Source organism: Podarcis gaigeae, assembly GCF_964106915.1.
Source record: "Podarcis gaigeae genome assembly, chromosome: 13".
NCBI lineage: Eukaryota > Metazoa > Chordata > Lepidosauria > Squamata > Lacertidae > Podarcis > Podarcis gaigeae.
In genome coordinates, this window is record NC_139689.1 from 26,402,765 (window position 1) to 26,529,130 (window position 126,366).

At 39.5% G+C, this 126,366-nt stretch overlaps 17 protein-coding genes across 17 annotated transcripts; 8 read left to right on the plus strand and 9 right to left on the minus strand.

Annotated features, from left to right (window-relative positions):
* Positions 1 to 3,438: 3,438 nt before the first annotated feature.
* LOC310829672 (olfactory receptor 13H1-like) lies at positions 3,439 to 4,362 on the plus strand (the record flags this gene model as incomplete). Its single annotated transcript, XM_083708393.1, has 1 exon — positions 3,439 to 4,362. The coding sequence occupies one exon, from the start codon at positions 3,439 to 3,441 to the stop codon at positions 4,360 to 4,362; it is 924 nt and encodes a 307-aa protein (XP_083564519.1).
* Positions 4,363 to 15,691: 11,329 nt separating this feature from the next.
* LOC310830542 (olfactory receptor 13H1-like) lies at positions 15,692 to 16,621 on the plus strand (the record flags this gene model as incomplete). The annotated part of the gene is made up of 1 exon (XM_083710323.1): positions 15,692 to 16,621. The coding sequence occupies one exon, from the start codon at positions 15,692 to 15,694 to the stop codon at positions 16,619 to 16,621; it is 930 nt and encodes a 309-aa protein (XP_083566449.1).
* A 5,916-nt stretch (positions 16,622 to 22,537) lies between these two features.
* LOC310829677 (olfactory receptor 13H1-like) lies at positions 22,538 to 23,458 on the plus strand (the record flags this gene model as incomplete). Its single annotated transcript, XM_083708401.1, has 1 exon — positions 22,538 to 23,458. One exon carries the CDS (start codon positions 22,538 to 22,540, stop codon positions 23,456 to 23,458), a length of 921 nt encoding a protein of 306 aa, XP_083564527.1.
* Positions 23,459 to 27,967: 4,509 nt separating this feature from the next.
* On the plus strand, positions 27,968 to 28,888 carry LOC310829674 (olfactory receptor 13H1-like; the record flags this gene model as incomplete). The annotated part of the gene is made up of 1 exon (XM_083708398.1): positions 27,968 to 28,888. One exon carries the CDS (start codon positions 27,968 to 27,970, stop codon positions 28,886 to 28,888), a length of 921 nt encoding a protein of 306 aa, XP_083564524.1.
* Positions 28,889 to 32,467: 3,579 nt separating this feature from the next.
* Positions 32,468 to 33,388, plus strand: LOC310829676 (olfactory receptor 13H1-like; the record flags this gene model as incomplete). Its single annotated transcript, XM_083708400.1, has 1 exon — positions 32,468 to 33,388. The coding sequence occupies one exon, from the start codon at positions 32,468 to 32,470 to the stop codon at positions 33,386 to 33,388; it is 921 nt and encodes a 306-aa protein (XP_083564526.1).
* Positions 33,389 to 38,758: 5,370 nt separating this feature from the next.
* LOC310829653 (olfactory receptor 13H1-like) lies at positions 38,759 to 39,748 on the minus strand (the record flags this gene model as incomplete). Its single annotated transcript, XM_083708374.1, has 1 exon — positions 38,759 to 39,748. The coding sequence occupies one exon, from the start codon at positions 39,746 to 39,748 to the stop codon at positions 38,816 to 38,818; it is 933 nt and encodes a 310-aa protein (XP_083564500.1). The 3' UTR covers positions 38,759 to 38,815.
* Positions 39,749 to 45,878: 6,130 nt separating this feature from the next.
* LOC310829655 (olfactory receptor 13H1-like) lies at positions 45,879 to 46,811 on the minus strand (the record flags this gene model as incomplete). Its single annotated transcript, XM_083708375.1, has 1 exon — positions 45,879 to 46,811. The coding sequence occupies one exon, from the start codon at positions 46,809 to 46,811 to the stop codon at positions 45,879 to 45,881; it is 933 nt and encodes a 310-aa protein (XP_083564501.1).
* Positions 46,812 to 55,226: 8,415 nt separating this feature from the next.
* Positions 55,227 to 56,180, minus strand: LOC310829621 (olfactory receptor 11L1-like; the record flags this gene model as incomplete). Its single annotated transcript, XM_083708327.1, has 1 exon — positions 55,227 to 56,180. One exon carries the CDS (start codon positions 56,178 to 56,180, stop codon positions 55,227 to 55,229), a length of 954 nt encoding a protein of 317 aa, XP_083564453.1.
* Positions 56,181 to 59,417: 3,237 nt separating this feature from the next.
* On the minus strand, positions 59,418 to 60,245 carry LOC310830543 (olfactory receptor 2AP1-like; the record flags this gene model as incomplete). The annotated part of the gene is made up of 1 exon (XM_083710324.1): positions 59,418 to 60,245. One exon carries the CDS (start codon positions 60,243 to 60,245, stop codon positions 59,418 to 59,420), a length of 828 nt encoding a protein of 275 aa, XP_083566450.1.
* A 10,169-nt stretch (positions 60,246 to 70,414) lies between these two features.
* LOC310830544 (olfactory receptor 11L1-like) lies at positions 70,415 to 71,239 on the minus strand (the record flags this gene model as incomplete). The annotated part of the gene is made up of 1 exon (XM_083710325.1): positions 70,415 to 71,239. One exon carries the CDS (start codon positions 71,237 to 71,239, stop codon positions 70,415 to 70,417), a length of 825 nt encoding a protein of 274 aa, XP_083566451.1.
* A 2,576-nt stretch (positions 71,240 to 73,815) lies between these two features.
* LOC310829599 (olfactory receptor 6F1-like) lies at positions 73,816 to 74,811 on the minus strand (the record flags this gene model as incomplete). The annotated part of the gene is made up of 1 exon (XM_083708301.1): positions 73,816 to 74,811. The coding sequence occupies one exon, from the start codon at positions 74,809 to 74,811 to the stop codon at positions 73,816 to 73,818; it is 996 nt and encodes a 331-aa protein (XP_083564427.1).
* A 3,892-nt stretch (positions 74,812 to 78,703) lies between these two features.
* LOC310830545 (olfactory receptor 2AP1-like) lies at positions 78,704 to 79,669 on the minus strand (the record flags this gene model as incomplete). Its single annotated transcript, XM_083710326.1, has 1 exon — positions 78,704 to 79,669. One exon carries the CDS (start codon positions 79,667 to 79,669, stop codon positions 78,704 to 78,706), a length of 966 nt encoding a protein of 321 aa, XP_083566452.1.
* Positions 79,670 to 85,415: 5,746 nt separating this feature from the next.
* On the minus strand, positions 85,416 to 86,381 carry LOC310830546 (olfactory receptor 2AP1-like; the record flags this gene model as incomplete). The annotated part of the gene is made up of 1 exon (XM_083710327.1): positions 85,416 to 86,381. One exon carries the CDS (start codon positions 86,379 to 86,381, stop codon positions 85,416 to 85,418), a length of 966 nt encoding a protein of 321 aa, XP_083566453.1.
* A 2,294-nt stretch (positions 86,382 to 88,675) lies between these two features.
* LOC310829710 (olfactory receptor 5AP2-like) lies at positions 88,676 to 89,605 on the minus strand (the record flags this gene model as incomplete). Its single annotated transcript, XM_083708450.1, has 1 exon — positions 88,676 to 89,605. Exon 1 carries the CDS (start codon positions 89,501 to 89,503, stop codon positions 88,676 to 88,678), a length of 828 nt encoding a protein of 275 aa, XP_083564576.1. The 5' UTR covers positions 89,504 to 89,605.
* A 6,069-nt stretch (positions 89,606 to 95,674) lies between these two features.
* LOC310830547 (olfactory receptor 5B21-like) lies at positions 95,675 to 96,631 on the plus strand (the record flags this gene model as incomplete). Its single annotated transcript, XM_083710328.1, has 1 exon — positions 95,675 to 96,631. One exon carries the CDS (start codon positions 95,675 to 95,677, stop codon positions 96,629 to 96,631), a length of 957 nt encoding a protein of 318 aa, XP_083566454.1.
* A 2,565-nt stretch (positions 96,632 to 99,196) lies between these two features.
* On the plus strand, positions 99,197 to 103,306 carry LOC310830548 (olfactory receptor 6N1-like; the record flags this gene model as incomplete). Its single annotated transcript, XM_083710329.1, has 3 exons — positions 99,197 to 99,560; positions 101,642 to 102,234; positions 103,277 to 103,306. 3 exons carry the CDS (start codon positions 99,197 to 99,199, stop codon positions 103,304 to 103,306), a joined length of 987 nt encoding a protein of 328 aa, XP_083566455.1.
* A 3,063-nt stretch (positions 103,307 to 106,369) lies between these two features.
* On the plus strand, positions 106,370 to 107,737 carry LOC310830549 (olfactory receptor 5AR1-like; the record flags this gene model as incomplete). Its single annotated transcript, XM_083710330.1, has 2 exons — positions 106,370 to 106,387; positions 106,760 to 107,737. The coding sequence occupies 2 exons, from the start codon at positions 106,370 to 106,372 to the stop codon at positions 107,735 to 107,737; spliced, it is 996 nt and encodes a 331-aa protein (XP_083566456.1).
* Positions 107,738 to 126,366: the final 18,629 nt, after the last annotated feature.

The following is a 126,366-nucleotide window of genomic DNA, read 5'->3' on the forward strand; positions in this document are numbered from 1 at the left end:
GATCAGAATAACCCTTGAGTGTGTTCAAGTAAATTCAGTGGGATTAATTTTGCTCAAGTTGTTGAGGTCTACAGTTTCATTGTGAAACCTAGTTTTCTGATGATAACTTCAGATTTATAAGCTGGATAGTTGTAGATCTATTTTCAACGCTCTCAAACAAAGTAGTCAGTGGGGATTGTGTCATATGGGAATGTGGAAGGGCAAATCAGAAATGAAGAACTAATATAGCACTGTGTATCTTTAGCTGGATGTAACAATGCACACACACAAATACACATACCTGTCTGTTTAGGAATTAAACTTATGCTACTTATATAAGGAGAATTACTGAAGGCCTGGATAATGTAAGAAAAATAATTAAGAAAGTAAAAGTGCTATAGCCAGCTTTCAGACCTTTATTGCTTTCCTTTCTTTTTAATTTGATGAACCTAGTGAGTCAAAAGGAATCAGTAACATGGATTCTGAACCTGTGTTGTTAGTAATACACTAGATCTAGAACTGTTTTGAATTTAAGGGAGAACTAAATATATTACGTTTTTATTTTGCAAAAAATGCCACTATAGCTCCAAACATCTTCTTCTCAGTCTTGCATTATGTTACCAAAATATTCTTGCATTATCTTACCAAAATTGTGGGGGGAAATCTACCACAATGAGCTGATGTTTAAAAAAGCATAATGTCACAACTAAGTAGATTTTTCACCCTCATTTGAAGAGATTTTTTAAAAGGTAAGCTCTTCTTTAATTGACATGATTATTTGGATTCCACTGTTTCGATTTGTATTGTAAACAACTCTGTGATCCTTGGATGAAGAACAATATATAAATTTAATAATAGTATGATAATAATGTACCTCTGTTCTATAAAGCTTCATTAAAAGTGTCACAATGCATCAGTCCAACTGAAATCCCTGGAATGTTTAAAGATTTAACTTTGACAAAGCCTTACCCATTTTTAACCTTCATCTGAAAGGGACGAAAATCAATGAAATAATAATCTGGGATGCTTCCAGCCAACTGAAAACAGTTTTTTCCCCTTCCTCTTGCAACTGTTAAAAATGTTTTAGAAACATGCTGGGAATTTTAAAATGTGCCTTAAATGAAAACATGTTGTTTTGTTTTTTATTAGTGTGCATTTGAAAGTGTAGAAACCATCACATAGTTCTAGATAAAATGGAAGATAACATAACAAGAGAAAATAGCTTTTAAACCCCTATTTCACATGTAAATTATAATTAGCATAGCATAGCATAGTTACCTTATACTGAGTCACACCATTAGGCCATTTAGCTCATTATCTTCTAAACCGACCAACAGTGACTCTTTGGGGTTTCAGACAGGGAAAGCTGCCCTGGACACAGAATTAACCTTTTGACCTTTTTGTCCCTATCTGAAGATGCCAGAGATTGAATTAGGAACCATCTGCACACAAAGCAGATGCTCTTCCATTGAGCTGCAGCCCTCCTTCCTAAATTATCAGATATTATGACATTAGGTATATGCAGATAAAATGAATGCCTATTGGTATCAATCATTTTGGCTGAATAGTGTTTTGTGTATTTGGTCTACCAAAGGGACGTGGGTGGCGCTGTGGTCTAAACCACAGAGCCTAGGGCATGTCAATCAGAAGGTCAGCAGTTCGAATCCACACAAAGGGGTGAGCTCCCATTGCTCATTTCCTGCTCCTGCCAACCTAGCATTTCGAAAACATGTCAAAGCGCAAGTAGATAAATAGGTATCGTTCTAACGGGAAGGTAAACGGCGTTTCCGTGTGCTGCTCTGGTTCACCAGAAGCAGCTTAGTCATGCTGGACACAGGGCAGCTGTACGCAGGCTCCCACGGTCAATAAAGCGAGATGAGCGCCTCAACCCCTGAGTCGTCCGCGACTGGACCTAACAGTCAGGGGTCCCTTTACCTTTATTTGGTCTACTGCCTCTAGCACTTTTTACTAACTTATTCCAAATGGAACTTTGCCACATCATAGAAGCATTAGCCATGTCAGACCAATGGTCCATGTAACTTTTTGTTTTGTTCTTCGAATGATGCATAGTAAGGTACTGCTTGAGCTTTTGCAAGCATGCATGATAGAGCCACCAATCCTCCTTCGTTAGGTCCACCACCCAGTGTTTACATGCGTAGTGTCTGTGTACTGTACCTTTTTCAAAGATGCTTAATAGCAGAGGCAGATTGACCATCATTTGCAGCAAGAAATCCATTGTATTTGGTGCAGTCCCAAGATGATATTTATTCATCTTCGGGTTTTTCAGTTTATTCTGGCAGATCTATTGTACTGCTATTGTTAGAGTCATATTTTAATTTTTAATTATTTCTAATAAATCCCAGTACAAAACCAGGAGCCATATGTAACTGAATTGGTTTCCTTTCTACTGAACAATTCTATAGTTGGAATTAGGAGAATTATACAGAAATATTTGTTTTTCGTTGGATATTGGATATATTAAATTAACTATATTGCTTTGGAATTAAGGCCAGAATGGGCTTCATGAATTTTCTGATCTTAACCTCCTTGGGGTAAATAATTATAAATGGACTCATGGTCTTAAGTAGTTGCTAAGTTGAATGCACATTTTTCATTTTTCCATGGCTAACACTCTTTTACCACCACTTCATTCTCATAAGCTAAAACGCTGTTTAGTGGACAAACCTATCATGCCATTAACCAGGTGTATGTTACAATCTCCAGTCCCATACATTATATGATCATCATGAAATAATATGTTTGCATTGCAATGCATGCCTCGTGTACATAAACTTGCAGTTGGTAGCTGTGCCCTTGTATTGTCTCATGCACTTCATATTTCCTACTGTTTCGAGCTTTGCTGATTCAGCAAATTAATTTGGACACAGTGATACATAACATGTAGCATGTAGCATGTAACATGTAGCATGTGAGGTTTCATTAAATGGATCTACTCAGCGAGCATATTGGACAAACTGGTTATGAAGTACATGTTCTTTCTCCCCCCCCCCCCCCCGGTCTCCTTCCCTACAATATCACTGGGTTTTTTGTATATCAGTTATGTGATGCATGTTGTTGTTGTTGTTGTTGTTGTTGTTGTTGTTGTTGTTGTTGTTGTTGTTGTTCTGCCCTATACCCAGGGTGGTTCACAGGGTAGTACACGGAATAAAATCAAAATATAAAGCCACAAAATACGTAATCAAAATAAAAACAACAACAACCCAATCCCCCCAACCCCCCTCCGCTTGATTATCTATTTAGCTATCAGTTCTATAGTTCAGATCCTTAAAATTGTTGATGCAATTTAATGGTATCAATATCTTGGTTCACAATATTCATATAAATTAGATTTATATATAAGTTAGATTAAATATGGTTAATCATCTAGCTTTCTCAGATATTGAATATCTTTAATATCTTCCTTGATCACTCCAAAAAATCTTTCTACAGAGCGTATAAATGAATGAGACTGACATCACTGAATTTGTCCTCATTGGCTTTTCTGGACATCCCAAAACAAAGATAGGATTGGCGGCTGTAATGACCATCATCTACTTAGGAAACATAATCGGAAATGGACTCATTCTGTTTGTAGTCATAGCTGATCCTCGGCTCCACAATCCAATGTACTTCTTCCTTTGTAATCTGTCCATCATTGATATCTGTCTTTGTACATCTTCAGTTCCACAATCTATTGCCAACTGTTTGGTGGACAGACCCGTCATGTCTTTTGCTAAATGTTACATTCAGATGTACACTGGTATATACCTTGGATCAACAGAATGTTTCTTGTTGGCAGTCATGGCTTATGACCGGTATGTTGCCATTTCCAGTCCACTCCGTTATATGCTTATCATGAACTGGAAAGTTTGCATTGTTTTGGCTATTGTATCGTGGACAATGGCCTTCTTACTTGCTATTGTTCCCTGTCTTGCAAACCCTGCCCACTTCTGTGGACATAATGAGGTGGATCATTTTGCATGTGAGCTCACAGCCCTCATGAAATTAATTTGTTCTGACAAGGCTGTGGGACAACTGACAATGTACTTCACCAGCACCTGCACAGTCCTTTTCCCCTTCTGTTTCATCCTCTTTTCGTATGCACGTATCCTTGTGGCCATTTTGAGAATCCATTCATCTGGAAGCAGACTGAAAGCTTTCTCTACTTGTGGATCTCACCTAGTTGTAGTGCTGGTGTTCTTTGGAAATTCTATAATCACATATATCAAACCTCAATCTATGGACAGTCATACTATTGATAAAATTATTTATATCTTTAATGCAGCACTGATACCCATGTTAAACCCTTTAATCTATACACTGAGAAACCAGGATGTGTTAGGAGGGCTCAAAAGGCTGGTGGAGAAGAAACTGCAGTCATAGTGTTGATTGAATCTAGTGTGTTTAGACATTATTTTAAACTGTCATGACACTTATATTTTCAGTTTTCTTTGGGTGAAAGGGAGGGGGATAATGGAGCTGCATTAATATTTTTCTAAACAGAGTGAATAATAATAATAGAAATAGAAACAAAAAGATAGGTTTCATTTATATAACATATCCACTGTATATACTCAATTACTCAGTCCAGTGGATCTATAAATCCTGGGAGCAGAATATATTCAAATAATGAACAAATTTTCTATAGCAAATTAAGCTCTGGGGAGAATGCATAATATGAATCTATGAGGACTTTAAAAAGAAAAATGCATTCCAATACATAGTGATGAGAAAAATGCTTTACCCATGAGGATATCCTCATGGGTAAAGCATTTCTTCTAGCCAATTTTATCTGTGCAAAAGCACTTACAGAACCTAAATGAAGCAGCCCATAGGCAGAGCTTTTTTTCAGCTGGAACTCACCAGAACCCAGTTCCAGCATCTCTCAGGTGGGTACCATTGCCATTCTAGGAGAAAAAGGAAGGTGTTCATGCTGAGTTCTGGCACCTCTTTTTCTAAAAAATAATAATTAAAAAATGGCACTGCCCATGGGCAGGGCTTTATCAGTATGCCAGCAGTGATTCAATTCGAAACCCAGCATTCAGAAATCATCTGGATGCACAGGGAAGCAGGCAGAAAGCAGATTCAGTGTCACATTTTGCCAAAGGTGCGGCAGGATCTGATCAACTTCATTGTGATACAAAGAGGCATACCACATTGAGCATAATTTAAGTGGCATTACATCATTCACAGACACACCCGCCCCCTGCCTAGGATATGACAGATTGTGAAATACTTGCCCAGAGCCTTTTTGGATATGATGCCCAAAGTATGCACCTGAAAATCCCCTAGGGGTGGGTCCAGGCAGGGGTCAGAAATCCTCTCTGTGGCTCTCTCTCTTTCTGCAGCAATGTCAGGATGCTCCCTGAATAAACTCTGGTTGGAAGCCTCATGGCAACTGTGCTCACCCATCACTGGGATCCTCAAATCTTGGGTGGAACCATCCAAGATATATTGAGTGGCTTGATGGTTCGCATAAAGTTAACACAGAGGGTATACAGCCACTAACTTGATAGGTATGGAGGCTATACACCGGTCCTGAAAGACTTACATTGGCTCCCAGTATGTTTCTGAGCACAATTCAAAAGTGTTGGTTCAGTATACCTGAAGAAGTGTCTCCACCCCCATCGTACAGCCCAGACACTGAGATCCAGCTCTGAGGGCCTTCTGGCAGTTCCCTCCCTGAGAGAAGTGAGGTTACAGGAAACCATGCAGAGGGCCTTTTGGGTAGTGGTGCCCACCCTGTGGAACGCCCTCCCATCAGATGTCAAGGAAATACACAACTATCTTACTTTTAAAATACATCTGAAGGCAGCCCTGTTTAGGGAAGTTTTTGATGTTTCATTACAGGTAGGTAGCCGTGTTGGTCTGCTGCACTCAAAACAAAGGGGGAAAAAATCCCTTAGAGACCAACTAAATTTGTTATTGGTATGAGCTTTCGTGTGCATGCACACTTCTTCAGATTATGAATTCTTCAGATGTATACTGCGCATGTACACAAAAGCTCATACCAATAACAATCTTAGCTGGTCTCTAAGGTGCTACTGGAAGGAATTTTTTAAATTTAATTTTAATATTTGATGTTTTATTGTGCTTTTATTTGTTAAATCATTTTTATTAATTTCCCAATAAAAACATCCAATTAAGATATCAAATCATAATCAAATAAAAAGGGGAAAAAACTAAAATAAAAAGGTCAAATTATCTTACAAATTGTAATTATTAATTTTTCAGGCTTCCCATAGTCTGGACCTTGAAGCATAACTCCAAACCTCAATTCTGCCTCTTGTTGTTGTTTCCATATTTCCACATCTCAATTATAACACTCTAAGTTTTTGTCTCTGCTCTGTGATTCTCAATCATGTCAGAAATCATATATCCTTTCGTCCGTTGAGTATAGCTTTATTTGTGTAATATAGTTTTCCAACTGTCTTTTTCTAGCGCAGCTTCAACTGGCTCCATTCCAATCTGGGCTGTTATCCAACTCTCTGAAGTTTAATGTTGCGGCAACTCCCAAATCATTAACCCTTCCAGTCCAAGCTGTTGTCCAAACCTTCCTTTTGAGATTTAAAAATACAGTATCTTCCACATTATTGAGTTATTCTTCATAATTATTAAGCAGGCTGTTTGCTATGTTGCAATATATCAGTCATTAGGCGATCGATCAGCCTTCCTGACTGTTTTAAAAAACAATATTTCACAATAAAATGGCATGCTGAAATTACATGCCTGGGGAGGCTTGTGGGGGGAAATAAGAGGTTTTCAAGAGGTGCCAAAAACAAGACTATGAAGGTGCTTGCCTGCTATTACTGTTCAGACCAGCCCTTCCAACGTGCAATTTAGTGAGAGTGAGCAACAGGGAAGAGACAGAGGCGATGGAACCAGAAAACACAGTTGTGCACTTTTTCTTATATGACTGCAATTAGATGGTGGTGAATGCTAGGATCCATGTCACTCCAGTATAAATTCTAAAAGTGACCCACTATGCCTCAATAGATATTAATGCAACACTTTAATGAGTTTGATTACTAGCCCCGTTCACATTAGCACACACCCTAATCTGTGAAGATCTTCAAATAAATAAAGGCAAAAATGAAGCTGGCGATATCCATAGACCATCCTATGGCCTCCTTTGTGAGGATGTTGACTCTCCTTCCATGGATTTTTTTTAAATATAATTTTTATTAACAGGCCAATCAAATCACATTAATTCCACATCACATTAGTTCCAAATTATACAGCCAGAATTTTTAAATTTTGCTGGGGTTACCCATACTTCAAGCTCCAAAAGGCATCCAAACATCACTCTTGCTGCTGCTTTAATTAAACAGTTCTATCCAGTTCTGTTCAGATAGTCTCTTTGTTATTTTCCTCATCTTCTTGTTGTTATCATCTTTTCCTTTCTTTGTGATCTCTGATAATCTTCACAAGTGGGTTGAAAACAAACATATCCTGTGTGGGTTTTACACTTTCCAAGAGTCATATCACATAAAGGACAGACGCCATTTCCACACCTCCGTAAATAACATTCCCACAGTCTGTCCGTTGATTTCCACAGGCTTGCCAATCTATATCTCAGGGGGCCCTGCCAGGTCAAGATCACATTCCGATAACCATACATTCACATTCCGATGACCCTGGTCCTCCTCCCCCTCCTCCTCCTATGGGCAAGCCTGTCTTAACAAAACTCCATTTGTAACTGCGTCATAAAACTTTCTTTCCATTCCCTGATGTTTCCACCAGTCCTCTCTTTGATCAGTAATTCATTTCCACACAGTTCTTAATCTCCTGCTTGTGATTAGTAATTTGCAACGATTCTTCTCCCTGGAGGGGAGGGTTATTGGTACTCACATAAGACAAAAAAATAAATAAAAGTTTTTTCCTCCCCCCCTTTCCATTTCACTCCAACATACCAATCTTTTAATGATGATTCTTCACTTCATTTATTGTCCAGACCATCGTTCCACTCACAGAGATCCCATTAATCAGCAGTCTTTACTCCTGATCTTCACTTGATGTATGTGTTACGAAAAAGGAGCAATGCAGCAGCGAGCTGCAGCTGGCTGGAAAGCCAAACAGGATGTTGATGTTTGGGACTGTACCGTGGGAACAAAGGGACAGTCTATTCACTGTACTGAGCACCGGATGTTAGCTCAGAGTGTCATCTGACCTGTACTGGAAGTACAGGGGTGGAGTTTCTCTCTCTGCTGTTGGTGTTTGGAGAGTGCAGACGTGTTTCTCTGTACTGCTGCATAGACAGAAATAAAGGCATGTAAATACATTTCTGTCTGTCTCTTTCCCCTTCCTGGGGAAGGCAGGGGGGAGGGAAGAGTGGTGTGTTCTTCTCACGTTTGAGGAGGATCACCGATAGAGACCTCGCCTGTATCATGCTGGGAGTCGCAGACAGGGAGGTCAACAAGGAACTCAAGCCGGGTGCCTGGAGAGTGGCAAATTCCTCTCACAAGGCTTGAGATTCCAACATCTGGTAGCATCGCCGGTGGTTCTGATCCATGGAAATCTGTGTGAGAGATTGATGGATCATTCTTCATCCTCTGCACCAAGGGAAGGAAGATAACGTCTGCGTGCAGCTGGAAGCTGAACAGATGGCTGGGCATCGAGACGAGATGAATGCCAAGCAACGGAGCCCCAAAGGTATGGTGGATTTATGGCTGTGAAGTGAACGCGTTAAGAAAAAGTCTTCGGTTCACAAAAGTGTCTGCGTTTGAGAGAAACCAGCATTGTGGGGGAAAACAGCCGCATACCTTGCATGCCGAGATAAGACTGGTATGCACAGTTGCTAAGCAACGAAAAGTCAGAAGAGTGGAATCTTACTGACTGGGGGCTGGAACACGGAGTGTGTTTTGTCTACTTCGCTGTTCTTTGCAAGGACTTTTAAGCAGCTTGCGGTTTTACTGACAAGTGGAGAAGGCAGTAAACAACCAAGAAAGGCTCTTGGAATTTTACAGGCTCGAGAGTGAGAGCTGAGGCTTGGATTCAAAATGGATGCCAAGAAGGGGGGAGGCTTGCCTTACCCACCTCCCCTGACTAATGACAATTATTCATCTTGGTCTATAAAGATGAAAGCCCTGCTGCAGAATCAGAGGATCTTTGGGGTGATTGAGAACCCCATCCCTGCAGCACCAACGCCAGGTTGGAATTCACAGAATGTGAAGGCCAGGACGGCTATAATCCTGTGTGTCTCAGATGATCAATTGGTGCATATTCAGCATTTGGAATATGCACGGCAGTTTTGGGAGACGCTGCGTAGAACACATCAGAGAGATGCTGGTTCTTCAGCGTTGCTGCATTTTGAAAAGCTGACCAATCTGAGGCTTGCGCCTGATGGAGATGTTCAAGCGCACCTGATGGAAATGAAGTTTCTGCGCCAACAGATGGCGGAACACAATTTCCATCTACAGGAGGAGGCGTTTTGTTTCATGATTATAAACAGCCTGAATCGGACTTATAAAACGGTTGCCAGTCAGCTTGGTTCCCTACTGGCCCAGGATCTTCCCGCGGAGAGAGTGTGTGCGGTCGTTCTTAATGAACACGACAGACTTGCTGCACTGGAAGTAAAAGACAGGGGGAGGGAGGAACGAAGTTCTAACTCCCCCACTGCTGTTGCTACTGGAGAGGATGCTGTAGCTTTGAACGTTGACCGATGTTACAATTGTGGACAAACTGGCCATCTTCAGTGGAACTGTAAGAAGCCACATCAACCAAAAGGAGCCAAGGGGAGCTCTGCAAAGTCTGAGGCGTCAGGCAAAAGTCGTACCAAGTCACAGGTAAAACCTGCAAAGGCTTTGATGTCGAAAGGAACCACGCCAGAAGTGGAAAACGCTTTTGTCATCGACACGGGTTGCACGGTTCACATGACCCCACACAGAAGTCTGTTTTCGTCGTTTAAGAAGCAAAGCTTCACTGTGAAGCAGGCCAACGGTCAGGAGCTGGAAGTTACCGGGTTTGGGACTGTGTATCTTGAGAGTCTGAACTTGACTATAGACAATGTGTACTTTGTTCCTGAGTTGAAATTCAATCTGCTGAGTGTTTCGCAGATTGCAAAGAAAGGACTGAAACTGTCCTATGATAGTGAAAGCTGCGAGATCTTCAAAGATGGAGAGTTGTATCTTTCTGCCAGAGAGAAAGATGGACTGTATTTGTTGAATTTTGATCAAAGTGATTACATGAAATGTAATTCATCTGATTCTAACATGATTTCTCTCGCAGGTGTGGCAAAGGATGCGAGGAAGGTGACCAGAGTCGACAAGGCATTTCAGCGGGTGTATGCTGATGTGACTGGTCCTCTACCACCATCTAGAGGCAATGCAAGATTTTACCTTGTGTGTGTGGATTGTTTCTCTCATTATGTTTGGGTTTTTATGTTAGAGAAACCACAAGAAGCCTTAGAAAGGTTTAAAGAGTTTTGTGACAAGGTCAAAAATGTGCATGATGCTAATATCGATTGTCTTTTCACAGATGAGAAGCCAATTTTTCTTTTACAGGATTTTCAGGATTTCCTGCAGAAGAAAGAGATAAGGCACAAGGTTGCTGTTTCAGCGGAAGCGTGGAACAGGGGTGTCTGTGTACGGGTGAACAAAGAGTTGCAAAAGGGGATCCAAGCGCAATTGCTTAGTTCACATCTGCCACATGAGTTCTGGGCGGAGTCGTTAATGTCTTATTGTTACACGTGGTTGAGAAAGGTTTCAAAAGAATTGGGAAGTTCTCCTTTTGAGAAGCTGTTCCATAGAAAACCTCCTGTTGCCAATTTCAAGGTTTTTGGGTCTCATGTGAGGACAGAGGCTCCAGGGGGAGTAAAGAATGCCAGAGGCATTTTTGTGGGATATGAAAAGGGTCTCTACAGAGTAATTTTGTCTGAATCTGGTCAGGTGATTCTCACAAAATTTCTAGAGAGTGCTCCTGAACAGGAGAGAGTAATTGTTCACACATTTCCCACAGAGGACAATTCAGATGATGATGATGATTTTACTGATTACAGTGGTACTGAGAGTGTCAGTGATAGCTCAGGGAGCTCGGTTGACACAGCCATTGAGAGGAAATTTCACACAATGACTAGACCTTCACAGGTGGAGGATGAACCACTGTTTACTATTGGTACTGGTTCTCCAAAGAGTCCTGATACTGAACCAGTGAGCAGAGAGGATCAGCACTTCATACATAAGTCTGAGAGAGTTACAAAGGGTGTACCACCCAAGAGGTATTCAAAAGAGTTTGCCAACTTAGCTGTTGCATGTGTTGCTGTTGTACACAACCGGGGACAGGTCGAAACTATGTCTAAGTCAGAGACAAAGGCACAACAGAGAGTTGCTAGCCAAGGTAATGCAGAAGCACTCATTCCTTGGAAGCCAGACAACCAAAGAGGTACACTGGGGAATCCAGTGACGGGGAGTTCCAAGGGTGGAACTGAAACAACAGGGAAGTGTTATATGTGTAACAACTGTTTGTTTTCCTCTCTGGATCAAGCTTTGCTCGCAACACACATTGATTCTTTTGGGGGAGTATGTTACGAAAAAGGAGCAATGCAGCAGCGAGCTGCAGCTGGCTGGAAAGCCAAACAGGATGTTGATGTTTGGGACTGTACCGTGGGAACAAAGGGACAGTCTATTCACTGTACTGAGCACCGGAGCAGTAAGTAATTTTATTTACGGCCATAGGCCCATACAGGTAAAAACGACACATAAATAACAACTTGTGCACGTGGGAAAAACAGCCGCTAAAACACCACTATAACAATAAAATACCATAAGATAGAATGGCATACTACGCCTTAGTTAGCTTGTAGTGCTCCTTGGCGTCGCTTTTGGGTAAGGACAGCGACCAGGAACCTTGCCACTTTCAGGGTCGTATGAGTATCCTTATCCTGCAAGATTTGGGCAAGGTGGAATTTTGGTGGGGTACCCTCTAGTTTCTGTATGATTGATCCCAACAAATTTGCGACTCCGGTGTCTCCTTATCACATTCGCACATGGCGGGGGCTTGGCCCTTTGAGAATCTCTGTCTCAGGATGTTGGAGGGAAAAACGTTGAACCTCGCTTTGGTGAAGGCCAGTCTATGGGCAACAGTCGAGAGGAAGGAGAGGTATGATGGAACGCAGTAAGTTAAAGTGATACCAATGTTCTGAGGCAAACAAACACCTCCCCCCCAGCATATAGTTTCGCTGTAGATCGATGTCATCCAGTCTTTGGCGGATCAGTCTTTGAGCAGTAATTTGGTCTAGTTTTAGGGAATCTAAAGGAGAGATTCCATAACTCAGGAGTTTGGCATGAATTCTACTAGTCCAAAGGCTAGAGAATTCATCTTTTGGGGGAGTATGTTACGAAAAAGGAGCAATGCAGCAGCGAGCTGCAGCTGGCTGGAAAGCCAAACAGGATGTTGATGTTTGGGACTGTACCGTGGGAACAAAGGGACAGTCTATTCACTGTACTGAGCACCAGATGTTAGCTCAGAATGTCATCTGACCTGTACTGGAAGTACAGGGGTGGAGTTTCTCTCTCTGCTGTTGATGTTTGGAGAGTGCAGACGTGTTTCTCTGTACTGCTGCATAGACAGAAATAAAGGCATGTAAATACATTTCTGTCTGTCTCTTTCCCCTTCCTGGGGAAGGCAGGGAGGAGGGAAGAGTGGTGTGTTCTTCTCACGTTTGAGGAGGATCGCCGATAGAGACCTCGCCTGTATCCTGCCGGGAGTCGCAGACAGGGAGGTCAACAAGGAACTCAAGCCGGGTGCCTGGAGAGTGGCAAATTCCTCTCACAAGGCTTGAGATTCCAACATCATGTGCATTAGCTTCTTTCCAATTATATATTTTGAGCTAATGCTAACCAGTGTGTGATTAGAGACAGCGTCAGGGAGAGCCGACCTCACCCGAGGGCTTCGTGCCAAGTGCCCTCACCCCCTCCTTTCAAATCCGGGGGTGAATTATGGACACAGCTGGCAAGGCAGTCCCCCCCCCATTCCCTTGGGGGGGGGAGAAAGGGAGGCTGCATACTCCCATATCAGCCTCTTAATTACCTCATGTGGGATGTTATTGTCGGCCATCTTCCAATGCGCCCCCTGGTAGCCCCCTCCATGGATGTTTTTTAAGTCATTTGTTATGGATGCTTTATTTGAGATTCCTGCATCACAAAGGATTGGACTAGATGAACTTCTGGGTTGCTTTCAACTCTATAATTCTATGATTCTATATTTCTGGGTACATTCAGGAATTAAGGCTCTTAAACAAACAATATTGTGAATGCATGGATATTAGAAGCTCATTTTCAGTGTGTTCATTTTGACTCTAATTACCCTATACACAGCAAAGAAGAACACAAGGAGTTTCTTGCTGGGACAGGAAAAAGCCCATTTAATCCAACATCTTGTTTTCCAAAGAGACTATGGGAGGCTCACCAGCAGGACCTGTCCAACACAAGTTTTCGTTCAGATTAAGCATTATGTAGGTCTATATTCCTGCAGAGTGGCATGAAAGTTTGTATTGTTTAAGAATATACTTGAGAATGCTGATTCATTCCCCTGGGATTATGCACCAATGGGAGTGAAGAGGGAGAGTATTCATTAAAAAATAGCAAGCAACTAAGGAACAAAGTCAAACAAAGTCCCATTGGGCTTTTTTTACTGTTATATGGATGCATAAGAACAGCAACAACAACAAAATAGTTGGATTTTTGTTCTGTGGAACACAAAAAAAGACTTTATTAATGCAAGTATTTATTGTGGGGTTGCACAGGGACAATTCTGCAAATTTCCAATTATGATGCCATCATGAAAGAGATGCAAAATGCATCCTCTTATACGGTATCTAGTTTTACTTAATTTTCTTATTATTTTGAAATCTCATAAAAGATTATGTTGAATTAGTTTTCCTAGTTGCCATTGAAACATCTTTAGATTTTTCTCATTGTTCCACATGCTGATTGGATGCAATTCCCATGTAATTTATAGAACCCTGCTTCTTGATTTAATAACAAATGCAGACACAGGACATCCACAGAGCCTTAAAGGGCAAAAGCATTTAAAGGTATTGTGTTTTCATTTCATTCTTTATTTCTCTTGCCAAATTTATCCAACTGAAAGATGCTGTGCTCTGTTTTGGCAAACTGTGAGTATTCAAACTGCAATCAGATGAAGCAAAATCGCTTGGATCTAGATTTGCTTTTAGGCAATTCACGTATTGCAGTTTCTAGGGTATATAAAGTGAAATACTTGAGTTCATATTTCTGAGAGAGATCCAGTAGGGATGTGTGTGTTTGTTTTGCAGTGGCAGGTGTCCAGAGAGTGAGAGAGATTCTCAGCAGAGTTTTAAAGGTTTTTCTTGAAGGTATTCAAAACTAAATGACAAAAAATAAGCATGTTTCAATGCTGCTTCCTATTTTATACTTTATAAAATTCACGTCTGCCTAATAAAATAGTCTTTCCACTGAAATGCTATATTGGATACTATGCCAGTGCACTCATCCTAATACAATTGTTCATTTATTTTAATGGTTTCATGGTAGTGGTTTATTTTGTTATTGATATTTCTAAATTTTTCCTTCACTTTTCCTGTAATTAAGTTCTAGAGAAATATATCAGCTTCACTAATGGCATTGAAGTGTTGTTGCTGTTTTTCAATTATTCCTAAAGTGGAATGTGAGGTTTTCCAATGCACAGCAATACAAACTTAAGTTATCATGAATAAAATTCTTAACAGCTCTAGATGTACTGGTTCATTAAAAAAAATCATGTAAAACATATTTCCAAAATAAGTGGGCATAACTATCAAATATGCGTTAAAGCTGTCCTAACAGATTCACATCTCCAACATTATTATTAATGCCATTTGGATGTATCTCATTTAACATAGGTGGAGAAAGAGATATTGTTTGTAAGGTGAGTTTTAGTTCAGTTGTTTCATCACCATGCAAATGTTTCAACATAGACTGCAATCCTATAACCACTTACCTTAGAGTAGCTCCAGCCAAACTGAATGGAGCTTACTTCTAAGTAGATATGCCCAGGGATGTGCTTTGAATCGCTTAATGATTTAGCATAATTTATATTCCGAACCTGCAACAAAAAGCTTTATTTCCAAGGTGCCCCAACAACCAAAGCTATTTCATAAATAAAGATAAAAAGTTTACTGGAAAATGGTTCTTTTTGTAATTTAATGGAATAATAAAATCATAGCTAAGCAACATTCATTTATTTATTTTCTTAAGAAAAGGTAAATAATTAATACTTTATAATAATTTTATTTTAACTGTATTTACATCTTTATTAATCTTGTCTATAAAATTGAGTAAGTTTTCTTGTCTACCAAAAATGCATTTTTGTTTTTATATAGCATATTTATAAACTTAAAAAGTCCTAAACAAATACATTTTGGATTACATTTTATTGCTTTCAAAGTATTGTTTTTCATAATTTAATCAAGAATCTCCTACTCTCACTTGAATAAAAAGAATGCATGCAAAGAATTATACAATGTGAATTATTTAAATTATACAATGTGAATTATTTTTCCTATGATACTTGAAGAGAAGTAACATTTTCACGCTAACTTTCTGATTAAATAAAATAAATAAAGCATCATAAGAAAAAGCCATCCTCCCCTCTGACTGAAAGGCTTACTTGCATAACGTTTTTGTAATTTGACCGTGGCCTTGATTTAGATTAATTCCTTTCTCTATGTCTTTGCAGATAATACTGAATTCAGGATATGGAAGAGGAAAATGAGACGACAGTGACTGAGTTTGTCCTTATCGGCTATTCTGGTAGACCAAAGACAAGGATAGGATTACTCGTTTTCATGACTGTTGTGTATTCTATAACAGTGGTGGGAAATGGCCTCATCATCTTGGTGATTGCAGGTGATCCTCGACTCCACAACCCCATGTACTTTTTCCTCAGTAACCTTTCCCTCCTTGACATTGGATATTCAACATCTTCAGTTCCACAGTCCATTGCAAACCTTCTGGTGGACAAGCCTACCATGTCCTATACAATGTGTTACTTGCAAATGAGCATTAGTGTTAGCTTGGGTGTGACTGAATGCTTCCTTCTGGCCACCATGGCTTATGATCGGTATATAGCCATTTCCACTCCACTACATTACACAATAATAATGAGCAGGAAGTTTTGTATTCAGTTAGCAGCTGGGACATGGTCAAGTGGCTTATTCTTGGGGGTAATCCCCATTTATACAATGCCAGCTCGCTTTTGTAAACAAAATGTGATTGACCATTTGACATGTGAACTCAAAGCAGTTTTGAAGTTGGTTTGCTCAGATACTTCCATGAACCAACTGGTGATGTTCTTAACTGGCATTCTTACCTTGCTTGCGCCCTTTGCCTTTATCATTTTCTCATATTTGCGTATTGTTGTGGCAATTCTGAGAATTCATTCATCAGGTGGGAGACTGAAGGCTTTCTCCACATGTGCATCCCACTTGACAGTAGTAACAATCTTCTATGGCACTGCTATATTCTCGTATCTCCGACCACAAACTAAAAGTACCCATGAATTAGACAAGATAATTTCTGCCTTCTATGGAATTGTGACTCCCATGTTAAATCCACTCATATATACACTCAGGAATCAGGAAGTAAAAGGAGCATTAAAAAGACTTTTGGGAAGAAAAGATAAATAATAATTAAAACATGAGCATAGAGATATAGTGAACAGAATTAAGTTCTCATAGGTGCTGCTACTTTTGAACAAGCCTTTATCCACTGGCATGTTCTACTTGATTGTGATTTTAAAAAATCAATGGCACCACTATATTCTATTATTTTCTGTTGTTGTTTAGTCGTTTAGTCGTGCCCGACTCTTGGTGACCCCATGGACCAGAGCATGCCAGGCACTCTTGTCTTCCACTGCCTCCTGCAGTTTGGTCAGACTCATGTTTGTAGCTTCGAGAATACTGTCCAACCATCTCGTCCTCTGTCGTCCCCTTTTCCTTGTGCCCTCCATCTTTCCCAACATCAGGGTCTTTTCCAGGGAGTCTTCTCTTCTCATGAGGTGGCCAAAGACAGATTATTTTCTATCCCCTAGTTAAATCTACTGAGGATGTAGAATTAAGCTTATGTTGTGCAATGATTGCACTCTGCAAGTGCAATTGAATTTTCCTTTCTTCTCTCCCCATGCTTTCTCCACACTCCTCCCAGTTGACTCTGAAGGATTGAGGATAATCCTAAGAAAATTTCTGGGGTGCACAGGGGAAGGAGAGGTTTGGACTTGCAAAAGTTGTTCCAGTCATGCAGTGATTGAGGTCACAATCATACAATATATTAAAAGCACATTGTTTCCCTCAAAGAAACATGGTAATTGTAGTTCCATTTCACTTGGAGTAGGACCCACTGAGCATAGTGGGCCTTAGTACTAATTGAATAAGCATGCACACAATTGCACTGTAAATTAATTAGAAGAAGAAGAGTTTGGATTTGATATCCCGCCTTTCACTCCCTTTAAGGAGTCTCAAAGTGGCTAACATTCTCCTTTCCCTTCCTCCCCCACAACAAACACTCTGTGAGGTGAGTGGGGCTGAGAGACTTCAAAGAAGTGTGACTAGCCCAAGGTCACCCAGCAGCTGCATGTGGAGGAGCGGAGACGCGAACCCAGTTACCCAGATTACGAGACTGTTGCTCTTAACCACTACACCACACTGGCTCTCTAATTAGAAGTGGACTTAGAATGTTGGTTTTGAGCACTAACTCTTTGCTTCACAACCTTATGTACTTTTTCCCTCATGAACTCCCCTTCTCTTGTAGCTAGTATTTTTCACCTTTCAGAGCACATTTTCTAGAAAATCTGTGATTTCATTTGTCAAATGTGTTGCTCAAATAACCAGGGTGCTTTTCTAGGGCATAGCTCAAAGCAGTCAGAGATTATAAACATTTATGACCAGTATGCTTCTTTCTTTCCTTTATTTTCCTGTGTTATATATTCAATATGAATGTAAGAATGAGCAAACAGATGCTACAGGACTCAAGGCCATGCCCTCTTGCTATTGCTGGTTCTATGTCAGTCAACAAAGTCTAATATTTATGGACACCATACTTCAGAGGGTCTTGCACTTCTAAATCTCATATCTCAGTCAGTCAGCTGCTTGTTTTTCATGCTTCTCTCCCTTCTTATTTCCTGATCCTTCCATTTTAACTCATGGAGAAGTAATTTAAACTTGTAAAAGAGCTTGGAATTAGAATATGGTTACTCAGTAGCGCTCTTCAGAGGTCCCTGCCTATGTGATTAGATTTTTGCAAGAAGGAGAGTGGGGAAAAGTCCATCTGCCCTGTTCCTTCATTGAATTCTAATCACGCAACTATATACCATTTCATGAACTGGGAGCTGAAATACTTGGGGGAGATTACTCTGCTCTCCACACAGTTTAGAATCCTGGACTGTAAGGGTCCTAAATCACAGTGAAGCCTACTAGGGATGTTGAAGATGTGGAAATGGCTGATATTCCCATATTCATCCTGTGTCCGGTAATAACTGTTGTTATTTATTGACACTGTACAATGGATATTTAATGTATGACATCCCCTGCTGTTTAATTTGTGCCCCCCCCCCGCCCTTTGCATTGACAATAAATGCTGTGGAAAGAAAGTATGTTATTTATGTAAATTTGTAACTTACATAAATGAAGTTTAAGAAATTATGTAAATTGCATTGAATAGTGAATGAGACAAATAAAATTGATCCCTAGAACCAACATAACAGATTCCAAGCTATGATAAAGCCCTTCATCTACACACTCAGAAATCAGGAAGTAAAAGGAGCATTAAGAAGACTTGTGGGAAGCAGAAAGGTGCCACAGTAAAAGTATATTTAAAAAGGGAGCAATGTTTTACTGGACCTGTTCTGATCATATTGCTAATAAAAGATTCTTGCAAATCTAGTTGACATGTCAAAGGTAAACATTTTAAAGTAGAAGTATCTCCATCCATGTCATTCAGTGGCCAACCTATTCAAATTCTAAAGAAATGTATGTAGATAAAGGGAATTTGGAAATCAGCTCATCATGAAATCAAACGGTGAGGGGGGCGAGTTTGGAACTGATGTGAAACACAGGAACATTGAAAGTCACCTTATACAAGCTCAGACCACTGGTCCATGTGGTTCAGTATTGTCTTCCTTGACTGGTAGCAGATTTCCAGGATTTCAGGCAGCGAAATTTGCAACCCTACCTGGAGGTGTTGGGAAATATTTCATGTGCAATGTACTCTATTGCTGTGTTATGGACCACCCCCACATATAACACACTAGATTTCTTTATTTTTCTTTGCAATATGAACAGGTACAGATGAAACTCTGTATTGCATGAGTGTTCTTGAGGCTGCTAAATCAGCGAGGCTCCTGGGAATATGTACCCAAGGGAATGCAGAATAAGAATGTAAACTAACTAAGGAAAAAAGCTGAGAGAAGGGCTTTTCTTTCCAAGAACATATATCCACTGCCTTCTGCACTGCCCTTCTCTCTACTGGGAGCATTTGGAACTTTCCAAGGATCAGAAATTGATACTCTATTAATACAACCCTTTATCCTGTGTACCCATAATGCTATAAAACCTTTTTCAGATTAAGGATCCACCTTTACCTCAAATATCAATTTTTCAACCTGCTTCTTATTTATTTATTTTTTCACCTTCCATATCTGAAAGACTGCTCTGGAGGGCCATCTTGGGTCTGGCTGTGAACCCTGAGTGGATCATGATGCATCAGGTGAAGACCAGTGGTTAAAAATGTCAACTCTCAGTTTAATAACAAATGCTGATGGAGGACACCCAAAATGCTTTGAGGGTCAAAGGCATTTGAAGGTATTCATTGTCTATTTTAAATGTATATTTCTATATACCGTATTTTTTGCTCTATAGGACTCACTATTTTCCCTCCAGAAATTAAGGGGAAATGTGTGTGCATCCTATGGAGTGAATGCAGGCTCCTTGCGCTGTGCTCCAAAAGCTTCGGGTTCCTTTAGCTGAAGCCAAAGGTTCCTTTAGCCTTCAGCCAAAGGAACCCGAAGCCTTTGGAGCGCAGCGCGAGGTCCCTTCTGTTCCTCCTGGGTCTCCTTCTGTTCCTCCTCCAGCTTCGCTTGAAGGGGCTCTGCACAGTTCTCCCTCTCTGCGCTGCGCAGGAGGAACAGAAGGGTCTCCTCTTCTCTGCTTGCTGTCTTGGCTTGTGCCAGGGAAAGGTTTTGCAAGGCTAAAGAGGAAGCCAAAACAGCGAGCGGGGTCCATCCCGCTCGCTGTCCTGGCTTGTGCCATAGCCATGCACAACTCCTCCGGCAGGGAGAGGTTGCGCGCAGCCTGTACGCTGCTCTTTGGGGCTGGGGGGGAAATAATATATTTTTTTTCTTGATTTCCCCCTCTAAAAACGAGGTGCGCTCTATGGTCCGGTGCGCCCTATGGAGCGAAAATTACGGTATATTGAATGAGCAGTCGTCTCTTTTTAAAAGAGAAAATGAACTTGAAAGATGTATTCAGCTTGTAAATTGATTGGGAAGATTAAACAAAAATAAAAACAAAAATTCAAATGAGCAAACAACAATCAATTCATCCGCATTTATTGGTTTGGGCATCCATTGTAAGCACACACAAAACGCATTCCCACAAAGCGTGTTCTCCTTAACAGAGAGCACGTGTTGCGGTTGGGGAAACAGGCCACCCTGCAGTGACTAGGCAAATTTGGTGAGGAACCCAAGCCTTTAAGTGGTTAAAATTGGGTTACTGGGGAGTTTTGATTGTTGCCAATATGGAGGAGGGGTCAGATCTTTAAATACAGGGGCCAGACGTTGGACATTCTCTTGGCCGTTTTGCATCGGATCACCCGCCCTCCCGCCCTTTTATAGGGTGGTTTTTTCTTGTTCGCTTGACCTTGCTATGCCTGTCATGGGGTCGTTCGCCTTGGTGTGGGGGCCTGGTAGGAATTTTGCCATTTGGCTGATTGGCTGGTGCCATTTGGTTTTTGCCTACTGCGTAGCAAATCGTCACAACTTGTGGTTGGCAGTTAGGCATTGGTTAAATTGGTGCTTGGAGGGGTAAGTGCCTATCCCTCCAAATGATGCGAAAGGGAATTCCGTTAAAGGAATCCAGGGGCTTGCCATTCTTTCGTCCTTGTCCCCGGAGTCGGACCTGGGCCGTGCAAGCCCCACCGGAACATGAGGGTGAGAAGTGTTAGACTGTTGCCCAGCTTCATTTTCTCACCCAGTACTTGTTTCCCACGCTGGCTTCCGTTGGTGTCCGGAAGGGCCAGCTCTGTCCTTGAGGGCAAGGACAGATAGTCATAACCAATGCCTAAGCAACCACTCACATTTTTTGTATTTGAATAAAGTTGTGGCCAAAATTATGCCAAAAACCTTAAACAAAAAATCATGTGTGAAGTGTGAATTTTTTGGTGGGTGGCATTGTGGGACTCAACATGCAAATCATATTTGTTTGATCACTTTACGAAAAGCCTACAGTATATCTGAATGAATTCAATATGTCTTTACTTATGATTAGATATGGTGTTGGATGCAATCCTATATGAACTTAACTTCACAAGTCCCTGTGAACTCTGATGTTAGTGGGATGTAAATTGGAAGCAGCAGTATAATTATAATGTTATGGAGGTTTGCAGAAGAACAGTTTTCCATCATCCTTCTGCAGCTCTTTTGGAGGGTCAGGGAGGTTCCCTGAACAATGTATTGCTTCAGTGGCAGGGGAAATCAAAAAGTGTAACTTGAATCCTGAGTTAAATGAATTTAAGTAAGTTAGCATAGTAACTTTCTCCCATTAGTCCAATTGAATTAAGACAATATGGAGACTTCTGCATAAATTCAAAGTACAAGATTTAATTATTAAATTGGACTGTGTGATCCTTGCTGCATTCACCAGAAGGATCAAATGTTGCCCCTCATTTTTACTGCCTCTTCCCAATGCATCCATAAACAAATTCTTATATTCATTACTTAAAAATAGCACTCATTCAGGATCAGTTCCATAATTTCACTGTACTTAGGCAACATTTTTATCTTTTCAAATTGGGAAAATTTCTTCATCTTGCTGGAAAACTTCTGTGTGGCCATAATTTCTGAATTATTAATGCAGCTTTTCTAAAACACATACCGCTATTTCAGATGGTCTGTGGGAGATGTATGCTATACTATTAAGTGGTCAGACCCCAATGTGTGCCAAGATTATGCGTGATCAGCCAGCCATTTGATGATGAAATTAAATCAGCAAGATACAGAGGAAGAAATGGCAGATCGATAGGGGATTTCCATAGTTCGCAATGCATTTATACAAACTTTTTTCTTTTATAACTAAACTATTTCTCAGTTAAAGAGGATAAAATGTAAGCAAGTTACAAGAGTGCCTGCATGGCTTCCCTTAAAGAAACATGGTAAGATTTTCCCTCAAAGAAACATGTGTAAGATTTTAAAAATAACTGCATGTGAATCTTTAGCATTTTACATTATGTTAATGACTGAAATACCTGAATACCATTGACTAGCAAGTTGGTTATTTCTTTTCTTTAGAAAATCCCATTCTCAGTGTCTTTGAAGATAATACTTGATTCAGGATATGGAAGAGGAAAATGAGACTGCAGTGACTGAATTTGTCCTCATCGGCTATTCTGGTCGACCAAAGACAAGAATGGGATTAATTGCTTTCCTGACAGTTGTCTACTCCATAACCATTGCGGGAAATGTTCTTATTATTTTGGGCACCATTGCTGATCCTCGACTCCACAACCCCATGTACTTTTTCCTTGGTAATCTGTCCTTCCTTGACATTGGATATTCAACCACTTCCATCCCACAGGCCATTGCAAATCTCCTGGTTGACAAACCTACCATGTCCTTTGCAATGTGTTCCTTGCAAGCCAGCAGTGGTGTCTGGTTAGGAACGACTGAATGCTTCCTGTTGGCTGTTATGGCTTATGACAGGCTTATAGCCATTTCTAGCCCACTACATTACATGCTTATTATGAACAAGAGATTGTGCATTCAGTTAGCAGCTGGGACATGGTCAAGTGGCCTTTTTTTAGGGGTTATTCCCATTTATGCCATGCCAGCTCGCTTTTGTGGGAGAAATGTGATCAATCATTTCACATGTGAACTGATAGCTGTTATGAAGCTTATTTGCTCAGATACCTCCGTGAGCCAACTGCTTATGTTCTTCTCTGGATCCCTCTCATTGCTTGTTCCTTTTGCCTTTATCCTTTTCTCATATTTACGCATTATTGTGGCAGTTCTGAGAATCCATTCATCAGGTGGGAGACTAAAGGCTTTTTCCACATGTGCCTCCCATTTGACTGTGGTGACCATTTTCTATGGCACTGCTATATTCTCATATATCCGACCCCAAACTAAAACCACAAATGAACTGGATAAGGCAATTTCTCTCTTCTATGGAACTGTGACTCCCATGTTAAACCCACTCATCTATACACTTAGAAATCAAGAAGTAAAAGGAGCCTTAAGAAGACTTATTGTAAGGTAAAGGAATTATTTAAAGGAAACAAACAAATGGATTCAACAATGAAAAAACAATCAAGTTCTGGAAAGATATAGTCCCTCCTATTGAGAAATGGTTAATAAAATTATGGGACTTAGCTGAGCTTACAAACCTATCATGTTTAATCAGGAAAAAAATCATTATATTCTTTTTTTGGGTTGGAAACCTCTTATGAACATTTTGCATGAAAGAGAAAATGAACGTGTAGTAACTGGATTTGAAGATTGAAAGAAAATATTGGTTTATAAAAATTAAATCGTTTGATATCCTTTTGAGTGAATACAGAGAATCAAAAGTCTTTTCATCTTTTACTTTTTATTTTCCCCCTTTTACTCCCTCCTTTTTAATAATAATTATAATAATAATAATCTTTTTCTGAAGTTGTAGCATTCTGAGTTACCACCAAGGGCATTTTTAATTGTGAAGTCACATCTTTGAAATTTCCTCACCAGAGAATGATACATAGACAGTTCAGTAATATCCCCCCCCCCCCGTTCTTTCCTCTTTTTATTTAATATTTATGTGGGTTGATATTCTAGCATCTATTGCAGCCCTCCTCCCCTTTATTTTAAATGGGTGGTTTTCAACTATGTTTTTTTCAGAGTGGATTCAATAGGCCTCAGTAAAATCAGTGTATTTTAATTAGTCTATGACTGCAGTCAGTTTCAGAGAGGGCAGCAATCCCATTTGCCCATGTTCATTTTTACCTAAATGAAAAATTATTTGGAGGCTTAATTTCTTTCTTTAAAGATTAACAGCATGAATTTTGCATGGTGTGAGGCTGTTCTTAGGTTGCTGAATCAGTGACATTCTTGGGAATATACTCCAGCGGGAATGTAGAGGAAAACCATGGTTTAAAAATATTAGCTAACTAAGAAACAAAGTAATAAGTCTTATAGGGCTTTTCTTTCATTTAATACCAACTACTAATAAAGGACACCCAGGAGAAATGACAAAAATATTTATTGTAAATACCCAGTTACTTAGAAGGTTTATGCAACTTTTAATCTGTTTATAATTTATTGTCACTTAAACTTTTCAAAAGTGTTAAATTATTACTGTAAATTGTTATTTTAATAGTTTTATCTGCTTTGAGAGTTTTGTTTGTTTGTTTGTTTGTTTATTATTTGTTACCAAACAATGTATAATTTTTTTACATCTTATGTAATTGGCAAATAAATATGTTTAAGATTTCACATTCAATATTATTGAACTTTTTAAAAAAAACAACAACATACTTTTCATTTTTTTAAACAAATCTGAAACTATTAACCAAAGTAAAAATGATGGCTCATCAGCCTTGACTACAATATATTTCATGATCATCCCAGGGAAGCAATTTCCAGCTATTTCCTCTCCACCCTTAAGGTTCCCCCAGTCCTGTCTAGATCTATTCTAGATGGTTGCAACATGTCCCCGCCCCCAAGAGCAGACGTAGATGGATAGGAATGGCAGAAGGAGGAAGAGAGCTGATGCCGACTCCACAACCCCATGTACTTTTCCCTCAATAATCTGTCCTTGTTTGACATTCTTGGATCCTTCTTGGATATTCAACAACTTCCATCCCACAGACCATTGCAAATCTTCTGGCAGACAAACCCACCATGTCCTTTGCAATGTGTTACTTACAAATGAGCAGTGGTGTCTGGTTAGGTATGACTGAATGCTTCGTCTTGGCCATCATGGTTTATGACCAGTATATAGACATTTCCAGTTCACTGCATTACATGCTAACCATGAACAAGAGGTGTTGTGTTCAGTAAGCAGCTGGAACATGGAACACTGATGTATTTTTAGGGATAGTCCCATTTTATGCAATGCCAGCTCACTTTTTTAGAAACAACATGATTGTCCATGTGACAGGTGAAGTGAAGGCAGTTCTGAAGCTTACCTGCCCAGATACCTCTTTGAACCATCTGGTAATGTTCTGAACTGGGGTTCTCACATTTCTTGGCCCTTTTGCCTTTATCTTTTTCACATACTTGCGTATTATAATGGCCACCCTAAGAATTCATTGATCAGGTAGCAAGTTGAAGGCTTTCTCTACATGTGCTTCCCACCTGACTGTGGTAAGCTTTTTCTATGGCACTGCTATATTTTCATACCTCAAGCCCCAAAGTTAAGACACTTGAGAGCTGGATAAAACTGTTTCTCCTTCTATGGGGTAGTGACACCCATGCTAAAGCCTTTCATCTACACACTCAGAAATCAGGAAGTAAAAGGAGCATTAAGAAGACTTGTGTGAAGGGAAAAGGTGCCACAGTAAAACAAGGAGCAATCTTTTATCTGGACCTCTTCTGTTAGTATTGCTAATAAAAGATTCTTGCAAATCTTGCTGACATGTCAAAGGTAAACATTTTTAGGTAGAAGAATCTCCATCCATGTCATTCAATGGCAAATCTATTAAAATTCTAAGGAGATGTATGTAGATAAAGGGAATTTGGAAATCAACTCATCATGAAATGAAACAGTGAGGGGGATGAGTTTGGAACTGCTGTGAAACACAGGTACATTAAAAGTCACCTTATACAAGTTATGACCACCGGTCCATCTGGTTAGGTATTGTCTTCAATGACTGGTGGCAGCTTTCCAGGATTTCAGGCAGGGAGATTCGCAAACCCTACCTGTAGTTGTTGGGCAACTTTTCATTTAAAATGTACTCAACTGCTGTGTTATGGACCACCCCCACATATAACACACCAGATTTCTTTATTTTTCTTTGCAATATGAGCAGGTACACACAAAACCCTGCATTGCATGGAGAGTGTTCTTGAGGCTGTTGAATCAATGAGGCTCCTGGGACTATGTAGCCAAGGGAATGCAGAATAAGGATGCAGATTTAAAAATACTAACTAACTCAGGGGAAAATGGCTTTTCTTTCCCCGAACATATATCTACTGCCTTCTGCACCATCATTCTCTCTACTGGGAACATTTTGAAACTTTCCAAGCACCAGAAATTAATACTTTATTAATGCTATCCTTTATCCTGTGTACCCATAATGTTATAAAACTTTCCCAGACACAGGATCCATACTTAGCTCAGATATTGATATTTCAACATACTTCTTGTTTTTTATTTTTTACCATTCATATATGAAAGACTGCTCTGGCGGGCTGTCTTTGGTCTGGTTGTGACCCATGAGTGAATCATGATCCACTAGGTGAAGACCAGTGGTTAAAAATGTCAACTCTCAGTTTAATAACAAATGCTGATGCAGGATATCCAAAATGCTTTGAAGGTCAAAGGCATTTCAAGGTATTCACTGTCTATTTTAAAAGTATATTTCTATATGTATTGAATCAGCAGCTGTCTCTTCTTAAATGAGAAAATGAACTTGAATGATGTATTCATCTTGTTAAATATACTGGGAAGATTAAACAAAATGAAAACAAATATTCAAATGCACAAAAACAGCAATTAATACATCTGCATTTATTGGTTTGGGCATCCATTGTAAGCACATACAATATGCAATGACAGAAATCATATTTGTCTGATAACCTCCAAATAAACGTAGAGTATATCTGATAGAATTCAATGTGTCTTTACTTAAGATTAGACATGTTGTTGGATGCAATCCTATATGAATTTACCTTCACAAGTCCTAGTGATCTCTGATGTTAGTGGGACATAATTTGGAAACAGAAATTCAATTCTACTGTTATGCAGGTTTGCAGAAGAACAATTTTCCATTATCTTTCTGCAGCCGTTTTGGAAGGTCAGGGAGATTCCCTGAACAATGTATTGCTTCAGTGGCAGGGGAAATCACAAAAGTGTAACTTGAATCCTGAGTTAAATGAATTTAAGTAAGTTAGCATAGTAACTTTCTCCCATTAGTCCAATTGAATTAAGACAATATGGAGACTTCTGCATAAATTCAAAGTACAAGGTTTAGTTATTAAGTGGACTGTGTGATCTTTACTGCATTCTCCAGAAAGATCAAATGTTGCCCCTCATTTTTAGTGCCTGTTCCCAATGCATCCATGAGGAAATTCTTATATTTCTTACTTTAAAAAGCATTCATTCAGAATCAATTCCATCATTTCACTGCACTCAGGTGACATTTTTATCTTTTCAAATGATATTAGGAAAAATTCCTTATCTTACCTGAAAACCTGTGTGTGAGCCATCCATTTGATGATGAGAATAAACCAGCAAAATACAGAAGAAGAAATGGCAGGTTGATAGGGGATTCCCATAGTTTGCAACGCATTTATACAAACCTCACCCCCCCAACCAATCGATTTCTCAATTAAAAAGGATAGAATGTAAGCATGTTAAAAGAGTGCCCACATGGCTGCAATTTAGTTTTGATGTAATTTGAAAAGGGAGTAAGATTTGTAAGGTTTTAAAAGTAACTGCTTGCGATTTTTTTAGCATGTTAGAGTGTGTTAATGAATGAAATACCTGAATGCTATTGACTAGCAAGCTGGTTATGTCCTTTCTTTAGAAAATCACATTCTCAGTGTCATTGAATATTTGATTCAGGATATGGAAGAGGAAAATGAGACTGCAGTGACTGAATTTGTCCTCATCGGCTATTCTGGTCGACCAAAGACAAGGATGGGATTAATAGCTTTCCTGACAGTTGTCTACTCCATAACCATTGCGGGAAATGTTCTTATTATTTTGGGCACCATTGCTGATCCTCGACTCCACAACCCCATGTACTTTTTCCTTGGTAATCTGTCCTTCCTTGACATTGGATATTCAACAACTTCCATCCCACAGGCCATTGCAAATCTCCTGGTGGACAAACCCGCCATGTCCTTTGCAATGTGTTACTTGCAAATGAGCAGTGGTGTCTGGTTAGGTACAACTGAATGCTTCCTGTTGGCTGTTATGGCTTATGACAGGCTTATAGCCATCTCCAGCCCACTACATTACATGCTGATTATGAACAAGAGATTGTGCATTCAGTTAGCAGCTGGGACATGGTCAAGTGCCTTTTTTTTAGGGGTTATTCCCATTTATGCCACGCCAGCTCGCTTTTGTGGGAGAAATGTGATCAATCATTTCACATGTGAAGTCATAGCTGTTATGAAGCTTGTTTGCTCAGATACCTCCGTGAGCCAACTGCTTATGTTCTTCTCTGGATCCCTCACATTGCTTGTTCCTTTTGCCTTTATCCTTTTCTCATATTTACGCATTATTGTGGCAGTTCTGAGAATCCATTCATCAGGTGGGAGACTAAAGGCTTTTTCCACATGTGCCTCCCATTTGACTGTGGTAACCATTTTCTATGGCACTGCTATATTCTCATATATCCGACCCCAAACTAAAACCACACATGAACTGGATAAGGCAATTTCTCTCTTCTATGGAACTGTGACTCCCATGTTAAACCCACTCATCTACACACTCAGAAATCAAGAAGTAAAAGGAGCCTTAAGAAGACTTATGGTAAGGTAAAGGAAATATTTAAAAGAATGAAACAAATGGAATCAACAATGAAAAAAACAAGCAAGTTCTGGAAAGATATAGTCCTTCCTATTGAGAATTGGTTGATAAAATTATGGGACTTAGCTCAGATAACAAACTTAACATGGTTAAGCAGGAGAAATCATTATAGACTTCTATTAAGGATTGGAAACTTCTTATGAACATTTTGCATGAAAGAGAAGATGAACATTTAGTAAATGTATTTGAAGATTGGGGAAAAAATACTGTTTTATAGAAAATAAAATAGTTTGATGTCTATTTGAGTGAATACTTTGAACAACTAATTATATTTCGCTTACAGAGAATCAAAAGTCTTTTCATCTTTTACCTATAATCCCCCTTTTACTCCCCCTTATATTTTTCCTCTTTCTTTTTCTTTCTTCCATCTCTCTAACCTCCTTCCTTCTCTTTGCTCCTGATTCTTTTTAGACTAACCCCCCCTTTATTCAGGTTTATTTTAAAAAGATACTTTGTGCTGGGTATAAACTTTTTCATATCTTTTGATGACTATCAGTAAAAACAAAATGTAAAAAGAAAAACGAATTCACAAGCAAGTACCTATACTCATACACAGTCAGTTTAAAAAAGTCAGGATGTAACAACTTGAAGAGAGCAACAGTGTAAATTGGTAAATGACAGTAAAGAAGGCCCTGTCTATTAATCCTAGTAAATTCATTTATCTTGATCTTGGGCTTATGAGCAGGATCTCTTATGCTGATTCTTAAGACTTGAGTACTTTTATCTGTTGGCATATTCGCCTTCCTCAACCTGTAGATGGCTTTCAAAGTTCAATAGCAGCACTTTCAATTGTGCCTAGATATGCCCAGTAAACCAAGGGCCATATTTAACATTGTCACTATTATCTATGACACAGTAGCCCTTTGGAGGTTTTATGCAACTCGGTTGTAGGAAATAACAGGGTCATGCCTTCAGACCCTGAGCCGCTGTCCCTGCCCTCTTGTGTCCAACTCTTGGACTATGACTAGGGAAAGGAACTCAGCCCAAGGGTCCATATAACTCAGCATCCTGCTGTCACAGTGGCCAGCCATATGCTCATGGGAAATCCCCAAGCAGAACCTGGGCACAAGTGTACTCTCTCCTCCTGCATTTTCCAGCAACTGATATTCCGAAGCCTCTAACCATGGACACTCTACATGTGTACAGAGGTGTGGAACCTCAGATCCAGGGGGTGTATGCAGTACTCATGCTTGCTCTGTCTGGTGTTTCGGACTCTCACCATGCCACACCCCTTTGCCTTTGAAAATGACCTTTCTCCTCAAGTGCATGAATGTATTATTGAACTGCTTGCTTTGATGGAAGAAAGAGCTATGCCTGTATAAGCCTTTGATTTTTTCATGGCAGAAATGCAGCCTATAGGGGAAAGGTTGTATTTTGTATGTTGTTCCCCACACTTTTTGCCTCTGAGCTCAACTGCTTTTACCTTTGCTCTCACCACCAGTAGTATGTGATCCACCCCCCAGAAAGCTGTTCAAGTAAGAATGTGAATCTTCTGGTGGACAAACCCACCATTTGCAGTGTGTTACTTGCATATGAGCAGTGGTGTCTGGTTAGGTATGACTGAATGCTTCCTCTTGGCCATTGTGGTTTATGACCAGTATATAGCCATTTCCAGTCCACTGCACTACATGCAAATCATGAGCAAGAGATGTTGTATTCAGTTAGCTGCTGGAACATGGAGCAGTGGTGTATTTTTAGCGATAGTCCCAATTTATGCAATGCCAACTCACTTTTGCAGAAACAACATAATTAGCCATGTGACATGCGAAGTGAAAGCAGTTCTGAAGCTTACCTGCCCAGATACCTCTTTGAACTAACTGCTAATGTTTTTAACTGGGATTCTCACATTTCTTGGCCCCTTTGCCTTTATCCTTTTCTCATACTTGTGCATTATAATGGTCATGCTAATAATTCATTCATCAGGTGGCAGGTAGAAGGCTTTCTCAAGCTGGCTTTTCCCACCTGACTGTGGTAAGCATTTTTTTCGGCACTGCTATATTTTCATTCCTCAAACCTCAAAGTAAAGACACACGAGAGCTTGATAAAACCATTTCTTTTTTCCTGTGGGGTACTGACACCCATGTTAAACCCCCTCATCTACACACTCAGAAATCAGGAAGTAAAAGGAGCATTAAGAAGACGTGTGGGAAGGGGAAAGGCACCACATTTAAAGTGGATGAATGATTCTACAACTATTGAAAAATCTATTTTAGGCAGGGAGCAAGGTTTTATCTGCACCTGTTGTGTTAATATTGCTAATAAATCTAGTTGCAAATCTAGTTGACATGTCAAAGGTAAACATTTTTAGGAATAAGTATGTCCATGTCAGCTTTCCAGGATTTCAGGCTGGGAAATTTGCAACCCTACCTGGAGTTGTTGGGCAAATTTGCAATCCTACCTGGAGTTGTTGGGCAACTTTTCATTTAAAATGTACTCAATTGCTGTGTTATGGACCACCCCCACAAAAAACGCACCAGATTCCTTTTTTTTTCTTTACAATAGGAGCATGTACAGATTCAATTCTGCATTGCAAGAGAGTGTTTTTGAGGCTGCTGAATCAATGAGTCTCCTGGGACTATGTACCCAAGGGAATGCAGAATAAGGATGTGTATTTAAAAATATAAACTAACTAAGGAAAAAGCCTGAGAGAAGGGCTCTTTCCCCCCATATATGAACAAAACATATACCCACTACCTTCTGCTCTGTCCTTCTATCTACTTAGAACATTTTGAAACTCTCCAAGGATCAGAAATTGATACTTTATTAAGGCAATCCTCTATCCCATAATGTTATAAAACCTTTTCAGACTCAGGATCCACTTTATCTCAAATATTAATTTTTCAGCCAGCTTCTTATTTTTTTTTACCTTCCATATCTGAAAGACTCCTCTGGAAGACCATCTTGTGTTTGGCTGTGACCCATGAATGGATCATGATCCACCAGGTGAATACCAGTGGTTAAAAAATGTCAATTCTAATTTTAGTAACAACTGCTGATGAAGGACATCAAAAATGTTTTGAAGGTCAAAGGCATTTGAAGGTATTCACTGTCTATTTTAAAAGTATATTTCTATATGTATTGAATGAGCAGCCATCTCTTTTTAAATGAGAAATTGAACTTGAATAATGTATTCATCTTGTTAAATTTTTTGGGAAGCATAAACAAAAGAAAAGAAAAATTCAAAAACATTTAATTCACTCAGATTTATTGGATTAGGGATCCATTGTAAGCACACACAAAATGCAGTGACACAAATCGTGTTTGTTTGATAACCTCCAAATAAACTTAGAGTGTATCTGATTGAATTCAGTATTTCTTTACTTAAGATTAGACATGTTGTTGGATGCAATCCTATATGAATTTACCTTCACAAGTTCTAGTGATCTCTGATGTTAGTGGGATTGTGATTTTTTTTATGAAGTTAGAGTGTGTTAATGACTGAAATACCTGAATGCTATTGACTAGCAAGCTGGTTATGTCCTTTCTTTAGAAAATCACATTCTCAGTGTCATTGAATATTTGATTCAGGATATGGAAGATGAAAATGAGACTGCAGTGACTGAATTTGTCCTCATCGGCTATTCTGGTCGACCAAAGACAAGAATGGGATTAATTGCTTTCCTGACAGTTGTCTACTCCATAACCATTGCAGGAAATGTTCTTATTATTTTGGGCACCATTGCTGATCCTCGACTCCACAACCCCATGTACTTTTTCCTTGGTAATCTGTCCTTCCTTGACATTGGATATTCAACATCTTCCATCCCACAGGCCATTGCAAATCTCCTGGTGGACAAACCCACCATGTCCTTTACGATGTGTTATTTACAAATGAACAATGGTGTCTGGTTAGGAACGACTGAATGCTTCCTGTTGGCTGTTATGGCTTATGACAGGCTTATAGCCATTTCCAGCCCACTACATTACATGTTAATCATGAACAAGAGATTGTGCATTCAGTTAGCAGCTGGGACATGGTCAAGTGCCTTTTTCTTAGGAGTTATTCCCAATTATGCCCTGCCAGCTCGCTTTTGTGGGAGAAATGTGATCAATCATTTCACATGTGAACTCATAGCTGTTATGAAGCTTGCTTGCTCAGATACCTCCATGAGGCAACTGCTTATGTTCCTCATTGGATCCCTCACATTGCTTGCTCCTTTTGCCTTTATCCTTTTCTCATATTTACGCATTATTGTGGCAGTTCTGAGAATCCATTCATCAGAAGGGAGACTAAAGGCTTTTTCTACATGTGCATCCCATTTGACTGTGGTAACCATTTTCTTTGGAACTGCTATATTTTCATATATCCGACCTCAAACTAAAACCACAAATGAACTGGATAAGGCAATTTCACTCTTCTATGGAACTGTGACTCCCATGTTAAACCCACTCATCTACACACTCAGAAATCAAGAAGTAAAAGGAGCCTTAAGAAGACTTATTGTAAGGTAAAGGAATTATTTCAAAGAAACAAACAAATGGAATCAACAATGGAAAAAGAAGCAAGTTTTGGAAAGATATAGTCCCTCTTGTTGAGGAATGGTTTCTTTTTAGATTAGGATTTTTTTGTTCTGGTTTATTTTTTTAAAAAATACTTTGTACTGGGTATAAACCTTTGTATATCTTTTTAATGAGTTTAAGTAAAATTTAAATGTAAAAACAAAAACATACCCACAAGCAAGTTCATATACTCATACACAGTCAGTTTAAAAAGTAAGGCTGTATCAAGTTAAAATGAGCAACAGTGGGAATTGGTCTCCCAGGGTCAACACTCTTAACTATACCATGTTGAGTCAAAGTTGCTCCAAAATGAGTTGACAATAAAGCAGGCCCTGTCTCTTAATCCCAGTAAATTCATTTATCTTGATCTTGGGCTTATGAGCAGGATCTCTTATGCTGATTCTTAAGACCTGAGTACATTTATCTGTTAGCATATTGGCCTTCCTCAACCTGTAGATGGCTTTCAAAGTTCAATAGCAGCACTTTCAATTGTGCCTAGATATGCCCAGTAAACCAAGGGCCATATTTAACATTGTCACTATTATCTATGACACAGTAGCCCTTTGGAGGTTTTATGCAACTTGGTTGTGGGAAATAACAGGGTCATGCCTTCAGACCCTGAGCCGCTGTCCCTGCCCTCTAGTGTTCAACTCTTGGACTATGACTAGGGAAAGGAACTCAGCCCAAGGGTCCATATAACTCAGCATCCTGCTGTCACAGTGGCCAGCCATATGCTCATGGGAAATCCCCAAGCAGAACCTGGGCACAAGTGTTCTCTCTCCTCCTGCATTTTCCAGCAACTGATATTCCGAAGCATCTAACCATGGACACTCTACATGTGTACAGAGGTGTGGATCCTCAGATCCAGGGGGTGTTTGCAGTACTCATGCTCGCTCTGTCTGGTGTTTCAGACTCTCACCATGCCACACCTCTTTGCCTTTGAAAATGACCTTTCTCCTCAAGTGCATGAATGTATTATTGAACTGCTTGCTTTGATGGAAGAAAGAGCTATGCCTGTATAAGCCTTTGATTATTATTTTTCATGGCAGGAAAGCAGTTTTTAGGAGAAAAGCAAGTATTTTGTATGTTGCTCCCCACACTGTTTGCCTCTGAGCCCAACTGCTTTTACCTTTGCTCTCACCACCAGTAATATGTAACACACACCCTGAAGCTGTTCTAGTAAGAATGTGGATCTCAGACTTAAAAAGCTTGCCCACCTCATCTCCTTTACACGCATTCCTCTAAATTATAGACAGTGATGCTGTGGAGTTTGTGAGGCCATAAGGGGTAATGAGGATTTCTCTTCATGCTTGGCCGCTTAGAACTGGAGCAACTGGTCTTTGTAGGTTTAATGTCTCCTTAATGAATGATTTGATCTTTCTTTTTCTGCTATAATATGTCCTTCCTTCCCCCTGGTTAGCTTCTTAGTCAAACACTTAAATACAAGGTTTGAAAAGTTCCCTTGTCCTTGTTTCTAGCCCATCAGGCACCTCTTGTTCAATTTTGGCAATTGTGCAGTCCGAGAAGTCTGTCAGGCTTAATTGTTTAGATTTTGTTTTTGATCTGGTTAAGCAACCTGGCTCGGAGGGCTCTCGCTGCCACTTTTTTCCCTTAGCCATCAATCCAAAGCAATCCTCCTTCATCAAACTTAATTAAAATCTGGCACCACACTAGTAAGGAGTCCAGCAGTTACTTGTCTTTCAGCTGATTAAGGCAGAGGAACACAGCTGAATCACTCTTCTGATAGGCACACATGTTGAGAACGATAGGAAGAGTCCTGGTTTGATTGATCTTGCAGCTAACAGCCTCCTGAATAGCAAGGCTAATAGCCTTGGCTTGTTTCAGGGCTCTCCCCAAGGATGGTCAGTTAAGTGAGTGGGTTTGGGGATGAAAGGTGGGGGTGGTGATTTTGGAGTTGCTGAAATTCTGTTCAATATTGAAAACATCTCAACTGTGTGAGATAACTATATTTGGGGGTGTGCTGTGGGAAAGGTCAAATATAATTTGTATATAAAGATTAAGCCTTCCAATCATATGCTACCAGCAGTGATTACAACATATCCCTGTGTATATGATGGCAGAATACATGCTTGGAGGCTTTCTATCCTCTGTCAAATCGGATCCACTTGACTGAGGGTACATGTTGCGATTGGATCTCTGAGCATGCCCCACTATCTGGTGCAGGCAGGGTAAGCCTGTTCCGGTCCAGTTGGTCATTTTGCAGTCACTTGGACCCTAAAGCCAATCGCTTAGCTTGTGGGGTAGCTGTGAAACAATATAAGCCCTATGGGATGTTTGCTGGACCTCTTTTGCCTTGCAGAGTGGAACACCCACCCACCCACCCACCCTTTCCTTTGTGCATCTGGCCTTGCTATGCACTTTGTTGGTCGCCTGTTTTGCAATGGGGGCCTGGTAGGAATTTTTCAATCTGGCAGATTGGCAGGGCCATTTAATTTCCACCTACCGCATAGTAATCGCTACAACCTTGTAAGGTTTAGCAGTTAGGCATTGGAACAGCAATGTGGGGGGGGGGGAGGGAGGAGTGGCCATCACATACCCCTCCAAGGTCAAGGGTATTCCATTAAAGGAATTCAGGGGTCAGTCTGGATCTTGTCCGAAACTGCGTGGTAGGGGCTTGGGCCATGCCAGGACCCCATGGGGACACTGGGAGTGAGCTCAAGTTGGTTGCCACTGGCGGTGCTCCCTCTGGCGATGTTTCACCCTTAACAGACTCCCTGCGATGTGAGCGGGAGTCTGATATAGTCTGTGGGATTCCAATGCCTAAGCCAATACCACTCAAATTCTGTATTTAATAAAGTTAATTGCCCAAAAACTTAAACTAAAATCCTGTGTCACTGTGTCTCATTTTGGGGGGCTGGTCCAAGCGCAACTGCCTCCTCTCCTAAAGTTTTCCTCCTTGCCTCCCCACAACTATTGAATAAATGGGACCTGGCAGAAATCAGCAAGAGGGAAAGCTGAAAATGATCTAATCTCAATCAGACTTTGAAGAGGACTTTGTTTCAGCTTGAGAGAGATATTTGAACTGCAGAAGGCTATTTCTGATGTACACTTCCCTGAATACATTTAAAAAAGAAAATAACCTTAATATATTTTCCCACTCATGCAACAACTACATTATGAAGCAATTCTTAAGTTTCTTGGAATGCTATATGTTCCCTGATGGGATTCAAAGTTAAGACCTAATTAGTGCTGTTGGGCTCCAGTGGGAAAATGTCTTTCTGCAGGAAATTAACAGTACTCTGCTTCATAGTTTCTTACTTTGACTTGGAAGAATATCAGGGTACATGATGGGACCTAACAGATGTTCAAATCTCAAAAAAGGCAAATTGGGAATACTTGAGCAGTAAACTCATGCCACTGTTATTGAGGTTCTCATCCATTTTTTTAAAAAAATATATATATTCATAGATCTATACTTGTATTTGTTTCAAGGCTGGGTTATAAATAATGCTGACACTAATACTCCTATTAATGATGCAAGAATTTTAGATACGTGAAATACTCATTGTGGAAGGAGATTTTGATAAGACAAAGCATATTAACCATCATATAAGTGTTTTGTCAAAAAAGAAAAAGTCAGTCGATCCACCCCCTGTTAGTTACCCGAAAGTGAATAAGCTCCCCATAGTGTTACTTGCCTAATTCAATTTTGTTTACAACAATTATACTTTTGCATCAATAGGAAGAGGAGAGAAATTTAATTTTGTTTGTATTTAAAGGAGAAGTTGCCTAATTCACACCTCTTGAACAAAAACACAAACCAATACACAACTAGCCCTCAAAATTTACATGTATCTGAATTTTGTGACATAGGTCACAAAGCAAACAAAGTACATATATTAAACTGAGCATAAAACTGCATATATTAATCCAAAATGCACTACATTTGCAAAATTGCCTGCAAAAATGTGTACCATAGTGAAAACTGCATAACAAATGAATTTATTAGGAGAAATTTGCACTAAATGTTGATGAAAAATTGTACCTATGTTTAAGGAGAAATCATTGGATTAAAGCTGGCCAAAAGTCCAGAGGTAGCATGATTATCAATTTACGATGGAGTGGAAGGTTCACAGGCTATGAAGGACTTGCTCGCAAATTTATTGACAGCTGTATGAATTATGATAGCTGGGAAGTAGCAAGCAGAATATAAAATTGAAGAATGGTATAAACAGGTGTGGGATATATCTATTAATGATAAATTAGCATGTGCCATTAAGGTAAGATAAGGAATATGCAGGAGAAATGATTTCGAGGAGATATGAGAAGTGTTTGTAGAATTTGTACTGTTAAAACGGAAAGGGGTCAAACCATTGCAAGAGGTGTTGAAATTTTCGGAGGTTGGATAGTTATAATGGAATGATCTCAGTGGTGGAGTTCACATTTTTATTCTTATTTATTTATGATTGTTACTTTGTCAAAATAAGAATAAGAATAATAAGAAAACAAATACAAAAAGCTCATTGAATAAAAGCTTGGTTTTGATCAACTGCCATTTCGCTCCTCCTCTTCTGTTTCTATGTGCAGATATTTTCCTCGGGTTGCAATCAGAGGGAGGGGAAAGGACAAAAAAAAAAAAAAGAAAGAAAGAAGTCCATCTGCTTAGCTGGAATCAGTAACTGCCATTTTAGCTCATTTTCTCCAATATTTGTCTCCACTGTGGCAATTACAGTTGGTCACCATAGGACCAGTTGTGAATACAATTTAACCTTTGGTATCTGAGTTTGCTCATTTTTCTCTTATCTATGGTGTCTGATTAACCTTTTTACTGAATAAATTAATGAGCCTAAGTTAATGATGCCCATCAACTTCAATGGGTCTTCTCTGAGTTGGAATAGCATTGGATACAACAAAATACAACAAAATACAAAGGGATTAGGAAATAGGGACATAAGTGGAAAGCAAATACATTTGGGTGTTATGGTTAAGCCTACAGGCTGGTATTTTGTAATTTAACATCTACAACATTTAGAAAATTGTAGTCACTTTAATCAGACCATTTCAACTATTTATATGCTAATGCAGAAATTCTAATCATACAACAGTGCATTTTGTATTAAGTTGGTTTGTATTGTGCATGTACACGACTTCCTTAGTTTTAATCTCCAATGGTAGATTTAAACACTCTTAGGAATTACTTGCTTTGACATGAAAGAAGCTACTTTTAAAACAATAAATTTATCTTTAGCATATCAGTTATATTTTCAAGGAGCCTTTATTTCCATTTTAACACAACATATTCAGATTTCCTAGTTTCAAATGAATTCAGTAGCTTTTAAGGTTGTGATAATAACAGAAGCAATAACAGCAAGAGGCACAGAAAATATTTCAATCCTCAATATGATCAAGGTATCTTTTTCATGAATCCACTTTCTTTCCCACAAGTCTTCTCAAGGCCCCTATAACTTCCTGATTTCTGAGAGTGTAGATTAATGGGTTTAACATGGGAGTCATAACTCCATAGAAAATAGAAATTATCTTGTCTACATCCTTTGTGGTTTTAGTTTGGGGGCGGAGATATGAGAACATGAAGGTGCCGTAGAATATGGATACTACAGTCAAGTGGGAAGCACATGTGGAGAAAGCCTTCATCCTGCCCCCTGCTGAGTGAATTCTTAGAATTGCCACAATTATGCGCAAATACGAGAAAAGGATAAAGCTAAAGGGACCAAGCAAAGTGACACTCCCAGTGAAGAACATAACCAGCTGGCTCAAGGAAGTATCTGAGCAAACCAGCTTCATAACTGCTTTGACTTCACATGTCAAATAATCAATCATATTTTTCCCACAAAAGTGAGCTGGTATGGCATAAATGGGAATAACCCCTAAAAATAAGCCAATTGACCATGTCCCAGCTGCTAACTGAATGCACAGTCTCTTGTTCATGATTAACATGTAATGCAGTGGGCTGGAAATGGCTATAAGTCTGTCATAAGCCATGACAGCCAACAGGAAGCATTCGGTCACTGCTAAGTAGGCACCACCACTCATTTGGAAGTAACACATGGCAAAGGACGTGGTGGGTTTGTCCACCAGAAGGTTTGCAATGGACTGTGGGATTGAAGAAGATGCATAGCAAATGTCAAGGAAGGACAAATTACTGAGGAAAAAATACATGGGATTGTGAAGCCGAGGATCAGTTGTGGTCACCAAGATTATAATAAAATTTCCTACTACAGTGATAGCATATACAACAATCAGGAAAACAATGAGTCCCATCCTTGTCTTTGGCCGACCAGAATAGCCAATGAGGACAAACTCAGTCAATTCAGTTTCATTTTCTTCTCTCATATCCTTATTCAAATATTATCTGCAATGACATACAAAAAAAGAAAGAAAGAGAAAGGGACCTCATTTTGTAATATCTGCATGGTATTTTGCTAGAAGGTTTGGGAAAGTATGTTACTGTAATAATGAGAACAGATTACTGATATAAAAAATCTATTGGTTCATTATCAGCTATCAGCAAATCTAAGGAAATAGTGTTGCAAACTTGCTTTAGAGAAATTCAAACCCTTTGACATTTTCTGTGTTGAAGATTCTTGCACTGAGCATAGGGTACAGTGAGCCTAAAGGATCCCTTTTGGCAAGAAAGAGATGAGGAAAAATGAAATCAGAATAACTTCCACTATGATCAATTTCAAAAATAATACTCAGAAACCTATTATCTCTCTAACTGAGCAACTTCACTATTACACATAATTTAAGAAATTTGTGTCCTACATTTAAATACCTGTGAAACAATTTACATAAAAATCCAACTTTTAAATATTATGAAGTTTAATCCAGCAGCATTATATCCTACTGTATTTCTACAAATATGTTTCAAGATCCAATATTTTGCAGAAATATTGACTTAAAATTGAATATTTTATAGTTATATTTGTATTACAAACAAATTTATTTATTTTGTCACTTTTGACATAGCTTTTTAGTACATAACGCTTATGCTCATTTTCATGGATAAACCGTTTAGAGAAGCAAGGGTGACATTTACTCCTTTCTGAATTTCAAAATAAATGCAGTTGTTTCTTGAAAGTCCCTGTATTCTTGGCCATCCTTCTGATTCGTCACACTGAGCAAAATACAGGGCTGTAAAAGATATAGCTAAGTAGAAGAAGCTGTAGTGCTTCTTCTCCCCCCCCCCCGACCCCACACACATTATGCATTCTTCTAAGCAATACAAATGAACCAGATCAGATTGGAGGAACAGTCAGAGTTCCAGATCAAAATTCTACAAAAACTACTATAAGGTGGGGTAATGACAATAAAACTAACATGGCAAAGTATATAAACAACTAATACCTTTAAGTGTTTTGGTCTTTCCAAACTTCCTGAATGTCCTTTGTCAACATTTGGTATTAAACTGAGATGCAGGACTCTTCAAACTGTACTGGAATTCTAGTAAGCCTTCAGTGTATCGGATGAGAAAGACTGAAATCGTTCCAGTGGACAATAAAAAGCAAGTTGTCAGTTCACTGTTCAAAATAAAAATAAAAATATGGAATATGAAGAAGGATTCATGTTGCATGAATCTCTGAAAAATAATGCACTAGAACAGCACAAGATAGCATATTTATTTATGCAATACATGTTTCCTTTAATAAAGTCTCATTTTATTTTCTATGAAAAATTCAGGATTCTCTAGATATAGTGGAAACATTTCAGGAGGGATAGATTGCTATTTTGTTCTCATGAAAACTTGGAACTGAAAGAAAAGTCTAGGTGTTTTAGTTAGCTCAATTAGATGGGCAATATTTTAAAACCACTTTCTCCATTATTCCCTGTGGTGGCATAATCCCTGGAGCATCAGTGATTCAGCACTCCTAGGGAGGCTGCATAATAAGAAAAGCATAATATAGAGCATAATATACACATCAACATAATAAAATAATCATAATAACAGACCCCTCCCCTTTTAACAGGCCATAGATTATTTAAAGAATGGGGGTTAATAGAAATGCTTTTGCATGGTGCCGAAAGACATGCAATGATGGGTCCATGTGAGTCTCTCCAGGGGAACATTCCACAGATGGGGAGCCACCACAGAAAAGGCCTATTCTTGTGTTGTCATCCTCATAACCTCTCGAAGGAGTGGGGACATGGAGAAGAGCCGCAGCTGACAAGTGTAGGATCTAGGTCAGTTTGTATGGGGAGAAGAGGTCCTTAAGATATTGATGTCCTGAGCCATGTAAGACATACTACATCAGCATTGCACTCTGAATTAGACTGTGTGATCCTTGCTGCATTCTCCAGAAGGATCCATAGTTGCCCTTCATTTTTAGTGCCCCTTCCCAGTATATCCATTAGCAAATTCTTATATTGATTAATAAAAAAGCATTCATTCAGGATCAATTCCATCATTTCACTGTAGTTAGATGACATTTTTATCTTTTCAAATGATACTGGGAAAATTTCCTTGTTTTGCTTGAAAACTTGTGTGTGACCATCACTGTTTGCCTCCTTTCATTGGTTTCAATTGACAACTATTACACCTAGCTGCATCTGAAAGAGTGAAGAAATTTATCTTTTGAATATCAGTTATATTTTCAAGGAGCCTTTATTTCCATCTTAACACAACACATTCAGCTTTCCTAGTTTCAAATGTATTCAGTAGCTGTTAAGGTTGTGATAATAACAGAAGCAATAACAGCAAGGGGCACAGAAAATATTTCAATCTTCAATATGATCAAGGTATCTTTTTCATGAATCCACTTTCCTTCCCACAAGTCTTCTCAAGGCCCCTATAAGTTCCTGATTTCTGAGAGTGTAGATTAATGGGTTTAACATGGGAGTCACAACTCCATAGTAAATAGAAATTATCTTGTCTACATCCTTTGTGGTCTTAGTTTGGGGGTGGAGATATGAGAACATGAAGGTGCCATAGAATATGGATACTACAGTCAAGTGGGAAGCACATGTGGAGAAAGCCTTCATCCTGCCCCCTGCTGAGTGGATTCTTATGACACCATGTCCTTTGTGACGTGTTACTTGCAAATGAGCAGTGGTGTCTGCTTATGTACAACTGAATACTTCCTGTTGCCTGTCATGGTTTATGACAGACTCATAGCCCTTTCCAGACTCACTGCATTACATGTTAAACATGAACAAGAGATTGTGCATTCAGTTAGTAGCTGGGACATAATCAAGTGGCTTATTTTTAGGGGTTAGTGGGAGCATCTTAAAATATGGTCCTGGTTGTGGGAAGGCCATCAATCCAGTTCTCTCCACCCTGGAGTGGGTGGAATAATATCCTCACACCAAGGTGGCACCACGATCATCCCAGGCCTCTTGGCCAATCATTTCAAGTGTATTGGCAAACCAGTCATCGTGTTCCCACAGGGTTACATGCCTTCTGCGGGCCTTTGTCCTGCATTGTTTAAAATTTAGCATTGTATATTCGGCCAAATTTATCCCTGGGGTGTCTAATAAAATTGCTGTTGCACTGTCTCAATTTTGGATATACTGCTTCAGATTATTGGCACCAGAAGCACGATGGCTGCCCAAGCCTTCTGAAGACCACCTCTGGAACCTTGGAAGCATATATTAACACAGGGAGTAGTCGCCTCCTTTGCCCCCTCTACTCAGGTCCTACCAGAAAGCTTGGGCTGATTTTATAGCCTTTCGTGTGAAGACATTGGCCATTGCCTCGGGTATTCCACCAACTACAGATCTAAGTTTGTCATTCTCTCGCGCATTTGTTCCAGCTGGGGTGGCCGGCCAAGACATTAAGAATTTAGTCTGCCGCTATTTCATTTTTTAGCAAATCAATATTTGCTTTTGACAGCACAGAGGGGTCCCTGCCTGGTCAAGGATGTCAGGAGGTTTCTGCAACTCAGGCCTCCTGGAGCTGGCCCTTTCCTTAATCACAGTGATGGAACTCATCTAGCTAGGCACCAGTTTACCAGAGTGATGAGAAAGGCTATTCAGGCCTGTGGGCTTCCAGCGTTGGAATATGCAGCCCATTCTTTTTGAATTGGGGCTGCTATGACGGCAGTGCATTGGGGTCTGTCTGCAAGCAGAATTAAAAACATGGGTCGCTGGAAGTCCCATGCTTACAGGGGTTACATTTGGAAAACCCATAAGTTTGGTGCCTAAATCATATGTTAGCAGCAGCAATGACAACATATCCCTGTGTCTATGATGGTACAATACAACCTTGGAAGCTTGCTATCCACTGTCACCTGCCTCCTCTCCTAAAATTTTCCTCCTAGCCTCTCCACAACTATTGAATAAATGGGACCTGGCAGAAATCAGCAAGAGGGAAAGCTGAAAATGATCAAATCTCAGTCAGACTTTGAAGGGGGCTTTGGTTCAGCTTGAGAAAGATATTTGAACGGCAGAAGGCCATTTCTGATGACCACTTCCCTGAATACATTTAAAGAAGAAAATAACCTCAATATATTTTCCCACTCAAGCAACAACTACATTATGAAGCAATTCTTAAGTTTCTTGGAATGCTACATTTTCCCTGATGGGATTCAAAGTTAAGACCTAATTAGTGCTGTTGGGCTCTAGTGGGAAAATGTCTTTCTGCAGGAAATTAACAGTACTCTGCTTCATAGTTTCTTACTTTGACTTGGAAGAATATCAGGGTACATGATGGGACCTAACAGATGTTCAAATCTCAAAAAAGGCAAATTGGGAATACTTGAGCAGTAAACTCATGCCACTGTTATTGAGGTTCTCATCCAATTTTTTAAGGAAAAAATATATATTCATAGAACAATACTTGGGTTATAAATAATGCCGACACTAATACTCCTATTAATGATGAAATACTGTTTATGGAAGAAGATTTTTATAAGACAAGGCATATTAACCCATCAGATAAGTGTTTTGTCAAAAAAGAAAAAGTCAGCCGACCCACCCCCTGTTAGTTACCCAAAAGTGAATAAGCTCCCCATAGTGTTACTTGCCTAATTCCAGTTTTGTATCTCTCAAAATTCCCATTCATCTGAATTTTGTGACATAGGTCTCAATGCAAACAAAACGCATATATTAAACTGAGCATAAAATTGCATATATTAATACAAAATGCATTACATTTGCAAAATTGCTTGCAAAAATGTGTACCTTAGTGAAAATTGTATAGCAAATGAATTTATTAGGAGAAATTAACACTAAATGTTAATGAAAAATTGTACCTATGTTTAAGGAGAAATCACTGGGTTAAAGCTGACCAAAAGTCCAGAGGTAGCATGATTATCAGTTTACGATGGGGTGGAAGGTTCACAGGCTATGAAGGACTTGCTCACAAATTTATTGACAGCTGGGAAGTAGCAAGCAGAATATAAAATTAAAGAATGGTATAAAGAGGTGTGTGATATAGCTATTAACGATAAATTAACATGTGCCATTAAGATAAAATGGGGAATATGCAGGATAGTTACAGTGGAATGGTCTCGGTGGTGGAGTTCACATTTTTATTCCTGTTTATTTATGATTGTTTCTTTGTCAAAATAAGAATAAGAATAATAAGAAAACAAATACAAAAAGCTCTTTGAATAAAATTCTACATATGTACAAATCTATAAGAAAAATAAAATGCTAATAAATTTTCAAGGATTTATTAGAAATAATAAACAAAACAACAGAAAGTGATGTAGAAATGCTGAGACCTGAACTTAAGACAGGAAAAAAAATGATAACCACATCTACAGATTTGTCCATCCCTGACCCCTGTCAATATGGTCACTGGTCAGCGATGATAGTAGGTGTAGTCCAAAACATCTGGTGGCCACCATGTTGGCTACCCCCCCACACTAGATGAACATATGAAAAATGAAAGGACCTGGCATTATTATAACAGGAGATACAGAGGTTTTTCTATCCCTGTTCAGCAGCTACATTGTAGCCTGTTTTACAAGCTGGCTGCATCTGAGGGAAATGGCAGACATTAAAGCACACTACATCAATTCAGCTGAAACCAGGACATTCTATACAAGATCTCAAAGTAGCTGTTTTACTACAAAGGAATTTCAGAAATAGACTGGAAAGAGAAGCTGCTGAATTACAACTTATCACCAAACTTAAAACCATGGAGAAACCTGGCCTGAACAAAGACCTTGGATTCTTATCTCATTATACATGACAAAGCCATTTTTCACCTTTTCACCCCTTGCTTCTCCCTGTAAGACCTATTGCAGTCGTTAAGAGTCGTCAACAGGCTCATCACAGCTATCTGCCAACCACCCATTCCCACCACCCTTCTGAGTAATACCCCTCCCCACCTTCTCACTATATAGAAGGGTCTGGAAACTTCTGTTTCAGTGTACCTTTATTTACATTATACACAACACATTCAGCTTTCGTAGTTTCAAATGTATTCAGTAGCTGTTAAGGTTGTTATAATAACAGAAGCAATAACAGCAAGAGGCACAGAAATATTTCAGTCCTCAATATGATCAAAGTATCTTTTTCATGAATCTACTTTTTTCCCCACAAGTCTTCTCAAGGCCCCTATAACTTCCTGATTTCTGAGAGTGTAGATTAATGGGTTTAACATGGGAGTCACACTTCCATAGAAGAGAGAAATTATCTTGTCTACATCTTTTGTGGTCTTAGTTTGGGGGCGGAGATATGAGAACATGAAGGTGCCATAGAATATGGATACTACAGTCAAGTGGGAAGCACATGTGGAGAAAGCCTTCATCCTGCCCCCTGCTGAGTGGATTCTTAGAATTGCCACAATTATGCGCAAATACGAGAAAAGGATAAAGCTAAAGGGACCAAGCAAAGTGACACTCCCAGTGAAGAACATAACCAGCTGGCTCAAGGAAGTATCTGAGCAAACCAGCTTCATAACTGCTTTGACTTCACATGTGAAATGATTCACCAAATTTTTCCCACAAAAGCGAGCTGGAATGGCATAAATGGGAATAGCCCCTAAAAATAAGCCAATTGACCATGTCCCAGCTGCTAACTGAATGCACAGTCTCTTGTTCATGATTAACATGTAATGCAGTGGGCTGGAAATGGCTATAAGTCTGTCATAAGCCATGACAGCCAACAGGAAGCATTCGGTCACTGCTAAGTAGGAACCACTACTCATTTGGAAGTAACACATGGCAAAGGACATGGTGGGTTTGTCCACCAGAAGGTTTGCAATGGCTTGTGGGATTGAAGAAGATGCATAGCAAATGTCAAGGAAGGACAGGTTACTGAGGAAAAAATACATGGGATTGTGAAGCCGAGGATCAGTTGTGGTCACCAAGATTATAATAAAATTTCCCACTACAGTGATCGCATATACAACAATCAGGAAAACAATGAGTCCCATCCTTGTCTTTGGCCGACCAGAATAGCCAATGAGGATAAACTCAGTCAATTCAGTCTCATTTTCTTCTCTCATATCCAGATTCAAATATTATCTGCAATGACATACAAAAAAGAAAGAAAGAGAAAGGGACCTCATTTTGTAATATTTGCATGGTATTTTGCTAGAAGGTTAAGGAAAGTATGGTACTGTAATAGTGAGAACAGATTACTGATAAGTTTCTATTGGTTCATTATCAGCTATCAGCAAATCTAAGGAAATGGTGTTGCACACTTGCTTTGGAGAAATTCAAACCCTTTAATGTTTTCTGTGTTGAAGATTCTTGCACTGAGCATAGGGTGGGGTGAGCCTAAGGGATCCCTTTTGGCAAGAAATAGATGAGGAAAAATGGAATCATAATAACTTCCACTATGATCAATTACAAAAATAATACTCAGAAACTTAGACTCTCTCTAATAGAGCAACTTCACTATTACACAGAATTTAAGAATTTTGTGTCCTACATTTAAAATAACTGAAACAAACATATGCTCATTTTCATGGATAAACCATTTAGAGAAGCAAGGGTGACATTTTCTCCTTTCTGAATTTCAAAATAAATGCAATTGTTTCTTGAAAGCTCCTGTATTCTTGGCCATCCTTCGGATTCGGCACACTGAGAAAAATATAGGGCTGCAAAAGATATATCTAAGTAGAAGAAGCTGTAGTGCTTCTTCTCCCCCCCGACCCCCCACACATTATGCATTCTTCTAAGCAATACAAATGAACCAGATCAGATTGGAGGAACAGTCAGAGTTCCAGATCAAAATTCTCCAAATATTTCTTTAACTGCAATCATTTGTTAAGATGTGGTAATGACAATAAAACTAACATGGCAAAGTATAAAAAACATCTAATACCTTTAAGTGCTTTGGTCTTTCCAAACTTCCTGAATGTCCTTTGTCAGCATTTGGTATTAAACTGAGATGCAGGACTCTTCAAACTGTACTGGAATTCTAATAAGCCTTCAGTGTACTGGATGAGAACGACTGAAATCATTCCAATAAAAAGCAAGTTGTCAGTTCACTATTCAAAAAAATAAAAATATGGAATATGAAGAAGGATTCATGTTACATGAATCTCTGAAAAATAACGCACTAAAACAGCACAGGATAGCATCTTTATGTATGCAACGCTCTAGATATAGTAGAAACATTTCAGGAGGCATAGATTGCTATTTTGTTCCCACGAAAACTTGGAACTGAAAGAGAAGTCTAAGTGTTTTAGTTAGCTCAATTAGATGGGCAATATTTTAAAACCACTTTCTCCATAATTCTCAGTGGTGGCATAATCCCGGGAGCATCAGTGATTCAGCACTCCTAGGGATGCCGCATAAGAAAAACATAAGATATAGCACAATATACACATCGCCATAATAAAATAATCATGATAACAGCCCCCATTTAATGGGCCATAGATTATTTAAAGAATGGGGGTTAAGAGAAATGCTTTTGCCTGGTGCCTAAAGACATGCAATGATGGCTCCATGTGAGCCTCTCGGAGGGAACATTCCACAGATGGGGAGGCACCACAGAAAAGGCCCATTCTTGTGTTGTCATCCTCAGAACCTCTCAAGGAGCAGGGACATAGAGAAGAGCCTCAGATGACAAGCACAGGATCTGGGTCAGTTTGTATGGGGAGAAGAGGTCTTGAAGATATTGAAGTCCTGAACCATGTAAGATATAGTACAGCATTGCACTCTTAACTGGGCCCAGAAACTAGTTGGCAGCCAGTGCAATTTGGCTTAAAGCTTAAACCATCTTGTTCTAATGAGCAAGCATTTGGCCATCAAATTTTGCACCAGCTAAAGTTTCTGAACTGAATTCAGAGGCAGACCCATTTATAATGCATTATAGTAATCCAACCTAGAGGTTTACAGAGCACAAAGCACAAATGTTAGGCTGTCCTTGTCCATAGAGCTAAAGGTGATAGAAGGACCTCCATACCACCAAAGCCTCAGATGATAGTAAAGGATCCAGGAGCAAACCCAAGCCATGTACCTGTTACTTAAGAGGAAGTGTAACCACCTCAAGAGCAGGCAATCTCCTATCCATCTTGTCTAGAGAACCACCCACTAACAGTGTCTCTGTCTTATCTGGATTGAGTTTCACTTTATTGGTTCTCTTCCAGACACCTGTCCAGCCTATCCACTGCCACACCTGTAGATGTAAAGGAAAAATAGAGCTGTGTGTCATCAACACACTCCAAAACTCCGGATGACTCCACCCAGCAGCTTCATATACTGTAGATATTAAGCAACATGGGTGATGGAAATGAACCCTGAGGAACCCAACATTGAAGGCTCCTTGGTGAAAAAATAAAAAAATAAAAATCACCTGCTGAAGATGACCATCCAAATAGGAACAGAACCATTGAAAAGCATGGTCACCCACCCCCAATTTGGATAGCCTCTCAAAGGGAATACAGTAGTTGATGGTACTGAAAGCCACTGATAATTCAAGAAGGATTAACAGGGATACATTGCACCTGTCTCCCGACAGTGGTCAACCAGGGATGTTTCTGTGTCAAAGCCAGGCCACATCCTAGTTGAAATGGATCTAGAAAATGGGTCTCCTCCAAGAGCGCCTGGATCTTAATCATGACAGAATCATAGTATAAAGAAGGGCATGTTATAAGTTAGTGTGACTTGGAAGTTCAAAAAGAAAGGGAAGAAATTCAGGTCACAACAGGTGTTTAGTCTAAGGTAGCCTTTCTCAACCTGTGGGTCCCCAGGTGTTGTTGGGCTACAACTCCCATCACCCCTAGCTAGCAAGGCCAGAGCTCAGGGATGATGGGAGTTGTAGTCCAAAACATCTGGGGACCCACAGGTTGAGAACTGCTGGTCTAAGGGCTAATCCACACTTACCTTTCCTGTTCATCCACCCCCCCCCCATCCAGCGTTCTGCCCACAACTGAAGGAGATTATGATATTGTGAATGAGGTGTTTCCCATTTCTTACCTGAATTTCAAAACTCCAAGGAAGGATATTAAGCTTAGACAAATTATGGTGGAGGCAAGTGTGTGAGAGAGTGGGAGAAAGGAGCATGTAAAGGGGACAACATTAACTAGGAGGATAATCACAGGTTTCTATGCAAAGCAGTGTGTGTGTACAAGTGAGTGGTGGGACCATGCCTCTGTCAGAGGATACACAATTGACATTTAGTGGGATGCTCCATGTCCTTGTCTTCCTGGCTCTTACAATGAAATAATTGCATTGTTGTTTTCTGTTTCTATTACAAAGGGAAAAGGGGGAGAGGGAAGATTCCCCAGCCTAATTCTCCTGTGTGACAACCAAAACATCCTAGTAGAAGTCACTAAGGGACATCGTGACCTGTGTTACACACACACACACACACACACATATATATATATATATATGGGGAAATATTACAAATTGGGTGGGTGAAGAGATGGCATGTCTTCCAGAAGAGATCAAAACCTAGGCAGGGCATTCCTGCATATAATGCAGTGCTGAATGGAAAACATAATTGTGAGTATAGAAACTAGAAGGACCTGAGAGCATGAGAAAGCTGAGCCTAGCGTAAATGGATATTTAGTTTGCTTCAGTATGGAGTTCCCCTGCTCAGTGTTCCAGCCAGCCCATGAGCTAGGCTCTCTTGTAGAATTTGAATCTGCCCCATTTTCATCCCACACAACAGAGAGTCAGCATTGCCATCATTGAACATCTTTTTCTGTCATTGGGGTGCTTCCTGTTTTCCTTTTTGCTGGTTTCTTTATTTTTTACCTTTTTTCTATTACTACAAATCTGCCCCTCAGCATGCTGCTGCACCCCCACCCCCCCCCCGCTCAGGTAACAATCCTTATGCAGTCAAAATATCACCAACACAAGAGAGATACCACCAGGCTTGGGGGCACTCCACAATTTGCAGAAATACAAAAGTCTTGGGAGGGGGAATCACACCCAAATGAATTCACTATTAGTATATATGATGTCCATATGTAAAGTAGCTGTGCTTGTGTGTATCTAAAAGCATGAGACATGTGGAAAAGGAAGCAGATAGACTTTCCTAAGATGGAGAGGACAACACTTGTTTCATTCCTGAATATCAGGCTGATGGACCATAGGAGTAAGGATTCCCTCGATATCTATATCTGTATATAGTTTTAGTTCCATTAATGTTCAATTGTTTTTTCTAATTATTGCTTTTATTATGTTTTTAGTAATTGTTGATTTTATCTTTAAGCTGCCTTGAGTCGGGTCAGTGGAAAAGGCGGGATATTATAAACATATAATATTTTTAATAATTATACTAATAATTGACTTGTTATTCATGTTGGCTGGGCCAATCCCAAGCAGAAGGCATTTCCATGTATGCAAATAGAGGCAGGTACCTCTGATTTCTGTCTTTTCTCCCCTCATTTCTCCCACATTAAATGCTTTTTTGGAGGGTAACTCCAACTCTAAGGAGAAAATTTTCAGAGGCTTCAACTGCAACATATTGATAGTAAAGCCTCATTCTATCCGTTGATTTCCATCTGCGGGTTTTGGGAAGATAAAGAACTGGCCACAATCCACCAGCCACCTAAACATGGCTATTGGTTTCAATTAATTTAGGTGTACTTAACTCTGTTCCAGTGTTCCCACACTGACAACAGACCTGGTGGCAGCTATTATTTATGTTCCTGCTGTTTCCTCTAGATTAACTCCACATGGCATACCTAACCACATGGAATGGGACCTCAGTCACTGAATTTTTGCTACTCGGATTCTCAGATACCCCTGAAATGCAGCCCTTCCTGTTTGCTTTGTTTTTGATCTTCTACATGGTTACACTTGCTACCAATTTCTTACTTTTGATCACTGTATCAACAGATCGTAGCTTGCACACACCCATGTATTTCTTCCTGGGTAACCTTTCCTTCCTCGAGATCATCTATACATCCAACATTGTTCCCAGGATGCTAACCAGTTTGATCTCTGAGGAGAAGACCATTTCTTTTATGGACTGCATGATTCAGTTTTATTTCTTTGGATCACTGGGTGGCACTGAATGCCTTCTCCTATCAGTGATGTCTTATGACCGTTATATCGCCATATGCAACCCTCTCCACTACACAACTGTTATGAACAGCAACATGTGTGTTTGGCTGGCTGCTAGCTCTTGGATCAGTGGCTTTCTGATAACCTTAATTACAGTGTTGCTGATGATAAGCTTGACCTTCTGTGGGCCCAATGAAATCGATCATTTCTTTTGTGATTTTTCTCCACTGCTGAAACTTGCTTGCTCTGACACATACCTGTTTGAAAAGACTTCTTTCATTCTTTCTTCCAGTCTAACATTGATCCCATTCCTACTTACGGTTGTGTCTTACACTTATATATTGTCAGCTGTTATCAAACAGGCTTCTGGCACCAGGTCTAAAAAGGCCATTTCTACCTGCTCCACTCACCTCATAGTAGTTACAACTTTCTATGGGACGCTGATTACAATGTATGTGGTTCCTGCTGCTAAACACTCTGTAGACACAAGCAAGATCTTCTCAATCTTCTATACTATTGTGATTCCAATGATTAATCCCCTCATCTATAGCTTGAGGAACAAGAAGGTACGTGAAGCCTTGAAAAGGCTTGTAGATACAAAACTTGTATTCTGGAAGTAGCAGAAATGGATAAATGTAATGAAGCAGGTCAAGTTTGAACTCTTACTTATCTATTTACGGAAGGAGAAGCAAGCATGTAGGCATCCAGATATTGTTGGACTCCAGCTCCCATCAGCCCCAGCCAGTGCTGCTGATGGTAATGGATGATGAGATTTGTAGTCCAGCAATATATGGAGATCTACAGGTTAGCTATCTGCAATTTCCCAGAGCTATTTGCCTATTATGGAGCATATAATGTAACTTAACAAATTGACCGCCGGCACAGGTAATAATTGATAGATGTCAGGGAAGTATAGGCAGTGAAATCCAAAGAGAGAAAAGGGGTCGGGGAGAACAAATTGTTCATCAGAATTATGGAACCCAGTAAAAATTGGAAATTGGAAGTTGGAAATTGAATTGTGGTATGGAGGGGCAGTTTGAATCTGGGGGAGGTGGGAGGAACAGCAAAGAAGCCATACAAGAATCAGAAATAATTGTAGAAACATAGCTCTGCCCCAATCCACAAAAATCACTTTCCCCACACCCCTATCACAGACCTTGCTCCTCAGTATCATCCATCAAGCCTGCTTTTATCACTCCTTTCTCTAATCTTGTTTGTAAGTAGACTTTGGCGCAGAAATATGATTGCTAGGAAAGAGTGACATGGAAATTAGAAATCCAGCAGAGACTCCCACAGTATTCTGGCTTGAATGTATCTGCCAGTTTAGGAGCTTGCTAATAAGAATGCTTCATCATGGAAGATGGACAGGGAGAAGTTTACCTGATTATTATGTTTGTTCCTGTGGGGGGGGGGGGATAGTGGTGTAGAAATGATGATTGTATAGAATCACCCGGAAGTGATTCTTAGAACTCCATCAAATCCATGTACAGCTGCTAATTGTTCCTAGAAAGATTTTGGTCTATCGTTTTCACAGGTTTCTGATAGCATATCAGTGTATCTGAAATGTTTTAGAATTATCTCAGTTTTATTGGTGTTTAATATGAATATATTTCCATTAGTTAAGCTATGTTATATTTGCATACCTTTATTATTTTTTTAAAAAAATTAACTGTTCCCATTAGTAAACATATTATATTTGGACAACTCCATCATTTTGCTTTATTATTCAATATACAGAATTATGCATACCTTCTATTTTTAAAATCAGTGCACACTTCACTTACCATTGCATGTTTCATGATATCTTCTTCTGTATAACTTAAATATTTTTAAATAAACAAAGTAAGAAACCCATTATTTCAATGAGTAAGTCAATGTGTTGAGATTCCTGCATTGCAGAGAGTTGGACTAGATGCTTGAGGTTCATTCCAACTTTACAATTCTATTATTCTTACAGCCATGTAAATAGACACCTAAATGAGAAACTTATATGGAGTGAAATTTGCAATGTTCTGAATTTTGCAGTGCAGTTCCCACATGAAGAAATGTTGACAAAAATACATACACATGTACAGTAAAATTCATACATTTGTGACACTAACATACAAAAATGCATTATATTAGGGCACATTATTTTCCAAAAATGTGTCTCTTAGGCAAAAATATATACAAACATGATGGAGTTTCATGAGGACTGTTGTATAATGCAAACTGATGTGGACATGTGGGAAATGAATATACTTAAGATTACAAAAATGAGAAATGGAGAGAAATTGAAATGGACAGATTCATACATCCCAAATGGTGATTTAACATTTTAGCGACTGCAGCACAAGTCATATTTCTTTATGTGTAGTTACCAAATATATTGAACAGGGATGAGAGGATTTCATTCAAATTGATATTTTTGTTCTTCTAGTCCATTCTTTCCATCTTGTTTCATAGATTCAATTGGGGGAATTTTATTTCCTTTTATGAATGCATCAGGCAAAGTTCCAAATTAAGGTTTAAAACTGCCATATCCATTAAAGATCCACAATGGAAAAGAGGCTCTTCTTAACCTTTTCACTTCATGACATTGTATCACTGCCCACTATGCCTCTGACATATTTATGCCTTCTCAGAAAAAAAAGTGGAAATCCTTTTTCCAATGGCATAAAATTGTAAGGTGCATTTTCAGCAAACCAAACAGCAGGCAAGTAAAGGACTAAAGTCTATAAACTCTAAATCAAGCATAGAAAGTTAATTTTCCATTTCAGTTAACATACCTTATTTAATAATTACATTTGCAAAAGCTGGAAATAAACATTTAAAAATCCATGTGTGGATTTTTGTTAAAGCCACAAGAGGAATGAAACAAATTTGAAGGGGGAGACTCTTTATCAGAATGTATATAGTGCAGTTATAAGAATGTCTCCTAGTAACTGTGTCTGTGTTCGAAATCTTTTCAAAAGGAAGCCAGTTTAGATCATTAGTGGCAATGGAGACTGCCTCTCAGTTCCCTGACTCAGCAGTGAAGTGGTAGACTAGGATTGAAAAACTTCAGCCCTGGAGGCCCATGGCAACCCTCCAGACATCCCTTTTGGGCTATTGGGATTCTTTCCAGACTACACATCTCCTCATGGTGTGACCCTTCTATAAGTGTGTTTGCCTGGTTAAACATGATCTCAAAATATGATAATGTTTCTTAATTACTTGAATGGAGGATGGACAAATAAGTGGGAATGTGTACAACCCTCTGATTTTCAATGGCTGAAATGTAGCCTATGTGCAAAGGAAAAGAACACATCTATTGGTTCATTCAGTTTGGGGTCGGTCCTCCCCATCACTGAAATGTGGCTAAGAAAGATCCACTAGATCTAATGCAGAAGAAATTCAGATATATCAATGGTGAAGTCCACCCATGAAGTCAGTGATAGTGAGAAGGTTTCCCATTTCCTCTAAAAAATTTAATAAGTTCTCTGAAACATCTGGAATGATTTTTTAATTGCTTCCTTTACATCTTTGTTCCTCAAGCTGTAGACAAGGGGATTGACTAGTGGGGTGAGCAAAGTGTAGAACAGAGAAAAGAGTTTCTTCAAGTCACTCAGTGAACTGATATTTGGTAAGACATAGACGATCATCAGGGAGCCATAGAAGCAAGCAACCACAGTCAAGTGAGAGGAGCATGTAGAGAATGCCTTTTGTTTACCAGTGGTGGATGGGATTCTTAAAATGCTCTTGATGATGAAAATGTAAGATGTCACAGTTATGATAAAGGGTGCCAGTGTACCTATGAAGGATATTATGAAGGCTGTAGTTTCAACCAGATCGGTATCATTACAGGAAAGTCTTATCATTGGGATCAAATCACAGAAGAAATGATTGATTTTGTTGGGTCCACAGAATTGCAGCTGAGATACCAAAAATATTATGAGACTGATAAACAGTGATCCACTGATCCATGATCCAGCAATAAGCATGATACAAATTCTTCCATTCATGAGCATTACATAATGCAGTGGTTTGCAAATGGCTAAGTAACGATCATAAGACATCACTGCTAGAAAGTAACATTCTGTAGTTGCGAGATAACCAAAGAAATACAGCTGGGCAAAGCATCCGTTAATTGAAATGGTTCTGTCCCCAGTCAGAAAACTGACCAGCATCCTTGGCATGATGGTTGAGCTGTAGCAAGTCTCCAGGCATGACAGGTTTCCCAGGAAGAAATACATGGGTGTGTGAAGATGCTGATTGAGGACTACTAGAATAATAATGAGAATGTTTCCAGCCATGGTCACAAGGTAGATAGGAAGAAAAAGTATGGAAAACAATGTCTGTAAGTCCTCACTATTAAAGTCCAAGAGGATGAATGCCACAGGAGCTGTTTGATTTTCCTCTTCTGTGTTGACATTCAGTTTCATCTAAGTAATATCAGATAATATTAATGAATATTTAGGTTTGAATACGTGATTGAGAAGTTACAGCCTGTTAGCTGTATTTATATCAAACATGATGAAATCAATGGACTTTTTATTATTATATTAACCTTCTATTGTTTTCTCTCCAAGAAGTGCAAGGTAATACACATTCCTCTCCCACCAGCTTCTATCCTCACCTTGTGAGGTTAGGATAAGGGGAAGCAAGGATTTGAAACTGGATTTTCCCAGGCATGATGTTTTCTAATCACTACTCCATTCTGGATTTCAAGACTAACGTAAGCCCCGTTGATTTAAAAAATCCAGCAGTGGTTTCTGGTGTATATCTATGAAAGTTAAGCAACCCACCATAACTCTTTTTAACTATGTTATGAAACTAAGAATGCTTTACATGTAAGTTCTTTTCTAAAGTTTCTAACAGTGATGGGCCACTATGGCTCTACTTATGTTATTGGACTACAAGTACCATTACTCTTGACCATTGACCGTGATGACAATGTATAGTTAGAGCTGGAGTCCATCTGGTTTGCAGTATTATTATTTTTCAAAAAAAATGTTGTTCCACTAAAAATCTGTAGCTTGATCATTTTCCTAGGCCTGTTTTACACATACTGAAGTTCTCTCAGGAACTCAGAAAGTTACTAGCCAGCTCATCCTTGCATGCAAAGAGCAGGAACAAAATTTATAGTAAAAAAAATATTTGACTAGAAATCCTGTCTACTAAGATGTACATCCTACTGAACTTAGTGTGGCTTGCTCCCAAACATAGTGTTTATAGGATTACAGTCATAAAAGGCTGAAAGCTGCTATGTTACCATAGATATAGCAATCTAAAATGTAGATTCCAAAAAGAAGTTATTTAAGTGATGATATCTGGATACCATAATTAGCTTTTCTTTCGTATACATGAGTTCAGAACAAGATGTATTATATCAGTGAAGAGACATAGGGGACTCCAACAGGCATATTTTAGGGTTTGCAGAACGAATAACAGCTAGATTGCTTTTAGGGCCACTGTGAATGGGGTCAGGTGTGAAATGGCAAGTCCTAAATCTTAAGTCCACTAAGTGGACTGCTGACAAGCCAAAAAGTAACATGTCCCACTACAATGACAACTTTCAGTTCTGCCTTAGCAGTTGTGGGTGATAGATCCCTCATTACATGATTCCAGTGTACAAGAGACTGGATAGGCCTATTATATTTTCATAATCATTTTCAGATCTTTTACATTAAACTGACAGATTAATGCATTGATCTAAATGGACATTACAAAATCCTAAGCACTTTATTTGGATTGTGTAGCACACCTGCAAATTGGTGCTAAAAGCTTTATTTCCATGGATCCTTACCTTATTACCAGAACACATTAGATGATGAATCCCATAAAGTTCTGGATCAATCTACTTTTCATTGTGGTATTCAACACACATCTGTTGTCAAATGTAAATTGCATGGATGTCATCCTATTACTGACAATCCCTCAAAACATCCATCTAGAAAATGTCCTTGCATGTTTGACAATTCTCTGTTTATATTGAAAATATGAATGTCTCTTGTTGGTTAATGTAACCCATTGCCAAATATATCTTATATAAAGTTATATAATGCACCTTGAAAAGTCTCACTGATAAATGGAAGAAACATTTCAAAATCATTTGGGAAATCATTGACTCCCCCATGATCAGTGGGTTACCTTAATGTTTGCAAATTCTCTGTAGTTTTTTCCCCCTGAGGTCAAGAGCTATGAAGAAATTCACTAGAAAAATAATCCCTGCCAGTAAATCTTGTGTTCAGAGCTCTATATGATTTTGTATATTTTTTCCACTTTTCCTTTATTTTGCAAGTTGCAAATCCATCTACCAACACTGAGATTGCCACTCAACCCAGGTTGTTATAATCAAGACAGTGAATACATTATAGTGTAATGCATGTTAGCAATTCCTGGGAAACATGTCATGTCTGGAGCCTTGCTCATTCTTCTGCTTGCTTTTAATGAACTTCTTCACCATACCTAGCTTTGAGATGAGTCAATCCTCACTTCACTAACTTTGTCTTTTAAGTGCCTAAAGACTCTTTGCAATGTTTTCCTGAAAATAGACTAACAGGCCTCTGCAAAATTAATTAACACTGAAATGGACACACAGGAAGGTAATTTATTTGTAAATATTTGTTAAACCATCATTTGATGACTGATATATGAACTTTTACTGTGTGCTATAATCAGTGCTTTTTTCTAGGAGTACGCATGGTTACGCATACCCCTAAACATTTTGAACTATAAAATTGTGCTTTTCTTGAGTCAAAATGAGAGTACCCCAAAACATTTTTTTAGGGGGGGAAGTGCAGGCTAGAATATATTCTTTTAAAGCAGGGTGAGGAACCTCAGGCCATGTTTACTCTCTAAGCTCCAGGCACACTTTCCATCCAGGTCATACCCTTCACTTGTCTTGCTTCATACCCTCCTCCAGTTCCTGGAAGGTCTCCCTGAACTCTAATAAAGCCCCTTGCCTGCTGGATTTGAGAGATGTCCATGAAGAAACATCTGGCATTTATGAAAAAAGTCCCCCCGCTTTAGTTTTAAAAAATGAATAGCCAATGTGGCTGGTACTTAGAACAATAGAAACACAGAAATATAAAGTTGAAAGGGGACCTAATGTTGGATGGTCATCTAATCCAGCCCCCTGCAGTGCAGGAACATTTTGCCCTTTTGTTTGAATGCCAACAGGAAGCTTAACTAAATAACAATTAAAAAGAGACTACTTTCCAGAGTCCTGTGTCCAAAGTGTAGACCCAATACAAAATATATAAAAAGTTTCTTTATTAGACACCAGACACCAGAAACATTCATACTGAGGATATAGAATGGTATCTACTTGATTTCTTATTATGCAGTTTCTCCCCCATTTCACCCTAAATTTCAATGAATTCTATGAAACACCTTGAACACTTTTTTTCTTGGCGTGTTCTTTATGCCATTGTTCTTCAAACTGCAGATAAGGGGTTGACCAAATGGTCTAAGGCATATATTGTGGTTGGAAGAACGCCTCCTGATAGTTGTGTCAGTGTTTAATGTCTTTCCAAATTGAGTGTCAACAAGAGCTACAAAGCAGACATTTTTCCAGGATCCTGCCTCTAAAATTATGATTTAACAACATGCATTAATATAACTTCCTTTATTAGTCAGCATAAATCGTTCACATTCTGAAGGTAGAAAGTTTTTCCTTAATAATAATGCCTCTGAAGCATCTTGCATGTTTTTTTAATTGCTTCCTTTACCTCTTTGTTCCTCAAGCTGTACACAAGGGGATTGACTAGTGGGGTGAGCAAAGTGTAGAACAGAGAAAAGAATTTCTTCAAGTCACTCAGTGAACTCATGTTTGGTAAGACATAGACGATCATCAGGGAGCCATAGAAGCAAGCAACCACAGTCAAGTGAGAGGAGCATGTAGAGAATGCCTTTTGTTTACCAGTGGTGGATGGGATTCTTAAAATGTTTTTGATAATGTAAACATAAGATGACACAGTTATGACAAAGGGTGCCAGAGTACCTATGGAGGATAGTATGAAGGTTGTAGTTTCAATCAAATCAGTCTCATTACAGGAAAGTCTTACCATGGGGGTGAAATCACAGAAGAAATGGTTGATTTTGTTGGGTCCACAGAAATTCAGTTGAGACATGAAGAATATTATTGGACTCATTGCCAGACACGCAATGATCCATGGTCCAACAATCAGCAGAATGCAGATTCTGTCATTCATAAGTATTGTGTAATGCAATGGTTTGCATATTGCTAAATAGCGATCATATGACATCACTGCTAGTAAGTAACATTCTGCAGCTGCAAGAGACCCAAAGAAATACAGTTGTGTAAAGCACCCTTTAATAGAAATAGTTCTGTCTCCAGTCAGAAAACTGACCAGCATCCTTGGCATGATGGTTGAGCTGTAGCAGGTCTCCAGGCAGGACAGGTTTCCCAGGAAGAAATACATGGGTGTGTGAAGGTGTTGATCAGTAACCACTAAAATAATAATGAGGATGTTCCCAGCCATGGTGACAAGGTAGATAGTTAGGAACAGTATGGAAAATAACATCTGCAGGTCATCCTTGTTAAAATCTAAGAGAATAAATGCTACAGGAGCTGTCTGATTTTCTTCTTTCTCATTGACAGTCAAGTGCATCTAAGGGATAATAGATAGCAATTAGGCATGAATATTTGAGGATCCTCAGAAGATTAGTTTATGACTTAGAGCAGACTGATTGAAATATATCGTTTTAACTCCAAGGAGTACAGCTGCACTCTTACACTAACCACCACAACATTCTGTGTCTCATGACCAACTCCCCCCCTTTATTTCAAAGGCTCTATTTTTGTTTTGTGAGTATATCCAGTATTAACTAGGAAAAATTAAACAAGAAATATTTTGCAAGAATATATTGCAAAATTCAGTATCACAATAAAATAATGTGTGTATGTGAAAGAAGTGGGTGCAACAGATGTGGGGAGCCTGCGGCTGTCCATTTGGGATTCAACATTTATTCATGATGGCCACAGATTCCAAATTCCTGGTTTTCATTGGTCTAATTGTTTTTCTTTAGTTACAATAAAGCTCATTCCGTTTAGTCTCTCAGAGCTCACACACTTACTCCCTAGTAGTGATGCTGGAAGATTCTGTTGAACACAAAAAATCAAGCGCATTTCCTTATGTTGAGCCCATCTGAACCCCCAAAATGTTTGCAATGATTCATTTCACCACACATCTCTACTAATATATTTTTTTAGAAACATGAACACTTTGTTTAAGGTACCGTATTTTTCGCTCTATAAGACACACTTTTCCCCTCCTAAAAAGTAAGGGAAAATGTGTGTGTGTCTTATGGAGGAAATGTAGGCTGTGCAGCTTTCACTGAAGCCAGATCAGCAAGAGGAATTGCTGCTTTCACTGCGCAGCAATCCCTCTTGCTGTTCTGACTTCGCTTACTGGAGAGGCGCTGCGCAGAGAGGGAAAGCTGCACAGTGCCCCTTCAGCAAAGCAGGAGGAGAAACCGAGCCCCTTCTGTTTCTCCTCCCGCTTTGCTGGAGAGGCGCTTCACAGAGAGGGAGAACTGTACAGCGCCCCTTGTCTAATCCCCTTTTGAAGTCACCCAAGTTAGTAGCTGTCGCTCAGTCTTGTAGCAAGTTCTGTCTTTTAACCATACATTGTGCAAAGTTCTTCTTTTTGTCTGTCCTGATCTCCTACCTAGCAGCTTCCTTGGATGTGTGTGGCGTGGAGGGGGGGTGATATAAGTATCTTAAAAGTTCAGGGTATCCTGATGAAACCCTTCGGTTGTTCATTAAATAGTTTAGTACAACATTTGATTCAGAATATTTTTTTTCTTGTTTTCCTCCTCTAAAAATGAGGTGCGTCTTATGGTGGGGTGAATCTTATGGAGCAAAAAATATGGTATTGGTAATGGTAAAAGATGGTTAAGTCCAGTCAAAGGCGTCTCATTGCTCATCTCGCTTTCAGGCTGAGGGAGCTGGAGTTTGTCCACAGACAGCTTTCCAGGTCATGTGGCCAGCATGACTAAACCACTTCTGGTGCAATGGAACACTGTGATGGAAGCCAGAGTGCACAGAAATGTCGTTTACCTTCCCACCACAGTGATACCTATTTATCCACTTGCACTGGCATGCTTTCAAACTGTTAGGTAGGCAGGAGCAGGGACAGAGCAACAGAAGCTCACCCCATTGTGTGGATTTGAACTGCCAACTTTCTGATCAGCAAGCCCAAGAGGCTCAGTGGTTTATACTACAGCACCACCCGCATCCACTTTATCCATTAATATTGCTAAGTAGTACATACTATTCCAAAAAGTAAACTATATAAAATAGAAGAATCATTTCAAAATCATCAAAAAGCCTGCTGATATAAGAAAGTGTTTTGTCACATGCCAAAGGTCATGTGACAAAAGAGGGTCCCTGTCTAAATCTCAGGCCAGGGGGAGTTTATGAGGCTTGGGCCTTGTAAATACGTACATAAGTCTTTTGGATATGGAAGAGAGAGAAGAGACTGACTGTCACCCAAGAAGATGGTGGCAGATAAAGAGGGCTTAATTCTCCATAAAATCAGATCCCTACAATGGCTGGAGCCAATGAGCCAAGCAAAAAGAATGCATATTCTATGGCACATGGAGAACAATTGATTAATCAGGTGTAAATCAGGAAAAGGTTGTTCCTTGTGGTGGCGCTGTCAGTGATGTGTTTTACTAGTAGTCAAAGACATTCCTGTTTGCCTAAGCATTTATTATTTAACATTGTTGTACATTACTGTGAAACATTTTGTAAAAAGCAATATAAAATATATAAATTAAAAATCAGATAAACAAGCAACAACAACAAAAAAATACCCCATTCACTGAGAGGACAGCAAAAATAAAACCAAAGAAAGGATGGAAGAAGCACAGGATTCAACAGAGTCTTGTATCATTTCCATAATGTTTCAGACTTGAAAAGCCTATTACAACATATAGCTGAGTTACATTTTACCTTAAGACACTGGGAGGCAACTGTGGAGGCCATCAGTGCCACAACCGGAACCATGTGATCAATAATGGGGAACCTATGGTTGTCCAGATGTAAGTCAAGGGTGGGGAAACTGTCACCTTCCACATGGACTTGTAGCGAAGCAGCATCTGTAGGGAGAGAAGTTCACCACTTCTGAGCCACAATAAAAATCACTTACACAGTGGTTGCTCTATCAGCACACCCTCTGTATCAACTGCTCCATCCCACTACCTCAAGGTGTGATTTCCCCCTCCTAGTTTGAACATAATGCACAATGTATCAGTGTGCCTCAGAGTATTTGATTTTCCCATAAGGAAGCGAGGGAAATAGAGTCCAAGTTGGCAGATCAATTTCTTAAGGGGCCACTAAGTATATCAAATCAGATATAGAACACAAAAGTCCTAGCTGACATGCTCAAAATACACAAATGCAATTCCATTGACATGTCTCTCTTCAAACATAACTGCCATTTGGTTTTTGGTCATTTGACTCCTAGTCCAAGAGAGAATAGATTGACTGATGCCATTTTAAATCTTCATTTTTACATCTTTTAACTCAAACTAGAAGTTAAATACATAGAAATTTAAATTGGCCTGAAACTATGTCCAACAACTTCATTCATATTCTGGACCAGATCACTGATTTCATGCTAAAGTGCTCCTTTCGAGGAGTTCTTACCTTAAAGCCACAACACACTGGATGGCTGAAGAGTTGGTTTTGCTTCATCTTAGAATGCAAAGTACTTGTAAAAGAATGGAAATAAATGCACTTTCTGCTGGTCTTCAGTGCACTCTATCATTTGAATGCATATTGTATCATGTATTCCATGAAAATTTGGCAATCCTCTGTAATAATGAAAAGATTATTGTCTCTGCTTGAACTGTGCAGCCATTGCTGCATATAACCAATTTATGCCTTATATAACCATCTAAATCTATCACTGCATCTGAAAAGTCTCACTGGGAATGGAGCATGCAAGAGTAAAAAAACAAAAACAAAAAACCTATCAAAATCATATGGGAAACCAAGGACTCCACAATGATTAATGAGTTTTCCGCGTTCTGAGAAATCCTTTGTAGATTTCCTCAGACCAAGAGCCCTGGAGAAATCATTGCACCATCTGGACTAGGATTCAGGATTTTAGCTGATATATGTTCATTTGTTTTGTCCTTTTGTATGTTTCAAATGTCTGGCAGCAGGGAGAGTACCACTCTGTCAACATCAGCTTTTCTCAGTCTTGGGTCCCCAGATGTTGTTGGACTACAACTCCAGTCATCCCTGATCCCTGGTCCTGCTAGCAAAGGATGATGTCCATCAGCATCTGGAGTCCTAAGGTTATGAAAGTCTGATCTAGATGTTCTAATCAGAATAGTGATAACCATGTGCTGGTAACAAGACAAACTAGCTCCAGTTTTTGTCAAGGATGGGCATAGAAACAATTCTGAAGTTGCCTTTCCTATCCAATTACTGTTCTGCAAGCAATCCCATTTCATTTCCTTATGAGTATTATAAGGAGATGATGGAATGGCTTCTTAAGATGTGTATGATGTAGCAACATTCCTGGGGAGAGGACAGATCACATACAAAATGGGAGTACTAGGAGAAATTAATAAAATGCAGATAATTTTTTGTCATGTTTTTTAAAAATAGAATGTGGAGAGGTGGAGACCTGAATATAAGAGTGGGGGGGGGGGTGATGAGAAAAGTAAATAAACTAAAATTGAAAGGCTCACCAATCCCATGAATGTGGGTAGTGGAATGCTGATTTGAATAGAAAGCTCCTAAACAAAAATATATAATGTAGCTGAAAGGTTTTCTGATAGTTGTGTTAGAATTTGAATTTCTGTCAACTTAAACACAAACAGGAAGTCTACATATATGATTGCAAAACAGACTGATTTCTGGACCTTGCCTCTGAAACAAACATTGACAAAATGCATTAAGATTTCTTTCTTTATTCAATAGCTTAAAACATCAACATCATGGAAACAAAGAGGTTTCCACCTTGTTTCCCACACTTTAGAGGTAAAAGAGTCATCCTGGTTTTTCTTCTGAATTTTAATAAATTCTATTGAACATTTTGAAGAGTGTTTTCTTTATGGCTTCCTTCACTTCTTTGTTCCTCAAACTGTATACAAGGGGGTTGACTAGGGGAGTGAGCAATGTGTAGAACAGAGAGAATACTTTCTTCAAGTCGCTCAATGAATTCATGTTTGGTAAGACATAGACTATCATCAGGGAGCCATAGAAGCAAGCAACCACAGTCAGGTGAGAGGAGCATGTAGAGAATGCCTTTTGTTTACCAGTGGTGGATGCAATTCTTAAAATGCTGTTGATGATGAAAGCATAAGATGTAAGTGTTATTAGAAAGGAAGGCAGGATGCCTATACAGGAGACAATAAAGGATGCAATTTCAACAAAATATGTATCATCACAGGAGAGTCTTATCATTGGGATCAAATCACAGAATAAATGATTGATTTCATTTGGTCCACAGAATCTTAGTTGAGATATCAAAAATATTATAAGACTGATACTCAGTGATCCACTGATCCATGATGCAGTGATTAGCATGATGCAGATTCTGCTATTCATCAGCAATGTGTAATGCAATGGTTTGCAAATTGCTAAATAGCGATCGTAAGACATCACTGCTAGAAAATAGCATTCTGTAGCTGCAAGATAACCAAAGAAATACAGCTGGGCAAAACATCCGTTAATTGAAATGGTTCTGTCCCCAGTCAGAAAACTGACCAGCATCCTTGGCATGATGGTTGAGCTGTAGCAAGTCTGCAGGCATGACAGGTTTCCCACTTTGGAATCATGCTTAGGATATGTAATTCAGCCAATCACATTTTAGGTATATTACAGTAGTGAAAACAATAATCCAAATAGTGCAATGTGTACATGTTGGCCTGAGGAAAAAAACCTGCTGTGATATTTCTAGTGTTCTAAATCCGAAGCAGCCATTGTCTGTTCTTCAGATGTTGTTGGACTCTAATTCTTATCAGTTCCCCCCTCCCCCCACCAGCATAGTCAATGATGAGAAATGATGCAGGTCAGCGGGGGAAAGAATGTCCACTTTAAGAATGGGCTGCACAGAGGGCATTTTGCATAGGTGCATCCAAATCAGGGTAGCATTGCTGCTTTTGCATTCTTTTACTGGTGTCTATTAAGGTAGCCAGTGAAGCAGCACTAAAGAAGAGAACAGAAGGGGGGCTAAATTTCCATTAAAACTGCATAATCTAATTTCTATGTAATTTTGAAAGGAATGGAGAAAGAATCAATAGGTGGCCAGTATCTCTGTACGGTCCACTTTCTGGAAGCTAAGTGCTCATGGGAAACTTCAAAGTTCCTGTCCTCCCTTCTTACAGTCATTTATTCTTAAACCTTGAACCAGAGTGTCCTTCAAATAGATAAATGATGGACCTATGTAAACTAGGACCCTTGGCCACACTAGCTAACTTTCTGCATGGAAATTATAAGTTGCAGACTCCTAAGAAATCATAGAATCATAGAATTGACTCTAGTTGTGACCATGGGGGTCATCTAGTCCAACTTCCTGCAATGCAAGAATCGTCCACCCAATATGGGGCAAAAATAAAGCAGAAAGTGAGTTCCAAATTTCAGTGGCATCTTGGCTTATTTCCTTTATGTCTCAGTGAAGACAATCCATCAGAGCGCTTTGCTGGAGCTTGGTCTCAGCTCCTGCCAACCTAGCAGTTTGAAAGCATGTCAAAGTGCAAGTAGATAAATAGGTACCATTCCGTTCCAGCGGGAAGGTAAACGGCGTTTCTGTGCGCTGCTCTGGTCTGCCAGAAGTGTCTTAGTCATGCTGGCCACATGATCCGGAAAAACTGTCTGCAGACAAATGTCTGCTCCCTCGGCCAGTAAAGCGAGATGAGCGCTGCAACCCGAGTCATTCGCGACTGGCCTTAACTGTCAGGGGTCCTTTACCTTCACATATGAGAAAATATATGTCTCTGGTTCTGAATCAGGTGATAAAGAGTTTTCAGGTGTCATTACCTTAAAGCCAGAATGCCCTCAAAAGTTGATTGCTTGTTGTTTTTCCTATTCCAAAAAAAATCTGGATAATGGACTTCATTGAACAAACAGTTTCTTTAGCACATAGCAACTCTCAAATTTATGAGAGGGGACAATCTTCCAACTAGGGACAATCCTCCAAAAAAATCAATCTATCTGAAAGGTTTTGAAACTTCTGTTATAATAAATATGTAGATAGCTGTCTTCTTCAGAGGTGTCATCCATTACTGAATATAATCTATAACATAAATTAACCTCTCAGTTCAATTTATAAATCAGAAAAATCTCACTGGAATATGAACACGGAGAAGAAAACACAGAAAGCACAAGGGAAATCAATGATTCCCCTTTGATTTCTGGCATATTCTCTTGGGCGATCTGCAGAGAATTCCATGAAGAAATCTGTTCAAAACTCGCACCATCCAATTTAGATCAGGATTCCATCTATGTGTGATCTGTTATTTTTTATGCAATCCAGGTTGCTCAAACCAGGCAGAAACTACTGATCATTCTGCATGTTTAAGATATTTGCTTTACCTTTTTATTTATTTTACTTGCCACTATTCATATCCCCCCCCCAAAAAAAACCCCAATGGGATGACCATACACTATTGTTCAAACATACATATAGCATACACACAGCCCGTACCTTCAGATAATCCATCCAGATAATCCGAGGAAGGAAGTTATTGCCCTGTTTGTGCTCATGGAAAGAGGGAGTTAATTGTGATTTGAGGACCCGATCCCTGTGGGACACGTGGACACAGTATATTAGGTTAATGGGCAAGAAAAGGCCACAACTTTATTGATTACAGCATGTGAGAAGATATTGGCTTAGGCATTGGACCACAGCAAATTTGACTCCACCCACTCGGAGAGGGGTGAATCTGATGAGGGGTTAACCACCAGTAGGGGAAGCCTGTTGATGCCAATACAACTATAAGCTCTTCCCTGATGTCACCGAGGGTCGTGCCATGGCCCCCCGCCACACAGGGCATCGGACAGGATCCACGACCGCCAGATTCCTTTAACGGAATACCCATAAGTGAAGGGGTAGGCGATGGCCACACCCTGCCCTTCCATACACCAACAACACATTCCAATGCCTAACTGCCAAATACCAATAAAGTTGTGACGATTGCTACGAGGTAGGCGAAAAAAACCAAGAGGCCGGTGCCAATTTGCCAATTGTAAAAAGCTCCTCCCAGGCCCCCTGGGCAACCAGGGCGACCAACCATGGGTCCATAGCAAGGTCGAGCAAGAAGCGATGCCCTAAAGGGAGTGGTGGGTGGATGACTTGTGGAAAATCTGAAGCACAATGGTGGGAGAGCTGCCGTGGCTGCATTTGAGCAGCTAAACCATGCCCCCCACGGTGGCACCCAATTGGGTGTCCAACTGGGAGGCTTGGCGCGCAAGCGATGATGAGAGGGCAGGGGGCAGAATGCCTCCTGCGTGACGCGGGAATCGTCTCCCACTCACAATCCCTCCCCTCCTGAAGAAGGAGAGGCTTTATCAGATAGGAAATTATTTCCACCACCATCACAGTAGTGGGTTTTATCTACTGCAGCACCATAACTGGGAATTAACATCATTCAGTCACAGTTTCTCAATTTCCTAGTCATAGCTTCAGTTTTCCAAAATTCCACATCAGTTTACAATTTAATTTTAAGAAGTCTTATTGACAATAGAACTTGTGGACATCCTATGAAACTGATTTTTTAAAGATTGAGGAGAAATAAAAGAAATCACTTCTTTATGCAGTGCGTAGTTGCCTGCTTCCACAGGATGTGATGATACCCACCAACATGGATGGCTTTAGAAGAGAATTAAACAAATTCATGCTCTGCCTTGGAGGCAGCAATGCTTCTGAATACCACTTGCTGGAAACCATAGGTGAGGTGAATGCTGTTGTGCTTGAATCTTCTTGGTGGATTCCTACAGCCATCTAGTTGGCCATCGTGAGAACAGGATGCTGGACTTGATGCCAAGGGCCTGACACAGCAGGCTCTTCTTAAAATTATTGAGAATTACTCAAAATACAAACATGTTTCTTTGCAATTGTCTCTAACATACACATATTTGCAAATACATTACCCCTAACATAATGCATATTTTCACTAATATACGCCTTTTTGTATACATTATGTGACGTCAGAAGTGCATTGCAAAATTCAAAGAAGGGAGGATTTTTAAAGATGGCAATGTTTTGGTTCATGTATTATTTCAGAAAGGGTGAATTTGGTAAGTTCACGTTGAAATGAGAATCAAAATAAATTACCGTATTTTTTGCTCTATAAGACACACTTTTTGCCTCCTAAAAAGTAAGGGGAAATGTGTGTGCGTCTTATGGAGCGAATGCAGGCTGCGCAGCTATCCCAGAAGCCAGAATAGCAAGAGGGATTTCTGCTTTCACTGCGCAGCGATCCCTCTTGCTGTTCTGGCATCTGAGATTCAGAGTATTTTTTTTTCTTGTTTTCCTCCTCCAAAAACTAGGTACGATATTCCCTCTCCAAAATCGTGGGAGTTTTGAGGGCCAGAAATAAATTGCTTCAGGTCTTGGATCAAATTGCAAATTTGGGTCTCAGCTACCCATTCCCCCACTCTAAACGCCCCAATTCTAGAAGTCAACAGTTCAAAACAATTTCCATAAAGTACCTGTGAATAGTTCAAAGACTGTGTGTGTGTGTATGTATGTATGTATCATAGCTGTCAATGTTTCCCTTTTTTAAAGGGAAATTCCCTTATTCCGAATAGGATTCCTTGCAAGAAAAGGAAAAAGTTGACAACTATGGTGTTTATTCCTTAGCCTACTACAGAATGGAGAGAACAGACTCTTGAACCCATTGTTTACAAGCAGTTTGGTCTGATCCATCAGCGCTCTTCTTATGTCTTTAGTATTTTCCCTTCCATTTCCAGTAACACATATTTTCATGTTTCAACCATTTACAAGTTCTCAGATTATTTGACCTCTTAATCTCTTCTCCCTTATGTGTAGGTGCCTGTGTATTTTGTTATGAAATATTATTGTATTATTTCAGAATCACTTAAAAGTTCTTATTCATACTAATTTTCCTCCTTTATTTTACATTTGACAGTTGACAGACCTTACCCTTTCTGACCACACATATTGTCAACAAATGATGTGCATTTGTTGCTTGCTTGGAATTACACATTGATCCTTCCTGCAGTCAAAAGGTCAACAGCAATCTGTTTATGCCCCTAAACTTCCTGTTTCTTAGCTGCCCAAAGCCAGCTTGAATATCATCACATATGATAGGCATTTAGAATTCTGGAGTTATATGTTACATACTTGGGAACTTTCATAGCGCCTGAAACTCTGGAGTCTATATTGGTAACCTTCCTTTGTTATTTCTGGGAAATTTTGTGACGTGCTGTGAGATTGTTTCTTTCTTTCATTGCAAAACACAGCAATGTTGCATTCAATAACCAATATGTAACCAAAGTGTAAAATTCATTTCAAATAAAATTATTATTTTTTTCAAATTCCTTCCTTGATAAACAAAGCAGAGGCAAAATACATTAATTAATTACATTAATGACCTGTTTTTGTAAGCATTCATATTGTGAAACCAATGCAGTCAATGTTTTCCACACTTTTTGACCTGAATTCTAATCAGTTCTGTGAAGCAGCTTGAAAGTTTTCTTTGCTGCATCCTTTACCTCCTTGTTCCTCAAACTGTATATAATGGGGTTGACCAGTGGTGTGAGCAGAGTGTAGAACAGAGAAAAAAGTTTTTTCAAATCACTCAGTGAACTCATATTTGGTAAGACATAGACAATCATCAGCGAACCATAGAAGCAAGCAACCACAGTCAGGTGAGAGGAGCATGTAGAGAATGCCTTTTGTTTACCAGTGGTAGATGGGATTCTTATAATGTTTTTGATGATGCCAACATAAGACGATATGGTTATTAGAAGAGGTGGCAGAGTGCCTATAGAGGAGATGATGAAGGCTGTCATTTCAACTAAATCAGTCTTATCGCAGGAGAGTCTTATCACAGGGGTTAAATCACAGAAGAAATGATTGATTTTGTTGGGACCACAGAATCTCAGCTGAGATACTAAAAATATTATGATGCTGATACCCAATGAGCCAGTGATCCAAGACCCAGCAATGAGCATGATGCAAATTCTGCCATCCATGAGCATCACATAATGCAGTGGCCTGCAAATTGCTAAGTAACGATCATAAGACATCACTGCTAGAAAGTAACATTCTGTAGCTGCAAGGAACCCAAAGAAATATAGCTGTGCAAAGCATCCATGAACAGAAATGGATCTGTCCCCAGACAGAAAACTGACCAGCATCCTTGGCATGATGGTTGAGCTGTAGCAGGTCTCCAGGCAGGACAGGTTTCCCAGGAAGAAATACATGGGTGTGTGAAGATGCTGATCAAGGACTACTAGAATAACAATGAGGATGTTCCCAGCCATGGTCACAAGGTAAACAGGCAGAAACAGTATGGAAAATAAAACCCACAGATCTTCATTATTAAAGTCCAAGAGGATAAACATTATGGTCTCTGTTTGATTTCCATCTCTATCATTGTTTTTCAGTTCCATCTAAATAAATAAGACATTATTAAGAAAGAATTCGACTTGAGCATTTGATTCTGGATTCACTTTAATTCATAGGATTATATCAATGACATTCTAAAGGATGGTAGCTTGTAAACCCGCATTTAAGCAAACAAAACTCTCTGTATTGGGTTACATCACAGCACTGACAACAGCGATCCAAATATATCATTGACACAAGCTATCCGCTGCTATTTTTAGAGTCAAATCTCTGACACATTTACAGTGTAATCCAATCCAGTATATATCTACTCTTAAGTAAATCACTTTGAATTCAATGTAAATTTGTGCAACAGTCAGTAGAGCTTCTAATCCAAAGACAAATCCAGCACAATCTGAGCCTGTAGGTGGATGGGAGGGGCTGCATAAAGCTTTCTGGGAAGTATATTCCTTAGTTTCTGAGAGCTACAGGTTTGTTTGTTTTTTGAAAAAGCTGAAATCCTGTGCTCACTAACTTGGGGTAAGTCTCCCTGCAGTTAGCGAAACATACTATTGAAGAAACTTATAGAGGATTTTCCTGGAAAAGTTTCATGTGCTCCTTACCTTAAAGCCAGAATTCACCAGATTCCAGATGAATTTTGAGTTTTCCTCTGATTTACCCAAAATTGTAGATCATGGAAATAATTGCACAAGTATCGTTATTTCCACAGGCATCAACTTAATGTATGTCCTGCTAGTAACAGTCCTACATCCAGTATGTTTCAATATATATCTGGAAGATTTTGTGGCCATCTAGTGCTGCTTTGAAAATGTGGATTATGGATATGTGGATATGGGTTAGCTACTGCTGAATATCATCAATCTATAGCTTAAGTTAATATTCACATCTATCCATCTGCTTCTAAAATCTCAAAGGAGAATGAACACAGAGGAGACACCTGACTCATGAGGGAAATTATTAGTGTCAAAGCTTTTTCCTGGCAAATCACTGATGGATTTGTTGAGATCAAAGAAACTCCCAGTTCTCTAGAAATGAGGAGCAACATAAAAAAATTGTTTTGTGAATAGCAGACTCCCTCTTCACCTTGTCCCCTTGGGTGGGTGGGGCACCCTGTGCACCTGCCCCAGGCAGTGGGACCTTACACTCCACCACTGCTGTGAACACAATTTATTTAAGCTAAATTTGCTTGAGCTCATTTTCCCCCCATCAAATTTGTTTAAGCTTTGTTTAAGATTGATTAAAACATACAATATGAAGGGGTTTTTTTATAACAGGAAGCATAAGTGTATTGGTTCAAGACAGGAAATGGGGAGTAGCGGTCAGTCACATATGCAAGTCTGGTCTGTCTAAGAAGGATGATAAAAAATAGAAAAATGATTTTTTTTATTTCCATGTTGAATTGGGCTAAGGAGGATCAACTATGGTGCCTGTTCTATTGTCTCTGAAACCAGCAAAAATGGATGCAAAAATGTGTTCAGGAGTGAAAATATTTGCCACATATACACAGACTCTTACACACAAAGCCCTTCTCTTCAGATAATCCATGCAGGTAATAGAAGGGGGGTTCATACCACTGTACTACCTTTTCACTCAGAAAATGATGAGATGACCAGAGAGATAGTGATTTTCATGTTCATCAGCCCCACCCGCCCCAGCACTGTGAAAAGGAATGAACGAAACATTCAGTTTTTGTTTCTCTCAGTCTCTCATTTTTCCATTCTTAACTCCAGTGGCCAAAGAAGTTTGTATTTTAAAAGCAGAACAAATAATATGTACTCATGAAAATGCTTAAGAATTGTAGTGTCTCTCTCTCTCTAAATAAACACATTTTTGCATGCAATCTTCTCTGACATAACATATTTTTGCAAAGCACTTTCCCCTAATATAACAAACATTTCCATCTTAATTTTACTAGTGTATGTCTTTTGTACACATTACTTGCTGAAAGGCCTGCATTGCAAAATTTGGAGATGTGCTGATTTTGAAAGACAGCTACTTTTTTAAATGTTGCAGTTAGGAGTATATGTTGCATTTGGGGAGGACCATAGTTCAGTGGTTGTATGCAGGAAATCCCAAGTTCAGTTCCTGGCATCTGCTCGTAAGTCTTGCAGAGAGTCCTGCCTGAAATTATGGAGAGCTGCCATCAGTCAGTATTGGCAACACAGTGGAACAATGGGCTGACAACATATGATTCAGATTCCTCTTTTCTTTTTAGGTAGTTTTATGATTCACTGAGAGAGTTGTTGTAAATCACAACCAGAAGGATAAACCACACGAATAAACCAAAGAATTATTTCTATTATCCTTTCTCTTGATGCTGGACTCAATACCAATATGAAGCTAAGCTATATAATTCATACAAGGTCGAACTCCTGCTCTGATAAAGAAGTCATCGGCAAAATATGTTAATTAATCAGAATCAGTCCCAGTAAAACATTGACATCATAAAGCCAATAGCAGCAGTGGTCTCCTCCACATTTTTACCAGTAATTTAGTGAGCTCTCTGAAGCAGCTTGAAAGTTTTCTTTGCTGCATCTTTTACTTCTTTGTTCCTCAGACTGTACACAAGGGGATTGACCAGAGGGGTGAGCATAGTGTATAACAAAGATAATAGTTTCTTCAGGTCAATCAAGGAACTCATGTTTGGTAAGACATATACTATCATCAGGGAGCCATAGAAGCAAGCAACCACAGTCAAGTGAGAGGAGCATGTAGAGAATGCCTTTTGTTTACCAATGGTGGATGGGATTCTTAAAATGCTTTTGATGATGCACACATAAGATGACACAGTTATTAGAAGAGGAGGTAGTGTGGCTAAAGAGGAGACAATGAAGGCTGTCTGTTCAACCAAATCTGTCTCATTGCAGGAAAGTCTTACCATGGGGGTGAAATCACAGAAAAAATGATTGATTTTGTTGGGCCCACAGAATCTTAGCTGAGATACCAAATATATTAGGACACTAATACCCAATGATCCACTGACCCATGATCCAACAATAAGCATGATGCAAATTCTTCCATTCATGAGCATTACATAATGCAGTGGCTTGCAAATTGCTAAATACCGATCATATGACATCACTGCTAGGAAGTAACATTCTGTTCCTGCAAGACACCCAAAGAAATACAGCTGTGCAAAGCATCCATGAACAGAAATGGTTCTGTCTCCAGTCAGAAAACTGACCAGCATCCTCGGCATGATGGCTGAGCTATAGCAAGTCTCCAGGCAGGAGAGATTTCCCAGGAAGAAATACATGGGTGTGTGGAGGTGCTGATTATTCACCACTAATAGAATAATGAGGATATTTCCAGCCATGGTCACAAGGTAGATAGGTAGAAACAACACAGAAAATAAAACCTGCAGATCTTCATTATTAAAGTCCAAGAGGATGAATGTCATAGGCTCTGTTTGATTTCCATATTCCTCAGTGCTCTTCATTGACATCTGGGGGGGGAAAACAGACAATACTGAGAAAAACATTGACATGTATATATGGTTTTGTCAATCAGAAGTCACTGGAACTCAGTTCTGGCCCCTCTCAGGTAGGCACCATTGCCATTATAAGAGAGCAAGGGAGACATTCATGGTGAGCTCTGGCACCTCTTTTTCTAGAACAAATAGCACTGTGTATAACAGAGGGTTCACATTAAGTGAAACACAAATTGAATTACAATGGTAATGGCTAGGGCTGTGCAAAGGATTGGACTGAGATTTAAATCCTGAGCTAAATATGACCTATTTGGAGAGATCCAGGCTTGGGGAAACTGTGGATCCCTTTGTCCTGGTCTGTCAGGGAATGGAGTTTCAGGCAGGAAAGAGAGACTGTCATGAGGTAGAAAAAGGAGAAAGAGCAAAAACCCCATTTGGCAGCTACATTTTTGACAGCAAATGTATCTGTGTGAGGTATCTTCCTGCTTGGCCTCTCCTCCGTCCTGCCCTCTAAAGTGGCATAGCACAGGATCAAACTCTCTCTGTTATGAGCTCTTAACCAGGAAATTCTTTACCTCGCACAGTGCTGATCACTAGGTTTTTTGTGAGATGCTTGCCTTGCTTGTAGGGAAGCTGCTTGTGAAGGAACAGCACCATACATGATTGGCTCCTCCTGCTTAATAGCTGGGAAGTGGGAGAATATGATCCTTCACAGTGCTGGTGCTTTCATTCCCAACTGCATTTTTAAGCTGTATGTTGACTTTTTGTTAAATGCAGCAGGTAAGTAGTTTCCAGGTTGACCCAAGGCAAATTGGCTCTGTCTGGGAGCCAAAGATTGCAGCTGATTGGACATATTTAGGTTCATGGTGAAAGAGTTGCCTGGGCTTCTTAAATTAAAACCTGAACAGCAGGGTGTGAGAATTCAGGCAGGAAGGAGAGGCAGGCATGAGAAAGGAGGAGGACGAAGCATAAAATGGAGGGACCTACTGGGCAGCTGCATCTTCAAGGGACAAGGTACGGGTGCAGGTGGATGCCTTTCTTTCCCAACCCCTAACTTTTCCTACCAGGCCTCTACATCTTGCTGAACCTTGAAGCAGCACTGCACAGAATTGGATCATCTCATTTAACAACTCTCAGCCAGGAAATCTGGAAGCTGTTCAGTACTGGTTGCTTTTCTTTTATGAGCAGTTTCCCTTCCATACAGGGAATCTGCTCACAAAGGAGCATAATTAGATCCCCTTGCTTAAAAACTGGTAAGTGGGGCGGATCTGATCCTGCACAGTTCTGGTACACCCTTTCCCAACCATATATTTAAACTCTATGTGTCTTGTATGTTAAAATATGAGATAATATTAAAATATTTTAACTATGCCTCCCAGGGGCCAAATATTAGAGCCACATGGTAAATACTCCCAGCTATTTGTTTGCTTTCATTTCTCAGAGCTATTTTGAAGGGAGGGAAGCTGAAATCCTATATTGGCTTAACTGAGAGTAAGCACCAGTGAAATTAGTTGAATTTACTATTCATGAGACACATTATAGGATTGCGCTTAAATAGTTGACTGTGCTCCTTACCTTAAAGCCAGAACAAACCGGATTCTTGAAGAATTATGGGTTTCCCCCTCTGCATTACACCAAAATGTGTCTCACGGAAAAAATTGCACAAGCATCATTTCTGCACGACCAGCACATGTCAGATGTTGAATGTATGTCTTGTTAGCAACTGTTCTGCATCTAGCAGTTTCAAGTATACATCTGGAGGATTTCCCTGAAGTCTTGAAAATCTGATGCTACACTGAAAATTTTGATGCATCTCTTCTTGATATTTGTCAGCTCTTGCAAGATGCAACCATTCTATAGTTTATGTAAGCATCCAAATCTATTAATCTGCTTGCAAAATCTCAATGGGAAATCAACACAGAAAAGTCAATGCCTAAATCATAAGGGAAATTAGTGGTTCTCCTAACACTATATCCATAACTTCCTTCCTTGCAAATCCCTGATGGATTTGTTTAACTCAAGGGAACCCTGTGATATCTTAAGCTCAAGGACAGTTTAGAAATCCATAAATAAGCATGCTACAAAAAATTAATAATGTTAGATATCATAATTTATAAAAACCTTTCTGGGTTATCCAAAGCTGAGATTCTGTATTCTGACTAAGTGATATCTGCCCATTTCATTCTCCATAATATAAATTGGAATACTGGTTTATATGATATGAATGAGCCTTCTAGGCTAGCATAGTAAGACTTCCAGGGCTGCACCATGTTCATACAGGACCACTATTCAGCATGCCAATTAGAAATTTCATTCTCTCTACATTAGGACTAGTTTATGTCTAGTAGTGTTGGTTTTTCTTTGTAGTCTTATTGATTTTATTTCCATGCTTTTTACTTGATTACTAGTTAGTTTGGTCTTTGCCATGGCAAAAAGAAAGGCGCCAAATTAGAGGATAGATGAAATACTACATTGTAAAGTCACATGGCCACTGGCTGGCTAAATATGGACATACAACTTTGTTCCATTTGAGTCTTTGTGCCAGGGATTGGCTGGATGAGGAAGAGCTAAGTAAGGGAGTTAGGAGAGCAGAAAGTGAGAGAAACTCAGTGACCCATACGGCAGACAAATGGAACAGTTATCAAGAAGTGTCTCAGCACAAAACAGTACAGAGGCAGAGTAGGAGGGACAGCTTTGTTTCACATTACTCCTACTTGATTCTTAAAGAAAACTGACCAGCATCCTTGGCATGATGGTTGAGCTGTAGCATGTCTCCAGCCAGCATATGATTCCTTGAAAGAAATACATGGGTGTGTGAAAATACTGATCAAGGATTACCAGAATAATAATAAAGATGTTTCCAGTCATGGTTGTAAGTTAGATATGTAGAAACAATATAGAAAACAAAACCCAAATATCTTCATTATTCAACTATAAGAATGAAATTTATGGGCTTTGATTGATTTTGCTGTTTCTCATTGCTTTTCAGTTGCATCTAAATAAATCATACAGAATCTAGAAAAAAATAGACTTGAATATATGATGCTGAAGTCACTTTGGAAGGTAATATCAAGGACATATAAAATGATTGTAGTTTGCATATGATACATTTTAGAGATACATGCAAAAATATGCTTTGATACTTTTAGCACTACTTTTTTCTGTCAGGAAAAAGAATGGGAGATGATGGATAGATAGATGATGATAGATGATAGATAGATAGATATAGATAGATAGATAGATAGATAGATAGATGATAGATAGATGAAAGATAGATAGATGATAGATAGATAGACAGATAGATAGATAGATAGATGATAGATAGATAGATAGATAGATAGATAGATAGATAGATAGATAGATAGATAGATGATAGATAGATATAGATAGAAATGAATAGCTCTCCACCACAAGAATGGGTTTCAAAGCTTTACTGGACACAGCCTTATAATATTTACAAAAAAAAATAACAAAATACAAAGTAACACATAGCTCTTTAACAGCAAGCAATGTGGTCCCATCTTCTTTTAAGTCCTTCATACAGTTCCCAAAAGTTTCCTTTTTCTAGTGCCAGATAGATCCTGAGCAACTTGCTTCAATCAGCATCAGAGCTTAGCCACTTATGCCTAATGCAAACTTTTCTTGTAAAATGTTTTCAAACACAATGCCTACAAAAACTGCATTTTATGCGTATTAAACTTACACCTTAAACCATTTTTTACAGTGAAGACAATATAGTAGCATACTAAAAACTGAGAGAAAATAAAAACAACTCAGACTTGGATTGGTTACAGAGCAACCAATTGAATGATCTTCTGATAATTCAAGTCAACAGCAACTTTACTAATCCAAGCAACAGTACTGAATCAGGGTGATACAGGGAGGGGATTGGCATCCACAATGTCCAAACAGCAGTTGCACCAGTGCTTATTTCTGGTATTCTCCGATATCAATGAATACAAGAACAAAACCCAAATTGGCACAATGCTTTTCTAAGAATATCCTTTACATCTTTGTTCCTTAGGCTGTATATGAAGGGATTAGCCATTGGAGTTAGAATTGTGTACAAGAAGGAGAAAACCTTATTTAGATCTTTGAATTTACCACTTGTTGGTAAGATGTAGACAAACGTTAAAGATCCATAGAAAACCGAAACTACAGTGAGATGAGAAGAGCAAGTGGAAAAGGCCTTTTGCCTCCCAGTCATAGATGGGATTTTTAGGATTGTACTGATGATAAAAATGTAAGATGTTACAGTTATGAGAAATGTGGGTAGAATTCCGATGGATGATGTTATGAATGCTGCAGTTTCAATAACCCGGGTATCACTGCAAGACAGTCTTACTACAGGTGTGAAATCACAAAAGAAATGGTCAATTTGATATTGACTGCAGAAAGTGAGCTGGGTCAACAAAGATGTTAAGATGGTTATAAGCAGCGATCCAATTAACCAGGATACTGAAACCAGCAGGATGCATGTTCTGTTGTCCATAAGCGTGACATAATGCAATGGTCTACATATGGCTAGGTAGCGATCATATGACATCACTGCCAAGAGGTAACATTCAGTAGCTCCCATGGTGGAAAATATATGCATCTGTAGGATGCAGCCCACAAAAGAAATGGTCTTGTCTCCTGTAAGAAAACTGTTCAGCATTCTTGGTAAGATAGTCGAGGTGTAGCATATCTCCACGAAGGACAAATTGGACAGAAAGAAATACATGGGAGTGTGAAGGTGCTGCTCAGCCATGACAAGTGCAACTATGAGGAGATTACCAGACAGAGTCACAACATAGATGACTAGAAATAACAAAAAGAGGAGTATATTCAAGTTCTCAACATTCCTAAATCCAAGGAGAATGATTTCGGTGATACCTGTTACGTTTTGCCATTCTGAGTTTTTCAAATGCTGCATCTATAGATAGGAAGTAATATACTGAGTAATTAAAAAAAATTGGTTTCCACACCCATCCCCACACAAGAATTAAGCAACCATCACACATACACCATTGTGCCATATACACGTCTTTTTGAGCAGGGCCATTTTAAAGCAGCACTTGCATTGGTTTTGCTGCATCTCTTGACAAGTTGCTATGTAATATGTTTGTTCACTTCTCATGGGTTGCAGAAAATCTGCAGAAAATTCTTGACTCAGAAGAAGGGCACTTTCAAACTGCCATTATTTGGGGGTGGGATTCAATCACTGACTGGCAAATTCAGGGTGCAAAAGTAAAAAAGAAAGAAATGGCTTGTGCTGTTGTGCAACATATCTGGCTCCCCACAAATCCAAAATAAGGGGAACTGCTCTTAATTGTGTGGAATGACAATTGCAACATTGTGTAACTTCCCTGATGCTGTCTGCCCTCTCTGCAAACTTTGTGCAAAGCAATCAAGATGACTCTTGATTCTAAGTCATCTAGAAGCAACTTGACATGTGGAAACAGGTGTGCATTTCATAGCAAATATAGATAAGTTGGATGGGTTTAAGGTGTAAAACAGGCATAGGCAAACTCCAGCCCTCCAGATGTTTTGGAACTACAATTCCCATCACCCCTGACCATTGGTCTTGTTAGCCAGGGATGATGGAAATTGTAGTTCCAAAACATCTGGGGGGTCAGAGTTTGCCTATGCCTGGTGTAAAAGACAAAGGAGGTGTCTGCAATGTAAGGAAGATTCATGATAGAAGTTTTGAGCCAATGTTAGTCTAAATGTTTTGGCTGCTGATTATTATCCCCTCCTTTTTAAAAAAAAACCATAGCCTCGGTTCCTTTAAACTAGAAATCTAACCTGCAGTGTGGTGAAAAGAGCAGGCAGATAGTAGCTTTTGCCATGGATAAGATTTTCAGGTCTGTGCTGCTGTCGAAAATAAAAGGTATGACATTTTCAATAAAAATTGACAGAATTCCTGTGGCTGGTGCTGTAGTTTCAATTACCCAAGTGTAATGGCAAGGATATTTCACCATGTGTGCAAAACTGCAAAATAGATGGTTTTATATTGGCTGCAGAAAGGGAGTCATGTCTTTTACAACTAACAAATAATATACTGAGTCAAGGACTCTTAAGGAATTAGTCAACAGCAGTCCAAAACATAAATGTTCATGTCAGATATTGTATCCATATTTTGAACAATGTTGTATGACATTTTTTTAAGAATGCATAATTGAGTTCCCTTCTCATAAGCAGCGAAAAACATAATAGAATCAAAACAAGAATTATGAAACCATGATATTCATGGGAGAACATGGGGTGCATTGCAGGGAAGAGCAGTAATAATGGGGACAGCTGGATTTCAGGAGAACATGCCAAACATTGCTGCTCTTCTCATTAAAGATTGTTCCCATTGAGGAATCTTCAATAAGATCCTAAATGAGTCAAAAATCTCTGGAAGGAGTAGAATTTTAAAAAATCTACTTTAAGCAATGTACCTAAAATCTGAGTGTACCTGCTTTTTCACATCCATTTCTAGAAGGTTCTTTCTTTCATGATGTTTGTAAGTCCAGGTGATGTCTTTCTGGCTTGCCCATTGATATCTCCAAACTATTAAGAAGAAGGCTACGAAACACTGAATATATTCATTTGTATTTATATTTGTATCTGCACAGTCTCACAGACACATTCTCTTTCATATTCCAGGTTAATTGCATTATTATTTTATTCTCAGTGGGGAAAGCCAAGCAGAACACAAAGGCCCCCAAGAGCCATTGTTGATTGCAAATGAAATTTCTATTCAAGGGAGACTATTGGTCAGGTAGGAGAGAGAGGCAGAGCATAAACACTGAGGATGAAAGAATGAACAGATATCATCTTATTATTTCTCTCACATATTTAAAATGGCAGCCCTCCAGCCAAGAGAACCAATGTTATCATAATATAACTATGCCTAATTTTCACAGAAATATAAAATAACATGGTAGACCTATTTCTGGACTGTATGCCCTCAGACTTCAGGTGAGGGCTCACATGACTGTTTAAGCCAAATATCACCTGCTATCTATATTCATGAAGGGTGGGATATAAACATTATTAATAGAAATGTCCATCTATAGATAAAGATACATTCTCTGAGCACAGAAATTTAATTAAGAATGAGCCAAAACATATCCAACCCAATTAGTTTCCACCTTTGTACGTGGCAAAAATGGCACACCCATTTTGGACTTTTTGTTCAGGGATTAGAAATAAGCTTCTAGAACACCATCTTGGCTTCCCAGTGGCACTGATGATAGTGCTCCTCACAGTTGTTAATGACTAATGCTTTTCCATGGGATGTTGCTATATGGTGTGTAGTAATGCTCGTCCCCAACCTCTTGCCCCTCCCTTCTCCTGTCTCTGCTCTCCGGCCAGACCAGGACGCCCAGGACAGGGTTGGCGGACGAGCATACGTTTTTGCAAAACATAACAAACAAAACCCGGTAGGGCTGCCACCACTCCCTCTGATCCAGGGGATCCAGAATCACAACCCAGGGAGAAGGCCGTGACCCATTAGCCCGGCTGTCCCCTTCTCTACAAGCTGTATCCACAGACTTGCAGGCAGAAGTTCTACGGTATAGCGTAACCAAGCGTAAGGCTAGGACTTAGCTATTCCCTTTTGGGAAGGCACACAACTAAAACAGTTTCATCTTTAAAATGTTTATTTTAAAATGACATAAGAAACATGCTAAAATAGCAGGCACATCTTTTAGAACGTTACAGGTAAGAAAACAACAAAGCTACATAGACTAACTAAGATTACATACTTACAACTCTAACACAAAGATAGGATAGTTGTTGTTCTTTAAGCCTCTGCAAGTAGAAGACGATCGAAGATCTCCATTTCAAAAGATGAATAGCGGCCTATTAAGCTGGAACCATAGAGCCGGGCATCTTTGCGATTTGCAGGGCAAAGGCAGAGAGGCCAAGAGCAGAGGATTCTCTGATCTTTTATTTCCAATTCGCAACCAGCGTCGTAACTTTCAAGCCAATCATAAACTCAAATTATTTTTTGAATGCACCAATGATCGGCTTGCTAGTCTATCAATTTACCTCTTGACGGCTGGGCCAATTTGGAATTCAAACTTTTAAATCAAAGGGTTTCCTCCCTTCCGCCAGAGACACATTCCCAGGCAATTCAAGGGCAGATAACAACACTGGGAGGGGGGATGTTTACATCATTGAACTCAGGTGTTAGATCCTTCATTAATCAAGACATCCTGGGTTCTAATAAACCTTTCAGCTGAGGAGTCAGTTGTCTAGAATTTTAAAGATACACAATTCCTTTCCCAGGGTCCTTGTGGCTGACGAAACTCCCACAAGGCCTCACTCTCTTTTGCTTGGCCAAAGAATAATTTTCTAAATATTCCTACTTTACTACATGGTGAATGCCATTGTTCGGAGGTGGCTCTTTCTGTGAGGGGTTCTGCAGCATTTGGAAGTTGTGGTTCGAGGACCCGACCCCGCGAAGTGAAATGAAGACACAAGGACACGTGATATAAGGTTAATGGGCTAGAAAAGGCCACAACTTTATTGATTACAGCAATGAAAAGGTATTGGCTTAGGCATTGGATCGAAACAAGTGGGTTTATTCACCAGTAGGTGGAGCCAGTTGATGCTGATCCAACTATAGGCTCACCTCCTGCTGTCACCGAGGGTCGTGCCATGGCCTCCCGCCAAGCAGGCATCGGACAGAATACACGACCGCCAGATTCCTTTAACGGAATACCCCTAAACATTGAAGGCATAGGCGATGGCCACACCTAGCACTTCGACACACCACAACACATTATTCCAATGCCTAACCTACCCACCAATACCACAAAAAGTTGTGACGATTGCTACGAGGTAGGCGAAAAAACCAAAAAGCCTAATGCCAAATGGAAAAACTCCTACCAGGCCCCCCGGACAACCAGGGCGACCAACCTAAGGTCCATAGCAAGGCCAATGACCTAGGCCCTAACTAAAAGGGAGTGGAGGGTGGGTGACTCGCCACGGGACGACGATGAGGAATGAGGCCAGGGAGAGGCTAGTGCTGCAGCAAAAGGCTGCTGAACACGCCCCCTCTGTGGCACCTGGTTGGATGGCCACAGGAGGGGGCGTGAGCACCAGCCAGGTGAGCTGGAGGCAGGGGGCAAATGCCCCCCTGCTGGGCGGTGCTCGGGCTCCCGCCCACAACCACTCCCCTCTCTTTCAGGGAGGAGAGTCTTTGCAAGAAGCCCAAATAAATATAGTGGTGCAAAGCATCCATTGATAGAAATGGTTCTGCCTCCAGTCAGAAAAGTGACCAGTATCTTTGGCATGAGAGTTGAGTTATAGCAAGTCTCCAGACAGGAGAGTTTTCCCAGAAAGAAATACATGAGTGTGTGAAGATACTGATCAAGAATCACTAGAATAAAAATGAGGATGTTTCCAGCTATGGTTATATAGCTGGAAACAATATAGAAAATAAAACTCACATATCTTCATTATTAAAGTACAAGAGGATGAATGTTATGGACTCTGTTTTATTTCCTTGTTTCTTATTGCTTTTCAGTTGGATCTAAATAAATCAGATGATATCTAGAAAAAATAAAGACTTGAATATTTGATGCTGAAATCACTGTAATTCATAGGGTAATATAAATGACATATAAAAAGATTTTTGTTTCCAAGTAACCCATTTTAAAGAGACATACAAAATTAAGCTTTTATACTTTCAGCAGTTCTCATTTTAATACGATGCCTTAAGTCCCATCAGGAAAAAAGACAGGGTATAAATAAATAAATAAATAAATAATAGAATAATAGCTTTCCACCACAAGAATGAGTTTCAAAGATTTACTGGAAACAGCCTTAAAATATTTACAAAGAAACAATACAAAATACAAAGTAATGCATTGCTCTTTAACAGCAGTTGAGGAGAGTGAAGTCACCTTCAGTCTATTTTAAGCCTATGCTGAGGCCTTACCTAGGTGATCAAAGCTTGTTCCAACACGAATCACATGGTTGCCCTTGGTTTTAGAACAAAACAACTACTGTAGTCCTAAGTGGACAGCATCCAGTCCAGTATTGGAATAAATGTCAAATTGTGATTTTATGGGTATATGATTATTTAAAACCATTCAGTCAATAGTTATCTTGTTTAAAGTATACAATATTGTATAATGCATTTTATACATTTTTTCAATACATTGTGATCATATATAATATACACAATCAGCAAATCAATATACAAGGTTTTTGAGATATATAAAATGTAACAGCACATAGACAGTATCCATTAACAGCAGAATAAGAGTTGAGGCATATTCATCATGGTTTGCATCCATCTAAGAGCAGATCCACACCAAACATTCAAAACGCATCCAAAGTACACTTAAAGCACATGGTTTCTGCCAGAAAATTCTGGGAAATGTATTTGTTAAAAATGCAGAAAATTGTATCTCTGTAAATGGAAAAATGCAGTTCCCAGGGTTCTTTGCGGAAAAACATGTACCTAAAATATATGATATGGGTTGGTCCTTAGTCACAATCATAACAGACCTATTAAAATTGATGGATTTAATTAGTCTTGTCCATGGATTTCAATGTATCTATGACTTAGTTGGATTCAAACCCATTCATGTAATAAAACACACAGACGTAAATAACAGATCTCTGTGACCTTCAATAACAGTTACACCAGTCCTTATTTCTGGGATTCTCTGATCTCAATGAATACAAGAAAAAAACCCAAATTGACACAATGCTTTTCTAAGGGTGTCCTTTACATCTTTGTTCCTTAGGCTGTATATGAAGGGATTGGCCATTGGAGTTAGGATTGTGTACAAGAAGGAGAAAACCTTATTTAGTTCTTTGAATTTACCAGTTGTTGGTAAGATGTAGACAAACATTAAAGATCCATAGAAAACCGAAACAACAGTGAGATGAGAAGAGCAGGTGGAAAAGGCCTTTTGCCTCCCAGTCATAGATGGGATTTTTAGGATTGTACTGATGATAAAAATGTAAGATGTTACAGTTATGAGAAATGTGGGTAGAATTCCAATGGATGATGTTATGAATGCTGCAGTTTCAATAACCCAGGTGTCACTGCAAGACAGTCTTACTAAAGGTGTAAAATCACAAAAGAAATGGTCAATTTGATATTGACTGCAGAAAGTGAGCTGGGTCAACAAAGATGTTAAGATGGTTATAAGCAGCGATCCAATTAACCAGGATACTGAAACCAGCAGGATGCATGTTCTGTTGTCCATAAGCGTGACATAATGCAATGGTCTACATATGGCTAGGTAGCGATCATATGACATCACTGCCAAGAGGTAACATTCAGTAGCTGCCAGGGTGGAAAATATATGCATCTGTAAGATGCAGCCCACAATAGAAATGGTTTTGTCCCCTGTAAGAAAACTGTTCAGCATTCTTGGTAAGATATTTGAGGTGTAGCATATTTCCACAAAGGACAAATTTGACAGAAAGAAATACATGGGAGTGTGAAGGTGCTGCTCAGCCGTGACAAGTGCAACTATGAGGAGATTACCAGACAGAGTCACAATGTAGATGACTAGAAATAACAAGAAGAGAAGTATATTCACATTTTCAACATTCCTAAATCCAAGGAGAAGGAATTCGGTCAAACCTGTTATGTTTTGCCATTCTGAGTTTTTCAAATGCTGCATCTATAGATAGGAAGTAATATACTGAGTAATTGAAAAATTAGGTTCCCCCCCATCCCCACACAAGAATTAAGCAACCATCACTCAGCACACATACCCCAGTGCTTGCATTGGTTTTGCTGCATCTCTTGACAAGTTGCTATGTAATGTGTTTGTTCACTTTTCATGAGCTGCAGAAAATTATTGACTCAGAAGAAGGGCACTTTCAAACTGCCACTATTCAGGAGGAGGTTCAATCACTGACTGGCAAATTAAGGGTGCAAAAGTGAAAAAGAAAATTGGCTTGTGCTGTTGTGCAACAGATCTGCTTCCCTACAAATCCACAATAGGAGGAACTGCACTTAAAAGTGTGGGATAAAAATAAATTATTTTATATTGGCTCTAGAAAGAGAGTCATGTTTTCTATAAGTAAAAGATAACATACTGAGTCAGAGATCCTTAAAAATTAGTCAAAAAATAAATAAATGCTCATGTCTGATATCCATATTTTGAACAATGTTGTATAGTATAAAATTTGCAAAATCCTCCCTCTTATAAGCAGTGGAAAACCTAATTGAATAAAATTAAAAATTGTGAAACCCTGCGAATAATGGGAGAGAACTGGGTGCATTGCAAGGTAATCTGTAATAATTGGGAGCTGGCTATCAGGAAAACCTGCTTCTCTTCTCATTAAGGATTGTTCCCATTGAAGAATCATCTACAGGATCCTAAATGAATCAAAAATCCCTGGAATGAATGTAAAATGGTGGTGGGGGGGTACCTAAAGCAATTTTACAAAAAATCTCAGTGTACCTGCTGCTGAGGGCAACACATTTTCACATCCGTTTCTAGGAAGTTCTTTGTTTCATGATGTTTGAAAGGCCAGGTAACATCATTGATCTGTTTATACTATTAAGAAGAAGGCTCTGACACACTGAATATATTAATTTGTATTTATATTTGTAAATGCACAGTCTCACAGACACATTCTTTCTCATATTCCAGGTTAATTACATCATTCTTTTATTCTCAGTGGGAAAAGCTAAGCAGAACACAAAGCCCCCAAGAACCATTGTTGACTGCAAATGAAGTTTCTACCCAAGGGAGACCACTGGTCAGGTGGGAGAGAGAGGAAGAGCATAAACATAGAGAATGAAAGAATGAACAGATATCATCTCATTATTTCTCTCACATGTTTGAAATGGCAGTCCTCCAGCCAGGAGAACTGATCTTATCATAATATAACTTACACCTAGTTCTCACAGAAATATAAAATGAAATGGTAAATCTATTTTTAGACTATTTCACCCCAAACTTCAAGTCTGGGCTCACATAAAAGCATTCCAGATCCCACCTGCTTTCTTTATTCATGAAGGGTTGTATATAAACACTATTAATAAATAAGTTCATCTATAGAAATACATTCTCTGATCACAGAAATTTAGCATGTCAAGTAGAAACATATAATTAAGAGCCAAAATATATACACCCCAATTAGTTTCCACATTTGTACGTGGCAAAACTGGAACACCTATTTCATATATTTTGGGGGTGATGTTTTTCCTCACAGAACTAATGACTGGTGCTTTTCCATAGAATGATGCTATATAATGATGGACATTGCTTTGAGGGGACTCCTAGTGGGAGGGAATCTGGTATCAAGAAACTAGTGTTGGCAAAAACAACCAAAACAAATGTTGTGTTGAAGTTTCAGAGCAATTTTCACTCCCTTTTATTCATCCAAACTCAGAAAAGAATGAGTTGAACTTTCAGTCTAGTGCACATTACTCTCAGTATAGCTTAACATCTCACTATTCTGCTTGACAGCCCAGTTTTCTGTGTGCATGGAATTTATATTGTATTATTGAACATTGTGTCATTTGCAACTGCTCCTGCTGTTTAGGCTGGCATAGTCCAGAAATGGCTTTACTGTATCTTCAGTAAGGAGTGGGCTTGAAGGAGAGATTGTGAAAGTCATACTAGTGGCTGGCATGTGAGAGGATTTGAGTCCTACTGTCAGTTGAGGCTTACTTCAGAATTCAGAATAGGGAAGGATGAAAAAAAATGATTGGTCTGCTCTTCACAATGAAAATATTTTGTGTTTCCAAATGTGATTGTGAATAAGAATGCAACTCATATGCTTCTCTAGATTTTGCAGTGCAGTTTCAATGAGAAAAAGCATATGCCAAAGATCCTTACCTGATTAAGATTTCAACTAAATACATCATGTGGATATAATAGAAGACAATGAAAAACATTGAAATAATTAAATCTATGTTAATGAAGCATCCTCATCGTCCCCCACATTATCCTCAGTCTTAATGAATTCTATGAATCATCTTAAATAAAGTATTCTTTATTGCTTCCTTCACTTCTTTGTTCCTCAAACTGTATACAAGGGGGTTGACCAGTGGGGTGAGCAAAGTATAGAACAGAGAGAATACTTTCTTCAACTCACTCAGATAACTCTTGTTTGGTAATACATAGACTATCATCAGGGAGCCATAGAAGCAAGCAACCACTGTCAGGTGAGAGGAACATGTAGAAAATGCTTTTTGTTTCCCAGTGGTGGATGGGATCCTTAAAATGCTCTTGATAATACAAACATAAGAGGCCACCGTTATTAAAAGAGGGGGAAGAGTGCCTAAGGAGGAGAAAATGAAGGCTGTCATTTCAGCCACTTTGGTGTCATCACAGGAAAGTCTTATCATTGGGGTGAAATCACAGAAGAAATGGTTTATTTCGTTGGCCCCACAGAAACTCAGGTGAGATACCAAGAATATCATGACATTGATAGGTAGTGACCCACTGATCCATGATCCAGCAATTAGCAGAAAGCAAATTCTTCCATTCATGAGTATTGCATAATGCAACGGCTTACATATTGCTAAGTAGCGATCATAAGACATCACTGCTAGAAAGTAGCATTCTGTAGTTGCAAGAAGCCCAAAGAAATACAGCTGTGCAAAACATCCATTAATAGAAATGGTTCTGTCCCCAGTCAGAAAACTGACCAGCATCCTGGGCATGACAGTTGAGCTGTAACAAGTCTCCAGGCATGACAGGTTTCCCAGGAAGAAATACATGGGTGTGTGAAGATGTTGATCAAGAATCACTAGAATAATAATGAGGATGTTTCCAGCCATGGTTGCAAGGTAGATTGGTAGAAACAGTATGAAAAGTTGTATCGGTACATCATCACTATTGAAGTCCAGGAGAATAAATGCCACAGGGGCTGTCTGATTTCCTTCTTCTCGTTTCATGTTGAAGTGTATCTAAATAAGAGCAGGCAGTGTTAATAAAGCTTTGCACTTGTAGAAATGATGCAGGAGTTTATTTAACTCAGCATATGGGCAGGGATGGTAGGCTGAGCAAACTACATTATATATAGGTTAAATAAACCATTCTTCTATATTATGAAGTTGACATTCAAATGAGCACGACATGTAATTATTTGCTAAGACTGTAGTCCTGTCAATGCGTAGAAACTTTGCAGGTGGGATCACATTAGAAGAGAAAAGTCTTCCTGTTTCTACTCAGCACCTATTGAGGGTGATTTCATTTCATTTATTTTACAAAAGAAACACTGCCTTTCAATTGCATTCAGTCCTTTAACATTATGTGCAGTTAAAGCCCAAAAACAACAATCCAAATAAATTGATGTTTACATTTAAGGGTGGGATTTGTGGAAAATTCTCAATGTTCTTTGCTTTCAGTGTCAGTTTCACCAATAAATTATGTAACTCATTGGTTTCTCAGGGATATTTCTACCAATTATAGCTTACATTCATTAGTCAGCAGAACAGATAAAGGGCTGCTTTCAAGTTCATGGTGAGGCAAAACTTATGTGAATGCTATGCATCAGCTGCTTCAATTTCTATGCTGACAGCAACTAAAGTAAATAGTATGTTTGTATGGATAATTTCAATAAAGGAGCTTACATAGCTCATCTGTGCAAGTTCTGTTTTAAACAATACAGTAGCATGCAAGAGCTTACCAGTATCTAGAAACACAAATCCATATGCACATTTAGAGGCATCTTAATTTCTAATATCATCCAGAATTGATCTCACTGGCAAGCAGATGGCAACAAATATAATGTAGTATGAAATAAAGGGGAAGGTGAAGTTCTGCCAATTGCGTGACCAGGCAGTGACAGCCCCAGCCCCTAGGGATCGTAAGGAAAGAATACAGACTCTGATAATGTTATATGGAATTAAAATTAGGCTACAGCTTTATTAAACTTCTGAATGTAGGAAGACCTTGGATTAGGCTGTGGGCGTGTATCCCTCCCAACCCCCCAGCCGGGGGGAACTGGGGCTCATCAGGGTAAATAGGATATGGGGGTGCTCTGCGAGACATAAGTGTAGCAGCCAGCCCAGCCCATATCCCCACACGCAGCGTAGTTTACTGACAACCTTTCAGTGTATGGCCAGTGACACCCATTATATATAATCCCTTTAAGAGGGGATCCTGGAATTGCCGCTGTGGGGGGGTGTGTGAATCACCACTTCAGGAACCCCCCCCCCCCCATAAAGGGAAGAAAAGACTAAAGGATTCCACCCAAGGCCATAACCGCCAAAGTTGTGATGAACTGCTACAGGGAAGACAAAACCTGCCAATGCAGGAAAATTTCTTCACTGTCCTTCAACAGCAAGCAGTCAAAGACCATAGCAGCGCCTGCTAAACAGGAAGAAAAAGTTAACCTGCAAAGAAGAGAACATTAAACTAAGGGAGGGTGAATCTCCTAAGCCAACTGTCTGGATACTGTCGGCGCCACCTCCCAGCAATGAAACTTGACTACTGAGGCTGGGCATGAACCTCAAAAAATTAACACTGAGAGGCAGGCCAGTCCCTGTTTGCCAGTAAGTTCCCTGGGAACTGTAGCAACATGTGCAGTCCTGCAAAGGGCACCCACAATGTAAAGTGTGAGTGCTCACTATCAAACTTAAGAACTGTCTGATAAAAGAGCCTAAATGATTGAAAATACATACTTCTTCACCAACAGACTCAAAAACTACTTGGAACACCTCCAGATGACCTATTTGTTGAGTATTCATCCTAATTTGTTTGCACATAGTTTATTCAGGGTTGGATTTATTGAGCATTTGTTCTCATTTGTTTGTCAGGCTGCAATAAAACAATGAATGTTCACCTTGATTTCCTGTTAATAATTAATTCATTGAAATATTGGTGTATTACTCCATTGTCAAACTATAAAACCAGTTGAAAACCGTTGAACTCAATGTCAGTTTTCATGATGTTTCTGCATCTTGAAAGTGAGCATTTCTGATTACATTTTCTCTGTGCATCCATTTAATGAATGAACAGCTACAAGGGCTTGTGTGTATCTGTGCACACGTGTGTGTGTGTGACACAGAGAGAAGAAAGAGAGAGAGAGAGAGAGAGAGAGAGAGAGAGAGAGAGCGCACTGGACTGGAAAGATGATAAACAAAATGTGAAAAGAGAAATATGAAAACTGTAGTCAGTCACTACGATTATTGCATGACATTCCTGTGACTGGAGTCAAGATTATGCCTGAGCATGATCTGCTGGCCAGTCTTGCTGCTATTGATGCCGCTGCAGTCTCACACCTCTCCTGCCTCTAGCATTGAGTTCGTGGTTCCTATGTTTGTGTGTTAGAGCAGTCTGAGATATTACCTGTTTTCATCCTGATGCTCTGTCAAATAAAACTATTTAATTTAAACAGCTGAAATCTAAATGGGAATTGAAAAATAAATATAAAAGAATACTTCACCCAGGCTGTGATCAGGTCTCAGGCAAAGAGTGTTCAGGAATCCTGGGGCATAGGAATAGTTGGACACATAACATAATTTATGTTGATCTTCATTAGTTGTATGTTAGGTAGAAGCCATTATATTAGCAAAACATCATTATATCCAACACTTCAAAGCTGCCTAGGTGTCTCTGACACCTTGACAATCTTGCCCTCTACTGAAAATGTGGATGAATCTTTTGCGAGTTCCCTCCCCCTCCCCTGCATAATACAATTAATTTATAGATCATATATATATATATATATCTCCAAACCAATTAATCCAATTAATCAACCTGAAAAAATGTAAAAGAAGAAGAAAACACCAAAGCCATAAGGGAAATTAATGAGTAAAGTAGAAATTCCTAACAATCAAGAATCAACAAAGGCAAGAAAAAAATAGAAGACACTCAAGGGAGGGAGAGCAACAAGTGCACCTAAGATAATGAGGAAAAATGTATTACTATGTATGCTTGGGGTGAGTGGGGGGGATATGAATGAAAGATGTGTCTGGCGGGGAAACAAGGGGGTGCATACCCCAAAACATTTTGTGAATCTTTGTACTTTTGTCCATTTACTGCATTTATTTTTCCTGATATGAACTATCAAATGAGAGAACTCCTAAACATTTTTTAAGGAGGGGGAAAGCACTGATGAGGAGTTTCATATAACTCACCCTGACAGCTTTCCTTGAAGGGGTAAGAGGGAATAAAATGGTCAATAAAAAGGAATTAGGTAAGCAAAAAGCAAAAGCTCACATGAGGAGTCCTCTAGCAATCCAGTAAAGCTCAGGTGGTTAGCAATGGAAGACCAAGGCAGCAACAGCAATCTTCGCTGGTTGTAAGCAAACAATATTTGTGACATTGCATGGTCATGGGATACATTCATTGAGGCATCCACCCCAGCTTATGATTTCACAATTCTGTGACACCTGAGCAAACATGCCATACCCTTAACTCTCATCTTAAAATGGCAGGTTGTTCCCCCCTTTTCTTTGTTATCATTGAATTATTTAGACCTGAAGAAGAAAATTATGTGATCTGGCTGAGAGTGCAACAAATGTGATATTTACATGACCAAAAAATCCAATAAATAGGTCATGAGAATACTGGTAAATTCTATAGCTATTTCAAGATAATTTTATTTTACCAAACAAGTTTTTCTGTAGCTGACTTGTAGCTAAATAAACACTCTGGTGCTGGTGTGGGTCTTGGATGCTTACAGCAGGGAAGGAAAATCTATGGCCCTCCAGGTGTGTCTGCATGACAGCTCCAATAACCCCTGACCTATGCTTATTAGATCTGACAAAAGTTGGAACCTAACAATATCTGGAAGGCAACAGTTTTCAATCCTTGGACTCCAGCTACTACACAAGATTATTAACAGAAAGCAGGTGTCATTTGCATACCCAGGCACATGATGCCTGCTACCTGGTGCAGGGTCTCGGTATGAAATAAGACATAGGACATTGATGTTGGGTGGAAATTGGCCACAACATATATAGATGGAATAGGCTTTCGCCAAAGTCATTGGGTATGTATCTGGTATGTATCTGGTATCAAGCAGCACGACTGCTGCTTGATAAATAGGTATAGAAAGGGGGGGTCACCTGCCAGGGCCACCTTTGGGAAGGTTGCTATGGCCTGTTGGCCCCTATGTGGGTTCTCAGACAGAGACAGCCCCTCCCTGGCCCCTTTGCCTCATCAGCTAAGTATACAACCCAATGCCTTAACAGCCAAAGTTGTGATGTTTGCTATGAGGTAGGGGGAAATCTACAGACCAGCCAATTTGTCTGCAGGAAAAATCCTCCCTGGCCCTGAATATGGTGACCACATATACCATAGCAAGGTCCACATTGTCCTGCCCACTCATCTTTGGACAGGACTACATACAGACTATATACAAATGGGAGAGTGGGTGGTGAATCCTGTGGTAAAGTCCAAAAGGGGAGAGGCTCAGGGTGTGCCCTCCTGTTTAAGGCACTGCAACCCTCCCCATAGAGGTGACCTGACTGGCTAATATTTTTATCTCCCTGAATATCCCTGTGAGTGGTACTGTTAGCCACCCATCCTAGAAAAAACCAAAAAAATCCAAAACCCAGTGACCCTGATTTCACTGCTCATGAATGGGACAAAGAAATACAGGTGAGGTTCAACTTAACCCTAGATCATGGCATTGTTTATTATTGTTATGTTTTGATCAGCCTCTGCTTCCTCATTAATATTTCCTGTGGGATTAGAGTTTTGCTTAAGTCTAACAGGATGCCCCAGTGGTTTTTCTCCTAATTTCCCTTCTTCCTTGGAGACTCTTGTGCCATTGATTATCATGCTTGTAGTTTAAACTCATCCTTACTGAAATTAATAGTCTGTAAATTAACAGGCCATGAGGCAGTCGATATTTAAAAGAATTGAAATCATTCCAAAAGACATTTATTTTTTTAGTAACGAACTCTGTTAAATGCTTTAAAGTGGCATGCTGCAATGCTGTGAGGAATCTAATTGGATGTCTTGTCAGCAAACCACAGACTTAATAACTTCTCCAACTGTAAAATCCCAGATTATGGGCAAAGTATAAGGTAGGATGAATAATGAAAGAAAAGATGAAAACTGAGACAGCAGTAATAATATTTATCTTTAATAAATGTTGGAATGGATGAAAATGCAGGACTGGGTCAGCACTACTTTTAAAATTGTCCCATGTGACAAAAGCAGCAGGAGAAATGAGAAATATCTAAAGAGATTTATCATTGTTCGAAGTTAAAGGAAAGGTGCAAAAATTAGAGACCTTTAAGGTCAACTGGTTCTTTTTCTAGTGGGAGAATTAATCACATTCTTACTTTTTTAAATTTCCCATGGAAATCAAGAGGTCTTTGAACTAATGTATGATGATGCTTATGAGTCCTGCTCTCAAGATCCAGAGTAGGAGAAAACAGGGGAGACTGGGAAGACCTGCATTCAAGCTCCTATGTATGTAGCCCTATTTGCAGGGACAATATTTTTTGGTTATTTCTTCAGGTGATGGTAATATGTGGAGCTTGTTTTGTTTTGCTTTGCTTTTAGAAGCATAGTTTAGCCTCCTCTCTCAAGAAAAAGTAGTGGCTCTTTTCTGAGTCTGGAGAGCTAACGTTTCTCCATAATGCCTCTTGTCTTTCAAGTAGAGATATTTCCCATTCTGCATCTGTAATGGAATTGTTTCAAACATGTTTTTAATACATTAATTAATTAATTAATTAATTAATTTTATTACTTATGTGTTTGTTGCCCTAGGTGCCTTTAGAAGGAAGGGTGGAATATCACAGCAGCAGCAACAACAACAGCTAAGCTGTAGCACACTGCAGAGAATGTTGCTGTGTATCAGAGAATGTTGCTGTGCATCAGAATGTTGTTGTGCATCAGTACCATTCACATCATTGAGTTTTAAGACTCATTGCTTTGATTGCTCTTCTGAATGGTGAAATTGAAGGCCAACCCATAATATTTGCAATATTGTGTTCCTCTCTTATTTGCACCAGATTATATGTCTGAATATGTTTTACCCAAAGATGCAACTTCTAAGCAGCTCCGATAAGGAAAATCAACCTAATGTGACCGAGTTTGTCCTTATAGGATTTAGTAATCTCAGAGAGCTGCAAATTCTTCTCTTCTTGCTTTTTCTGCTTTTCTACATGGTTACCTTGGTTGGGAACATTCTCATTGTCATGCTTGTTATAGCTGATAAACATCTTCATACCCCCATGTACTTCTTCCTTGGGAATTTTTCTGGCCTAGAGACCTGCTATAGTTCTACTATTCTGCCCAAGACTCTGGCCAGCCTTTTAACTGGTGACAGATCTATTCAGTTCAATCTCTGCTTTGTTCAGCACTATTTCTTTGCATCATTTGGGGCAGCTGAGTGCTATCTCTTATCTGTGATGTCCTATGATCGCTATTTAGCTATATGCCGACCCTTGCATTATGCAACCCATATGAATGGTAAGTTCTGTGTGAAGTTAGTTGGTGTCTCTTTCATCAGTGGATTTCTGGCTATTTCCATAACAATAATATTAGTGTCCAGGTTAGCTTTCTGTGGCCCCAATGAAATAAATCATTTCTTTTGTGATGTCTTTCCACTCATAGAATTGTCTTGCAGTGACACTAGTCTTTTGAGGATTTTGATATTCCTTGTCGCTTCTGTATTCACCGTTCCTCCATTTTTGCTGACATTGATATCGTATGCTTCCATTATCACTGCCATATTGAGAATCAAGTCCACCAGTGGCAGACAAAAGGCCTTTTCTACTTGCTCATCTCATCTTATTGTGGTCACAATTTTCTATTCCACAATAGCCATTGTCTATGTGTTACCAAACACTGTCACACTGAGAGACCTTAACAAAGTATTCTCTGTTTTCTATGCTGTCCTGACTCCCATGATAAATCCACTTGTCTACAGCCTGAGAAACAAAGAAGTAAAGAAGGCACTGAAGAGACAAATCCGTCAGTTGCTTGTAGATACATAGCTCAAACAAGATGAATCCATATGTTTTCATGTACCAAATAGGAAATTGGATTTTATCAGACTGTATCACAATAAATAAATAAATAAATAAATAAATAAAACACTGCTCAATTTCAAAACCAGTTTATCTTGACACATGGGAAACATTATCCCAATCTTTCATGTGAACGCAGATTTACCCACCATGGAGAAAGTGGAAAGAAATAAGAGTCACACACATACTCTCATAATGTTGGAACAGGGGTCATCCAATTAAGTTGAAGGGTGGGTGATTCAGGACAAGTAAAAGGATACACTTTCATACAGCACACAGTTTAACTATAATGGCCATTCACCAATCCAGCAGTGGGCAACGTTTGTGACCCGGTGCAAGGCTCTCCCATCATCCCACAGCCATGCCTCTTTCTTCCTGCCCATTGCCATGTCCCCAACAGCTGTCACAGTGGCCTCTGGGTTCCCACCAAACCCAGATTCAAATTCAGTCAATCTGCAGGGGCCGGGGGCTGGGGTAACAGGTGCAGACTATGCCAAGGGAAATTTCACTCTGGTCCGCTTGTATAAACGGGGGCCAAAGCAATCAGTGGCATGAATCTACCTACTTATAATGTGGTGATAAAGCATTCATGCTGAATTTACATATCATTTAATATTGACTAGTAATTAACATAGTGACTGTTGCAGAATTAATGCATTAAGCCAGGTAGGCAAACAGTCAGCCAAATCTGAGTGCATCATCCTAGTCCTTTGCCTCTTGTGTTAGAATGCCTGCAAGGTAACATTTCATTCTCAGTGGTGGCAACTTGGGGTTTGGATCCTGAACCCATCAAGGCCATGGCATTCCAAAGCGTAGAAGGGTTACATCCAGTGAAGTCAGCAGTCACTTATGAGTTTCCTGTGACCATTCCTTTCCAGGTACGCCCAGCAAGCATGTATGGATCCTTGGCCACAGTATCTTACTTTTGGCTGGTGTCCACGCAGCTGCAAATCAATGGGGAAACACCTGAGCATCCACCCACAAGTCCGCGTATCCTGGATGGGCCAAAGTGAGATATGTTGGGATTCCCTCATGTGAAAGATGCAGTGTCCATCTGGCTGAGTAGTCCCAGCCATACTTGTTGTTTAGTCGTTTAGTCGTGTCCGACCCTTCGTGACCCCATGGACCAGAGAACGCCAGGCACCTCTGTCCTCCACTGCCTCCCGCAGTTTGGTCAAACTCATGCTGGTAACCTTGAAAACACTATCCAACCATCTCGTCCTCTGCCGCCCCTTCTCCTTGTGCCCTCCATCTTTCCCAACATCAGGGTCTTCTCCAGGGAGTCTTCTCTTCTCACCCAGCCATACTGGGTAACTTCAAATCGATAAAAACATAGCAAAACATTGAAAGAGGGATTAGCCAAAAAAATGGGATTAGACCCTTCCCTCCAGCATGGAATATTTGTTCATATACCCCTGGGTTTACAGCGGTATATAAATTCAATCAATCAATCAATCAATCAATCAATCAATCAATAAAATACTAGATTTGATGGCTATATGCTAGTTTGCCTCTGAACATCAGTTACTTGGGTTTAGGAGAAGAAGGATGCTACTGCACTTATGCCTTGCTTGTAGGCTTCCCATATTAATCTGGTAATTTGAATGCTGGACTCTGATCTCATTGACCTTGGCTCTCATTATCTTTTTAAGTAATCATACTGTTGCACCCCACCCCAATCTCTGAGCGATGCAATACTCTAGGGGGGTTCCAAGAGGCTTGCCCAGGGTTTGTGTTTTCTTTTGGAAAATGAGGCATAGCAGAGACTGTGGTGTCATTTATGGTTCATTTATACATATATGTAGCCTGAGTCTAGCCTGATGGAGGGATTCACAGCATTGACATTCCAAGAGGGTCCTATTCCTCTCATAGCTGTAGCCCTGGATTCAAGCAGACATCAGACATCATGCTGCCTTTCAGCCTGCAGCTTTCCTTCTCAGTCACATCACAGCAAACTCCAATCCTAAATTTGAAATTTCTAACTCACCTTGCTCCTAATTCTCTCTACTCTAAGCTGTCTTTACCTGAAGCGTGAGGGACTCTACTCACTTGCCATCCCACAATGGGTCCCTCTGATCCACTGTTCTCTTTGTTACATTCATTAGAAGATGCAGATTCTTCCATACACAGCAAATTTCCTCTGGGGATTTCATATTTTCCCCTTGTGGTTCCAAGGGACTGTTGATGTTGCTGAATACTGTTTTAAAATAGGCATCTTATCCATAGCAAGAGCTATGCAAAGGGATATGTTTAAAAATAGGGAGCGAGCTGTTCTCTACAACAAACAATTGCTTTCAAGTCAGTTGTAGTTTTATATCTGTCATTTCCAGATATATAGTTTTTTGGGGGGTGTTATTGGACTGGATCTATGAATTTGAAAGCAACAGGCTCTCCACATGGACCAGTGGAGTTAAATAGAAATAACCAGTGTGTTAAATAGAAATTGTACTTTTTGGACTGACTTCTACAGTGGAAGTGTGTGCAACACAAGTAGTGATTAAAGTGATCCACAATATTATTTATTTGGTACAGATGCAAGCTGGTGAAACCCCAGAACTGAAAAATCAAACAGCCATCAAGGAATTCATTCTGTTGGGATTCAGTCATCTTCAAAACATGAAAATTATTCTGCTACTGGTTTTTTTCCTGATCTACATCATGACCATGGCTGGGAATGTCCTCATAGTTGTGCTGGTTGTGACTGATCGACACCTTCACACTCCCATGTATTTCTTCTTGGGAAACTTATCTTGCTTGGAGTCCCTGTACACTTCAGCTATATTGCCTAGAGTGCTGGCTAGCTTCCTGACTGGAGACAGGACTATTTCAGTCAATGGTTGTTTTGTGCAACATTATATTTTTGCATACCTGGCAGCTGTGGAGTGTTATCTCCTTTCTGCTATGTCCTATGATCGCTATTTGTTGTTGTTGTTGTTGTTTAGTCGTTTAGTCGTGTCCGACTCTTCGTGACCCCATGGACCAGAGAACGCCAGGCACCTCTGTCCTCCACTGCCTCCCGCAGTTTGCTCAAACTCATGCTGGTAACCTCGAAAACACTATCCAACCATCTCGTCCTCTGCCGTCCCCTTCTCCTTGTGCCCTCCATCTTTCCCAACATCAGGGTCTTCTCCAGGGAGTCTTCTCTTCTCATGAGGTGGCCAAAGTACTGGAGCCTCAGCTTCACAATCTGTCCTTCCAGTGAGCACTCAGGGTTGATTTCCTTCAGTATGGAGAGGTTTGATCTTCTTGCAGTCCATGGTACTCTCAAGAGTCTCCTCCAGCACCATAATTCAAAAGCATCAATTCTTCGGCGATCAGCCTTCTTTATGGTCCAGCTCTCACTTCCATACATCACTACTGGGAAAACCATAGCTTTAACTATACGAACCTTTGTTGGCAAGGTGATGTCTCTACTTCTCAAGATGCTGTCTAGGCCTGTCATTGCCCTTCTCCCAAGAAGCAGGCGTCTTTTAATTTCGTGGCTGCTGTCACCATCTGCAGTGATCATTGAGCCCAAGAAAGTAAAATCTCTCACTACCTCCATTTCTTCCCCTTCTATTTGCCAGGAGGTGATGGGACCAGTGGCCATGATCTTCGTTTTTTTGATGTTGAGCTTCAGGCCATATTTTGCGCTCTCCTCTTTCACCCTCATTAAAAGGTTCTTTAATTCCTCCTCACTTTCTGCCATCAAGGTTGTGTCATCTGCATATCTGAGGTTGTTGATATTTCTTCCGGCAATCTTAATTCCGGCTAGGGATTCATCCAGCCCAGCCTTTCGCATGATGAATTCTGCATATAAGTTAAATAAGCAGGGAGACAAAATACAGCCTTGTCGTACTCCTTTCCCAATTTTGAACCAATCAGTTGTTCCATATCCAGTTCTAACTGTAGCTTCTTGTCCCACATAGAGATTTCTCAGGAGACAGATGAGGTGATCTGGCACTCCCATTTCTTTAAGAACTTGCCATAGTTTGCCGTGGTCGACACAGTCAAAAGCTTTTGCATAGTCAATGAAGCAGAAGTAGATCTCTTTCTGGAACTCTCTAGCTTTCTCCATAATCCAGCGCATGTTTGCAATTTGGTCTCTGGTTCCTCTGCCTCTTCTAAATCCAGCTTGCACTTCTGGGAGTTCTCGGTCCACATACTGCTTGAGCCTTCCTTGTAGAATTTTAAGCATAACCTTGCTAGCGTGTGAAATGAGTGCAATTGTGCGGTAGTTGGAGCATTCTTTGGCACTGCCCTTCTTTGGGATTGGGATGTAGACTGATCTTCTCCAATCCTCTGGCCACTGCTGAGTTTTCCAAACTTGCTGGCATATTGAGTGTAGCACCTTAACAGCATCATCTTTTAAAATTTTAAATAGTTCAGCTGGAATGCCATCACTTCCACTGGCCTTGTTATTTGCAGTGCTTTCTAAGGCCCATTTGACTTCACTTTCCAGGATGTCTGGCTCAAGGTCAGCAACCACACTACCTGGGGTATACGAGACATCCATTTCTTTCTGGTATAATTCCTCTGTGTATTCTTGCCACCTCTTCTTGATGTCTTCTGCTTCTGTTAGGTCCTTTCCACTTTTGTCCTTTATTGTGGAAATCTTTGTACGAAATGTTCCTTTCATATCTCCAATTTTCTTGAACAGATCTCTGGTTCTTCCCATTCTATTGCTTTCCTCTATTTCTTTGCATTGCTCGTTTAAGAAGGTCTTCTTGTCTCTCCTTGCTATTCTTTGGAAATCTGCATTCAATTTCCTGTATCTTTCACCATCTCCCTCGCATTTTGCTTGCCTTCTCTCCCCCGCTATTTGTAAGGCCTCATTGGACAGCCACTTTGCTTTCTTGCATTTCCTTTTCATTGGGATGGTTTTCGTTGCTGCCTCCTGTATAATGTTACGAGCCTCCATCCATAGTTCTTCAGGCATTCTGTCCACCAAATCTAAATCCTTAAACCTGTTCCTCACTTCCACTGTGTATTCATAAGGGAATATGTCCTATGATCGCTATTTAGCCATATGCAAACCTCTCCATTATGCATCCCTAATGGATGGCAAGTTATGCCTCCAAATGGCAGCTGGATCTTGGGTGACTGGCTTTCTCGCTAGTACTACAACAATCATATTGATGTCAAGGTTAGTCTTCTGTGGTCCTAATGAGATTGACCATTTCTTTTGTGACACTTTCCCAGTCATGAAGTTGTCTTGCAGTAACACAGTTCTTTTAAGAATACTGATTTTAATTTTTGTATCTATATTTACCCTTCCTCCATTTACACTAACCTTAATGTCATATGTCTATATCATTACTGCCATTCTGAAGATCCCATCCATTACTGGGAGGCAAAAAGCCTTCTCCACCTGCTCCTCACACCTCACTGTGGTAACCATTTTCTATGGCACAATAGCAGCTGCATATGCCTTACCAGACTCTGCCACCATGGGAGATGTGAATAAAGCCTTCTCTGTCTTTTACACAATCATAACACCTCTGATCAACCCTCTCATATACAGCCTAAGAAACAAGGATGTAAGGGAGTCTCTTCAGAGGTCTGCAGTTGTAGCATGGGTCAGAACTCGGGTAATTGATCATAAAAGAGGATTCTGCAGAATGTGTAAGCAAACAGATAGGAAAATAATAAGAAGGAAAACAGAAAGTTTTCACGAAAACCATTAAAAATAAGTGTTTACCTATTACAGCACAATAGGGAAATCAATCCTATGGGGTTGGGGAGATAGAATCTGGGGCAGAAGAACCACCAAATCCAAAATCCTACTGGCTTTGTGCCAGTAAGGGTGGAAGGTGGGTTGACTATGCAATGGTAATTGTAGCAGATATATGTAGCTGGTCTCCTTTTGTTTGGTTTCAGGGGTTTGCCTGATTTGGGGGAGGTGGCATTTGGGTCCAAACCCCTGAAATGAAATAATAGGAAAGTGCAAACTTGTAAAAAGGTTTCCTTTTTAGGGAATGGGTGTAAAGCAACATACCTATTTTCTTCTCTTTCTCCCCTTCCCTCTTCCTACTTCCTTCTAGTATTTGTAGTCATATTTAATACCGTATTTTTCACTCCATAAGGCACACCTGACTATAAGGCGCACCTACATCTTTGGGGGGGGGGGGATTCAAGAAAAAAATATGCGGCTCTTGGGGGCTTTTGCGGGAGGTGGGAGAAGTGATAGATCCTTGCTCTGTCCCTTCCCCCACCTCCCGCAAAAGCCAGGGATAGCGGCACGAAGCCTCCCCAGAGCAGTGGGATGAAGGCTCCCCGCTGCCCTGCGGAGGCTTTGCGGACTACCCCAGAGCTGCTCAGAAGATTGTCGGGGCTGGCACAGCCTTCCCGCTGCTCCAAGCGCTTGTCGGGGCTGGCGGGGGAAGCCCTGGTCCCCCCCCCCAGCCCCAGGGACCACACATTCTCTCCATAAGACACACAGACATTTCCCCTTAGATTTTAAGAGGGGGAAAAATGCGTCTTATGGAGCAAAAAATGCGGTATATAGGAATGCAAACATGAAATACCAATATAAATTAATAATCTCATATATTCATATGGAGACAATAAAATATGGTTTAAATAACATTAAGAATACTTATTAAGTGACCTTGTCTGCTATTATATTTACAGCGTAAAGGGCTGGATAATATCTTGGAATGATAGATTCCAAAAACTATCAAACAGATTCTATTTTTCAATAAATTTGTTTCCCCCCTCCCCTCGTGTTTTAAAGTCAACAGATTTGCTAGTAATTTTGGGGTCCTGGCATCAGCTGCAGAGCTTTGTTTGTTGCACTTTCTCTTTCTTGGGGTTGCTCTGATAAGTCCTTCCCCCCAAAAGATTTTATGGATAAAATTACTGCCCTGGAAAAAGCACTGAAATGGCCACCCCTGTTTCTTACCTGCAAATGAAGGTGAATTGGATGGCAGGATTAATTCATTGTTTGTACTCCAGAAACTATAATATCTATAGGTTAAGTTGCATTTTTAATAAGTTTATGAAAAATGGTACTGAACTTCAGAGTTGTACTGTATGGGAACCCTCATTAAGCAGTAATTATGTAAACTTTTTTTTTTTGTAAGATTTCAATTTATTCTCCACCCAAGCAAACCATGCGTGTTCTCCCATCCACCACAAAAGCCTGTGAGTGACTCTTGTGTGCATTTCAAGTATAAAGTCTAAGAGTTGTTGCAAGCAGAATCCCTGATCTGGACCTTGTGCAGAATAGAAATGATACAAAATAAACTTTGCAAAAACAAACTAACACATTGTTCTTCAACAACTAGCAATGTGGCCCAGTCTTCTTTAAGTCCAAAGTCTAGCCTCTCACTGCTCCCAGAGAGAGATCCATACACGCAACTTGTTTGTTCATAACACTGAGCTGACTGACTTCTCCTGCTGTGAAAATAAAGTGATCTCCAGTTCCAAGAGATGGGTCATCAATTAAATTAGGCTGGAAAGAAACCTTCACCCCTCCTTGCTTCATCACCTACCTAATGCAAACCTCTGCACAGCATTTCAAATACACTGAATACAAACATAACATTTTATGCACAATAAACTTAGGTTTTTAACATGACGCACTGCCCAATGGACTCTGTGTGCATCAGCACGCTATCTTGACCCTTATGAGTGGCAGGGCCTATGGAATTATTTCATTCTACTCTGCACCAAGCCAGGCCTTTTTGCTTTTTGAAGTACTGTATGTTTAAGGAAGTTTTTAAGCAGAAGTTGGATGGCTATATGTCAAGTACAATTTAGCTGAGATTCCTGCATTGCAGGGGGTTGGACTTGATGACCCCTGACGGCCCTTCCAACTCTACAATTCTATAATTCTAAACGGCTGTTGTAACATTAAGCACATGATGCTCAGAAAGAACATGCAGTAGAAATATAGCTAACATAGGACCGTTTTTAAAAAATGGTTAGCCTTGCCTTCTCCATCCTGGTAACTGCCAGTTGCTCTGGACAACAATTCTTTTCAGCCATGTCCATTGGTCAGGGGTGATAGGAATTGTAGTTCAAATCATCTGGAAGGTATGAGGCTGAGAAATGCTAGTTAGCCCAGCATTTGGTTAGCCCAGCATTTCTCTGGGAATACCTCTGACTTGAGGAACTACGTCTATCCATGTGTATGAATCATAGGGATTAGCTGATTCAAGGAGCAATTTATCCCCCCCCCCCCTCAGATTATGACTGGGCATTGGGATATTTAGCCCCAGGCCTCTGCAGAGATGGGGGGGCAGTCAGGTACACTTGCCCTGCACCTTGGAGAGCTAAGCCATATGAGGGCCCCTGCCAGGGACCAGTTGCTTTTAATGTTTGAGTTTAGAACTTTATTCTAATTTCTTCTAATTATTCTAAACTGACTATGGGCATAAGACAAGCCTGTTTGGTCTCAGTCAAAATTCCAACCTTATTCATAGGCCTCTTCGTCAAGCGGTTTTATATTTCACACAGGGGCAGGGAATGGCATATCCAAATTAAGCCAAGGAAGGAATTTAATTTAAGGAAGGAATGGGGGAAATTCAGGTCTGGGAGCCAAATGTTGCCTTCCAGGCCTCTCTGTTTGGCATTTGGTACCCACCACAGTCAACTCCTCTTTTGCCAGGCCACATTCCTCACATTTCTTTTGTATTTTTTGCAGTACAGTGGTACCTCGGGTTACAGACACTTCAGGTTACAGATGCTTCAGGTTACAGACTCCGCTAACCCAGAAATAGTACCTCGGGTTAAGGACTTTGCTTCAGGATAAGAGCAGAAATTGTGCAGCGGCAGTGCTGCAGCAGCAGGAGCCCCCATTAGCTAAAGTGGCACCTCAGGTTAAGAACAGTTTCAGGTTAAGAACAGACCTCCAGAATGAATTAAGTTCTCAACCCGAGGTACCACTGTATCCTTAGATATTCCCTGCCTTGCTGGAATGTGTCCTTGCACTCTAATAACACTTGCTTGTTTAGATGGATGGTGGAGATGGGTGTGAGAGTGTGTGTACCCACTAGGCTATTGTATAAACATAAAATCCATCTCTCCACCCTCTTTTTGCTTCTGACTCTATCTACCACTGCCATGTGCCCCCTCCCTGTTTGCCAGAATTGAAGATTGCCCACTCCTGAATTAAGATGCTCAGCAGACATCATTAAAGAAAATAAATTTATATATTGCTGATTGCTCCCTGTCCTGTAAATTCCCCTTGAGTGCAGAATGCACTAGTAATAAGGAGGGACGTCTTGTAATAATCACTATACCAAGGAGAAGCTAATCTTAATGTATAAAAGGCAACTCACATTCAAAAGATTATTTCAGTTGTGATAGGTTCCTTTCTGTATTTTCTCTAGTAATATAATAATAATGGGCATGGTTCTGTTAGCATCTGCCTAGAAATATATATTTGGACCTTGTGATCCAGATTAAGTAGGGTTGTATCCCTTTGTATGTTTAGAGAAAGAGACATGAAGGTGGAAAGGAACCTGGCCACATTTAGGAGGTTTCAATTAACACGTTTCTTGATATTTTGACTTTCAGTGTCACCCACATCTTTTTCTTCAGACTAAGTACTGCCATGTATTAAATGAAAGAACAGCAGAAGAATCACAAAGGAGATGTTAGATAGTGTAGGTAAGACTATCCAACATGACAAAACAAATTCTATAGATGAAGAACTTCTAATGAAATTATGTGTTGGTTACTGAAACGTTGGACAAAATTAACCTATGTGAATCAGTCATGACTACCCAATTAAAGGTATGTGGCCTTTTACTCTCTTTTGAAATATATAAAATGCATGCAATATAGTACTTAACAATGCTTAGAATTACAAGGGTGCAAGGCTGCTGGAAGTGTGAGTTAGATGGAGGAATGGAAATTTGGCAGGTTGGATTTCTAATGCAGATATTGTAGTTTCATTAGGTGGAAACAGGAAACCCATATGCCATTTGAGAAATGAAATTATCATTGTTGGAACTATAAACTCTTGCAAATGCTAGCCAGGTTAAAAGTTGATGCAGCTGAACAATTATCATATGGAGAACAAGGGAAATGTGCTCCTTTTGAAGTGTTAGGATCCAAGATATAAAAACTATTCAATTTTGCCATGAACTTGTTTCTTTTTTACAGGTGCAGTTATATGAAAATAAAGAAGACCTAAATCACACACATGTAACTGAATTTATTCTTCTGGGATTTGGAGATCACCACCAGGCACTGCTGATTCCTCTTTTCCTTTTGTTCCTTTTCATCTACATTGTGACGATGGCTGGGAACATCCTCATCATTTTACTAGTTGCCACTGACCGACACCTTCACACCCCAATGTACTTCTTCCTTGGGAACCTCTCATGCTTGGAGACCTTCTGCAGCTCAAACATCTTGCCAAGAATGTTATCCAGTTTCCTTACGGGAAGGAAAGTGATTTCAGTCAATGCATGTTTTGTGCAACATTACTTCTTTGGTTTTTTTGGAGGTGTGGAATGCTACTTATTATCAGCAATGTCCTATGACCGGTACTTAGCTATATGTAAACCTCTCCATTATGTCACCATGATGAATGGCAAATTGTGTTTCCAACTCATAGTCAGCTCTTGGTTTAGTGGTTTTCTGTCAATTACTATGACAACGATTATCATGTCCAAGTTAGTTTTCTGTGGTGGCAATAAAATTGACCATTTCTTTTGTGACACCTTCCCCATCATAGAACTATTTTGTGGTGACACTAGCACGTTAAAGTGGTATATATATGTTTTATGCTCTGTATTCACCTTTCCCCCATCTATATTGACCTTCACATCATATACTTTCATAATTATAGCCATAATGAAAATCCCTTCTGCAACCGGAAAACAAAAAGCATTTTCTACCTGTTCCTCTCATCTCTTGGTAGTTACAATTTTCTATGGCACACTGATGGCTGTCTATGTGATTCCGAACACTGACAGACTGAATGCCCTTCACAAAGTCTTCTCTACCTGTTATACCATCCTGACTCCCATGATCAATCCCATCATATATAGTTTAAGAAACAAAGAAGTAAAGGAAGCATTGAGAAGACATATCTCATTCCTAGTAGTGCAAAATGAGAAGAAAAGACAGACTTAAGATTTGCTAAAGGTGTTGTTTTCTCAAAAGTGGCTTCAAATTTGATAGCATCGCTAAACATATATGCTTTCATTTTTATAGATAAATGTGCTCCTTTTTATGCACATTAGAACAGCACACACACCCAAACACACTGAAAGTGGAATGCCAGAATCTGAACTAGTTCCATCCCAAATTTAGCAAATTTCTAGCCTCCTTCCATAGGCTGAATCTGGCTAGAGAACCACAGAAATACCTGGGTAGGTCTTGCACTATATTTTCAGTCAGGAGAGAGGTACAAGTTTATAAGAAACTACATTTTCTTTCCCAGGAATCATGCATCTCTCACACACAACTAAACATTCATGCTTTCACTTGGTTACTGTTAGATCAGAATGGTATGTGGGATTTTTCTAATCTTTTCTTCATTACCTTTTATCCTCCTGTTTTACCTTTCATTGCTGTCTTTTCCTCTCCCTCTCTCCCATTGACCCCAAATCCTCTCCTGTCCTGGGAACTCAAGGTCTCTAATTTTTGCAATATTCCTACAAGACACGGAGCTTTTTATATATATGAAGTACATTTGTAATTGCTATGTAATCATATTCTAACAATGTTGTTGTTGATGACAACAACGATAACAGTAGTACAGTAGTCACTCAATCATTTAATATTGATTTAGAACATGTATCTTGTTGTAATCACAATTTGTATTTGTATTTTTACAAGTTCACCTTTGGTAGGAATTAAGACTGATTTTTTTGGTGGGGTGTGCATGTGTGGGTTACCTTTTGTAGTTGTGGTATATATTTATGTTGGATTTTCTATTTTGTTGAGTATTATGTCTTCATTTTAATTGTATTTTATTTTAATTGTGTATTAATTTAGACGATTGGTGACATTGAACAGGGGAAAATTAGCAACTTAAAAAAATATATACAGGGCTGAAATGTACATCTTGCAGACTGAGGTGTCTGAAAACAGATATGTTTTGCTTCCTTCCTGAAGTGATACAAAAATAGAGCAGATTTTTGTATCTCTTCGGGGAGATTCCACATCCACAGAGTAAATGTGGAAATGAATTATAATGATATCATAACTTCAGATGATGTTGGCACATGGAACAAGGACTGGAGAATGTAAACAACAGTTGGGTGTAGAGGCAATCTGTCAGTTGTTTTAGTTTGGTTTGGCCTGTATCAAGCTTAAAACAAAAGAATTTACCAAGGTTAACCTAGTTCTTCTGGGTGAAATTAGTTTTCTATCTACCTTGCAATTACTGAAGCACCTGGATAAATTCCCTCATGCCCCATATTCAGCTGAGGATCATCAGAATTATAGCAATGAAGGGATGTATTAAGAAAAATGTTGCAGTGAAAGTGGCTAGGAGTACTTAAGTGAAGCTATAAATAAGACCACCCTTTGGCCTGATCTGACATTTCTCCCTCAGATATGTAGCTCCTAAGTGAGATTGTATTATTTTATAAGCAAGATGGTTTATATTGAGATTATATAGTTCATGTGTGGAATATGTTTTTCTAGCCTTCTCAAATCACTTCTTGACAAAATTCTTTGCATGTTCCATCTGGACCTCTGAGTTGGTCTTGAAATTTTATTTTTGGTGAAGCTGGTGGCAGCACAGAGGTATGAGGCACCTCTGAAAAAATATCCACTCATTTTAACTCTCCACCCTCTTCAAAATTCCTTGAATATTTCGCAGGAAACACCAAATTCTTCTCAAACACCTTTCCCATTTGTGTCCAATTCAGAAGGCAGATAGAGAGATAGATTGGAATGTATCTTCATCTGGAGGTTTTCTTCTATTACTTACTTCCTCAGTCTAGGCATGCATCAAAAATCCTTGTTCTTCCTCTCTCTTATTCAGTCAATCCTTTTTCTAAAGGCCTTACTTTCTTATCATAGCCCTGGGATACATGTGAAGGAAACATGCCCTGGCAGACCATGTTCTGAAATGTTCATGATGCTCTCTCTGGTATTCCTTTCACTGCTGTTTCCAAATGTGGTAGGGAAGGAAACCCATTTTAAGTGTATACTTGAACACCGCTACCCAGAGGGGTACCATAAAGATGGGGATTTCATTATTGGTGCACTTGTATCTCAGTTCCTTACATGGGAAAAGCTAGAGAGATTTGATATTCAGCCTCCTCTTGCTTACTCATTAGATCCATAGTAAGTCACTCTTCCTCCTTTAAATGTGTTAAAGCTGTTTCAAATATGTTGTGAAATGCTTCTTATAAAAAGTTCATTTATTTCAATAAAGATGAATCCCTGTAAGGTTTTTTTGTGTGTGTGTGTTTTTGGTGGGTATACAGACATGGTTCTTCATATTCTTCACACATACTTGAATGCATATACAAAAATATTTAAATAAGGGCTAAACTGGGAAGAATTTTTTAAAAATCTTCAGCAATTGCATATATTTTCCCCAAACTACTCAATGATCACTCCAAACCAAGCTGGTATTTCTGTCCATTCCACACATTACGCAGAAGTAAACCTTGGTTTGCCTCTGAATGTTTACTCAACAGCTGCCAACAGTTGTGATTTCAATGGGGTGTACTTATGATTCAGTTCTATGCATTTTGTTATGATTACTGCATTTTTTACTGAAGTGGTTTCTTGCAATTACTCTTGAAATTAAATTTTGCGGTGTGTGTGCATGTGTGGTGGTAATGGAATACTGCATCTTCTGTGCATTTACGGAATTAATTCTCATTGCAGTCCCTTGACTCGCAATTATCAACATGTTCTTGCCTTGGTCTATGCAGTAGAGGAGATAAACAAGAACCCCAATCTGCTACCCAACATGACTCTGGGATTTCACACCCATGAAAACTATTTCAATGCAAGGAAAACATATGAATGTTCATTAAGTATCCTTTCAGGAAGAGGCAGAGCAGTTCCCAACTACACCTGCAGGAAACAGAACAACTTAATAGCTGTTATTGGAGGGCTAAAGTCCATGTCATCCATTCAGATGTCAACTATCTTAGGTTTATACAAGATACCACAGGTTTGTATATTGGGAGAGACTTTCATGATAGAACATTCAGACATCCAGATCTTCTTTTGGCATATTATTTATCTCTAGCGGTATTAGACAGTTTATATGTGAGCACGCTTCCACCACCAATAGAAAGGATTTTGGGATGTAAATTCATACGGAAATGTGTGACACTTTGTTTGTGACTCTCAGTGAAAAGTTACTTGTCTTCTTTCCCTCTCATTTTAGATCAGCTATGGATCATCTGAGGAAGTATTGAGAAGTAAAACCCTTTTCCCATTTTTCTACCCGACTGTCCCAAATGAAGGTCTTCAGACCTTAGGAATAACCAAATTAGTTTTGCACTTTGGTTGGACCTGGGTTGGCCTCATAGCATCTTATAATGATCAAGGTGAAACCTTTGTCCTGAACTTGAAGAAGAAATTTGTCCATAAGGGTGTGTGCATTGAATTTACAGAAATGCTTCCAAAAATGCTTGATAATACTATGCATGTAAAAAATAAAATAATTAAGTCATCCTCCAGTATCATTGTGGTGTATGGAGATACAGATTTCCTCATCTGGGTAAAGATAACTATTGAAAGTTCTGCAGTTTCAGGGAAGGTTTTAATCATCACATCCCAATGGGACTTCCTATCTAGTGTCTCTTATCTGCATATGGGATTTTCTTCCTTCAGTGGCACCTTGTCATTTGCTCTCCATAAGCATGAAATTGTGGGATTTCGCCATTTTCTTCAGAACATAACCCTCAGCAAATACCCAAATGATGTCTTTCTGCCACATTTTTGGGGGGCTGCATTCAGCTGTTTCATTCCATCACTAGATTCAGGCAGCATGTTTTGGCAACTATGTACTGGAAATGAAAGGATTAAGGATTTGCCTAAGTACAAATTTGATTTGCAAACATTGGACTTGAGCTACAATATATACAAAGCTGTTTATGCTATCGCAAAATCTTTACATGAAATGTATTCATCCAAATACATCAGACCAAAGCTGGAGAACAGATCAAAACCAAAGATGCAAAAAATTAAACCATGGAAGGTAGTAGGAATATTTACTTTCTACTTATTTAAGGTTATGAGCAATTGCTGCTAGCTTCTGTTTCCACTAAAGAAAAGTATGTCTCAGGATGGATCTATGTTAACAAAGGAATATTATTATTCAAGGTTTCCATTTCCTGAGAAATTGAAAGATGAATGACAGCAATGATGGTCTCCAGCTTAAAGAAGGGGCAACCAAATTTTCAGTTTTCCAAAAACCCGCCTGTTCCCACCACTGAAACAATTCAGTTGCAGTTATTGCTACCACTTTCTACTACTTGCTTTAGTGTGTTCTTGTTAGTCAGATTACTATTGTTCTTCAAACTGTTTTTCCAGTGGTGGCAATCGTGGCTCTGCGTGGCCATGGGAAAACCAGGGGTTCTCACCTGCATAACCACCAGCAGCAATAACAGCTTTTACCAGTAGCAGGGACTTCTGGGACATCTCTCCAAACTTAAGATTGGCCAATAGTGAGTGTGGTTTGGGAGATGAACCTTAGGGAGCTAGTCTCCACTCAGATCCATCTCCGTTGCATAAATTCTTGCTGTGCTTTGAGTGGCCAGCACAGTCAACACACTCACTCTGTATCTTTTGGCTCTGCGCAAAGGCTAGTAGAGAGTGCTCCAGCACAGCCTTGCTGTGGAATTAATCAGTTGCTGTATTAAGGGCCAGGGAGGAATTTGCCTGCAGACAAATTAAGCCTGTCTGGAGTTTTTGCCTACCTCATAGCAACAGTCACAACTTTTGGCAGAAAAGGCATTGGGTTGTGTCAGTGAAGCTCAGATGCTGACAGGAGAAGAAGAACCAGGCATAGAAAGAGAACAGTTAACAGCAGAAGACAGAGAGGAGGGGGAGAGCAGCTGTAATCTGAGCTCTGAACAAAGGGGAGACAAAAGACAGGTGGCTGTGTGAGAGCTCCAATAGTGAGTTAGATGTTGGAATACAGGAAGCATTCTTTCCCAAATCTCGTAGGATCTCAAAAGTGGCTGCGATGTGCGAAAGATACTGGAAAAGAAGGTGGGGGCTTTCGTGCTGGGGAAGGGGGAGGAGCTCAGTCTGGGCAACTCCATCTTCTGGGGAGGATGGTGAGTAGAGGAGCTCCATCCTATTTTGTTGTTTTAGCAATAAATCTGAAATAATTAACAGCCAGAGTCGTCTCGCATTTGTGGGAGAGGCCAAGCCATAACAGGTTGGATCCTTAGTCAAAACTGCAACAAAATGTTAAGGTTACTCTGGTAAAGGGATCCATGAGAAAAGTTTGGGGGCTAATGGGACATAAAACATCCCAAATCATGGCCTGCAATATTACTCTGTCCATATGTTTCAATTAACTGGAGAGATCATGCTCATGGTCCCACAACTGGGGGTGGCTCATTGAGTGATAACAAAAGGCAGGGCCTTTCCAGCAGTGGCCCTCGGTCTCTGGAATTCCATCCTTGAGGAAATATGGCTAGCCTGTCATTGGTGGCATTTAGAAGCCAGTTAAAGTTTTATCCATTCGCTTGGGCCTTTAAGACCCAGTAGTTGAAAATGCTTGAAAACTTTTTCCAAGTTTGTGTTTTTGGAGTCTTAATGGTGTTATGAATGCTTTGTGATGATGCTTTTAATTACATTGTTCCCGACTTGGAGGACTTGCAGTATACACATAAAAGCAAATCATGCATAAAAATAAAACTATTACCCTTACTTCCCATTACAAAAACACACACAAAAGAACCACATTGTCTTCAAAAATGACTTTAAAAATAACAATAGCTTGCATCCAGACTAAATTAGTTGTACTTACTTCCCACCGAAATCAATAGAAATTAACATTAGTCATGATTAAAATCTCACGTTGATTTCATATTGACTCAAGTTTGGGTGTAATCAAATATTTGTCTTCCGCATTTGAAATTAACCAAACAATTACTTTGGCTTGCCAGGTAACTTGGTTCAACAGCTGTGGATCCATTACCGTGAAAGCCCTGCTCTGAGCACAAGAAGAGTCCATGTCTAAAAATGAAAGTGCCCAGAGTCAGGCTTCTGCAGCATAGTTCATAACTTTATTACTCCAAGCATGTATACAGAGGATGTCTGTACAGGTCTAATGTTTTTATTATTTGGGATATGAATGCAAAAAAATGCTATTGCAGTATATTAAAAAATGTTGCTTGCATTTGAGCAAAAAATATTAACCATTGTGCATTTCCTTCTTTCAATTGATCATGCTATGCAGCTGCATCCTTTTCTGAAGGAAGTCAGATATCATATTACTTCAACAGATGATGTCTTTTTTGATGAGAGGGGGGAATCAACATCTGGATATGACATTCTCAATTGGTTTACCCTACCAAACGATACATTAATTAACAGGAAAGTTGGTAGAGTCTACATGCGCCATCCATCAATTGAACCATTTTTCTTTATAAATTCAACAAGAATTGTTTGGCAAAAGAATTTCAAGAAAGTAAGAATTGCTATGGGGTTGTTGTTGTGGTTTGTTTTGTTTTGTTTTTTTTATTTTAATCACTGATAATTAATCTAATATACTACTATGCACTAGCAATTTCTCCCCCTACCACACTAAGTAGTAATTTCATATATCTTTACATCTTTTAAATTGAATGCAATTTTAGATGAAAATCAGAAAATCTGTCTATTTCTGCTCTATCATACTTTTGCATTTCTTTAAAATATATTCGCTCAAAATATGTATTTAAATATGGAAAAAATATACACCTGCCCCATACTTTCTGTCTTGACTGACGTGAATCAGCAGGGCTTGGAGTCAGGAACATGGAGTCAGGAAGATGGGAGAAGGAGACACTGCATCTCCTTTTCTCCCTCTCAACCACATGTTTAATTAGGTTTTCAAGCCTATTTAAGCATTAGGGCTCCCCCTGTTTCACTTGGGGGCTTGGTTCCAGGATAAATCAGGGCTGATAGGAAGCCCTGGATCAGCCCCAAAATCAGAATGGGAGTCCTGTGTGCAGCTTCAATAAATACACATTGCATTTGACCCATGGAAATGTCCACAAAAATACAGATTCTCAGTAAAGTACAAAAGAATAAAAAATACATTTGAAGCCTTCATTTGAGCCATTTATTTTGTTTTCCCAGATATATAAAGTTTGCTTATATTCACAAAAAAACATATGGTCTTTCAGTAATCTCTTTCACATGCTGACATGAACCATTGCTTTCCCCCATCATTTTTGTGAATCTCTAGTCAATTTTTTTCCTATATAAATAGAACATATTTTTATTAAAGATTTCTTGGTTTACAGAAGTATGTGCAATGTCTCTTTTTTTTCAAGTTACATTTTCTACAGATCAGTTTCATTTGTTGAGACATTAGTTTTACCTTAGGAAGAAAAGGGGGAAAGAGGTGGAGGGAGGCATGGTGAGTGGGGGTGGGTGGCAATGTTTCTATTACGTATGTGAGAGGTTTTGTGTCAGCATTGCTTGTGTGGGTTCTCTTTACTATTCACTTGTGTTCCTTTGGTTGTGAGAGAGGTTGGGGTTAGCCTAAGGTGTGGTTGTTTGTTTGTGATTGGCTGTGGTGAACTTCGTTTTCATGTTGTTTTAGGTTCCACAATCTATCTGCACCAAGAGCTGCCTTGAAGGTCAGCATAAGATAGCCATTGAAGGGAATCCTGTCTGTTGCTTTGCTTGTTCGCCATGCCCAGAAGGAACGTTTTCTAACTACACAAGTAAGAGCTATGGAGAGATCATGTCTTGCAAAATCCTGGAATATAGTCAATGTCCTGTGAATTTCAGACCCACACATATAGCTCTGAAAAATCAGCAAATGCTCTGTATGCAAATACTCTATTACATGTAAAGAAGGGTGTTTTTGTTTGTTTGTTTTTTACAATTCATTCATTTTATCAGAAGGCATCTTCATAACCTATTTGATTAGAAAGAAGTGGTCTCAGAATTTTATCTAGCCCAGCCTTCCCCAACCTCTTGCCCTCCAAATGTTCTAAACTATAGCACCCATCACTCCCAGCCAGGATGATCCAAAACATTAGGAGGGCATGAGGTTGGGGAAGGGTGATCTAGTTAGTGAGTATAGGCCTTAAGATAGTTGAAAGTGAGTTAGAGACATAGTTTCATGTCAGGCATAAAATCATGTATTTTGACTCACTGTTTCTGTTTTTGATGCAGTGGAAAAGCCCAGCAAAACTGTTTACTTGATGTGACAGTGAAATGAGTGTGGTACAAACTGCATGGGAAAAATTTTAATACTACCTTCAGTGTCTAGCGGAGAGGACACCTATGATGTTTCTACAGCCTGATTAAACAAACAAGTGCATATATTTTGCTGTATTAATCTCAGTAGAATCAATATACTGGTTTATCTTAAATTTAAGTCCTACAGAGTTTAGTTGGCTTGTGGTTCATTTTCTAATGCAGGGAGGGCCAACCAAAGACCAATACATGACCCAGCATACTTCTACTGCAGAAACATGGGGGTGGTTGGAACAAGAGCTCTGACCACTGAACCCCAGAGGGGACTTGTAGGTGCAGGAGAGATCAGAAGAAGCCCCATGAAGCCCCATGCTGCCCAACTCACACATGATGACATTTAAAAAAAAAAAAAGATGCTGGCACCAATGCCACTGCTACTACTAAGATAAGCAGATCCCCCTCATCTGAACAGATGAGCTTACTTTCCAACCTAAGGGAGATGGAGCTCAGTTTTTGGTTTGAATCCCAAACCTGGGCAAACAGTTTGTAACTACAGGAGGGAGACACATGCACCTTTAGATATATTATCAAACTATCGGGAGCTCACATTGCATGCCATGTCAGTTTCTGAGACTAAAATGGATTGTCTTTGCATCACTTCAGTTGGACGTCCTGGCTGCAAAGCATTCCCCCCTCAAATTTAATGTTTCTTCCTTTCATTCAGATGCAGATCGTTGTGAGAAATGCCCTGAAGATCAGTACCCAAATCCAGATAAAACAAACTGCATTCCAAAGTCAGTCACATTTTTGTCATTTCATGAGCCTTTGGGGATTGGTTTGGCTGGGACAGCTGGTTCCCTTTTTCTTATCACAATTTTGGTGCTAGGGGTTTTTATTAAGAACCAGGATACTCCCATTGTAAAAGCCAACAATCGGAATCTTACCTACACCCTTCTCATTACCCTGATGCTCTGCTTTCTTTGTTCCTTCCTATTTATTGGTCAGCCTGGAAAAGTGACTTGCCTTCTCCGACAAACTACTTTTGGGATTATATTTTCTGCCTCTATTTCTTGTGTCCTGGCAAAGACTGTCACTGTTGTTCTGGCTTTCATGGCCACTAAGCCTGGAAATAAGATTAGGAAATGGAATGGAACAAAATTGACAAACTCCATCACTCTTTTCTGTACCCTTACTCAAGTTATCATCTGTATTGCCTGGCTTAAATCCTCTCCTCCATTCCCTGATTTTGACTTTGAATCTGAGGCTAATCACATAGTAATCCAGTGTAATGAAGGAGCTGCCCCTATGTTCTACACAGTCCTTGGTTACATGGCCTTTCTTGCTATTGTAAGCTTCTCTGTAGCTTTTCTAGGCAGGAAGCTGCCAGACATTTTCAATGAAGCCAAGTTCATCACCTTCAGCATGCTGATTTTTTGCAGCATTTGGATCTCATTTATTCCCACATATTTCAGCACTAAAGGGAAGTTTATGGTGGCTGTAGAGGTCTTCTCCATTTTAGCCTCCAGTGCAGGCTTGCTGGGGTGCATCTTCTTCCCCAAAGTCTACATTATTGTCATGAGGCCTGACCAGAACACCAAAAGGAAGTTACTAAAGAAATCAAATGCTGGAACAAATAAATGAGTTATAAGAATAAAAGACTCTTTTGCTCTTAAATTCCTAGCAAGGAAAGAAGGACTCTTGGAAAACATGTCCAAAGAAATCATCCCCTTCCATGTGGAAATTTTCTCTTTGCAAATGTGTAAGAGGATTTTGAGAGAGGGGAGACATTTTTGAGGAAAATAATGTGGTGGATGCCTTACCTTAGTTTAAACAAAGTGGGAGAATCTTTATGTTCTTTTTGCACATGTAGTGACTCTGAGTTAGTATGAGGCTTGTACACCCTCCCCACCATGTTTCCAGTTCCAGAATTCCCATGGGTATTCTTTTCTGGGAAATGTGGGTGGGAGGCCTCTTTATAGTTTAAAAGGCCTCATGGTTAGTGAAGCTCTCTATAGCCTTCCACCTTTCCTAGAATTCCCAAAAGGGGGGGAAAGACATCATTATGTGTATCATTCCCACAGTCATTCAGATCAAGTAGTGCAGTAGAGTGCAGCCCCCAACCACCCAAATGCTTCTTCTTATTTTTGAGCAAAGGAAAAGAATATGCAAAACGACTTAATATAATGACAAAGGTGTCTTTGTCATTTTCAGAAATGTATCCCATTCACCTACCATTTCTTGCCAAAAAGAAAAACCGGCCTAATATTTCTGGTGAAAACTATCGTGAAGGTAAGTAAGACCATAGAGAGGATGCATAACAAAAACAACTTTAATACAAATTGTTATGAAGTGAGAAACAACTGACACAAGCACACAGTGCCTGAGAGATGATACAGTTCCTGGTGAATATAATAATAATAATAATAATAATAATAATAATAATAATAAGAAGAAGAAGAAGAAGAAGAAGAAGTAGTAGTAGTTGTGGGCAAACATATCAGATGACACAGCGATTCTTCCAAAGCAGCTCTTTATTTGTAAGCTGGAACAGAACTCACTGAGGAGCTCAGTCAGCCTGCTTATATAGAGCTCCAGAACAATTGTAACTGTTGCAACTTTCTAAAACTATCCAATCACAGAAGGTCACTTTTCAATCCTTCATTTGCATACAAACTATCCAATCACTGAATGTTACTTTCGATCCTTCATTTGTATAACTATCTACAGTATCCCCCTGCTGGCCCAGGGTGAGAACATCAGTACATAACAAATAATTTATACCCCACCCATCTGGCTGGGTTTCCCCAGCCATGCTACAACTTGTGTGCCTTCTGTATTCTAGAACCTTCTCAACAAGTGTAAATAAAGAGTGTAAATAAAGAGGTCATAAGAGATAAACTAAAAGTCTCTGGTGTTCTCTCCTCTGATGGAAACTGATGCCAAGATGCTGTAGGAAATGTGGTCTTTTCAGTCCCACCTAAGAACTATTTCAGTTACCTGCAGCAGAGAACAAGATGTGTATGTGCACGCACACACACCATTGCACGTAAAGAAGTCAATTGCATAGACAGTTGAATATTTAATAATGGCAATAAGCTAGCAGCTTCTAGGACACCTCAAGGCAGCAGGATAATTTGGGCTCAGTAGCACACACAACTCTGTCCTTGAACACCACTTCCTGTGTCTCAGTATCTGCCACTTGATGCAGCAACCTCAGTCTGCCTAACATCCCTGAAAGAATTACACTTTTGACTACATGCAAAAAGAGGCAGCAGAGTAGTAGAAGCTATCTTACAATTTGGGTACCATTTTGTGTAGAAAATTGGTCTTAGTTTAGCACATATATAATTAACTGAAATGGTTAATCCTAGTGAGATATGTTTCAAAATACACTCCACTATGTGAACCCTAGAAGTTGCAGTCATGCCCCAGCTGGCTAAAGCTTCTGCACCACACTATTTCCACCTCATTAGTGTTTTCAGACCAATTTCAAATTCAGACTGAATTCTTTGGGAAGGTGGCCATACTAGTAATGCCAAATCCAGATGGCAATACCCCCAAACATAGTGCCCAATGATGGCACACACATGAAAGCAGTGGATGGTTGGTGAAAAGACCCTGAGTGAGAGGTGGGGAAGAGAAGATATCCCAGAGTGAGAGACTGGGAGGAGATGAAGAGTTCCCAGATGAGAGTTGGGAGGGTTCACCACCTTCTGTGCATGACAAGGGTTAAGTGCTGCCTTTGAGAGAGGTCTCTGTGTTTTCTCTCTCTCTTCCTTTCTCTGTTTTATTTAGATTAGTTTCTTTTATCTTACTGTATTATGAAAAAGCTTTAATAAAATATTATGAGAAAAAGAAGACAGAATTCAACTTGCTTCTTAATGGCTTGAAGGACAAAAGAACTGGCTGTGACATATATTTAGGATAGGCATATGCGAAAGACCACCTTCACTCATATTTTTATTTTCTTTATTATTACATTTAAATTTCACATTTCCTCCAAGAAGTTCAAGGTCGCAAACATAGAACTCTCTCTTCCCATTTTATGCTCAAACCAACCCTGAGCTAGATTAGGTCAAGAAAAAGCGTCTGGCTCAAGGTCACCCACTTCATTGCTGAGCTGGGATTTGAACCCTGTTTTCCAGGACCTAGTCCAATACTTTAAACACTACACCACACTGGTTCTCATATGTATCCCATAAGAGCCTACTTGCTTATTAAAATAATCAATGGAGACTCTCTTATGCCTGATGTAAATTTATTTACTATGTGTATATTATTTAAACAAAAATACTGATGCTAGCTTTGGGAATTCTGGATATCTGCAACTAGACCTTAATAATTCCCTCTCTTCATACATTTACCTTAATTAATTTCCTAGCGTGTTGAATGTAAACAGATTTGTGGTTGACATCACAGTAGAGCAGTCCACAAACCTCCATGCATGACAGTTTCATAAGGATATAATGTTGCCTGTTGAGGGCAGCTCATTTTTCGTCCTGTAAAATCATTCATTTTTCGTTTCTAGAAAGAAAGAAGTGCAATTATGGTTGTTGGGGTACTGTTGTTGCAAATGTGATCTGGATCATTGTGACTAAATTCAGAAGGGGAAAAAATAAGGTGATTTTATTCGAAGTTCTTTATTCACATTTGATTAGCCGCCCATGCGGGATCTACAAGGAGCAAAGCTGGCAGCTTGATGGTGCCCAACAACTGGATTCTACTTGAATCTCAAAACAGGGTAACAAATAAAAATGGAGACAGCTGGTTTCACTCTAAGAGGTTGTAGACTCTGCTGGTTGGACTGTAGTGTAGTCTGTGAGGATGTAAATTAAAAGCCTTAATGTAGCACAAAGGAGGGATATGACGCAGCATCTTCAGATAAGATATTCATGATAATTTGGCCTAAAAGCAAAACATGCCATCTCATTATAATAACGAAATCACCATTACCTTTTAAATATGTTGCTAAACTTGAATGAACTTGCCAATTTTAGATGATTGGGCAAATGCTTACCAAATTGAAATAGAAGATATTTAAATAATGATACAAAAGTGCTCATTTGTCTTTGCATTTGACCTGAAAGACCATACTCATGTAATATGAGAAAAACATAAATAGAAGAGAAATGTGGTTACATGTAGCACTTAAAATGGTACTTAAGTGGCACTTAAGATCCAATAAGCTTTACTTACTCTTATTGCACATGTGTTAGTGCTATCTGAGTGCAGTACTGTCAATTTCCATAGGCAACTAGATTTTTTGAATTGCTTCTGACAGAGACAAATAAGGAACAACAAATGGAAGTCATGAACAATGGGTTTCATTAAACTAAGTTTTACTCAGAATAGACCAGCTGAAATGAATGAACATGAATAAGTCCATTCATTTCAGTGGGCCTTCTCTGAGTAAATATTTGCTTATTTCATAAAAGGTAATCTGTACAACTTCATTCCCCCCCCCTTTTTTGCAAGCGAGTAAGTTTCAAAGTACCGGTAATATTTGTTTAAAATCTACACTGATGTCACCTGTGTCTCACCTATAAAATAATTAGAGAAAATTATGTTTCCTCTTCTAGAAGCTGTTTGGTATTATACTTCACTATACATATTTTTCTGGACTCTTTGGGACTTCTCAGGAGACATGTGCAGTGGAACCATCTGCGCACTCGCGGGTTGCGATTCAGCACTTCTGCGCATTTGCAAACACGATTTAGTACTTCTGTGCATGCGTGAGCGCCGAAACCCAGAAGTAACCCGTTCCGGTACCCGTTCTGGGTTCAGCGCAGTGCGCAACCTGAAAATGCATAACCTGAAGCGTCTGTAACCCGAGGTACCACTGTATAGGGCTACATTTAGTCTGTTCATAATATCCAAAGAATAGCAGAAAGCCAAAGAGATTTATGTTTTATAGAAAAAAAACCAAACTTCATCAGAAAACAATAAATAATCTGTTCCTTTCATCTGCTGAACCGAGGAACTTGCTTATTAAAAGAATGATCTTCACATTCACACACTTGTGCACATGCACATAAAAACTCAGGGTGTAGTCATACTTGTATATTGAATGTTATGTATCAGATTTGAATGATGAAACCTGTATTTCTACCTATTGCCTTTTGCAGTTCCTTGAAATACCCTGAGGAGCATTTCATGGATAATAAACAATGGAACAATCAAACGATGGTCAAAGAATTCATCCTCCTTGGATTTGGAAATATCCATTCATTTCAGCTCCTTTTCCTGGTATTTCTAGTGATTTACCTTGTGACCATGTTGGGAAACCTTTTGATTGTTATCTTAGTTGCAGCTGATCAACACCTACACACTCCCATGTACTTCTTCCTAGCAAATTTGTCTTCTTTAGAGTCGTGCTACATCTCAACTATTTTGCCCAGAATGCTGAACAGTTTCATAACTGGGAACCAGTCTATGTCTGTGAATTCATGTTTCATGCAACTGTATTTCTTTGGGGCCTTGGCTACTGCAGAATGCTATCTGCTTGCTGCTATGTCTTACGATCGGTATCTAGCAATCTGCAAACCATTGCATTATATGACCATTATGAATGCCAGGTTCTCCCTGCAACTTTCAAGTGGTTCTTGGGTCATTGGATTCATCGTTAATACTTTAACGACCTCTTCAATGATGCACTTAATATTCTGTGGACCTAATGAAATCGACCACTTCTTCTGTGATTTTGCACCATTACTTCAACTGTCTTGTAACGATACCCTGAAAATACAGCTGCTGATTTTTGTCCTGTCAGCTCTGTTTGGATTGGTGCCATTTCTTTTAACACTTATTTCCTACAGCTGCATCATAAAAACCATTCTGAGGATCCCATCCACTTTAGGAAGGAAGAAAGCATTTTCCACCTGCTCATCACACCTCATTGTGGTTACACTCTTTTATGGCACTATAGTCATTGTATACGTGTTACCAAAAACCAGAAGACTTAGAGACCTTAACAAGGTCTGCTCTGTCTTCTACACTGTCTTAACACCCTTGGTGAATCCTTTCGTTTACAGCCTGAGAAATAAAGACATTAAACAAGCGCTAAGGAAAGGTGTGAGATATTTTGTCGATAGATCATAAGCATCATCAGGCTTTCTTCTGTATACTCCCGGAATGGGGAACTGGTTGGACTTCAACTTACATGAGTTCCAGCTACCATGGATAATGGTCAGGGTTGATGGGAGAAGCAGTTTGGCAACATCTGGAGGGCCTTTTTTATTTAAAGAAAAATGTAAAAGCTGCCGCTACTATATCAATGAGATGGCTACCATGATCATACCTTGCTTTCATAGGGAAGTGACTTGTTTGAATTAGAATGCTAAATTGCATATACAGCCTCGTCTGATCCATTCAGTTAATATGTATGTGATTATGACAAAAATGCAATCTCACCTATGTACCAACTCATGCACATGCTCTGGACTTGTGAATGGGGAACATATTTATTCCTATCACAAGCAGCTTTAAACACAAATCAATTCAGACAGATTTAGTAAGGAATACATTTGTTGCTACTAAACAGCAGTGTTTCAAATGACATTTGAAACACTGCTGTTTAGTAGCAGCAAATGTATTCCATACCACATAAGAGACCACAACACTGTTTCCTATATTTTCCTTTGGGTGTCTAGGTCTTCCAAATAAGCTGATGTGGGTCATGTGGCGCAATGGGTCAGTGCATCTGTGGTACAAGCCAGCCAGGAATGGCTGTGGGCAGGATTCCTGCACTGCAGGGAGTTGGACTAGATGATTCTCAGGGTCCCTTCCAACTCTACAGTTCTATGATTCTGTGGTTATATTGTTCTTTAGTTCTATGTAGTGCTGATCTTCCAGAATACAGCAGCTAGCTCATGCCCATAATGTAAGCTCCCTGAGGCACCAACCACCTCACATTGCCAGCTGGTTACAGTGACTTGTCGCTTGGTCTGATGATCCTGGAACTTGGAGGTTTACCCAGCTGAATGCTGGACAGTGTGAGGAAACAGGTTTCCTGTCATCTCGCAGTTGTGCTAGGTGGCAATAGGAACCTCTTCTAGTTCTGAAGCTAGGGTTTGGGCTTTTACTGGGATGCTGTTGTCCAAAGGCTATTGGCATTCCCTTGCTGTATGCCAAAATTCATCCCACATGTGTTTAGAACCCAGCTGCAAATGTTTTTGTTCTGTTAATAAAGTTTGACCCTTTAGTCCAACTTTCCTGTGCGCAAGTCTTTATTCTGGGGTGGGGGTAGGCAGTGCATATGTCTTATGTTGTGAATTATCTTACAATGAACATCATATCCACCCACTTGTTCAATTACTCAGTTACTTCACTTGAATAAAACGGAAACAGAATTCAAACATTAAGAGAGTCATTCCAGAGTAGGTTCTCAAACCATTTACTGTGCAATCCTATACATGTCTACTTAGTACTAAGTAGGCCTGTGCATAGGTCCCACAACCTGCCCTGTGTGGCCTTGATCTGTATCCCCCAGATTGGGCCTATTTGCTCTGAGCTACCCCGGTGGCTACCTACCATACCCTGGATTTGTTCCTGAAGCAATTCATGGAGCAGTGCTAAAATGCTAAAAACAAAACAAAAAAAATAGACAGGAAAGGATGGTTGCCACATCAGATCCTCCCACCTGGTAGCTTCTTCCCTATGAGCAGCTTTTTAATGAATGAGTCACTCATGAAGAAACAGCACCATGCAGGGTCAGGACCTCTCATTTAACTGATGTTAAGCAGAATGGTCCAACTTTACATGGTGCTGGAAGGAGAAGAACCTGGAGGAAAAGAGGAGGAGAACCTGGAGGGTGTATGTTACTTTCACTCACGTGTGCATTTGAATGCATTTTTATGCACACTACTTGGCCGGGAGCTCCATTGCAAAATTTGAAGAAATACAAATTTCAAGGGATGCCAATGTTTGGATTTACATATTTTTCAGAATGTGTGAATTAGATGGATTTGCCTTTAAATGTGAACTGAATTAATTTTCCCCCAATCTCTGCTTTGAAACAAGACAATGGTTTTATGTCATAAAGCAATTCAATGATATGATATTTTACTTAGAAGTCAGCCCTACTAGCCTCAGCGGGTCTTACTTCAAAATAAGTTTGTGTACAGGTTGCAACTTAACTACGCATTTAGAGTCTCTTATGAATCTATACAATATAATTCAGTTTTGTCAACTGACCAAAAACATAGTCCCCCCCCCCAGGAATACCCATTTTTCACTATTGCAGCTTTCATTAGTGTAGATGTAATGTAGGTAATGAATTCCTTAGGCACCTCAAGTTAAAGTTGCCTACACAAGTGACACCAATTAAAATGAGTATATAGCAATGAACTGGGAGTGTTTCTTTTTTATTTTTCAAATCTATAAGGCTGCGTGCTCTGTGGGATACACTGCACTTTTTTCTAACACTGGAAAGATGCTGTAATCAAAACAATCAAATGCACCAATAACACCTCAGAAGCGGTAGGAATTTTGCTCCTTTAGCAAAATTATGAAAAATGCAATAGAAGCTCTAACTGTGTCCTATCTTAGACATGAATGGAGCATTATTTCCAGTAACGTATGTTAATGCAGAAATGAGGAACTTATTAAATGACCTGTATATTTAATACATTTAGAATTTTGGTCTTCAGCATAACAGCAACCATGAGTTTAATAAGAGAGTGATATCTAGTTCACTAGAAATCATGATTCAAGAGTATTTTACATCAAACGTTTGTTCTGCTTACTAAGCCACTAGAACTGGTTCAACATTTAGGTCTGAAGAACTTCTGTATGTCTAGACTGAAATAAGTGCTCAAAGTTGAAAAATCAGCCACTTGTTTTTACCCATCAATGGGGTACATGGATCATTCATGTAGAGGCTCATGGTGCATACAGAGCTTGATGAGTATTGACTTTTAGCAGGGTTAACTGTAAGCAGGACTTGTTGGTTGCTCTTAAGGGTTTGCTAGAAGCTTCTGTGATGTGAGCCAAAGGGCAAGAACTGAAGGAATGTTGTCCTATCATTCTTTGCGTGAGGCTTGTGCCCCCTACAAGGAGAGAGAAAGTCCAGTACACTCCTACAAATGGACTGTGGAAAGGAGTCGTCTTAAATATCCCACATGGAAGAAAGACACCATAGACAGTGTGGGTCTATTATGAAACCTATTGCACCACCACTCCAAATGCAACATAGAAGTAACCAGTTTCTCTCTTTGTGGGTGAAAAACTATGAAATAACTTGCAGCTTCGGAGTGTTTTGCTGAACGAGGAAGCCTCTTCTAAGAGAGAGCATGCCAACCGGCACAGGGCTGGTGTTCAGGAGCTATTCCTGATATTTTGAATCACTATGAGATTGCATTGAATTGCATTGTTTTGATGAATTGTTTTGTTTAAATTATTGTTTATAT